General features: G+C 38.6%; 1 protein-coding gene and 1 pseudogene across 7 annotated transcripts; one reads left to right on the top strand and one right to left on the bottom strand.

Moving 5' to 3' along the window:
- Nucleotides 1–27,515: 27,515 nt before the first annotated feature.
- Nucleotides 27,516–117,823, bottom strand: PIAS2 (protein inhibitor of activated STAT 2). 7 transcript variants are annotated; one of them, XM_032859469.1, is made up of 14 exons: nt 117,640–117,823; nt 94,922–95,396; nt 78,778–78,862; nt 70,450–70,500; nt 70,229–70,319; nt 60,598–60,732; nt 58,064–58,169; nt 56,569–56,642; nt 49,168–49,328; nt 47,604–47,737; nt 45,582–45,753; nt 38,816–38,955; nt 34,054–34,091; nt 27,516–27,705 (listed from the first exon to the last, which is right to left on the bottom strand). In XM_032859469.1, the coding sequence occupies exons 1-14, from the start codon at nt 117,661–117,663 to the stop codon at nt 27,637–27,639; spliced, it is 1,755 nt and encodes a 584-aa protein (XP_032715360.1). In that variant the 5' UTR covers nt 117,664–117,823; the 3' UTR covers nt 27,516–27,636. The 7 variants fall into 7 exon arrangements, with proteins under 7 accessions (XP_032715360.1, XP_032715357.1, XP_032715358.1 ...); XM_032859466.1 differs by lacking the exon at nt 27,516–27,705 and adding an exon at nt 30,638–31,365; XM_032859467.1 differs by lacking the exon at nt 27,516–27,705 and adding an exon at nt 30,638–31,362.
- A 13,747-nt stretch (nt 117,824–131,570) lies between these two features.
- LOC116868854 lies at nt 131,571–131,987 on the top strand (annotated as a pseudogene).
- The last annotated feature ends 3,300 nt before the right edge of the window (nt 131,988–135,287 follow it).

Raw genomic sequence — 135,287 nt, 5'->3', positions numbered from 1 at the left:
TCTTTTCATGGCTTGATAGCTCATTTCTTTTTTTTTTTTTTTAAGATTTTATTTATTTATTTGACAAGAGAGACAGATCACAAGTAGGCAGAGAGGCAGGCAGAGAGAGAGAGAGGGAAGCAGGTTCTCTGCTGAGCAGAGAGCTTGATGCGGGACTCGATCCCAGGATGCTGGGATCATGACCTGAGCTGAAGGCAGAGGCTTTAACCCACCGAGCCACCCAGGCACCCCTTGATAGCTCATTTCTTGTCAGTGCTAAGTAACCATTCCAGTGTCTGGATGTGCATGGTTTATCCATTCACCTACTGAAGCACATCTTTACTGATACCAAGTTTGGGCTATTATGATTAAAGCTGCTGTAAACATCAGTGTGCAGGTTTTTGAATGGACACAAGCTTTCAACTCCTCTGGGTAAAGACCAAGGAGCATGATTGCTGGGTCATATTGTAAGAGGTTGTTTGATTTTGTAAGAAGTTGCCAAACTGGCTTCCAATGCAGCCGTACCAGCAGTGAATGAGAGTTCTTGTTGCTCCACATCCTGGCCGCCCTTTGGTGTCGTCAGTGTTTTGGATTTGGACCATTCTAATAGGTTGTTCTAATTTGCACTTCCATAACAACCTCTCATTTGAGCATCTTTTCATATATTTACTTGCCATCTGTTTATCTTCTTTGGTGAGGTGTCCGGTTTTTTGCCTGTTTTTCTTTTTTTCCTTTTGCTCATTTTTAAATGGATTTGTTTTCTTATTGAGTTTTAAGAGGTCTTTGTATATTTAGAATAACGATCCCTTATCAGAAATGTCTTCTGCAAGTATTTTCTCCGTGTCTCACCTTCTCATTTTCTTTACAATGTCTTTCACAGAGCAAGAGTTTTTAGTTCTTATTTTTTCAAAATTTTAGATAAATTTTGCTTCAGGAGTAGAATTCGGTGATTCATCACTTACACATAACACTCAGTGCTCATCTTAAGTGCCTTCCTTAATGCCCATCACCCATCTGGCCCATCCCCCACCCACTACCCTCCATCAACCCTCGGTTTGTTCTCTATAGCTAAGAGTCTTTTTTTTTTTTTAAAGATTTTATTTATTTGACAGACAGAGATCATAAGTAGGCTGAGAGGCAGGCAGAGAAAGTAGGAATCAGGCTCCCCCGCTGAGCAGAGAGCCCGATGTGGGGCTCGATCCCAGGACCCTGGGATCATGACCTGAGCCGCCCAGTCGCCCCAGTTAAGAGTCTCTTATGGTTTCCCTTTTTTTTTTTCCTTCCTGTATGTTCATCATGTTTTGTTTCTTAAATTCTACATGAGTGAAATCATACAGTATATTTTTTTTCGAGTTCTTTCACTTACCATAATACACTCTAGCTCCATCCACATCACTGTAAATGGCAAGATTTCATTCTTTTTGATGGTTGAGTAATATTCCATTGTATATATACATCACATCTTCTTTATCCATTCATCAGTTGACAAACATTTGGGTTCTTCCTATAGTTTGGTTATTGTTGATAATGCTGCTATAAACATCGGGGTGCATGTGTCCCTTTGAATCTGTATTTTTTTATCTTTTGGGTAAATACCTAGTGGTGCAATTGCTGGGTCATAGGGTAGTTTTAACTTTTTTGAGGAACCTCCACACTGTTTGCCAGAGTGGCTACACCAGCTGCATTCCTACCAACAGTGCAGGAGGGTTCCCCTTTCTCCACATCCTGGCCAACATCTGTTGTTTCCTGTGTTGTTAATTTTAGCTATTCTGACTGGTGTGAGGTGGTGTCTCATCATGGTTTTGATTTGCATTTCTCTGATGATGAGTGATGCTGAGCGTCTTCTCATGTGCCTGTTAGCCATCTGGATGTCTTCTTTGGAGAAATGTCTGTTTGTGTCTTCTGCCCATTTCTTAACTGGATTATTTGTTTTTTGGGTGTTGAGTTTGATAAGTTCTTTATAGATTTTGGATACTAGCCCTTTATCTGATATGTCATTTGCAGATATCTCCTCCTATTCTGTAGGCTGTCTTTTGGTTTTGTTGATTGTTTCCTTTGCTGTGCAGAAGCTTTTTACCTTGATCAAGTCCCAATGGTTCATTTTTGCTTTTGTTTCCCTTGCCTCAGGAGATGTGTCTAGAAAGAAGTTGCTACAGCTGGGGTCAAAGAGGTTGCTGCCTGTGTTCTCCTCTAAGATTTTGATCATTTCCTGTCTCACATTTAGGTCTTTCATCCATTTTGGATTTATTTTTGTGTATGGTGTAAGAAAGTGGTCCAGCCTCATTTTTCTGCACGTGATTGTCCAGTTTTCCCAACATCCTTTGTTGAAGAGACTTTTATCTGTTAGATATTTTCTCCTGCTTTGTCAAAGATTAGTTGACCGTATAGTTGTGGATCCATTTCTGGGTTTTTTTTTTTAAGAGTTTATTTATTTGACAGACAGAGATCACAAGTAGGCAGAGAGGCAGGCAGAGAGAGAGGAAGGGAAGCAGGCTCCCTGCCAAGCAGAGAGCTTGATGCGGGGCTCAATCCCAGGACCCTGGAACCATGACCTGAGCTGAAGGCAGAGGTTTTAACCCACTGAGCCACCCAGGGACCCCCATATATGGGTTTTCTATTCTGTTCCATTGATCTATATGCCTGTTTTTATGCCAGTACTGTACTCGATTGATGACTACAGCTTTGTAATAAAGCTTGAAGTCCAGAATCATGCCTCCAGCTTTGCTTTTCTTTTTCAGGATTACTTTAGCTATCTGGGGTCTTTTGTGGTTCCATATACATTTTAGGATTATTTGTTCTAGCTCTGTGAAAAATGCTGGTGGTATTTTGATAGAGACTGCATTAAATGTATAGATTGATTTGGGATAGTATAGACAATTTAACAATATTTGTCCTTCCAATCCATGAACATGGTATGTTTTTCCATTTCTTTGTGTTGTCTTCAATTTCTTTTGTAAGTGTTCTATCATTTTCAGAGTAGGAGTTTTTAGTCTTAAGTGCAGCTTATCAACTATTTCCTTTGTGGATTTTACTTTCAATGTTGTATGTAAAAAGTCATCATCATACCCAAGATCATGCAAATTTTCACATGTGTTATCATCCAGCAAATCTGTCATTTGCTTCCACTTCTGTGAGCTTGTGTTGCATTTCTCCAAGAAATCATAAAAACCTCGAGATTTTAAATCTCTGTATTCTCTACAGCACCTTGCGTGCAGTAGATGCTCAACAGAATGATGGCTGAACAGGCTGGTTTACCAATAAGAAAAAAAATGAAGGTTCCATAATTAGAGGTTGTACCCTATCTTTCTGGGCCCAGCTCTCATGGGCCCACAGTTCTCACTGTATACATGCAGGTAGAAAGATAATGACTAGAGACCTCAACAAAATTGTGAAGTCCCCAGAGCTTTCTTTAGACCACCCTCCCTTTCCTATGCCCTTGACACACAGTGGCCTCCATGGTTTCCTCATCTTTTTGCCTGGTAGCTGTCAAAAAAAAAAAAAAAAAGAAAAAAATTCTTATGTTCTTGGATAGAGCTTATTCACAAGAATGCTTGCCAGTTTTTTTTATGTCATGGAAGGATTTTTCTCTTATAAAGGAAATGAGGGGCATTAATAAGTAGATGAAGAAGGATGTTCAGAGAATGTTGCCCTGAAATCATGCTATGCCTAACACTAATCCTGAAGAGCATGCGGCAAGGTCTGTCCCGAGGGCTGTGTGTGTGTGTGTGTGTGTGTGTGTGTGCGCATGTACAAGAAACACAGAGACATCAGCTGAGAGAATATTATTAATAGTTAATAGATGGGAGTGTTTACATAGTGAAGAGGAAAAATTTTAATGAGTTGTTTATATAAAAATGATACTAATTACAGTTACTTCATAGAACTGTTTGCCATTTCTAGCAGATTACCATGCAGCATCATAAGTACATGAGTCAGGGGTTTTTAGACCCTTCTTCCAAATATGGGTTTCCATGGCAATACTCCCAGGACCCCACCACCCCCATTCCACCTGAGTCACTCCTCTTCATCTAATTACAAGATTTAATTTGAAAGACAGTTTCACTAAAGATGAAGAAAAGAGAATAGGGACCAGGGGCAAGGAGGGAAGGACCCTGCAAATCACTGACATAAAGATTAAATCTAGGCTAGATAAACTTGCGACTAGGATTAAAACTTTTCCTCCAAATCTGAAAAAAAGCAGCTAGATAAGAAGGAAATGGCTTGACCAGATATTAAAATGCATTACAAAGCCTTGGTAATTAAAGCAGTATGGCAGTGATACATGAAGGGATGGATTACTAAAAGAATAGAATCGGAAGTACAGAAATAGACCAAAACATGCACAGCCATTTGGGAAAAAATGAAGACGGCTTATAAAAGACAAACAGCTGCTCTGAGTTATGAAATGATCCTTGACAGGGAGACAAATGAGAAATCTCCTGAATTCATGAAGGCAGTATGCTCTGAATGGGGCCTTTACTTTTTGTCCTTCTACCCATGCTGTTGGGTTAGCCTGGGTTAAAATAAAATAGAACTCTTGCCATAATCATGTCTTCCTTTCTAAATGCAGATAATTTGGGGCAGCTGGACAGCAGGCTGAGTTCCTGCTTCACTAAGTCTCCGTTCAGCCAAAAGTCCTTCAAAGCTGCCCCACTCTAGCCCTGAGGCTCCATGTCCCTCTCTCTGCAGGGCCAACTCCTCTCAGGCAGTGATGGTGAGCATCCTCAAAGGCCAGGGGCCCTTCCAACCCTCACAAAGGCCAAGGCCCAGATACACGTTAAAGCAGAAAGAGGCTCTTCCATGTGGCCACCCCTCTGCCTGGCTCCTAGCCCGGAATTCTTGTTGGCCTGGGGGCAATGGGATCACCACAGATTTTCTAAACTCCCCAGGTGTTTCAAGCATGTAGCTTGGCTTGACACGACAGCTTTAAACTGTAATGTTCTCTTTTTTTCCACAGAGCGCAGTCTACCATTCTCTGGCAATGCGGGTTTAAAGACGAGGCTGTGTGTGAAAGCGCTGGGAAGCTATGTAACTGCCCTCCAGTGTGTCATCAGAACCTTCGGGGTGGGGCCCTCAGCCTGTCACAGGCTCACATTCTAGCTGCTGTTCTGTGACATGTTGTGCTGGGTGACAGGTGTTCGGGATCGGCCTTCTGTTACCAATGTTGATTTCAGGCGGGTCGACCTCCGGGTGTTTTTTTCTAACAACTCTATTGCTACCCATCGCAGAGGCTGTTGCCATCCCTGGCAGGAGTTCTCAGGTGAGCGGGCTTCGTGAGCCAAGGGGCATCCCTGCTGTCCAGCCTGCGTCTGAGGGTTGTAACAGCCTCTTTCCTTCTCCGGGACTGTCGCTCCCCACACAGCACAGGCGAATGCTGCCTGTGACTAGCCACCCACCCCACTCCTGTGTCTTAGTGCTGGAAACAGCACGTAGCTGTTCACACTGCCTTGGGAGGCATCTCTTAAAATACTTTCTTTGTAGCCAACATGGTAATATGTTGTAGTTTTCCACAATCTCTGCTCTCCTCTCTCTCGCTCTCTCTCAAATAAATAAAATCTATAAAAATGCATACATATACATAGATGAACTTTAACGCACCCTCTGTTTATAGCAGTGTTCTTTACAATGGCCAAGATATGGAAGCAGCCCAAGTGTCCACCGATAGATGAATAAAGAAGATGTGGTGTGTGTGTACACACACACACACACACACACACACACACGATGGAATATTACTCAGCCATAAAAAAGAATGAAATCTTGCCATTTACAATGACACGGATGGAGCTAGAGTATAATGCCAAGTGAAATAAGAGAAAAAACAAACACCATATGATTTCACTCATGTGAAATTAAAAAACAAAACAAATGAGCAAATGGGAAAAAGAGAGAGAGACAGACAAACCAAGAAACAGACTCTTAACTACTGAAAACAAAGGGGAGGTGGGTGGGGAGTTGGGTGAAACAGGTGCTGGGGATTAAGGGGTGCCCTTGTGCTGAGGACAGGGAGATGTATGGAAGTGTTGAATCACTGTATCGTACAGCTGACACTAACGTAACACTGTATGTTAACTAGAATTAAAATAAAAACTTCTAAAAATATATAAGCATTTTATTTGTATTCACTAGTTCCTACGTCAGTTTTTTGGTTTTGTTGTTATTGTTGAAAGCTTCTTCATAATAGTATACTTCGGTATCCATAATTTGTTTCATTTATCCATTAAATACAAATAAACAAGTGGTCAATAATACACTGAATTTTATGTTTTGATCTTTCTTACTAAATAGTTCTGGTAAAAAACTACCACATATGCTAAATGAAGGAGGCACTTAGATTTGAATCTCTTAGAAAATTCCACTGTTAGTAATAAAGAAGTTTCCCAATTTGTCACTTTATTCAGTTATCCCCATCTGCCCTTTGGTCCTCAGTGGTCCTGGGACAGAACTAAATCAGTAGATTGGGATCCCGGAGCAGAGGCCCTCAAGGAGAAAGCTTTGCAGACCTCCTGCTCTACACTGAATGTTTGTGTCCCCCCCGAATTCCGATGTTGACACCTATCCCCCGTGTGATAGTACTGGGAGGAGGAGCCTTCAGGGGGCAATTAGGTCATGAGGCTGGAGCCTCAAGAATGGGCTTAGGGTCCTTCCTTAGAAGGGGACGGAGACCAGAGCTCTCTTCACTACGTGCTACAATGAAAAGTCAGCAGTCCGCAACCTGGAAGCGGCCCTCACCAGAACCCCACGGTGCTGGCCCCCTGATCTCAGACTTCCAGCCTCCAGAATGGTGAGAAACACACACCTGTTGTCTGTAAGCCACCCAGTCCCTGCTATGTTATTAATTCAGCCCAAACAAAGACACCTAAGTTCTCCCAGGCCTGGAGGTCAATTCTGTTCCTCATTTGTGCGGTTTTACACTTTAACTGCCCTAAAGGGCCTGCACACACCCGTGAGCAGGGATCAGCGCAGCCCCTTCTCAGCTGCTCCTGAGAAACTCAGCACCATGTTGGGCACAGGCTGGGCAGCTGGTGACTAATTCTTTAACCCAGAGGAGGCTTTACCATGAAGCTGAAGAAACGTCAGCTCCTGGGACCCCTTTAAAGGCCCTGCAAGGGCCCTAGTCATGTGTTCCCGCATCCCAGGGCGTGATTGTAAAACTTGCAGATAATGCAACATATGCAATTATAAATGCATTACATGTTTTTTAATGGGAGCTGTGAGAAATAAAGTACATCCCAATTCCAGTGTTTTTCGAACACAAACTTGTAGTGAACGGTGCTACAAGCAGTGGGTCTGTCTGTTCGTGAAGCTGAATCTTTTTGCGTCCTATCAGCAATAAATTCTGACCAACTACTAGAAAAGTGGACATCCTGTTCTCTCTATAGAAAATCTTACAAACTATGAAAAGACGAGAATATGCAGTGATTTAGGAATCATGTTTTACGGAGGCATGCCAAGCAGTTAAGAAAATCATTTATCCTGGACTTTTTGTGGTATTTATCAGTCCACAGTAAAGGGTTAGCTTTGTTTTTCTAATATCATTTTCATTTCCATAGCTCAGCTGGTTCAGATGGTTCAAACGTGCACATCCTAAGAAAACACTGGCCCTTTATGGGCTCCTGGGAGAGAACTTGTGAGCCCTTGAAATATCCTGATAAGAAGTCGTTTTTAACACCTCTGAGGCCTTGGGCCACATTCTGGCAGTGTGAACAGAAAGCTCAGGCTCACAGTGAGACTGATGGTAAATGCCAGCTTCTGTGTGTCCAAAGCCCTGCGCACAAATGAGCAGCTAAAGTTAGCGGCATGGGAGCTGCTTGCCCGTGTGACTGACACCTCCCCGCAGTATGAACATGGGACAGAGCCTCAGGGGGGCTCACTTGGTCGGTGACACTTGGCAGATGCTGACACGCAGCTTGGATGGAAGAATTCTGTGCTCCTGTGCAGCCCGGCTGGGAGAGGACGAATAGGAGCCAGCGCCTGCTCTCTCCCGGACCTTCCGTGCCTTTGCCCTTTGCTGACTTTCATCGGCATCCTCTCACTGTCATAAACCACAACCATGAGTGTAACTGCTTTTCTGAGTCCTTCTAGCTTATCCCAGAGCCCAAGGGTGGTCCAACGCAGTCAGCCTTTTGGATTTGCAACTGCTGTGATCTTTCTCATTCTCGGTATTTACATTCCTATCTCACCTTGTATTCCTTATACTATATTTTCTCAAAGACGGACCCCACAACTGCATAATGTCCAAACTCTACAAAATGTGGATCTACTCTTGGGTCCACGTTCTCTCCTTTCTTGGGCCTTTTCTTGTGCTAATGCCTTCACTTTGGGGAGGAGTTGGCTGAGCCAAGCCACTAGAAAATGTCCTACTTCCTTTGGTTCTGGGCCAGAAATTCACCCTCTCTTCTCCAGGCCAGGGTCGTTACCCTGTCCCCATCATCACTCACACTTCCCACATGACTCTGTTTTCGCATGTATCCCATCATAACATCATTGTTTATGTTGCAGACGTATGTGCATCTGCCTTGCTAGGCCGGCAAGGTCTGGCTCGGTTGCTATTCCCTCCCGAAGGGAGGGGAAACAAGATATGTCAGAAGCACCTGGCAGAGGTAACGTGGTGAGTTAGAATTTGTGTTTATCACCAGAGAGATCTTGAGGGACCCCCCCCCCGGCCTGCTGCCATTTACTAGCTGTGAGAGGTCAGGCAAGGTTACCTCTCTCAGTGTCCCAGTCTCCTTGATGGAAAGTGGGTGACATGCCACTTGCCTGAAAGGCTGTCTGGAGCACTGAGTAAGAAGATGCTGGTGAAAACGTAGCCAGCAATCTGAGTAAGAGGCTGGGGCGAGGTGCCCCGAACTCAAGTGTTGGTTTCCCCACCTACTGGCGCGGGACTCTGGCCACCTCCTCAATGTCTCCATTGTGTAATGGAGACAACAGTGCCTTCCCCATGGGGTCATTGTGTTGATAAAGTGAGCTAACCAGTGCCTGGCTCGTAGTAAGGGGTCTGTAAATGTCAGCTACTGTTAGATGCTGAAGGGAGGCGAGTCCCTTTCCCTTTCGTGGCATGCAGAGCAGGAATAAATCTGTTCATAAATTCTGGCATTTTGTGTTTATTTTCTCTATATAAATACGATCCTGCTGGTGCCTCCAGTCCACTCGCACTCAAGCAACAGGTAGGAACGTCAGCCTCAGGCACATGGAGAGCTTCCCCACACCCGTACGGAGAGGTGCTGGGGTCTGAAGAGGCTCCAGGTACCAGTCACTGGCTCCTGTGGGCACCTTTGGACATTCTTGGGAAGAGTTCCTGACGTGCCTTTGGCTAACCCTGGCTCCCACCTGATCCGTTGGGCAGCAGCCATGAAGGGGTAGCGGCTCCCCATCGGAAGCCCACTGTCCTCTCTCCCCGGCTCTGAAGGCTGTCCTAAGTCTGGGTGGGGAAAACCATCCTGACCACCTCAAGGACCTGCCACAGTATTCCCCCCGAGGGCTGCAGGCCAGGGCAGCTTCCTCACTGAGCACCAACGCCCAGGGGCTGGCACCTGCTGGGGTGTGAGGGGAAGACGGAGTAAAGGGGGAAGGAAAAGGAACCGGAGCTTTGGTGTGGGCTTCTCCCACTACCCCCGTTCCTGATGGCAGCAGACTTGCTGCCAGGGCTCTCTCGTGCACATGGGAGGCTCAGAACCATCCGCCTTCCCTACAGCAGGTGACTAGGCCTCGGGGAGCAGCACCTCCCCAGCGCCCTGCAGGTCCACTCACCGACTCACTCACTCCAGATGCTTGTCCTACTTCCTGGCACCATGGTTCTTAGCCCCGGCTGCCCCCTTGGAATCCCTCCAGCTTCCCCCCCCACCCCCGCCACAACTTCCCACCTGGAGCTTTGAAAAAGTGTCCATTGCTGGAGCCCCATTCTCTAGAAATAGACTTAATCAGTCAGAGGTGGAGGCCCAGTCATAGGTTAATTCTTAAACACTCCCAAGCGCCTCCCCGATGTGCAGCTGGGGCTGGAAAGCACTGGCTTAGAGCTTGTGGATTTGGGTGGAACGGGTGAACTTGCGCTGACCTTTGGTACGCACCTGCCGCTACCTCCTCCCGAGTGCTATGTAGGATGGTTACTGCTCCTCCCAGGCCAGCAGCACCTGATGGGAAAGGTCTCAGGCTGGAAGTCAGTTTGGAGTCCTGTCTGTCCTTTGGTGAATAGTCTGTAGTTTAGTTTCCCTTTGGAAAATGAGAGAGAGAAAATAGATTTCTACCCTGTATTTCTCAGGAGATTATGAGATATAGTTCTTTGGGGATAAAAAAAAAGTTCTAGAAAAGTCCATTTTTTTAATATATCCCCAATAAAGTTAGTGCCCTAACACAGGAAATATGTTTTAATATCTTTACCTCTCTCCAGAGCTTATAACAATCTTCCCTTATAACCTCTGAGGAGAACTGCAAAGAGAAGAAATTGGTGGGGGCATTGCCAGATTAATAAAAGCAACAAGAGGTCAGCCTGGACCTAGTCACAAAATAAGAAAAATGTAATAGCCTTATTATAGACAAATAAAAAATATGCTAAAGAGCATTCAGTTTAAAACCAAGCTGATTTGATATTAGACCAAACTGAGGTTAGATTAGGGACTCAAACAGTGAAATACAGGAGATCCTGCTAGCAAATACTTTCACGCCTTTGGTTTCATAATTTTGTCAGCTTGTGTGGCTTCACTACTGTTATTTATTTTGCTTACATTTGTGGTCCTCTTCGGGAGGAAAAGAAAACCAATGATCTGGGCTTGATTAGGTCTTGGCAAATGAGAACGATTTATTCTAACCTGAGATGAAAATAATCGGATATATTGATCACTTCCATACACTGAAGGGGAGTGATAATGGTACTTACTAGGTGCTGAGTATTGCTCTGATGGCTTTACCTGTATTTTAATCTTCCAAAACGACCAACGCAAGGGTAAAGTACTCCAATTATCCTCATTTTGCACGAGGGGAAGCTGGAACATAGAGTGCCTCAGTCACCCTGCCAAGATCACACAAGTAGTGAGTGGCAGAGAGGGACAGAGAATTTGAACCCAGGCTAGCCCCAGAGGCCACGCTCTTCATCACTACCTCAGGACCTGGCCAGACTCTGCTCCAAGTGACAGGGAGCAGCTCACGTAGCTCTGATTCCTCTGGTTCTTCTCCCTCCAGACCTCACACCAAACCACAGAACACGGGCCTTTCTTTGTGCTGCTTCTGATGGCGAAAGAGAGCGTCATCTCTCATGCTGGTGAGCACTGCTAACAGAGGTATTTTATGTGTCATTTATTCAACAAGGCACTACCGAGTGCCTTTCAAAGCACTGAGGGTAACAGAGCAAAGGAGGCAATGCCCTTGCCTGCAAGAGGTTTACCTTCTGGTGAGAGAAAAGGTAAGTAGCTCATCGTCTGTCTTTGGTGCAGGATAATGGTTCCAGGGGAGGGAAGCACGGGGACCCAGGAGAGCTGAGACAGAGAGTGGCACCCAAAGCACGGGAGGGCAGGGATTGCTGGGGTTTTCCTGGAGAAGTGCCCCTTTATCTTGGCTGCACATTAGAAACATCAGGAGGATTTTAAAAGATTGCCAAGCCCAGGCCACAGCCGGGACTAATCTATCAGAATCTCTTGAGCAATTTTTTTTAAGAGCCCCTAAAACAGGAGCCTCTAAAAGAACAGCATTAATATCGCCTCGAAACTTGTTAGAAATCTCATCCCAGATCTACTAAATCAGCTTTCCGGGGCATTCTAACACCAACTCAAGTCTGAGCAGTGGGTTGAGCAGTGGTTCTCAAATGGTAACAGACATCAGAATTGCCTGGAGGACTCCTTAAAATACGTGAGAGTTTGCAGAGCCCCAAGGCCTCACCCCCAGAGGCCTCACCAGCCCCCCTCCCGAGTCCCAGGTGCACACTTTGAGAACCGCTGCCCCAGTGAAGAGGGTGAAGGGGGGGGGGGAGTGAAAACATACTGATCACTCCATTGTGGTTTTCTATTTTATTCTGCTCTTACTTTTTTTACTTTTGCCCTTCCCCCTTTTTTTTTTTTTTTTGGACTTCTGATGCTAGTCTTATTCTAACCTTATATGGATGTTTTGTCTCACCCATTTTCAGCCTAGCTTTCCTAATACACATCTGAGGCTACAAACCTCCCTCTAAGTATTACTCTAGCTGCATCCCCAAAGTACTGATGCACCGTGTTTTCATCGTCATTCAATTCTAAATACTTTCTATTGCCTATTACAATCTCTTCTTGAATTCGGGAGTTACTTACAAATAGGTTTCTTAATTTCCAGACAAAGAATTTTTTGCACTGACTTCTAGCTTAATTGCATTGTGGTCAGAGAACATACTTCTGGTATTTCAGCTCTTTGAGATTTGAAATTTGTGGCCCAGTCTTTGGTCAGTTTTTAGGACATGTCCCACCTCTGCTCCAAAAGAGTGTGTATTCTGCAGTTTTTCGATACAGTGTTCTAGATATGTTCATTAAACCATGTTTTTCATGTTATTTAATTCTGCACATTTCTAATTATTTAATATGCTTGTTCTATTCATCACAAAGACAGGTTGTGTTACTATTTCCTGCAACTGGTTTTTTTTTTTTTTTTAATTCTCGATGCAGTTCTGACATTTTCTGCAATATGTATTTTGGCTATGTTACTAAGTGCATATAATTTTAAAACTATTTTAACGGATAATTTTGTGGCTGTTCTGATGTTAATAGAGCTGCATCGATGTTCTCTGGGTTAGAATTTGCCTAGGGTATCTTGTGTTGTTTTTTTTTTTTAAAGATTTTATTTATTTATTTGACAGAGAGAGAGAGAGAGACATCACAAGTAGGCAGAGACAGGCAGCGGGGCGGGGGGGGGGGAAGCAGGCTCCCTGCCGAGCAGAGAGCCCGATGTGGGGCTCGATCCCAGGACCCTGAGATCATGACCTGAGCAGAGGCTTAAAACACTGAGCCACCCAGGCACCCCTTGTGCTATCTTTTTAAGTTCAGCATTTCTGCATTCTTGTGTTTCAGATTTTTTTTTTTTTATAAACAGCATATTCTCTCATATCCAACCACCTTGGCCACATAAGTAGAGATTTAGGCCCTATTCACTTTATGTCATTTTGAGATATAAGCTTTCTAGTTATCCCACAGTTTTGATGTTTCTCTTTCTCTCCTTTATTTCTATCATTTGATTTTTTTTCCACATTTCCACTTTTTTTTTCCCACATTGCCACACAGAATCACATTCCGCTTATCCCCCTAGCAGTTTTTAAACTGCTGGTAGACACAGTTTAATGTGTCAGGATATCAATGCAGTAGGTCACAATCAGCAGCTTTTACAAAAAAATAGAAATATCAGAAATACCTATTGAAATGGATATTAGAAGAGAGAGTACCAGGGGCACCTGGGTGGCTCAGTTGGTTAAGCATCTGCTTTCAGCTCAGGTCATGATCCTAGGGTCCTGGGATTGAGCCCCATGTTGGGCTGCCTGCTCAGCAGGGAGCCTTCTTCTCCCTCTCCCTCTGCCCCTGTCTTCTTTCTCTCTCACTCATTCCCTCGACTAAATAAAATCTTAAAAAAAAAAAAAAGAGGGGCACCTGGGTGGTTCATTGGGTTGAAGCCTCTGCCTTCGGCTCAGGTCATGATCCCAGGGTTCTGGGATCGAGCCCCACATCGGGCTCTCTGCTCAGCGGGGGAGCCTGCTTCCTCCTCTCTCTCTGCCTGCCTCTCTGCCTACTTGCGATCTCTGTCAAATAAATAAATAAAATCTAAAAAAAAAAAAAAAGAAGAATAGAAAATACTAAGTGAGAGAGCCCATGGACTCTCTTCAGGAATGAGACATGTCTCAGGAAACACTATGGCCAACTGAGACACACAATATAGGGAAGACGGTGAGGGGCAGGTGACGAAGAGATGAAAGGGAAGGAACAGGTCATTTCCTCTTTTGTAGAATGGAGTTCCACTTGATTTTCTGGCACAGGCAGGGTCATTCCTGTATTATTTGAATTTTATATTAACACAATCCAGTCTTGGTACTGTAATCCACTGTTGGTAAACATGTCACTACCCTGACAGATGTTCACTACTCATCATCATTATGATGAGTTCATTTTTTAGGATGAACACTATCAAGGATAGCATTTTTCAAATTGAAAACAAGACTTCAAAGTTATCACTCTATTATATTTCCCAACATTCTTAAGAATGTGAATGTTTTTATGACAATGATTGGAATGAAATAAAAATGGAGGCGGGATTAAATCTCATTTTTCTGTCACAAACTCTTCCTTATTTAGTGACTTCTCTTCTGCCTAAGAAAGGACTGGATTTATCCTTATGACTGCAACAATCAAAATATCCAAAAAATATGTCCAACAATTGTTTCTTAGACACTAGACATCGGGCAGCAAAGGACGGTGATCCTCGGGAGTGCGGAAGCAAGTGGGGTGCACCATACTGCCTAGAGAGATTCTAAGCTGCAGCACAGAGAACCCAGGCAGAGCCCAGTGGAGCCCCCCCGGATTAAGGAAATAGAACCAAGAACCCAGAGAGCCCAAGGTGGTGAGATCTGCAAGTCAGAGTGCCAGAGACAAGGAGCGAAACAGAGAGGCACCCCCTAAGAAATTCATCCCAGTAGTTATTAATAAATGCATGTGAGGAAAATATCTGAGGTTGGGGAAAGAACTACCTGGAAGAATTAGGGGGAATAATGCTTAGCACTCCCCCAGGGCCAGGAATAATACCTATCCCCAAAACCCAGAGTGTAAAACCTCATCATTCAAGAGGCACTGGGTGCAATAACCAGGGAGATCTTGCCTCAGTAGTGGGAAGAGTTAGCTCTAGAAAGAGCACTGTTCTGGAGGTGTCTAACAAATCATAAAAGCAAGACCTGAAAGGATCAAATGTTTCCAAGTAACAAAACTGTATCCCATGGCAATGCTCAACTATATTCATAGGAATACAGATATACTCAGCACTTGACAAGGTAAATTGACAATGTCTGGCATATAAACAAAGATTACCAGGCATACAAAGAAGCAGGGAAACATGACTAGTAATGAGAAATAGCAATCAAAACGAAACCAGAACACACCCAGGTGTTAGAATTTTCTGATAAGGACAGCAAGACAGTAATTGTAACTTTATTCTATATGCTTAAAAATCAAATAACAACTTGGAAGAGACTAAAATTAGACCCCATATGAACTTCCATAGATGAAAAATATTCTGAAAGAAATTACCAGATGATCAGTCATGCTGTATTTAAATGTTAATGAAGTCATATACGCCTCTTAGATACATAAGGACAAATACTGTTTCTCAAAGCTTTTCTTTTTCTTTCTTTTTAAAAAGATTTTATTTATTTGACAGAAGGAGAGAGTGAGCACAAGCAGGAGGAGCGCAGGCAGAGGGAGAGAGACAAGCAGCCTCCACGGAGCAAGGAGCACAATGTGGGCCTTGATCCCAGGACCCTGGAATCATGATCTGAGCCAAAGGCAGACACTTAACCAGCTGAGCCACTCAGGCGCCCCTCTCAAAACTTTTCTTTAAAAAAATATGTGTAGGGGGCGCTTGGGTGGCACAGTCGGTTGAGCACCTGATTCTTGATCTCAGCTCAGGTCTTGATCTCAGGGTCATGGTACCCATTTAAAAAAGTAAAAAATATGTGTATATATAAATCGTGTATAATAAGATATCATGTGAAATATATTTTTTACTGTGATCACAAGTGAAAGTTTAGAATCACTAATGGAGGGCCTTGTAGGTCATGGTAATAACATTTGTATTTTATCTTGAGTGAGCTGGGAAAACACTGAAGGGTTGTAAGCAGAGCAGTTATATGAGTCAATCTTGTGTTTTAAGAAGACTAATTTGTTGCTATGAGAAACTGCGTAGGGAAGCTAGGATGAAAGCAACAAGACATGTTGCCTACAATTACAGTAGTCCAGGTAAAGAGAAAGATATATATGCAGCATGACCATCCCTGCTCCCCACCATGCAGCCAGACCGTGTAATTACCTGCTGAGACAGGACGTTTTTCTCAAGAATTAAAAACCTAGGCTTCTGTATTCCCAGCACACAGCTGCTATGAATGAGAGACAGCCCATCAGCTCTGAAAATATGCAGTCTCTCCAAGTCATTATATAAATCACTGAGAAACCAGTATTGATTCACGTTCCACACATTTTAGATCAAAGTTCTCTTTTATCTTTTAGAGTGAGTAGTATGTGCACACAGTCCAACCTGTAGCACAAAGTTATTATAAGGGTCAGATGAAATAACGATGTAGGACGTACAACTCTACATTATGTTTAAGTTGGAATGCTATTACTACCATGTCTTCCCTCATTACAATAAAATGCCTTTAAGGACCTAACCCTATTGCTAGAGCTTTCCTTCTTTAACTGAAGACATGAGTGGGGATGCTTTGAGTCAAGTGACCATTTGATGGCATGAAAGAAAAGGGCTGACTCGGAGGTTAGGGTGTGGGAGAGAAAATGCTGTGGGCTCTCACATCCTGGACAAGAAGAGGTACAACCCGTGAGGAAAAAAGTTTAGAACAGCTGGGAAACTGGCATGACCAAGGGAAATGCTGCCAAATTTGGCTTGGCCACAGCTCTACCAGGGAGGGAAAGTGTTACTTCCTTTACCTCTCAACTTCTTCACTTAATGTTGTAGACATGCCCAAGAAATAGAGCTATAAATAGTGTTTGGGAGGAAAACTGGCATTAAATATTATTATTGAAAATAAAACCTGATGCTTCTGCTTGAAGCCAAGATGGAAGAACAGGAGTCAGATTTAGCCCTCTACCTGAAACAATGAAAAAAAAGTGTGAAAAAATAGTTCTCCAAGACACTGGATGTAGGGCAACGAAGGAAAGCAATCCAAGAGAGATGGGGAAACAAGCCAGATGAGCCCTATGGTTCAGGCCACAGGGCAAGGAGTGGGAGGAATGCAGGAGGAAGCCAAGAGTCTCCTTCAAAAGTTGAAGAGTCCAGTCCAGCACGAAAGGAGCTTGGAAGTTGTCCTTCCCACCATAGCAACAGGAAGAAAGCTCAAACTGAAAACCAACAACCCTTCTAGATCCAGCAGACAACTATTATCTCCCCAAATTGGGAGAGATGGGCAGGCAGACAGAGAGAGAATCACAAGCAACCACAGTAGAAGCCCAAGAGCAGAATCCATCACAGGAACCAAAAGGGAGCCCCTGTCACCCGGTATATCATGTCTGACTTTCAACAAAAAAAATTATGAGGCATACTAAACAAACCAAAAACACAGTGTGAAGAGATGGAGCAAGGCCCAGAAACAGACCTGCATATGGCAGGGATACCGAAATTACCAGGTTGGGACTTAAAACAACTTATAGTTAATAAGGTAAGGACTCCAATGACACCATGTAAGAATGGATAGATAGCACAGGAAAATAAAAAAAAAAAAAAAACCTCTAAAAATGAATCAAAAATAAATGTTAGAAATAAAAAATTGCTGTCACAAAATAATGCCTTTGATGGGCTCATCACTGCATGGGACATGGCTGAGTACAGAGTCAGTGAGCTTGAAGAAATGTTAATAAAAACCTCCAAAATGGAAATGGAAAGGAAAAAAAAAGGAATGAAATAAAAGAAAGAGAGAGAAAATAGGAAATCCAAAATCTGTGGGGCAGTTATAAGGGTATAACATACACTTGGTAGGAATACCAGAGGGTAAAGAAAAAGAGAAAGGAACCAAAGAAATATTTGAAACAATAATCACAGAGAATTTCCCAAAATTAATGAGACACCAAATCACAGATTCAGGAAGCTCTGAGAACATAGAAACCACACCAAGCATATCATATTCAAACTGCAGAAAATCAAAGAGACAGAAAATCTCACAAGAAGCCAAAGAAAGAAAACATCTTACCTATATAGAGGAGCCATCATAAGAATTACAATGGACTTCTCTTCAGAAACCACGTAAGCAAAAAGAGAGTGGTGTGAAATATTTAAAGTGGTGGGGAAAAAAGACCTGCCAACCTAAAATTATGTCACTAGCCAAAATAACCTTCAAAACTGAAGGCAAAATACTCTCTCAGATAAACAAAAATAAAGGGAATTTGTTAGCCTCAGACTTGTCTAGCAAGAAATGTTAAAAGAGATTCTTCTGGAAAGAAGGAAAATGATACAGGTCAGGAACTTCGATCTGCTTAAAGGAAGAGTATTAGAGGAGGCCTACATGAAGGTAAAATAAAATCTTTTAGTTTTCTTACTCTTATTTGAAGAGTTTGTTCAAAATAATAAAAGCAATAAAATATTCAGTGATTATAGCTACAGATAAGTTCACTGAAGGATAGTAGTACCATAAGAAGCAGAGGGAGGAACTGGGAATACTCAGTATATGACACTTCTATTACCTGTGCAGCAGGACAGTATTACTTGACAGATGACAGGGATTACTTGCAAATGTATATTGCAAAGTCAAGGGCAACCACTAAAAAAAAAAAAAAAAAGTTAAAAAAAAAAAAACCTGGGGTGCCTGGGTAGCTCAGTGGGTTAAGCCTCTGCCTTTGGCGCAGGTCGTGGTCTCAGGGTCATGGGGTCGAGCCTCGCATCGGGCTCTCTGCTCAGTGGGGAGCCTGCTTCCCCCTCTCTCTGCCTGCCTCTCTGCCTACTTGTGATCTCTGACAAAAAAATAAATAAAATCTTAAAAAAAATTTTAAAAGGTAGAACTGACATACTGCAAAGAAAAAATGAAACATAAAATGCAGAAAAAGAGGGAAAAAAACCCCATATAAGATGGGCAACAAACAAAGCAAAAAAAAAAAAAAAAGGCACATATTGACCCGCCTATATAAAAAATCACTTCGAGTGTCAATGGTGCAAATGCACCAATTAAAGACAGACTACCAGAGTGAATCAAAAACAACAAAAACAAAACAAGGCCGAACTATGTTGTCCACCAGAAACCCACTTTAAACATAAAGACACAGATAATAAAAGTAAAGGAAGGGAGAAAGATGTACCATGTTAACACTAATCAAAAAAAGCTAGAATAGCCAGCTCTATCCATTTCAGGCAAAGCACACTTCAGGAGGAAAGCTACTGGGGACAATGCGGTCATTTCTTCAAGAAGACAGAGCAGTCCTTAATGTGTCTGCACCTAATAGTAATTCAAAATAGTTGAGTTAAACCAGACAGAACTCAAGGAGAGATGGATACATCCACCACACAGTTGGAAATTTCCACACCTACCAGTAGCGGGCAGATCCAGCAGGCACAAAATCAGGACGTGAGGACCTGCATAGCGCCATCCACCAGATCTAAGGGGCATCTGTGAAACACCTCATCTGACAACAGTCTTCAAGCCCACACAGACACTCATCAAGAGTGAACACATTCTGGGTAGAACATATCCTAGCAAGTTTAAAAGAACAGAAAACATATAATATGCTCTCAGACCACAAGAGAATTAAATTCGGAAGCAGTAAGAGAGGACGCAGGACCGCCCCCCCCAACAAAATCTTGGGAGATTAGATTGCATACTTCTAAATAATGTGCAAGCCAAAAATGTTCCAAGAGAAATTTTAAAACATTGTTAACTAAATGAAAATGAAAATGCCACTTATCAAAATTTATGGGATATAGCCAGTTGCACTCCGGAGGAAAATTTATACCACTGAATGTATATATTAGAAAAGAAGAAATATCTAAAATCAACCATCTAAGCTTCCACTTTAGAAAACTAGAAACAGAGGACCAAATTAAATCCAAAGTGAGTAGAAGAAATAATAAAAATTAAAGAAGAAATCAATGCAATTGAAAATAGGAAATCAGTGGAGAAAAACCAATGAACACAGCCTCCTTTCCCCCACCCCAAAGTAGTTAAATTGATAAACCTTAGGCCAGGCTAATTAAGATAAAAGGAGAGAAGATACAAATAACTCATAACAGAAACAAAAGAAAGACATTTCTGATACCAAGGACATTAAAGGATAATAAAGGAGCACTCTGCACAATTCCATGCCCACAAATCCAATAACCTAGATGAAAGGAGCCAATTCCTTGAAATACATAAACTACCAAAATTCACACAAGGAGAAATAAGTGATCTGGATAAGCCTATATCTACCAAAGAAATGAAGTTGGTCATTATTTAGCTTTCAAAACAGAAAGCACCACAATGTTTGAATTCTACCAAACATTTAAGTATGAAATGATACAATTTCTCAGAAGCAGAGGGAGTACTTCTTAACTAATTCAATGAGGCCAGCATCACCCTAATGCCAAAACCAGACATTACAAGAAAACTACAGACCAGTATCTCTCATGAACACAACTGCAAAAATCTCTATGAAATATTAGCAAATCATATGTATAAGAAGAATTATACATGATGACTGAGTGCAATTTATTGAGGTATGCAAGGCTGTCTCAACATTCAAAAATTAACATAATCCATCACATCATGAAAAGAAAAACACATGATCGCATCCATAGATGCAGACAAAGCATTTCACTAAATCCAAGACCCATTCATGATAAAAATGCTCAGCAAACTAGGAAGAGAGAACTTCCTGAACTTGATAAAGAACATTGACTAAAAACATACAGTTAACATCATACTTATTGAAGAGAAATTCAATCTTTCCACTAAGATCAAGAACAAGGCAAGGATATCACCTCTTACACTCCGATTTGTATCATACTGGAAGTCCTAGGTAATGCAGTAAGACAGAGCTATATAGATTAGGAAGGAAGAAATACAACTGTCTTTGTTTGCAGGTGACATGATCATGTAGAAAATCCAAAATAATGGACAAGAAACCTCCTGGAACTAATAAGTGATTAAGGAAGGTTGCCGGATGAGGATGAAGTCAACTGCTTTCTTATACAGCAATAATGAATAATTGGAATTTGAAATAAAAATACAGTACCATAACACCAAAGGAAAACAAATAAATATTTAGATATAAACTTAACAAATTATGTATAAAATCTATTTAAGGAAAAAACTGCAAAACCCTGAAGAAAGAAATCAAAGAAGATAAATAAATGTATAGGTATTTCATGTATATGGGTATGAATACTTAATATTGTTAAGATATCAAGATTTTAAGATGTCAAGATGTTTTCTTCAACATAATCTATTCATATAATGATTCATATAAATCCCAGTAAGTTATTTTGTAGATATTGACAAACTGATTCTAAAGCTTATAGACAGAGGCAGAAGACCCAGAATAACCAACACAACATTGAAGAACAAAGACAGACACTACCCGACTTCAAGACCTAATATAAATCTACAATACCCAAGACAGTGTGGTATTGGCAAAAGAATAGGCAAATAGACTGACAGAAGAGAATAAGGAGCCTAGATGCAGACCCAGACAAATACAGTCAACTGATCTCTTGCGAAGGAGTAAAGGCAATTCAATGGAGAAAGGATAATCTTTCAATAAATGGTACTTGAATAGACATCCACATGGAAAAAAACATCCAGGCAGAAGCCTTATACCCTTCACAAAAGTTAACTCAAAATGAATCACAGACCTAAATGTGAAATGCAAGGTGTAAAACTCGTAGAAGGTAACATAGGAGAAAATCTAGGTGATGTTGGGCTGGGCAATGACTTTTATATACAACACAAAAATGACAATCCATGAAAGAAAAAAAACTGCTACACTGGACTTCATTAAAATGAAAATTTAAATTTTAGAATTAAAAACTTCTGCTCTACAAAAGACACTGTAAAGAGAAGAGATTATAAGACTCAGACTCAGAAAGACATTTGCAAAACATATATTTGATAAAGGACTGGTTTCTAAAACAAAAAACTCTTAAAATTCAATAATAAGAAAATGAACCACCCAACTAAAAAATGGGCAAAAGATCTGAATGGACATCTCACCAGAGAAGATGTACAGATGGCAAATAAGCATATGAAAGGATACTTAACATCACACATCACTAGGGAATTGGGAATTAAAACAATGAGATCCTGCTATATAGCTATTAAAATAGCTAAAATTCAAAACACTGACAATGCCAAACACTGACAAAGACGTAGAAAACATGGGAACTCAAATTTGCTGCTGTAAGTGGAATCATATGGCATTTGTCTTTCTGACTTATTTCACTTAGTGTAATACCTGCTAGGTCCATCCATGTAGTTACAAATGGCAAGATAACACCATGTTATGGATGCACGGAATTCCATTGTGTGTGTATATACACCTTTATCCGTCCGTCTACTGAATGTATTCAATCTGAGATCACTTAGGTTTCTTCTGTATCTCGGCTATTGCAAATAATGCTACAATGAAGATAGGGGTGCATATATCTTTTTTTGTGAATTTGTGTTTTCATTTTCTTCAGGTAAATACCCAGAAATGGAACTGCTGGATCCTTTGATCTCTTTTTAATTTTCTGAGGAACCTCTAAACTGTTTTCCATAGTGACTGCAATATACATTTCCACGGTGCACAAAAGTTCCCTTTTCTCCACAGCCTCACTAACACTTGTCATTTCTATCTCTGTTGACTTTGTACCTCCATTCTCATCGCCTTCCCACTTCTGGAACTGGCCATTCCACTTGGTTCTCAAAAACATAAAAGCATATGAAAGCATTATACTCTCTGCTACCTAACGGACCCAACGGTGTCCATATCCATTTCTCATCTGCCTGATATGGAGCCCAACTTCCCTCTCTTGCTCAGGGACCTGATGCACCAACGATCATGGCCAACCCCCACTGTACTAACCACATTCACTTCTCCTCTCCTACAGTCTGCATCTCACTATCTTATTAGTATTGGAACATGAGACTCAAGTTTTTTTCCATCTTAAAAAAAGAAATTCCCTCCACTGTACACATTTCTACTGCGACAACCTCAGCCTTTGTCAGAGCCAGCTGAGTTGTCTGTATTTGCACACTTCGTTTCTGTACTTTGCCGTCCTCGTCCCACTGCAACCTAGATTTACCCTCATCGTTCCACTGAACTTGCTCCTGGTGCAATCACTAGATATGGCCAGGCTGAGAAAACCAAAGGAAGATACAGATTATCTGTATCTTACTCCAGGATGCATATTCACTCCTCCCCCACATTTTAATGAGCTTCACCTTACAATCAATGCAACTGATAACAATGGGTCATAGTTTAGGCTTCTCTTCGTTTACACAAAGCTGTTGCAGTCAGTCAGGTATAGATTCAATCAAATACAGTGTTTCTAAAGTTGGTTCTTCTACTGGATGCTTTTTACAGTATAGAAACTTTTATAAACTCCACTGACACTTTCTTCTTCTTGGAGTGCTCTATTGTTTTGGACTTTGCTATCGCTCCTGATTTTCTTTCTACCTCGGGTGCTCCTTCTCTAGCTCTTTTCTCACTCATTGACTTCTCAGGTTGAGGTCCTGCATTTTCATGGTTTCGATACTGCCCGTATGTGACAGGATAAGCCTGTTGCTCATCTAACGGCAGGTGGGCATGTCTTCCAGAGACTTCGGATTATCTCATTCTTATTCCAGTTCCGAAGTACAGACTCCAGTGATTTGGGTCAAGATGCTATTAGCCTTGGGAGACGGGTTGATAAATTAGAATTACATCTACAGTTGTATTGTGTAACTCAGTGTGGCGTACCTGACCCAAGATGAGTGGTCCTATGTATATTGATCAGACAAATTTCCCAGTCATATATGCACACAGGAGGCTGGGTCTGCAAGGGGGTCATTTAGGCTTTCAGGTTTAAATATAGTACCTACTTACACATTATTATCCTCAGTGCACCCTGCCCTAAAATTCCCCATTCCCAGTGCTTGTCCCTGTAAGATTCTGGAGTCTAGGTCAGTGCACTCACTTCCTCCCAAACCCCAAACATGTGTCACTTCTACCATCTGCCCCAAACATGTTTTCCTCTCCTGGTGAATGCCTGCTGCTCAGCTGGTAAATTATTTCCCCTGTCAGCACAAGTCAAATACAAACGGTTACCCACCACTTCTTCATTTACAAATATTTATTGAGCACCTAATATGCACCACACACCTTGTTAGGCTCTGGGATGCATGTGACGTGAGATCACCCCTACCCTCACAGAGCTTACAATCTAGTAAGGGAAACAGACAATACACAGTGAACCAACATGAATAAACACAGGTTGTGACAAGTGCCATAGAGAAATATAAACAGTGGTATGATAAAGGACAGTTAGGAAACAACTACTTTTTAGACAGAATGATCGCGGGTGGCCCGAGGTGGTTAAAGGGGGGATTTGAAGCCTGCCTCGCCACTTACAAGCTGCAGGACCCCAGGAAAGTCACGTACCTTCTCGTGATCTGTTTCTACATTTACGAAATGGAGACAGACAGACTCCACCAAGGCTGCCATCAACTGCTAATGATCGTGAGAACTGCTCAGAGCCTTCTCACTGCTAAGGCCCTGCCGGATTTCTTGCACAAACGTGCAGCTATCCTGACCATCTTCAGTTCTCTTGGCGAATGATCAACTGCCATGGTCCTACTCATCGGGAAACTTCTCTGGGATCAGTCACTTGCCTTAGCTATGGGCTACCGTAGCATCCTCTACTTTCCCTTTTACCGCTGCGCTGTAATCTCCCTATTTCGCTCATCTTCATTCTAGTGAATCACAACTTGGGTGAAGGTAGGGATTTACCTGCCTTGTGTTCTGAGTGCCTGACACAATGCCTGGCATGTAACACAGGACCTCATATTTGATGGCTGATACTTCTGTAAGCCAAAAGCAGCAGCAGAGAGGTGAAAGACATTCAGAAAAGAGGGGGTTGATGGAGGAAGGTCCTGAAGAAGACAGGAGACAAGACAGAAGTCCATGGGGCTGAACTGGCCTTCGGGCCCACCTCATCCTCTGAGACTGGGGTGAAGGAGAATGAAGATGGGCACAGGTAAGAGAAATTATACTGGCAAACTGCATCTTGAGTGCATTAGGAAGCAAGGTCATCTGCGGAGACAGATGTGGTCTGAAAAGGAGCAACGTTTGTAATAATCGACAAGAATGGGCAAAAGCAGCATGTGATGCCAAATCAAAGGATGGATGGGTGACCCTGAAGGAAGGATGTGGGGATACTTTCAAGGCTGTAATAATGGAGGAGCAGTGTAAGGTGGACAGGAAGTACAGAGAAAATACAAGGGGTGAAATATTGGTTGGGTGTTTCGGTGCAAAAAAGTATTGGAAGTAACCAAAAATCTCACAAGCTAGGCTGCTGGAGGGATCACCCGTCAAAACATTGAAGACTACAAAGTTAGAGATGGCAAGAAACACTGTGAGTAAGGAAATGAAGCCTCAGCAAATTCAAGCACATGGTCAGGTTACTTGACAAGAGTATAAGTGGCTAACGGAACCTCACACGGGCTGCAAATGGGGCAGATTTTCATCAGAGGCCAGAGGAGGAATTACTTAGAAATTACAATAGAGGAAGGGCAGCAACCACGCACCTCTTAAGGTATGTGGAATGTGAACACGGCCCACACTGGTGAGAGGTGCAAGGTATGGCCAGGACTTGAGGTGACAAGGCAGTGAAGAGAAAAATCCAGAGAAAAGGTGGGGATGCAGCTAGCATGGTTTAGCAGGGAGAGTGGATGGGCAACTGGGAGGGACTAGAAGATCTATAGAATGGAGACCAGTGAGAGTGAAAACGGACAATGAAGGCAGGCCACACATCTTCAAAAGACTGCAGAAAAACAAACATGAGTTTCAAAGGCCCTTCCCTTTTGAAATCTCATGCTTAACATCGAACTCCTCATTGCTTCCCCTAAATGACTCATGCCCTTTTTAACTGCATCCTCTCTCTTGTAAAAAGATCCATTATCCTGGTTACCCAGGCTTGAGAAATGGGACTCAGCCCTCACACCTCTATCTATCTATTCACACCACCGAATCTGGGGTCTTCATTTGAAATGCTTCCAGGGTCCACTCCTTCCTTATTTCTGTGGCCATCCCTTAAAATCAGTTCTTAGAATCTTAGGTCTAGATTCCCAGATAGCCTGATTAACATCACTTGGATTTAGTCAGAGGGCTTTTGAGATAGGTATGTTTCAGACTCCCAAGTCCACTGAGAAACTTACTTAAATCTGTTCCCTCATCTGTAAAACAAGGACCACACCACTTTCCTTTGTAGGGCAAACATAAGGAATGAGACATTTTTGTAAGATTCTTAGCACAATAACTGGTAGTAGGTGAGAATCTTTGATTTTTGAAAAGCTGATTGGGAGCCCTTTGAAGCCTGGGACCAGATCTTTTATTCCACTGTATCCTACGCACATTTCTAAGACATACTGAATAAGTGAATAGTTCGATGAAGGCCAAAATAAGAGCCATATTCTATTTTATAACACAACCCTCTTCTTCACTTAAGAATTAGGCTTTGAGAACACAGAATGAAAAAGCTTTAAAAGCCATTCTGGAAATATAAAGCAGTCTGGGAAATTATGTGGTATGTCAGTCAAGAAAATAATACACCTTGAACATTTGTCATGGCAATCTGTTTTGGGAGGGGGGTTGTTTTTGCCACAGAGCTGCCCTTAGGACTCCAAGATACCACTGGAAACACGAAAGAATACAGAGTGAAACGAGCAAAGCTTGGCCCTGCTTTTGTTGATCAGCCTTACCACTCTTCCAGTTTGGGTTGGACTGCCTTTGGCTCAGGAGATCCCACTGGCTTTGGGGAGCTCTGAAAGCCCAAAATGAAGCCTATAAAAAGAGGAAAAAAAGAAAGCTGGCTACTAAGGGCTGGCCCTGGGTACAAATAGTTAAAAAAAAAAAAAAAAGTGTGAGGCTTTAACTAAAAATAGAAAACATGGTCTGACAATGGGCTATTTCACAGGGCAAGTTAAAACTATGTGAAAAATTATCTGGATATCCTTAGGCAGGTGTATCTGCCACACGTCGAACAGATGTAGTTGAAACTAAGACACCCTAGGAAAAATCTCTGCCAGTTACTTCCTTATCAGCCCAGCTCACCAGGGTCAGAAAGGTAGAGTCGTACTTAGTATAAATGCCAGCAAAGAGGTGAATGGTGCATATTCTTGGGAAATATGGCTAAAGAGTTTTTCTTATATCATATGGAGTACAGATCAGTAATATCATGTGGAAAAGTGAGTCAAGAACCACAAAAGTGTTTGCTTCCCTGACCCAGAAATTCCATCTCTAGTAATTCATCCTAAGGAAATAACTTACACACAAAGACATTCGCTGTAACTTTATGAGATGCAATCTAAAATGTCCAATGGGGAAAGGGGATACGCATCAGGGCACATCCAGATAATGGAGTATCATGCAATGAATAAAAGTTGACAGTTTTTAATGACATGTAGACCGAGGGGAAAAAACCAAGACACAAATTATACTGAGAATGAATAAAGCTATGTCAAAATACGCACAAGTAGCAGAGAGACGGCAGGAAATATGCAAAAATATCAAAGTGCTTATTTTTCTTTATACTTTTCTGTATTGTCTAATTTTTCCACAACGAGCATATATGACTGACATAAACAGAAAAAACAAAAACATGATTGAATCAGGCGAGCATTAAAGAAGAATGGGCACTTTCATATAGCTTTATTTGTTTCTGCTAGGAGTTGGGAGTGTGGCTCCTAATAACAAAAAAAAGGGGGGTGCTTACAAACCAGTCATTCATTTGACAGGAGCATCAGACTCTTAAAAAAAGCAGAGAAAGTCTTAAATTTTTTTCCACAAGTTTCACCATATTCATGTAGAACTGCAACAGAAAAAAACGGTGAATCGGACTGAATCGTCCATCACTGACCTTACTGACAATATGCTCCGACAGCACATGGACCCAGGGCCACAGAACACATCACACCCAAGTTTAAATGAAAAGAATTAGGAAAACAAGTGTTTACTTAAAAAAAAAAAGGGGGGAGGAGTAAATAGTTAACGCTTTTGTACCAACTGGGAGTTAAAGAGAAATAAAAAGCATACCCGAGAATTAAACTAATGATTAATTTTTTTGTAAAAATCAAATTTACTTAAAAAGACAAAATGTGACTAATGAATACTTTATTAGCAAAAGGAAAACAAGCTTGGTTACTAAATGACTAGTATCCAGGACTGGCCTAAAGGCAGAATGCCTGAAAGGTTTAATGTCAAGAAGTCTTTGTTGAATACCATTTCACCTAAAATCCAAGTTTACTCCTCCTTCAAACTCTTTTAAGATTCTACTCTAGGGAAACTTACTTTATGTCAAGAGGCATGGCTCAACTTACTTAGACTTACAACCCTCCCCTAATCATAGTATTTTCATCCTAGCTTTCCTGAAGTACACTGTAAATGCCACATAACCTAAATTTAATGCTATTATTTCATTTGGCCTTTTTTTTTTTTATAGTTTAATGTATTTTAATAGCAAACTCATCTATGGCAGATGCCAAGTATTTTTACCTTCTGGTAAAGGCATTTACCTCCTTCTGGGCAGAAATGGAAATTAAAAATCCTAAAGTGGCTCACCTAAGGGTCAGAAAGTGAGTGAATGTCAGCAGAGTTTAGCTGTGAAGCTATTTTCAGCACCAGTTACGTAGTAGTCAGGAGTCACCACAGCCAGGAAAGCTCTTTCTACATGAATAAGGATCAAAGCCACAGGCTGCCTCTGTTTTAAGAGGAGACCAGTAGGTGCAGTCTGCAGTTTCCTTCCTTAAGATCTCCACATAATCATTAGCAGGCTGACATCTATGTAACAGCTAAGACAACCTCCTCTGAAAGTGCATTACACTGGGTTACGCAGAAATCTGGGCAAGTAAAATAAACTACTAAAAAAGTCAGGGTCTTGGGAGAAGTATTTGGTGACCATGCTTTTTAAAAAAAAAAAAGATAACGACTCAATGATCATGCTGTTGTAAGGCAAAAGCATAAAGAAAAGTACTCACCCTCAAAGATGCATACATAAAAGCCCCAATTTTAAGATTACAAACTTAAAAGTATATTTTTAAAAATGTTAGTCGCCTGTATAAATTATAATTCTATGTAATTTCAGTATAAAGCACCAAAAATGAACACGAAAACTGTTCACATAAAATCGTAGAAAGGAAACAAAGCACAACTATAAAAAGCACAGAGGTATCGGTTACAAGAACCAAGTAAATAATTTCTATGAATATATTTTCATTTAACCTTATAAAACTTTGTTGATTATGCTGGGGAGGAGGAGTCCAAGAATCTAAAGGGTAACAAAATGGTAACAAATATACATCATTTATTTATTAACAAATTATATACCACACAAATCAGAGTTACGTTTTCTATCTGATTACAGAGTTAACAGAGATTGCATCTGTGTGTAGAGCAGCAACATAAAATCTTACGAGAAACAAATTCTTTACGTGGACCAAAGGCCTGTAACATGAACTAGAACTCTAATGACTACGAAGGTGAAACTGGCAATGACGGTGCAACTGCTGCAAGAAGATTCTGGTTTGTTTCCATGTTCTCAATAGTAAGCAGCTCTCCAAAAGAGAAGAATGCATTAAGTAAAGGGATGATGTAGCCAAAGGAGATGATGTAAAAAATCACATGAAATTAAATCAGTATAAAAGGAGCACAGCGCCATGAAAACTCGAGGCGTTTAAAAACAAAAACCACCCAAGCAGTGTCAAGTCAGCTTCCTAGAGTTCCACCAACCCTGAAGTAATGCAATGTGTCCCTGGTCTAACTGAACTTGATCTTTTCGGCTGGGCACTTCGGTCTGAGAAATCAGTTAGATTAGTCATTTTTAAAAAGGGTTTTTTATTTTTAAAGTAGATACAGTTAGGGAGAGAAAGATAAACATTAGAAAAGTATTAATTCCTTGAGAACTCAAAAATTTAGGGAGCCAAATGAAACAAAGGGAAATGTAAAATGTGGATAGAAATGTTTCTCTAAGGGCAAAAGTCAGTCTCCTGGGGGATTGAAAATCAAGACCACTTTGAGTGAGTGGTTTTCAAAGTGGGCTGCAGGCCCATCCTCCCCCAAACCTCCTTATTTTATATTCACACAGTTCTAACTTTGTGTGTCCTTTGTGGTTATTTACTTCTTTAAAAAAAAGGAACAGGAAATCCAATGCAGTCCCCATGCCTCACCGTTGTCTGTGTCTTCTAATTAAGTTTGAAAATATCACTGGGACTGTACTGGTGAGAAATGTGTGACCAGAGTCCTAAATCATATCCGCTTTGTTAGTGTTATTAAAACATGAAAAGTTTCAACAAAGACTTGTATATTATTCTACAAAATAAATGAGCAAAAGCAGTTCCTAGAAAGAGATTAAACTGTTAATCCCACATCCCCGAAATCTGTTCTTCTACTGCCTCAAAGCTCGCAATGTTCCTGGGCAGCGTGAGCAAGATTCTAATGAACATTCTAGCCACAGGTTCCTCCAAAAGCATTTCATTCGACATTCAATAGCCGCACAGAATTTCTTTCTCGGGAAGGCAAGCCCAATTTTGTAGAAACCTCTAGAATGAGAATGGACAATTACCAAAAATAACACGCATTACATCAGGGCAGAATATGCATAGTGTTCTTCAGCACAATCACTGAAATCAAGCAGCCGATTCCCAGAACTTCCCTTTGCAACTGCTAGCAAACAACATCGAAGGGTAAATGACAACCAGGGAAAAATAAGTAACACAAAGGCCATTTTTCTTTGATGTAATCAGGAAGAAAAGGGGAGCCAAGCTCTGGCCACTTAGCAAGACTTCATTATCCGATGAAACGCAACAGATCTCCGTGGAAAGGACTCATTCAGCAAACATGACTTCCTTCCATGTGTTTTTCCTTCACATCAGGTTAAACAAAAGTTGCTGTCATTTTAGAATCACTGATTACATCCTTTTTTAGTTAGAAAAAAGTTTACTTGAATATTTACATAGTTTTATTGCTGTTTATTACAACAACAAAAAATTTTAACCGATGTGTGTAGAATCCATCCAGTAACATAGGAAATTGAAATCCATCTCTGGAGAAGATACAGTTAGAGCCGAAATGTATCTGATGCTCAGAGTACAGCATGGGTAAGAAAAATCCTTGCATGTCATTTGGTTCTTGCTGCAGTCATCTGTGAGCATCTCTCAGAAAGCACAAGAATCCATTTGACGTTTCAATAAATATCAAAGTAATTGTTACCGAAAAAAATAGCTTCCACGGACCAGAGATCCAAGAAAGAACAGTTTCGATGAATGATTCCTAGAATCGAGTGAGTCCTCCTTTAGTCCAATGAGATGATGTCAGGAATGTTACTTCCACTGCTGGTTATGACCCCTGTCTCACTCCTGCTGCTGGAGGAACTAACATGAGTACTGCTTTCATGGGGGCTGGTGGTGGTGACAGACGTACTGCTTGCTGTTAGGGGTGAGGTGAGACTATCCAAAAACATAGGAGGACAGTACTGCTTGAAACAAACAATGATGCCGATGAGGAAGAGGCTACATTGATTTTAAATAAAGAGACTAGAAATCGTTAGATATGTACAAGTGATAGCCATATATTTAAATCCCCATGGGGTTTAGAATTTCTCAAAACTTCGTATCTTTGGATAAAAAGTGGCATGAATTTAGTTATCTATTCTACTGTTTAGTGAGTGTGGCATATTTTTCATTTTCTCAAATCTATGGAGAATTAGTTGAGCAAGTACATAGATACAAGTATAAAAATGTCGACAACAATAAAATTATTTAATAGTAAATACTGGCCCCACAATTATGACTCATACATAACCTCCGAAAGAATTTGCTCACTAAATATATTTATACCAGGTTTAAATCACACCAAAAAGGCTAGCAAATACTTATTTCTAATGGTATTAAGAAAAAATGCCAATGCGAAATTCAATAATTCTTTCAAAATTTACTCTCAATCAGACTTTTCAAGAATAATGTTAAGATCAAGCAACTCAAGAGTGTGATTTGAAGCCTCTGGACAGGCATGAAATGATACCTGTGTAATCAGGATCACAGCGTTCATTCTGAAACAGAGACTACATGCTAGCTAACTTCCACTATAGGATGTTCAGAACAAAGAAGTATCCCATATAACCTCAAAATTTTGGAATAAATCTTAAAAGAGATCTAATCTAATCTTCCTTGTGAGACTCGATACCCGCCCTCTGAGAATTCATATTTCAAGTTTCCTTACCCACCATCTTGATCGCTGACCCCCATATTCAAACCCAAGTTTAATACTCTAATATTGCCCAAGAGGAGTAGAGAGACAGGAGCTAACAGTTTATGTCACCACAGAATATTTTGTGAGAAAAAACAGCACTGACTTTAGTAAGTGAGGTCCAAAATATACACGAGAAGCCCTAAAAGTTGGTCTTTAGATTAAAGGTATCAAAGACGATCAGTAAGGATATCCTATCAATATTATCAACTCTGTAAATTTCTTAGCCTATCATTAGACTTAAATTAAATCACCAAACAGGAATTTAAAACTGAAGCTGTTTCGACTACATCATCTTCCAAAAGATCTTAAAACAGCAACGGCAGCCCCAGGCTTACACTGCCAGTCAGTGGAAGAGCAGCAACTACAACTCAGGCTGCTTTACCGAAAAAAGTTTAGCGGTTAGGATGGGTAACGGTCTTGGTTCATCAATAAAATGAAAGTCACGCACAAAGAGATCAAAGGGATATTGGTTAAGGGTGGGGGGGCGGGGAGAAGGAATAGTTCTTAAAGAGCTTCTCAGAAGCTCTGAAGAGAGAATTGTAAGGCATTAAACTATTTTAAAATCAGATCAATTCTAATTTTCCACTAATATTGAGGGAACAACCTGGAAAAAAGCCTAGAAACTTGCATTTTATTTCTACTTCCTCTCAGGCTGTTTTCGACTGCCTGGTAATAAAAAGGTCCTATCTTGCTTATAAGACGAAGGCTAGACACCGCGTCCTGCTGTCAGTAGGCCCTGCGAATTCTTGTAGCACTCGGGCTGCAGCCATTTCACCTCTAACTCTTTCTGTGTCACTGGCACATATCTACACAAAGATAACAGGGCTTAAGGGGGCACCATGGAGGTAAAGAATACTAAGGATTCTCAGGAAAACTGAAGGTACCACCTCACCCTTCTACTGGCCTAACAAGTAAGTTAGCCGGACTGACACTAAGTATGCCAAACAGCACTATGAAATCAAAACCCTCTGGGTTCCAAGATTATTTTTTTTAAAGGATGATTCTCATAAAAATCAGTAACATTTTAAGCCTGAAGAATTCATTTCCTAGAAAAACATATAGCCACCTTTGCTACAGAATCTACTGATGTAACAAAGTCAACTCAGGGTGAGAAGAGATTCCTCATTCCGCACATGTTACCCTGGGCCCAGATACCCAGTGCTGTTTGTGTGATCAGATACAGAGTCCTGACACAGAAGGCCGCTACGAGACTTAGCAAGCTCTGAGGCCTACGAAGCGGTGGTCTGTGGGTCTTCCTCTGGCCCTCCCTACTCTCGGCAATTCTCTCCAAGTCTCTGTTTCCCTCCCCCACTCCCTTCTGTTTCTCCCATGCCTTGCCCTCCTCTGCTCTGCCTCCGCTATAGGCCTGTCAGTCCAGGTGTGCTACAGGTCTTCATGTTGGGACTTTAGGATACTCGAGTTTCTTATCGCTGGCAGAGAAAACAGGAATGACTGGTTTATAGCAACTTCAGACTGGGGCATCCCCGACACCTGAATCTGCCTCTAAACACAAGGAAGAATCAAGCTAATGATTCAAACCTGTTGAACCATCTTCCACTCTATTCTACATACAGAACGAGTGTTTCATAAATAATCTCTGTCAGGCTTTAACTTCCAGGGATCATTGCTTCCCCTCATTTTAATCACTCAAGTGCTTGTAGGAAATGCCAACTGATTATTAAGCTGAATAAAATGTAATTAAAAATTCAGGTATTAAGTCAAAATAACATAAATTTAAAAATAGCAACTTTATTCCTCCAAATAAAAATGTGAGATATTTATATAGTAATTCCTTTCCATCAAGTTGAGTAACTGAAAGTTGACTGTCCTGATTTTATGCAACTGGTCATTTTTAGTTAGTATGACATAACCAACAATCAAATACAAATTAGTTGCTTAAACTCAGGGTACATACCTGGGGATCAACTGGAATAAGGGAAAGAAAATCCAAACCTAAAACAAAAATGCTTTGTTAATAGTTGTCTCATATTTTGGAGACAAGAATTATTTCCCAAAATCATTTTGTATTTATCACGAGTCATAAAACATTTGGGTAAATGCTTACCATTCTGCCATAGAGAAGTTCAATAACCACAATCAGTGATATTTAAAGTGCATAAAACCCCAAAATGAACATATTCCCTCACAAAACAATTGGAAAGACCACCTCCCAGAGACTTAAAGGGACCAGTCCAGAAATTTCCAGAAAAGTATGACCAGTCAAAGCAAACTTTTCCCTTTCATCACTTAACAAAATGAGAAGCAATAAAAATGGTGAGAGAATGATCTGGATTCGGACCATTAAAAAAAAACATACTTAGGCTCTTAGGATACTTCACATTTATTTTTTAGAAATACACCACATTGAGGTTCATCTAAAATATCACTTCTTAAACAGATGTCTGTTTCATGGATCGCTCTCTGTCACCCTGTCCCCACATCAAGAGTCGTACACAGTTCAACGCTCTGCACAAAGCAAGCACTTGGTTAACTGCTGCTCACTAACAAGTCAAATCTTAGTAGGGTTTACTGGGTTATTAGCTAATGCAGTTTTCTAAACCAAAGATCTGGGATTCTCCAATAATGCTTTAAAAACAGGAGTGTGGAAAAGTTTGCCCAGTAATACAACTTCGAAGTATTAAAATTATAACAATAAATAATAGTAAAGTTTCAGCTTTGAAAAGTCTAGCAATAAACTTCAAAATCAGCCCCCCTAAACCTAAATTTTAAAACACTAAAAAAAAAAAATTACTAGGTATAGGTCAGTGAGACAGGCCAATTTCTGTTCAATTCTATGAACTTTTATATGCTGGCATTCAATGTCACCTCAAATATAAGAACCATACAGAATAAAAGTCTGATATTAGACTGTTACTCAAAATAGAGAATATTCGTGGAAATGATATTGAAAATATTTAATAACCAGTATGAATAATTTATACCTCTTTTAAAGTATATTTATTCCCTTATAATCTGTAAGGATATGATAAAAAGGCTTATCAAATGATACAAGCTATAGCACCAAATATTTGAAAGAAATCACTCAGTTTCTAAAGCATTTTAAAAACTGCTGATACAGTTTTTCACTCCATAGGCCTGTCACTAGCTTTATGATACAACAGAGCCTGAGCCGACAATGGACAAAGGGGAGCACAATGAACTTTTCCCAATGTCTTCCCCGTTATACTGATAATCTGTAGATGACATAACTCAGTAAGCTGAGAGTTTCTCTTCACATTAATGATATCATTCAGTAAATCCTCCACTTCTGAACAGCATTTCAAAATCTTTCTAGCCTTTACAATACCTTCTGAATTTTATATACTCAACATTTCTATTACTGAGTAAGTCACAAAGATAGTTTATTGACATGCCCTTTAATTGACTTAATTTTATCAATTTGGTTTTGCTTCAAATGGTGTAGCATTTTTCTAACAGCTTCTGCTTTTTATAGCCTAATTAATTTTATATATTCAATCACTTTTAATGTTTGTTGAATCACTCAGTCCATTTGAATAACTTAAACCTTTTTTTATAAAGCTGAAGAAGAATCTTACTCTCTTTTGCAATGTTGTGTACTAAAGCCCAATCAGCTCAAAAATGCTCATTTTCTAAATGTGTAACTACTTCCACTTCAAAACTGCAATTTAAATAAAAGACACAGGCTTGATATAATTTTCAGACTGTCTGTGCAGTGCCAGCACTGGAGGCTGCCCGCAAAGGGGCAAAGAGTCCTCAGATTTTCATTATTTCAATGACCAGCTCTTCGGAGGTACTGTCATTCTCTTTGATGATCATTTTATGTGCGGCAGTGGATAGATTCTGATAAACGATTTAAGACATTTACTTCCTCTTTATCTTTTGACACCTTATCCAAGGATAACTGAATATGGTGACTTCTAGTATGCCATAACAAAACAACTAGAAACGTTTCTAAGATCAGTTGAAACTCCTGACTGTGTCCCGTGACACAGATGCTCTCCACACAAAATCCAATGTTTTAATGTAAATATATCTCACTGAACCCATTTTTTCTCAAACACTAACAGTGAAGTTTGATACAGTATTTCAGATGTTACTCCTTCTGACGAAAAACTCAAAACTATTCTCAAAGTCTTGCATCTTCAACATTTTCAGTATACTATTAAAACTCCTATATGAAACAGACGGAGTTTCATGAATACGGATTAAAATGTTACTGCCTTGTTTCGTAGTTTAGTAAAATGCTGTTTTCTTATTTCAGCGTAATTTCAATTACAGCATGTTATACTGATATATTTTTATGCCCACCCAAGTATTTCATGCCTGAAAATGCTCAATTATTTTTAACTAAAAAGCAGGCAGTGTTAAAATTCTGATGGTACATTCTAAATGTTTTATTTTATTAACACTGAAAAAAGTGTAGTTTTTTTAAGTGCTTCTTTATGTGGAACTGACTCTGCATGTCTTATTAATAACACCACATTTTCCTCACTTGAGTCATGAACTTTAACAAAACATGACAGCTACATAATGAAATATGTAAATGTTCGGCACTTTCCAATTGTAGTGATACAACTTTCGAGCACCATTCGCACCTGACAATATGGCACTAGCAATAATAAGGCAGTCATATTTTCCTTGAAATAATCAAGCTGTTTTCCATTCCATAAATAGAAATTATTTGTGTTATTTTGTATTCATTGCTGCACAGCATCAGCAGGTGTTCCAAGCTGCAGTTCGTTATTAATATCATGTCTTCTCTGTTCTCCTGCAGAGTCAGAAGATTCACGTTTATGACGTTTAAAAGGAGTGTTAAGCAACGTATTAAAACTCTGTCATTGCTCCAGTCTTGATGTTCTATTGAATATTTTATTATAAATTATGAAACTTATCAATATCAAAACTCTGCACAATAGGACTCATTACATAAAAATTATGCACTGAAATAAAACCAAAATAATTACTAACGACAAAAGAGCACATTGACAATAAAATCAAAGTAAAAGCTAAACTATGTCGATGTAGTACCTGCTAATATATGAGTAATAATTCATAGGTGATGATAAACTGGAGATTCTTCTGTTCAATTCACTGACTGGTAAGAAAGCATTTCAACACTTCAATAGCCAGGATCCCCATACTGGTCTATACTGGCCAAATATCAGCCCTGCATCTGAATACCAGCTTGAAATGTATTTTACAAAATATACAGTTAACGTAACTTCCTGCTTCTTAAATCTTCACATTTTATCAATAATCTCACTTTATGCCCACATTTTGAAATAATGTAAATTCTCTAAAATTAAAAATTCACCCAGACTCACATAATTTGAAAACTGACAGAGCAAGTGATTCATAAATTGTGGCTGTTCTATTCTTAAATGGCCAGGGTCGCTTTAGTAAACAAAAAGTTTTTTAGCATTAATTTGTATATCAAGGTTTTTAGGAACACAAATTCTTCCAGAATGCTTATTTAAAACACATACTAAGACGATACGTCATGGACACTCTTCAATCTCATTTAAAACTAGACAAAGTTAAAGGAAAACATGGCAGTTAGGAATTAAGTATCTCCGAGTTCCGTCTGTCTTATGGACCATGAAACCTCCCCTGTATCTTGGCATCCAGTATGGTATACAGCAAGTACTTTTTAATTGGTGCCGGCTGGGCTTAACAATGTTTTAAAATACCAATTCCCCAAGTACATGTGGATAAACATAATTAAGAAGACTTTTTGAAAATTTCTGATACATACTATTATTGGTCTATTCATCTTCATTAAATTTTACCTGAATTATCTGAATTTCAAGTGGCAAGATCACACTAGGCCAGATAACACAACTACCAATTGTTTCAACAACACAAATTTTGCCCAACAGAATATATACCGTGCTTAAAATAAAGACCTCATTGAGAAGGTAAGAAAAATAAGCTGTAGGTCAAAATTAACTTCACAAGTCTAGAAAAGAATATTAAGAATACGAGGAGGGAACTGTATTGCACCAAAAGTGCCCCTCAGAAAGAAGGGAAGTCATGAATACAAGAGGCACTGGTTCCAGCTGGCTCAAATTTGATTGACAAAAAAAGTGTCTACAAAAACAATGGCTATGGAGGGAAGAAAAGGGGGTGCAGGGTGGGAAGGGGAGGTCCACATTTTATAATATGGTCTTGGTTCTAAGGGACTTCAAGCAGCACTGAGCTTTTCAAATGTTAATACGCACATAAGAAATATCCTGAAATACTAGCAGTGCTCTAAGGAAACAGCTGGTAGACCCTACTTTTATAGAGGGAACAAAGCCCACAGGGTAAAGCATTGGGTGATGTTAACCCCACGGTACAGCAGTATGTTCTGAAGCTCTGACGAGCTACCAAGAAGATCATCAGAAAATACTCTCCTGAAACTGTGAACCTGCTATGAGAAAGAATTTCTGAGTACAAATTCCTTAGGAGGGAGAGTAAAGTCCATCAAATTCTCCCCTATCCTACCATATTTCCTATCATCAGGAATCTATAGAGAGCTCTGTAGTTAAAATGGTAGGACTTGAATGTGATGCATTAAAACAGATGCTACCTTTAAAAGAAGCCTTCAAATTTCCTTAGTATTTCTGTTTCAATTTTAACACTACATTTGCTCCACAGATTTAGAGTAAAAATAAATAAAACTTGGTAACAAAATACAAGAACTCTTCACATACCTGGCAAATCTGATGACATGCTTGATATTGGCGTGTGGTGGAATGGTACTGAGTAGTCTGTTAATGAAGGCGGAATAGCAGCAGGATCAACCGAAGTCACACTGGGCACCCTTACAGAAGATGGCTGATACATGAGAACCCTGTTTTAAATAGCATGGGAAATTACAAACAATCTGGCTGTTAGTTCACAGGAGACAAGGGCTGCACCCCTGGGCATTCTCAGCCGTAAGTGCACTAAGTTTCAACACACCGACATGGCGGCTGCTCACTACACAGTCCCTCCACTCTACTCTCCTCTTTCCTAACAGTCTTCATTATAACCTGAACGTACGAAGGCTCTCAGCAGCAGCTGCGATGTGAGAGCAAGCTGACACGAAAACATAACGTATAGTGCTGGAGCAGGGCAGGAAACAGTCATCCACAAGTGGAAATACACTTCACACAGGCTCTTATTAACGCATGGGTAACACAGATGTGGCTATTAGTAATTTTATCTATAAAGAAACTTAGAAATAAAACAGAGGACTCCTAAGATTTGATTTAAATCACTGCATCTTAAAAGTGAAGCTACTTATTATATAGCTCAACCAGAAGCCCATCCATTCTAACCCGAACTGTGTTAATTAGCAGCAATCTTATCTGAGAATTCATCTGAGCAAAAGAGAGCCCATCCTAAAGCCAGCCAGCAAGATGACAATAGGCAGCAGTCAGAAATTAGAATAAGATGATTTCTCAAGATTTAAAATATCCGGAAATAAAAATGTTAAGTTACTAGGACACCCGTCTACCCTAAAAGGGTTTATATACAGACTTTGAAATTAACTTATCATGCTAAGAGTACAAATTAAACACACTTAAAAAATACACTATAACTAGTTTTATTTATATATACATATATACACACACTATATATATGTATGTATATATATGTATATGTATATATATGTGTATGTGTGTATATATATATATAATTACAGCTTTATCATTTCAAGAAGCAGTGTAATTAATTATATTTTTTTAAATGTCAGGAATAAAGAGAGATGACTGCATTCTATCTATTTAACCTTCATTTTCTCTTAGTTGCCCAAGCTCAACAATTAGAACCTCACAAGAAAAACATCTCGAAAGTACACAAGAAATTAAGCAACGTTAGGGACCCTATGGCTGGTGGTGGTGGCCATCTTTTCTGTCTACCATCTTAATGAGGCTGCAGTGGTAGCAGCTGTTCCCTGAGCTTCATGATGCCACCCAAGGACAAGAAAAAAAACAGATGCAGGAAAGTCAGGCAAGAAAGATAAAGACCCAGTGAACAAATCTGTGGCCAAAACCAAAAAAAGTCCAAAGGTAAAGTTTGGGACCTAAGATCAATAACCTGTCAAACGAGTTTGACAAGGACCCCATGTGACAAACTCTATAAGGAAGTTCCCAGCTATACACTAGTAAGTCCAGCTGCTGTCTCTGAGAAAGAAAGCAGAGATTTACAATTGCCTGGCCACAGCAGCCCCCTTCAGGAGGAACTCCTTAGTAAAGGACTCATTAAGCTGTTTCTAAACATGGTGGCGTTCAAAGTGATTTATGCCAGGAATACCAAGGTTGGGGTGCCCCTACTACTAGTAAAGATGCATAACACGTCCCACCAACTATACATTTTGAAAAATAAAATTTATTAAATTAAAAAAAAGGAGAGGAGACAGGGACATTAATGATAGCATCCCAAAGCATTGCCAGTGAACTACTGTAAGCTTAAGAGAGCCACAGAATTATGGAGTTGGAAGGGATCATTACAAAAACAAAGAAAGTAAAACCAACAAAAACTTAGCACCATGGTCACAGAACTAGACTGAGATGACCACTAGGACCTCTAGATGCCTTTTCATTTGGTCGCAACACTTCTTGTTACTGCTCTGATCATTACGTACTAGCGATGAGAAATGATGACAAAGTCCCATGACGCTTTTCATACTTTAAACAACTGACAAAACTATTTTATGACTTCAATCTAAATCTCAAACCCCTAAAATAATCACAACCTATTTAGACACTGGAGTCATTCTAAAACTCGTCTGCATGATGACATGAGGATCCTGTCTAGCTCTTATTCTGTACTCTTTGTCGAAAATACAGAAGTCACTAGAAATGCGGAAAATGAAGTCATCTTGAGAGTACATATATAGCTGTGTTGGCAACTATGTTATTCTCCGAATAGTGAATAAATAACATAGGTCGGAGTTCAGAAGTCTTAAGAATGGACACATAGGAAACATAACATGCTTAAGACAATTAACAGAAGTCTGGTATTTCAAACACATTTGCCAGAGGTAGATGAAGATGGAAGTCATTACCCAAAGAACAACCTGCCTGGATTAGAAACAGAAGGCTTCTTGGCTTCCAGTGTTACCTGGAGACCTAAAACCACAACCAGGAGGTAATACTAGAAAAGGCAGATTCTGTGGAGGGAGAAAGAACAAACTGGGGATGAAATCAAGTAAGTTATGCTGTATTAAAGCACATCTTAGAGGTCTGAAAACAGTGGTCCTCTACATTGTAATCACCAAAAGTATTTTCAAATTACACGTGATCCTACCTCCCACATAGGTATGTCTATCTGTAATTGGGGTGGGAGGACAGGGCCTAAGACAGAGAGAGACTGGTACGGTCCTGCTGAGAAGGGGGTTACATAAGTGGCTCTGATTAATCTGGCTGTCTCATAGTTTAAATATCTTAATCATATTTTTTTATATGTAAGAGACAAGCTTTTGAAGATACACACATACACCTACCATACACACATGCCTACCTTCCTCCTGCTCTTTCTCTTCCTTTGGTATCTCATACTGAGAAGTTTCTTTTATCTTGATCCTGAATTGATCTCTGAATGTGAACCAGATTTAGAGGTGACACCAACAAAACTCACTTTCCTCCCCGGCTCCGTTACTTACACCTGTAGCATCAAGTCAGTGTCCCAAGACACAGTCTATCACCATAGTAACATCTAATTATCACACAGGTTCTGTTCTCATAACACGAAACTTTAAATAAGTAACTACTCTTTGTTTCTCCAATACAAAATGCTGATGGTCAGAAAATGTGAAAATGTCAAAATCCAATGAGGGTACAAATTATTAGATCAACATCTAAAATCTTAGCAAACATCTGAAAAACTAAACTATTTTGTGTAGATTAATTCCTTTTGCCTGAACTTTGCAACCATTAGCATAAATTCTATTTTTACAGAATGGATAAATTAGTCATTTGTGACCATTATCAAATTACGCATTGGTAGCAGATTTTGGTTTTAATCAGAATATTCATGAGGACTACATTCAAAAAGGTAAATGAGTCTAATGTCTATCCAAAAAAACAGATGTATTTATAAATATGGAATAACGCGAAATGTAAATGGCTGTATCTAATGGAATTATGGGTATAAAAATGTGATACTATAAAGTGACAGAAAAAATTGAAAGTTTGTAACTTGTTACTGCCTTCTCACAGGATTGGCAAATACACAGGCATAGGTACATATTATGCACGTGTACATATATATTTTAAATTTTTGTAGCTTTATCCCTAACATCCGAGCACAAAGGTAAACTGCTGGAACACTGCTGGAGAGCAAATATTAGTATTCTAGACCATGTACTAGATCACTGAATTCATCATACTTGGTCCAGGCTTAAATGTCTAAAAATGAGTTAACAGTTCAGTAACTTGAATTTTTATCCATAAACCTGAAATTCCCTGTGTGCTCCCACTTTATCATACAAACATAGAAAAGATTCAATTTTGTTACCAATTTCTAATGAGTCTTAATCCACACAAGTATCTGTATATTTGTCTATGCCTATCTTTAGAATACCTTATTAGTGACAAAGTAATCATTCAATGATTCAAGGAATGGGGTGGGGACATAGTATTTAAAATTAACTTATAATGTAGAAAAATATTAGAGGTTTTTCTAAAAGTCTTAATGTGCCAGTCTCTTCTGATAACTACTATTATGACCACATTTAAGGACTAGAGTATGTATTCAAGGAGGGAGGCTAGAAGGATTACCACCAAAATGTTAACAGAAGCTATGTCTAGGTGGAATGCATTCTACCTCTTGATTATAAAACAACTGTGAAATTGTTTTTAAAAACAATTTCTAAGGGTGCCTGGGTGGCTCAGTGGGTTGAGCATCTGATTCGTGGTTTTGGCTCAGGTCATGATCTTAGGGTTGTGGGATCAAGCCCCATGTCAGGATCTGTGCTCAGGCAAAGAGTTTGCTTGGGATTCTCTCCATTCCCCTTGGCCCCTTCCCCAGCTCACGTGCACTAAAATAAATAAATCAATCTTAAATAAACAAAAAACAATTTTTACTAAAACAATACCTCTTCAAAAATAACTGCTCTCTTGGGATCCCTGGGTGGCTCAGTGAGTTAAGCCACTGCCTTTGGCTGGGGTCATGATCCCAGGGTCCTGGAATGGAGTCCCGTGTCGGGCTCCTTGCTCAGCAGGGAGCCTGCTTCTCTCTCCGCCTCTGCCTGCCACTCTGCCTGCTTGTGCGCTCTCGCTCTCTCTCTCTCTCTCTCTCTCTGACAAATAAATAAATAAATAAATAAAATCTTAAAAAAAAAAAATAACTGCTCTCTGGAACGTAACTGAAAGCAAGTTTTTCTGGTTTCTCATTCTCTATTCTTTCTCATTTGCTTACTATCATTGACCAAGAAGTCCCACGATAAACTTACACAGCAGAAGAAAACCATGAAAATTCTAGATGCTGAGCCACAAGACAATACGAAAAGGATGACCAAGAACAAAACCAGAAAAGCATTAAGAGTTGGAAGGGAATACAGAGATAATATATCCACAGCATGAGTAGTCTCCATGACACCCACTGGGACAGGTGGCATCCATTCTACCTCAATAAAGAAAATGTGATTTTAGCAGGAAACATCAACTTTCCTAGTGTTCAGCTCCAGCTTGAAGTCTTTCCATGTATCTTCCCTCCACTGGACTTAAATCTCCCAAATTTTATTACACAGAATAAACTTAATCCACTTAGTCAATGATTCCCTTTTAAGAACTACAAGATATTCACATATTCACATCTTCTCTTGTCCTGGCTTAACAGCGTCAGTCCTTAGACCCATCTATCCATCCATCATGCTACAGGATGCACTACCACCTGTTCCCATCTGCTCATGGTCAACACTGACTGGAGTGGTATTAAATAAAAATCACCTAGCCTTAAACAGAATAAAACTAGTGTAGGTATATACCCTGGACACTATGCCTCTTTCATTAATGCAGCCTAAGAATAAATCAGCTTCAGTGGTAAACCCTTCAAACCTTAAGTAAATTCTGATATTTCAAAGAGTTTCTCTCAGGAATGGCTATTAATGAAAAATACCTTTCCAGAATCCATTAAGATGACTACATAGTTATCCTTATTACACGATCCATTTTATCAATGTATTTCTTAACAATAAAGCATTCCTGGATGAACCCTACACTTTGTAGTAATGGATACCATTTTAATATATAATTAAATGATTTTCTAAGACTGAATTCAGAATTTTCATTGGCCTTTCAAATGTGAACCAGCTTCCTTCTGCACGGTTGTTAATGTGTAAATCTCATTTGGGTATTAGGAATTAAGCTGACTTCATGGAATGAGCTGGGTAGCTATAACTTCTAGTCCTTTTGGGCCAAAATACACTGAGAGTATAATTCCACCTATATAAAATGTCTGGAACAGACAAATTCATAGAGATGGTAAGGAGATAAACAGTTGCCTAGATTTGGGGTGTGAATGGGGATTAACTGCAAGTGAACATGAGAGATGTTTACTACGTGTTGGAAATATTCTACAGCTGAATTGTGATGATGACTGGGCAACTCTCTGAATTCACTAAAATCAATAAACTGGGCAACTTAATAGTTAAGATGGGAAAATGTTATGGCATATAAATTACAGAAAAAATAAGTGCATTGAGAGGCCCAAAGGACAAGACTGGCACACCCAAGTCTAATACAGTATGTTCATGGAAGGTAACAAAAACCCTCTGCTACTATCTTACAGGTTCCACAATTTCTAAGAAGCACCAGTTGACAGATACTTAAAGCTATCACTTACTACATAAGACAGCAACAGCTTCTGCCATATGACTCATAAAACATGACATGCTAGAATGCATTTACTTGCCCACAGTTTGCCCTGGAGAGGATGAAATAGGAAGGCAACCAATTTTTACTAAGAGACTACCACATGCCTGACAATGAGCCTAAGCTCTCTCTCTTACTGAAACCAGACAATCATCTTCTGAGGTAGGTATTATTTAACCCCATTTTACAAAGCAGAAAAAGGAGGCTCACATAAGTATATTAGTCAAGATCCCGGTACTAGTAAGCAATGGTATCAAAACTGGAACCCACACTTGTCAGATTCCCAATGCCACACTCCATTTTTATGCTGGGCTTACTCATGTTGGCTGTGATGCCAAATATAGGTTCCAGAAAAATGACAAAAAAGGATCAAATAGGAAATAAATACTTATACATGAGAAGACTTCAACTCTTACTTCCCAAGGGTGTTAATAATTTCTTCATCAAAATTTTCTCTCCTTTAAACAAGATGCTTTCTTGAAAATATTTCAACTGAATAAAGGCAAATGAAAATAGCCTTCTATGGTTATGCAACTCTCAGAGACATTTACAAACCTGTACCAAGAACAGTTAGTTCCAAATGTAATAAACAATAGTGAACTATAAATTAACAAACCCTTTGGTTGGGCTGCTTTGTGTTTCTGACATAAAGATGCATTTCCTTTTGGCAGGCGGGTCTTCCTCTTCATCAGAAGAGCTTTCTATTGTTAGGTCAATAACATCCACTTTCTTCTTGCTTGTCTCATTGGCTACAGTCACTGAACATGGCTTAGTGAGGACACTTGAACCTGATGTGGGGAAGAGAAGTAAAAGAAAAAAAATCAAAGGTGGGACACAAACTCTAACCTTAAGTCTTAACTGTGGAGCAAGTCCAGGAGAATATACAACCAGTAAAGACACATACTGTGCCCAATGGATAGAGACGAACTCCTTAACTCCAGACATTTGTCTATAAAGTGACTGCTTAATCTGGGGACAAAAAGTAAGCTCTATGCATGGCCAGAGTGTCAAAGCCTCCTTCGAACAGCATGCTCTTATGTCCCCAGGACTGCCAGAGGACGTGCTCAAATCCTGCTGCTCACACTGCCTGCCTCCCCAGGTAAGCAGTCATTTTATAGGCAGCCTAGGGTTAGGGGTCCAATCTCAGCCACAGGCAAGAGTAAGTGGCTTCATGGGCTGTGTATTCTTACAGATGTGCGGCACTGTTAAGTCAGAATCAGATACTTTCACTCTAGCAAAGCAACAGTACTCATGTCAGGATACTGTAGAGGCCCCTCACCATAAGCCAGAACCTGATAAAAATTTAAACCTTCATGAGCTGAAAAAACTCCAAACTTCTCTTTTAAATTATTCAGACAGTTAAAGCTTTTCTTATCAACTATCTATTAATCACTTAGGTCCTCCTTTCTGCCCTCATATACTATATGTTAACACACCAGTTCACAGAAATTACATTATGCCCTGTAATCTCTTTAACAGAAAACTAATGCTGGCTGATAATGGAAAAGCAGCAACTAATCAACTATATCACTGTTCTTCTCAAAGATGAGGGAAACCTTGATCGTAATTCTACCTGTAGGTTCAGTAACAATCACAGGAGAATGAATTTTTTTAAAGTAGGTTCCACACCACAATGTGGGGCTTGAACTTAGGACCTTCAGATCAAGAGTTTCATTCATAGTGAATGAGGCAGCCAGGTGCCCCAGGAGAATGATTAATATTAACATGAATCTTTCACTTTTTACTCTTGAGTACCCATTATTCATTACACTGGTAGAGTGTCAAACATAATCAGCACAAAGCATAAATGTAGTGAGTGGACTATTATCAGATAAAAAGAAAATTTTAAGTTCACCTACAGGTTTCAATTATGGTACTGCCCTAAGTTTCTCCACTCAGTGTGGCTGGGTAGAGAGAGCTGAGTATACATCCTAGGTAACCAAGGCAATGGTCAAATTCCTTCCTATAAAGAAATGGAAACAATCTGTTCACTTTTTTAGCAACTGACCTGTGAGCACCTGCCCCCACCCTCCACTGATGGATTCTGCCTCTCTAAGCACACCTCCACTGGCAGTTCCCCCAAAAGGTACTCTACAAAGAATCCTGAAAAATCGTCCATAAAAATGTCATTTATAAGGCGCCTGGGTGGCTCAGTAGGTTAAGCCTCTGCCTTCGGCTCAGGTCATGATCTCAGAGTCCTGGGATCGAGCCCCACATGGGGCTCTCTGCTCGGCGGGGAGCCTGCTTCCCCTCTCTCTCTCTGCCTGCCTCTCTGCCTGCTTGTGATCTCTCTCTGTCAAGTGGATAAATAAAATCTTAAAAAAAAAAAAAAAAGTCATTTATAACTTTTCATTTTGTAACAAACACCATATATTAAAATAACTTCAGATGATTGTTTCATTTACTTTACATATAAAAATATATTATGAAAAAGCTAATTAGAAGATGGTATAAACTTTAGCACATTTCTGAAGGAAAGAGTAAAAATCATTCGGGGGAAATTACATATGTAACAGATGATCAAAAGATAAAGTTCGCAAACTGAGCTCCAAATGTAGTTCTAGCGGCCAAGGTTAACAATAAAAACAACACTGTAGGAGTCTCATTGCTTTGCTCTCTGTAGCCATTCTGCACATACTTTCTATTTTTGTACATGGCTGGCTGGACACTTTCATAGCTTCTTTCTTCGGTCTCATTGGACACCAAGTGCCATCCTCTTGGAATTTGATCTCATCCACATCAGAACAGTCATTGAGAATTTCCATAAAAAGCCTATGAACCAATTAAGAATTGCATAAATGTAATCAATGGCTTTGTTCAACGGTGAACTAACAAAGTAATACATATACTGCCTTGGAGATGAAAATAATGCTATCTTTTTTGTTTGGTGTTTCAATAACTTCACATTTTACAACAACTACTACATCCCCTCCTCCTAGGTTTTAGATCTCTAATGAGCAACATAAGTGACTTACTGAGTATCATCTAAGAAATCAGTGACTAAACAGAAAGACACCTGGAGCCTCCTAACTGGGATTGGCCAGTAAGAACAATTTCCAACACAACATATAAAACAAACATAAGGAAATATAAAGGTTATTATATGAAAAATAATTTATAAGCTTATTCTCAAGAAAAAAGGATCATCAGGTAGGGAAAAGGAGGATTAGGGACATGAAAAAATTTAAAATAACTCTGCATACAAATTATGTTCTATGTCCATAGTGAAATTCGAAATCATCTTCAGAAAAATATGTGGAAAATGCCAATATTTTGAAACTAAACAAAACAACCAATGAGACAAAAAAAAAAAAACCCACATAAAAATATAAATTAGAAAGTATTTAGAACTGAACAAAAAGGAAAATATAATAAAATTTGTGGAATATAGCTAAAGCAGTACTTGGAAGAAAATTTATAGCACTAATCTTCCTATATTAAAAAAGGACTCAAATCAATGACCTCAGCTTCTACCTAATGAAACCAGAAAAAAAATTAAAATTAAACATGAAAAGGGAAATAACAAAGAAAAGAAACAAACGAAATAGAAAAAAAAAAACAAAAAATCAATGAAAACAAAAAGCTAGGGCTTTAAGATCAATAAAATCGACAAACTTCTAGCCACACTAATGCTCAAAAAGAAATAGATAACCTGAGGAAACCCAGGTATATTAAAGAAAATGAATTTGTAGTTAAAAACTTTACCACAAAGAAAAGCCCAGTCCCAAACATCTTCACTAGGGAATTTCACCAAATATTTGTGAAGACATGATACCACCACTTCCCAACTCATTTGCATGAGGTCAACATTACGGTGGTATTAAAAGGAGACAAAGGGGATGCCTGGGTGGCTCAGTGGGTTGAGCGTCTGAGTCTTGGTTTTGGCTTAGGTCAGTATCTCATGGGTAGTGGGACTGGGCCCGGCGCAGGGCTCCATGTTCAGCACGGAGTCTGCTTGAGAGATACACTCTCTCCTCTCCCTCTGCCTTTCTCCCCACAACCCATGCTCATGCTGTCTAAAATACACAAGTAAATAAAATCTTAAAACAAAAATAAAACAAAGACACTACAAGAAAACAACAGACCAATGCCCCTCTGAGTTTAACAATAAATACGAATGGTAACACAATGCTAGACTAAAATGTATATGAGGCTGTACTGACTGTTTACATATGCTAACACGTAGGCTGGGATACACTTACCCATCTAAAATGAGACTTTCATAGGCAGCTTTTTTATCACACACGGGACAGATCCAGGTGGGCTTCTTCTCATTCATTTGCAGATAAAGGGCAGCGTCAAAACACTGCAGATGTGTACAAGTCACTGCACGGCACGGGATTGTCAACCTCATTTTCCCTAACTACAGGACAGGGAAGACAACAGGGGGAAACTTTTCAGAAAGGAGAATAAAGCCTCAAAGGCAAGGATCACTCATAAAAGTCTGAAAAGATCTTATGAGAAAATCAAAATGAAAAAATTTAAACCAGAATTTATCTCTATCAAGATTGCTACATGTTTCACTTGTATTCACTGATGGCCCTATGATTTTTAAAAGCCCATTTCACATTTTTAAAATAATCAACATGCAAATTCACAGGAAGAAAAATGTGACTCTTTCTTACCTGTTCCCCTATTTAGAGGGAACCACTGTTGCCCATCTCTTGCTTGTCCTTGCACTGGGTCTACGCATAATCAAGTATGTATTTAAAAAATTTTCCCAGAAATGGTGGCATGCAATCCACACAATTCTGTACCAACTGTCACATAATATCCTTGGTGACTGTTTCATACATATCAGAACACAAAAAGCTACCATGATATGAAGGTATCATAACTGATAATGAAGCGTATGATATGAAGGCTCATTATTTATTTAACTAGTACCCTGCCCTAGCGACAGACGTTTAAATTGTTTCCAATCTTTTATGACTACAAATAATGCTGCAGTAAATATCTACAGGACGGACTCCTAGAAGTGATATTTTGCGGTCAAAGGGAAAGTGCATTTATGATTTCTGTCACACTGACAAAAGGTCTCCCACAGAAGCTGCCTACCTACCAATGTATGCACATATGTGTATCAGTGCACTTGGTTCCCCTCAACCTTGCACACACAGTGCTGTAACTCTGATCTCGGCCAACCTGATAGGTGAAAAAACCCCATTTTGTTGTGAACTACACTCCCTTATTTTAAGTAGAGCTTCTTTTTTACTTCTAAGAGCCATTTGTGCTTCTAAGAACCGTCTATTCATAACCTTTTCTCATTTTCCATTTAGTCTTTGGTATCTATCTACAGCAGCTCTATATTAAGTCAGCCTCATATATATGATGATGTGAACTGCAAATATATTTTTCACTTATGAGAATTTTTTACTTGTGTATAATCACATGTGCTGATATTCCGATATACTTTTATATAACTACAGTGCTCTGTTCAGTTCTTATTCCAGCGGGTAGAGGTATGCCAACACCAGGACACACACCCAGATTAGATGGAGTCTGTCGCTATAGCCTTTCAACAGCCCTCCCTATGTACTTCCTTACAGAAAATCTCTCAGCTTACAACCAGCTGTGTGTTATTCGGATAGAAAATCTGTTTCTCCCACTAGACTCTAGACTCCACAAGGACAAGACCCATGTCACTGCTCACCACTGTAATCCAAGTGTCACAGCACAGCACCTAAAATGCAGCATGTGCTCAGAATCTGCTGATCAGATGACAGAACAAAGACAGACAGACTAGAAAAACAGCAATGGGAAAGAAAGGGAAGCAGGAAGGACTTCTTTATGGGCACTATAACGTCTAGAAAAATTCACAGCAAAATTACACTGTTAACTTTGCCTGAGGGGTAGGAGTCTTAGAATGCTCCTGTTTGGTACCCCCCACCCCGCCTTTATGGTTTAATCTATAATTTCTTTCTTCTAAAATGAACATTTGTTTATTTCGTAATCAAAAAAATTAATTTAGCCAAGTTGTCAGCATAGCAATAACTATTGTTTGTATAGTTGTACTTACATAGAAGGCACGATGTTGATGACTTTATATTATGAAGTGACACTTTATATTTAAACCTAACAACTGCACTGTATGACTCATCTAGAGACATTATTGTCTCCCCCACTCCCACCCTGAGAACACCAAGGCACAACGAAGCTAAGTAATGACTACCATTACAAAGTTAGAAAGTGGCAGCGCCAATATCTGAACCGAGCAGCTCTGGCTCCAGAGTCCGTATCTTATCACTGTGCTATACTGACTCCATCTGAGTGTTTAACTAGAATTCTAAAAGGGATCTTGGAAGTTACAGTGATTCGCGCAAGTACATGGCACAACAGAACTTATTATTTAATAAAGAAAAAAGTAAGAATAGAACCTAAGGCATTTCATTTTCTTACAATATTTGCTTCCAAATTTTCCCTTCCTTTAATAACAGATTTTCTCCTAAGCCATGTGGAATCTTACTGGGCGCTAAGGATTTTTACATACATTTCACAGAATTCTCCTAACGGCCCTAGGACTGCAGAAAGACTAGTATCTGTATTTCTGCTTTTGAAATAAAGATGCTGAGACGACGTGAGGCCACAAACAACACACCCACTGAGACCCAGCTGGTGGAGCTCTAGCGCAAACACAAATGTTTACTTCCATGGGACTCCTCTTAGCTTTACAACATCACACATGGTGCTGGTTCTTGGTTCCAATTATCCACCTTTTCCTATTTTGCTAAGAGTTTTTGTTCTATTAGGAATGGAAGCTGACTGAATGCTTAGCACCCTAATGAGATGATCACAGGAATTTCCTGACCCCCTTCCCATTATTAATATAAACAATTTTCACAGTTTTTCTAAAATCAAACCATACTTGCATTCCTAAGAGGTATCCTTTTGTTATCATGTATTATTCTTATAAAATACCGGATTCTTTTTAAAGTAATGGATTCTACTGGCTAGTGTTTTGCTTAGGAATTTTTCATCGTTGCTTTTTATTTGGAAACAACCTAAATAATCACTAAAAAGGTTGGAACAAGTTAATTTACACCACACCCAATCAACAAAATGCCTGTATGATTAAAATAAGACATATCTACAGGTATTAATACTTAAAATATACTGTTAATTTTAAAACAGTAAACCACAGAATAGTATATGTAGCACAATACAATTTTTTCCAATAAACATACATAACTATGAACATAAAGTTCAGTCTAGAAAGATTTATTTCATACTACTAGTAGCATTACTTCTGAGTAAGAGATCTTATCATTTTCAAGTTTTAATGTCTGTTCTATTTGAATAATTTTATAATAAAGTAGTTACTATTTGTCAATTTCCATAACTTGTTTCCTTTAAATAATGCTCTAACTCAGCCTACTATGATTTCTTTGGAGGGGGTGGGGGCTCCTAGTTCTCATACTTTTGGCTTCAGAATCCCTTCACACTCTTAAACATTGAGAATCTCAAGGAGTTTTTATATATATAGATTATATTTACCAATATTTATTGTAGTAGCAATTAAAGCAGACATTTTTAAAACACAAGAACCCACAAATACACACTACATCAACGCTCGGAACACTGACATTACCAGTAGTCAGGTAATCCCTATTAAACACCACTGCCTACTCATGAGAGAATAACAGAAAAGAGACAAACTGCATCATAGTATTATTTTAAAAATTGCTCCGACTTTGTGAGCCTTTTCAAAGAGTCTCAGGGCCCCCAAGTATCCCTGAGCCATGCTTTGGGAACTTGCTTTTTTTCTTCTTCTTCTTAGGTACCACCTTCATCTCTCCTGTCACTGCCTTAAAATTTCCACGATACAGAGAACTGAAAACATTCACAACTATAGAAGCTGCTGATCCTAAATTTAATCCTAGTGGCTCACAAAAGTTAATGAGCATTTCTCAAGTTAAAAAAAGCATTTATTACCAACTGGCCAAATCTGATTAATTTCCTAATACTGATCATGGCGCGTCAACAAAAGCAGCTTTGTATGCATTAAATTCTATTTAGTCAGATGATGGATGGATGGATGGATGGATGGACGGATGGATGGAAGGAATGGTTCCTAAACAATGCAATACTTTTTTTGATTAGTAAAATATTTTTTAAGTTTTTACTTAAATTCCAGTTAACATACAGTGTAATCTAAGTTTCAGATGTTATGATATAGTGTTATGATGTTATGATATAGTGATTCAACACTTCCAAACATTACTTGGTACTCATCACAAGTGTGATGTACCCTTAATTCCCCATCACACGCCCCCCCCCTTCCCCTCTGGTGACCATCGGTTTGTTCTCTATAGTTAAGGGTCTGTTTCTTGGTTTGCCTCTCTTTTTTGTCCCTTTGCTCATTTGTTTTGTTTTTTAATTTTTTAAAAAAGATTTTATTTATTTATTTGACAGAGATCACAAGTAGGCAGAGAGGCAGGCAGAGAGAGAGAGAGGAGGAAGCAGGCTCCCCGCTGAGCAGAGAGCCCGATGCTGGGCTCGATCCCAGGACCCTGGGATCATGACCTGAACCGAAGGCAGAGGCTTTAACCCACTGAGCCACCCAGGCACCCCATTTGTTTTGTTTCTTAAATTCCATGTATGAATTATATCATATATAGTATCTGTCTTTCTCCGACTGATTTTGCTTAGCATAATACTCTCATGCTCTACCCATGTCATTACAAATGGCAGGATTCCATCTTTTTTTATAGCTGAGTAATATATCACATTCATCAGTCGATGGACCCTTGGGCTGCTTCCATACTTTGGCTATTGTGGATCATGTTGCTATGAACATCAGAGTGCAATGTTATGTACAGAGTACCTAAACTGATTTTCAGTTTGTTGTAGCCTAAATGCATCTACGTAAATTAAGAATGTATATAGTAAAAATGACCCACATCAGTGGATCCAAACTATACATGAGTCAGAATCTTAAAAGATAAAATCAAACCTAGCCCCCTTCTCTATCCCCCAGCCACCCAGCCCACCTCTGCGGGAAAGACAGAAAATCACTAGCTGATATTACTAAAATTGATAAATTTTAAAAACTGTAAAATTCAGACACTGTTCAGAAATATAATTATATACACTTAGATCCCTCCCTCGAACAACAGTAAAATTGCCTTCTGTAAGTCCCAAGGACAGAGGCTTTGGACTGCACTCCCCACTCCCCAGACTCAAGTCTACTCTGAATCATTTTACAAATATACTGTGAAATGGGACAAACACTTCTTCCAGTACCTGGCAGCTATCATTTTCTGATAGCTTCCTTATCCCAGGGTTCATGTCTTATCCTTCCAAATGCTTACGATCCACTCTGTGCTTCTGTATTTCCTAGCACCACTCTGGATCCGCTGCTACTTCTGCAGCCAATAGGCTGCACTCCTTTCTGCTCTTTTCAGCTAATACTGGTATTATCTCCTCCTCTCATCATCTAACTTCTGTCATCCATCTATTAAATCTGATCAAAACATCTGTTTGGTGTTCTAATTAACATGTATCATATACTACAGTTAGCTTCAACTTTGTGTTAACACTACTACAGCCTGGAAAGTACCACTTACTCTTTTCTTAGAAAGTGCTGAAAAAAATCAGGTAGTGTGATTTTTTTTCAAAGATCAAAAGATAATCTGCAAAAGAGACTTAGTGAAAAGGAACTGTTCCCTACTCTTATATAGAAGGAATCTTAACCGCTCTGATATACCACTTCCACTATTTTGAAAATCTGAGAATCTGTTAGTATGTCAGTCTCTTATGTTTTGTTTGGGTTGTTCTCATACAGAATAACACAGTGTTTTTAAAAAAAACAAAACAGAAAAAAAAAAACTTTAAAAAAAAAACAAGGTCAAGGAGACAAGACAGAAAATGGAATCATGTAACCGTTAGAACTCTTTAGGTAAGCTATCCAGAAGCACTTTCTTACTAACAGAATAGTGTGCTACTAAAACATAGAGGTAACATGAATTCCCTTCCCATGTAGTGATTATGCCTAGAATATAGCCAGTAAACAACATTTGCTCAATATACTAGGATTAAACTGTAAGAAACCTGTCAATATACGACTATTTTTGACCAACAAAATGGCAATCTCCTGTGTTTCAATTTAACATCCATTTTAACACGAGAGGGAGGAAAAGAGTAATGTGAAGACACTCAAAAGAAATCACGTCTCAAGGTCTGCACACAGCATGGGGGTAGAAGAGGAGGTCCTGGGTCCAAACACAAGCTCTCTTGGGCCTCTGCCACCACTTCAGGCATCAATGCTCCCCACCCCCGCTGCTGGAACAGCAGACTTTCTTCTCTCTGGATCTGACAACCACAGGTTCACCATTTCTAAGCAATCCAATTTCATGCATTTCTATTCCTTTTCAACAGAGCTAAGTTAGTTTAAGTTAATGGTAATTAAAAAATAAATTCAGAAAGAAAGAGATCTGCAAACATCACTTTCCAGGGTGACAGAGAGGTGAGCTTATATAACAAGGATATTTATATTTTAGCCCAATTTGGTATTATGGTATATTGTTAAGGTATCTTGTATAATGTCAGAAGACCAAAATTTTTATCCTTGTTTTGCTACTGTGTGATGTGGGTTATCCAACCACTTTTAATCTCAGTTCCCTCAACTACAAAATGTGAACAACTCTTCCACACAGGTTTGTTAAGACAGTTAAATTAAGAAGCACATCATGGGAACTCAACAAATTATTCCTTTCTCTCTCCCTCTCTCTGACACAATTCTCTCTCCACTTAAATACTGTACATTTCTCACAATGGCGGCTGGTCATGAGGTTCTCCCAAAACTACAATCCTGATTCCATGACTTTTCTCATAAAGTTCCTTGCATGTGGAAAGGTTCCCCTCCACCAGTACTGATTTTAGAGAAGCCTTCATCCACTATTCCTGACCTCTCCCTACGCTTAGCAAGGTTACATGTGGTATGTATGTCTTCGTTTTCTCATGTGAGTTAGTTTTATCTCTCAAAGTAGACTATTAACTTTCTGACAAGTTCTTATCAAGTCCTCGGTATTTTCTCCCCAAAATTAGCTCAGTAACAAGAACACAGGAGGATCTGAGAGTTGCTGACCGATTTCCACTCCATAGTCTCTATATAAAGAGACATAAAATTATTATGCAACTTAGAAGTGCATTACAAACAGATAAAGACATCTCAAACATTCTAATTCATTAAACCAGAACCATCAATTAGCATTTATTAGGTGATAGTAATTTTACTGCTATTTTTCAACACAGTCTATATTCTGATAAAAGGAGCCAACTCTCTATTCTCTCTAAATATTTACTATTAGCTGTAGACTATCTACAGCAAAAAAAAAAAAAAACTGTGACAGATTATTCTGAACCTAAAGCTCTCTTCCTTTTTTGAAACAATACCCTTTTAGATCTTTCCTTGCTTAGTCATTGTTTGAAGAACATTTGCATTCTTTAGAATTAGGTTTAATCATTAAAATTCCTGAATGGGAAAATGACAAAAGTTCTGAATTCTATCATAATGTATCATTCATTCCCACACTTACTTGTATAGGAAAATTAGTCATTTATAAAAAGTGAAACACCCCGGAATGTTTTTTTGCGTTACTTACAGGGCACATCAAGGATACCCGAAGGCTAGTTGTAGCAATTTCACTATCAGGATCTGCAGTAAGTTTTTCTTTAACTTTAAAAAGAAAAAGAATTTAAAAAAATTTTTTTAACTGTAATATTCTGAACAGGATTACAGAAATATATATCATCTTATTTAAAGTTTCCCAAACACTTTGAGTAGGTCAAGAAACTACAAAAAGCAAACAAAAAACCCCCCAAAATGTTAAGTATTAATGTAAAAACACAATCATACTTCCAGTATTAGGTTAAAGAACTACAAACTTGCAAACTCTAGATTCACATGTTTGATTGCATTTTTAAAGTAATTTCTTTCTAGAAGTAAAATTGCAGGTAAGGAAGAGTTTCAAAACAGACAACTATGTAAGACTGAAGAACAATATAACAATTGGGAAAGGAACTTGCAAAGGAGCTGTGCTTGGAGCTTCAGTGCTTTCCTCACACACGCACTCAGAGGACTTTTTGTTATGGGGTTCTGGTTGTTTCCAACAACTATTAAATTTGTAAACCGAAAAAGCCAAACACTCTTATACTTCCTTTAACAACTGAAAACTGAAAGAGATGCGCTAATGCCTCTGCAGTTTGATTTTCCCGGTAATGTACACAGGTTACAGTCTCTACAAGGTCACAAACATATGCATGGCCTCCAGGTGGTTAACACTCAGCACCATCATAGAGAAAAGGCAAGGAAATGGGAACTGGAACTGCAGTGGGATGAAAAAACGGAGGGAAGTGCTTCCTTGTCTTCCAGCTCTAGGCAGGAAGACCGCAACTCCGCTGTTTAATGATATGAGAATGGTTTAAGTACAAGAAATGCAAACCATTTCAACAGATCTACTTGGCTCCCTTTTCAATCTGTAGATTCTCTTCTCCTTTCCAGTTCATCCAGCGTTAAGTGAAGTAACTGGGGGAAAAATATTGTCTTTCCCAGAAAAATGTCTTGTTCAATTAAATTAAGTTACTGAATTATTTACAGTCTGAGTTAGACTTTTTCTCTATTATTATACGTTATGAAAGCAAAGTAAAAAATAAAACCTCTGAGAAGTCAAATATTATTGACAGATATCAACACTTCTTTTGCAAAAAGAGCTTTCTCGTTTAGAATTTTTTAAAATGTACATTGCATTACACACTGGAGGTTCTGAAGACTTGCATTCCTATTTGCGAGTCAACATATGCATCAAAATTACCATCAACCTGACATTTACCTAAATAAGTTTTCATAAAAAAGCCAAAAATCAGACCAGTGGGGATATAAAACTGATCCTTAGGAGTGATTTCTAAGAAGGGCTTTTCATTATAGGGCTCTGTTCATAAGAGTATTAACTCAAATTATTTTAGGTTTTTTTAATAATTCTTCACAAATTATCCCTGTATTGATGTATATTTAAGGCTTGGCTTGGGTTTTTTGTTTTGTTTTGTTTTGTTTTTTCCATTAAAGCATCTCAAATGCTCAGTCTTACAAACATTACTTACTTAGTGCTCTGGAATGATCAGGGTTTCTAATACCTTTCATTTTTAATCTCTGTAATAACATGGCTGATGTGAGCTGTCGTACAAGATATACAGACATGGAGTAATTCTACAAAGAAAGATAATCTGTATTAAAGATGAGAGATAATAGCCTATTTACATAAAATACCTGTCTAAGAAACTCTGGTTTCTAAAAATAACATTCAAAAATCACTTTCACAGGAAGGTCAAGGACTGGGAAGGGAACAAAATCAACTTAGCTATTTTAGGGAAGATAAAACTCAATCACATTAAAGGTATTTCTCAATCGTTTATCACTTTAAAACATCCATGTGAAAGATAACATATCTTAGATCTGTGTTTTCAAACTGTGTTTCTAATTTAGCATAACTGATTATCCTAGGGTCATCATGGCATGAATGAGAATGTACCCTCCCGGAATGCCCACTTCTAACTAAAATTTTGTTTTCATGTAATGGGACTGTCACAAAATTTTCACTGAAGAATGGGTTCCACTGCAGAAACAAAGTTTAAACACCAGTGGTCTGAATTAACATTTCAAATCCAGAGTTTCAAAGTTCTAATTCTGGCAGAAGAGACCACCTCTTCTTGAGGTGGCCTTGAACAAATCTTCAAATGAACCCAGTATCAGCTTTTTTCGGAGAAAAACTCTGACAAATTAACCCCTGTTTCCAAATGCACATTTTATTAGGGAAGGGACAGCTACTGTAGTATTTAAGACACACGAAGAAATGATACAAATCAAAAAGACAAGGCCAGAAAATAATAGCATCCAATCCCATACCTCTTAGATCTGGCACAAAGGAACCTTCGTTAGCTATTTATAGAGCTATGAAGAGATGAAATAGAATTTTACCTACATGCTAAAAATCTATCTTACTATTTCACTACACATATTCATTCAATTGGTCCTATAATAAACAAAATACTTTTAATAGTTATCAAGCCAAATACTGTAAATACCATTTTAATATCCTTCAACAGTCTTTTTAAGTATCTGAATACTCAATACAGTATGCATATTTTAAGTCAATTAATCATTTTAATTACAAGGAAAGTATATTACTCCCATTACACAGCAAAAAACCCTGCCAGATCTTCAATGTCTACAATTGTTTACTCAAAAATATATGTTAATAATTACGTCAAAAAGATACATTCTTCTATTCAAATTTCTCCCATTAGCTTTAAAGCATTAATACCTGCTCATTTACCAATGACCCTTGCATTTGCAAGATTTTACTTATCTTTAAACAGGCCTCAGGAAAGTAAGCAACTTTGCCAAAATCAATCAGTGGCCAAGTTGGGACTAAGTCAAGATTTTCTGAATCCTTACCCAATGCATCACTATACTGCACAGTTTGTACAAATGAAAAATATTAGGATCAGTGTCCTATGATAATACAGACAAGTTATGGTAAAAATTCAAAACTGAGAGCTCAAGAAAACAATCATTAGAGAGATAGTAATACTTTTTTTAGTCCAAATATTAATACAAAGCTATTCTTTATGTCCTCAACTCTGCAACTGCCTTGGTGTGACGACCAAAAATTCCTGCTATGAACAGATGACTCAATTTCTGTCAATAAAATAGGAATATTACCCTTTACCTCAATGAAATAGCAAGACTAAAGTTGATGTTCAGAAATTAACTGAAGACAAACCATTAGTGACTCTTAATCTCACAAAACAAACTGAGGGTTGATGAGGGGAGGGGGGTTAGGAGAAGGGGGGTGGGGTTATGGACACTGGGGAGGGTATGTGCTATGGTGAGTGCTGTGAAGTGTGTAAACCTGGCAAATCACAGACCTGTACCCCTGGGGATAAAAATATATTATATGCTTATAAAAAAATAAATAAATAAAATAAAATTTAAAAAAAAAATTAACTGAAATCTTTTTTGACATTCTATTATTTCTATATATAAACAAATAGTTGTAAACAGAAATCCCTTGTTGTATTAATCAGTATCCCATAACTAACATAACACATTTGAGACGAGGAATTAGTAGAAAGCCAGGATCATCAACCTACAGGTATTGGGAAAATAATGTAATTTTAAGTAAATATTTTCATATGAGATTCCCAAATTATCTGAAGTGACAGCTGTTCATGTAAAAGCTGGAACAGATTATTTCCAACCACACTTAACCATTTTCCTCAAAGTCTGATAAGCTTTGTCCCTCTTCATAAATACGTAACATTACCCAAAGTTTCCAGTTTCTTAAAACCCTACTTAAACACATACATAAACACAATTGTGATTCAGGCATTTCCTCAAGAAATACTGTAATTACACTCACTTCTTTTCCAAGAAAATAAAGAGATGACATTTAGGACATCTTGAACTTTTCAACCCTAAGAATCCCTACATCTCCACTCCTGAATTGAAAATCACTGCTTTTCAGGAATTAAGCTCAGAAAACTAACAGGTTAGAGCTAGTACCCTGAGCTAAGACAAGACAAATCAACTCCTAGTGAGATCACTTTCACGCGCTACCCAGAAGAGTCTTTACCTTTCCGATTTCTGACGCCCAAGAAATGGAAATTTGGTTTGGCACAGCTGAGGATAACCGAACTAAAGATGTAATATTCAAAGGGCGTCCAGGGCGCTTCTGTTCAATCCCATTTTTAGGTGGTGGTGCATAACCCTAGAACCATAAGAGAGAAAAATAATTTTAAATTCTCTGTTGGGGAATCAAACAATTTTCTCCAAGACCGACATACGTTTGCCTAATTTCCGTTACATAGATCCAATACATATTCTTATTTTATCCTGGAAATCACAAAATCTTCATCATAAAGTCACCAATCCAAAGAGGAAACAGACCTTTTAAGAAACGCTTTATTTCACAAGTTAGAAAAGCACCAAAAAATGTTGCATCATTAAATTTAAAGATACTAACATCTTGCCATACTATGAATCTTTTTCCTTTTTATAAATGATAAAGTTGTACCTCTTTGTATTAATCTATCGTAGGAGCTCCTATTTAAAACACATTCAAATACTGGGGATGGGAAAGAGGGAAAACAAAGTTTGGGGATTAAAGAACAAATTAATGCAAAAGTAAATTGCTAATGCTACATTAAAATAAACTTCCTCGCACAGCGAAGGAAGCAATCAACAAAACTAAAAGATAACCTGCTGAGTGGAAGATATGTGCAAATGACATATCTGATAAAGGCTTAGTATCCAAAATATATAAAGAACTTACACAACTCAACACTAAAAAAAAACACAAAAAACAAAACAAAATAATAATAATCCAGTTAAAAACTGGGCAGAAGATGAACAGACATTTCTCCAAAGAAGACATACGCATGGCCAAGAGATAAAAGAAAAGATACTCAACATCACTCATCATCAGGGAAAGGCAAATCAAAACTACAGAAAGATTATCACCTCGCACCTGTCAGAATGGCTAAAATCGGAAACACAAACAATGGTTAGCGAGGATGTGGAGAAAAAGGAATCCTTGTGCACTGCTGGTGGGAATGCAAACCGTTGCAGCCACTGTGGAAAACGGTATGGAGGATCCTCAGAAAATGAAAACAGAACTAGCCTACAATCCAGTAATTGCACTAGTAGGTATTTACTCGAAGAATACAAAAACACTAATTCAAAAAGATACATGCACCCCTATGCAGCATTGTATACAACTGCTCAAGTGTCCATAAATAGATGAATGGATAAAGAAGTGGTGCTGCATACATACAATGGAATATTATTCAGTCATTAAAAAAAGGAAATCTTGCCATTTGCAACCACGTGAATGGAGCTAGAGTATACGGCTAAGTGAAATAAGTCAGAGAAGGACAAATACCGTATGATTTCACTCATATGTGGAATTTAAGAAACAAAACAAGTAAAGGGGAAAAAAAGAGAGAGAAACCAAGAAATAGACTCTTAACTATAGAGAACAAACTGATGGTCACCAGAGGAAGGAGGGTGGGGGGACAGGTGAAATAAATTATAGGGATTAAAGAGTATGCTTTTCATGATGAGCACTGAGCAATGTATAGAACTGCTGAATCACTATAATATACACCTGAAATTAATATAACACTCTATGTTAACTATACTGGAACTAAAATTTTAAAACAATAAAAATTTTTAAAAATAAAAATAAAATATATTTACTATAATAGTTTATGGGGGAAAAAGAACAAATTAATGGATTTCAAAGGAATTATTAAAGTCTTACGAATGAAAAAAATGCTCTCCATTGCCTTCTTTCCAAGTAGAAAATAAATGGTCATTTTTTAAAACCAGAACATGTCAACAAAGAATAATCAATATTTCAATTGGCATTAAATTAGCTTGATGGCTGTAATACTGATATTTATGCTTTATTCTTTTTCTAATCACTAAGTAGTTGTTTTAAATAGCAAGTGCACTCATTTTTTATTCACATTACATCCAATTCTCAATTACCAAAAGACTTCTCAGTTTGTAATTTTCAAAACTAAAGTATTTTTTAAAGATTTTATTTTTTTGTCAGAGAGAGAGCGAGCACAAGCAGGAGGCGGTGGCAGGCAGAGGGAGACGCAGGCTCCCCACTGAGCAAGGAGCCTGAAATGGGAGTTGGATCCCAGGACCCTGGGATCATGACCTGAGAGGAGGCAGACGCTTAACCAACTAAGCCATTCAGGTGACCCTAAAGTAATAGTTTTTAGAAAATTAAAATTTCTTAGCTGTGAAAACATCTATATACTGTAAAGAAGATACCATATTTCACCGAATCTAAAATGCCACTGATGTAATTTAACTGAGAAGGAAAAAAAAACACACTCAGTTAATGATACAACCTAACATATCACTACTTATTCCTGCATGCATAGCAAAGAAATACAAGCAAAATGAACTGGCAAACATACTCCTTTTAAATATACAGAAAAATCTTCTGAATCACTTTTCACTCAGTCATCAATGCATATGTTTCATGGCATCTCCCTAAATGCCACTAAGAGCTCTGGAGATACAAGTATTTCTTATGACTATATTCTACTCCACCGGTATCCCTCGGATTTCCTTGCAGATCACTGATACCCTTAAGGTAACTGCATGTATTAATGCTGATACAATCTGGATCTTATGAGAGTGTACTGATCGAAGCTTTTCAGACAACAACCAGTATTTGTGAACCTTCCTTAAAATGCTCTTAAATCATCTGTTGCTTAAAAAAAACCGAAGGAGCAGAGCTAACCAGTCATGCCACAGGAATAACATCATGACTGTACTAGGCAATGACAACACACTATAGCTTGCCACCTGGTCATCAGCAACTGTAAGACACTTCTGGACTCTAGTGATGTGAAAAATATGCATGTTAGAAACAATGAAATACAGTATTGGTGGCATTACACCAGAGCTAAGGAACACAGTCTATCACAACTAAGGAACCTCTTCACTGCCTCGTAGGAGGTATGATAGTAATTATTCAGTGGGAATACACCTAACTTGCAAACTATGACTTGCATCAAGACTTGGAAAATCATTAAAAACAGTTTGGGCAGGGGAAGAAGGAAGGCAAAGAACATAACTTCAACAATGGCCATTACACTATAGAAAAGGGAAATTGTGTGTGCACCTGCGTACACGTGTACAGGAAGGTTATGCCCATCTCAAGTTATTCAAGTGAAATAAGACAAAAACAATTCAATCTCTTACCAAGACTCTACGAATTGGTTCAATGAGAAAAAATCATAAGAAATATCAACATTCGGGGCGCCTGGGTGGCTCAGTGGGTTAAGCCGCTGCCTTCGGCTCAGGTCATGATCTCAGGGTCCTGGGATCAAGTCCCGCATTGAGCTCTCTGCTCAGCGGGGAGCCTGCTTCCCTCTCTCTCTCTCTCTGCCTGCCTCTCTGTCTACTTGTGATCTCTCTCTGTCAAATCAATAAATAAAATATTAAAAAAAAAAAGAAATATCAACATTCTGGGCAATTCTGAATGAAACCTTTGTTTTATCTGTTTTCTGTTTTCTGGTATGTTCACTGGTAGGTTAGCCAAATAAAACAATGGCACAGGATCTGCCAAGATGATAAAAATAACTCATGAACTAGCCAAAGAGTAAACTCCCTAAACTGGAATCAAATAAACAATGTTTTCAGTCAGTCTGAAGAGGAAGAGAGCAACAAGAGAGGGGAGACTACGTGACTACAAGAACGAGGTATTAGCAAATTCAAAATCAATTTTGGTACTAGTCTCAGCCACCTCAAGTATTTTAAATCTACCGCTACCCTACCCAACTAGTTTGATTTCACTGGCAGTTCTGAGTTATCTTTTAACTTGTATTCTCCTTCTGACCATTATATCACCTCCATTCAGCCATTAATTACCTGGTTATTGAGAACAGGGTATAATTGCAATTTTCTAAAATATGAATGTGCAGCTTTAACATATTTCTAATGATTTTCCATATCTAAAGCAAAAAACAAATTTAAGTTCATTTGATAGGGGACCTCTGGAGGAAAGCTAAAAACCTTCTTTAAGAAGGCTGGTGGAGGGGTGCCCGGGTGGCTCAGTCGTTAAGCATCTGCCTCCAGCTCAGATCATGATCCTGGAGTTCTGAGATCGAGCCCCACACTGGGTTCCCTGCTCAGTAGGGAGCCTGCTTCTCCCCCTCCCACTCCCCCTACTTGTGTTCCCTGTCTCACTCTATCTCTTTTTCTGTCAAATAAATAAGTAAAATATTTAAAAAATGAAAAACAAATAAATAAATAAGCTGCAGGAGAGCCAGTAAAGATGTCAGTCTCAACCTAACGTTCCAATGAAAAATACACTCGAAAACCTTTCTGTGATGTACTGTGACAACATCCTACCTGACTTGTAACTGGGACAAAAGTTGACAGCGTTATTCCTTTAACATTTCCCTCTGGAATTTCCTAATTACTTCTACTACCACTACTGTAATACTGTCAACATAGATTTACTATTTTACTGTACATTATAAAATGTTCAAGGATAGATGTAAGTAGAGAAAAGTACCCAACAGCCAGCTTCACTAATTACCAACGATATGTTTCCAATCTTGCTTCATTTGCCTCTGGCTCCGCCCACAGCCCACCCAAAAATACACACCCCACACATATACACATTTATTCTAGATAATGCCACTTGACCCATACTTCTACACGGTTTTAATAACACCTTTCAAAAAAAGAAAAAAAACAATATCACAACCTTATAAAATTAACCATAATTCTTAAAAATTACCTAGTATCCAGTGTATATTCAAATTTCCCAACTGCTTCAAATGTCTTTATTATTGAAAATTTTCAAACATAAAAAAAGATGGGGCACCTGGGTGGCTATGTCGGTTGAGCATCTGCCTCCTGCCCAGGTCATAATCCCAGAATCCTGGGATCTGCCCCACGGCAGGCTCCCTGCTCAGCAGAGTCTGCTTCTCCCTCTGGCCCTCACCCTGCTCACCCACTCTCTCAAATAAGTGAAATCTTAAAAACTATATACATATATATGAAAAAGGCATAATGAACTCCCATATACCCATCACCCAATTCAATATATATTTGCTCATAAACAATCTTTACTTATTTAACCTCACTCCCGTTCCAGATTATTTTAAGGCAAATCCCAGGCACATCATGTTACCCATATACATAGCCTGGTACACAAGATGTCCTTTTACAGTCTGATTCAGAATCCAAACTAGAGCCTCACATTATGGTTAGTTGTCTCTGAAGTCTCCTTTATTCTACAATAATAATTTTTATTGTCCTCCACCCTCTCTTCTTCTTTTCCACTGTCATTTTTTGTTGAAGATACCAAGACTTCTGACCTGCAGAATGACCTCACTTTTTGCATGAGGCTTCCTCCTGGTATAAAGTTCTGCTGCTCCATCTCCTGTAGACATTTTAAGCTGGTAGCCAGTTGTGCACGCTTGATTGGATTCAGATTTGAATCCTCAGACACAAAACTTCATAGGGAGTGTTACGTACTCCCCCACCGTACCACATCGTGAGGCACGTAATGAGTTTGCCCCAGTTTACAGTGATGTCAAGACTGATGAGGAATTCAGCTGACGTCAGCCTGACCCCTCCATGGTAACATTCCCCATCAAGCTTTGACCTAATAGTTTTAGCACCCATTGATGGTTACCTAGATCGATTATATAATTATGGATTTGAAAAGAATGGCTTTCTAATCCATTATTCCTTTTGCTTATATTAGTTAAAATGTTTCCATAAAAAAAAACTTGACTGTGCACATGTCTGACTACGCTGAAATCAATGACTCTCTTCCTTTACCAATTTTTAGAATACTGAATTAGTACAACCTCCAATGGTTTATTTCAATGTAATTATAAACTCAATCATATATTTGATAGTTTTGAGTCCACTGCAGTATTATCTTTTAGATAATCCCACCTTAGGACACAGGAATCTGATTAAATTGGGGGACAGAAGTGTATGTTTAAAAGAAAATACTGACTTTACCTCAGTCCAGATTTACTATGAGGCAGACCATTTGCATAACTAATACATAAAGGAAAATACATATAAGAGAAAAAAGAAGTCCATGAACAGAGAAAAGAATATATTAGGATAAGAGGGTGAACATCAAGAAGACTTCTGACTACATCAAGAGGAAATATTTGATTTCTGCCAGCTGAATTGCAGCACATATCCTCTCCATTCTACAAAATCTTTCCAAGTAATACTCCCCACTGTCAACCCAATTCTACAATATCCCACAACGTTACAGCTCCACAGATTTACAGAAGTTTCTCAAAATCTGTTTAAAAAGAAAAACAATTCAGCCTCTCAAAATCATTCTAAGCAAAGAGAGTCTTTTTCCTCTTTCCTTTTCTTCTGTTCTTAAAAACATAAAATTTTCTCATCTTCTATCAGTTTGCACACTGGCAGCCGTGGGAGCCAAAGACGGGGAATGGGGGATACTCTCAGAGACAGTTTCACTTTTATCTGTCCATGCTGTACATGTCATTCTACAGGTCCTGCTGTGAGCTGCTTACTGTTGTCCTTATATTAAGGGATCTTAATCCCTTGTATTAAGGGATCTGAAAAACTGATGCATTGGGGCACCTGGGTGGCTCAGTGGGTTAAAGCCTCTGCCTTCAGCTCAGGTCATGATCCCAGGGTCCTGGGATCGAGCCCCGCATCGGGCTCTCTGCTCAACAGGGGAGCCTACTTCCCCCTCTCTCTGCCTGCCTGCCTCTCTGCCTACCTGTGATCCCCGTCTGTAAAAATAAATAAAATCTTTAAAAACAAAACAAAACAAAAAACTAATGCATGAAGGCATCTCCTAAAACTCACCATCCTAAAACTCATGGGTAAAACAGCACAGGAACTGCTTTCATCACTATTTGACCCTTAAGAATCCAGGGACACATTGCTATTATCAAGGTAATGCTATTTCTCATTCAGCTTTCTCTTTGTTCATGCAGTATCATGGTTCCATAATAACTGGATACTGCAATAAGGTCTACACAGAGAGACTGGTTCCAGGACACAAATCCAAATACATTCATAGTTCTCATGGGAAATTCCATGACCGTGTCAAGCTTATTCTCTAGGATTTGCTGTGCAATAAACTAGGAGCATGGGCAAGGATCACATGTCGAACTCCTTTGTGACCTGTCAAACTCCTTTGTGACCTGTCAATGTTTCTTACAACTGGAACAAAGTCCCTGAGATCTCCATGCTGGTGAGGAGTTCAACATATTAATTTCTAAAAGGTTAGTAAAGTTTCCTCTTCTGAGGCTGCAGTATACTCCCATGATTTTCATAAACCTGCTTCATGCTAGTAACAGCTCTGTATTTCACTACCCCAATCAGTAGCAATTGTGGATCAAGAAGTGGTTTAAGGAGTTTTCTATCTGTTACATGTAAATTTACATCAGCTGTTCCACAGAGGGTCACAGAGCCAAAAAGCCTCTTTGAGGAAGTCTGGCATTTGATCTCTGGGATGGCCTGATTAGGTCAGGAAAGCCCCCCCACCCAAGCCCCCACTGCTTTCTGTTTTTGAAATCTGTCTTTCCCTTTGTCCTAAGGCTCCCTTTTTTCAGCTCCTTCAAGAGCCCCTGGAGCCACAGAAGGCCCCTGGCTCCAGAGGAGAGGACCAGACTCACTACACAGTAACTGATATATTCACAAACAGTCTAATATAAGCACTGAAGGGTTAGTTGGTGCTTTGGGAAAGAAACCAACAGTGACTGAGTAACAATCTACCAGAGAAAGTACTCAACTGCCTAATTTCTTCGCTCTCAAAAGGACTGAAGAGTGACACATTCAGAGATTTCCATAGACAGAGCTCATGGATGAAGATGCCATCCCAGTGAATAACACTGCTCCATTTGGAGTATTTTGTGGAACCTGCAACCACCGTATTTTCTGCAGCAATGCCGGAGTTTAGGTAGAGCCTCACACATTTCAGATAGTCCCCATCATTGGCACAGCCGCATGATACTGGACAGGTCTTCAAGGTAGGCCTAGATACCAAAAAGATCTTCACAGTTGGATCTTCCAAGGGTGGTGAGAGGGTTAAAGAGGAACAAAAATGAAGGTCAAAGAAACTTTAACAGGTCTCAGACAAAGAAAACTGGGTATGAATGGTCATTGAAAGTGTGTAGAGGCATTCCACAATCTGTGATTTTCCCGAGATTCCTTCGTCACACATGTGGCCATCCGCTGGCATTGGGTGGCCTTCAGTTGCAAGGAAAATTGCCTCTTCCCTTGGTTCAGATCTTTGGATCTATCCAGATAAAGGACAGCCCCTAAGAATCTACTGTTGCTCACTGCCAGAAACCTGAGAAGCAAAATGTCCCAGCTGGGTCTTGAACAAGCATGGGGCCATGTAAGCATTTCTCCTGACCAACATCTACTCCATCTCTGCAATTTCCTCGATCATTCCCAAAGGACTATCTCAAATGACTCAGCCCCATAGACATTTTTCAAAAAGAGCCAAGCAGCAACAGTGCAGTACTGCTCAAGCTCTTTAAAATTCATGACATAGGTACTTCTCAGGTCTCTAAATCTACAGGCTGTCAAGAGACAAAACAGGACTCCTGACAATCAAGTCAGATATTTGACTACAAGGATTGGCTTTGGCCATGGGCTGTCTTCACCTTGTGGTGGGCGGGGGTAGAGGGGGCGGTGCTCAATGACAATTATCTGGCTCTGGTAGAGCCCAGAGTCCTAGACCACATGTCCTGCCTGCTCAGCTATTCATGTGTGTTGCTTATATACTTATCCCAGAGCCAAGCCTCGTGCTCAGCAGGGATACTAAACAGCTCCTCCCTGCCCCACCACCTCCTTCTCTGTAGTCTCTGCTGTTGAAATGGCAAATTAGCATCCTCATGAAATTACTGTTTCTCGTAGCATATCCTGGATGAAATGCACCTCCACTTTTCAGGGCTTGACAAACAGGCCATGCTCTCCTACTTTTCCGATTGTGGCTTTGCCAGCCTTCTACAAAGCTGCACTAATTTACTGACTTATTCCAAGCCTCAGTGGAGACAGACATACAATCCAGTTCAATAATTCAGTGTTATTTTAAGATGGGATGAAAAGGATCTGAGGAGTCCAGAGTTATCTATCAGGCCAGAAACAGGCTGTACCCACTGTGTGCGTGCGTGCGTGTGTGTGTGTGTGTGTGTATGTGTGCGTATTGTAAGTGCTGAAGCCGACATATTGCTTCACTGCTTAAACAATGGGCTGTCAATCAAACACAGTTGCATCTACCCACCCAGGTGTGCACATCATGGCCCAAACTTGGAATCCTTGATCTCCACATCCAGTCGCTCTCAGCAGCCTCCACCTTTTACCATCTACTCCATGGAGAAGGCCCAGCTAATTCAGATAACTACCACAACATACTGCCCTACCTATGCAAGTCACGCCCTGTTATTAGATCATTTGATATGATCCTAAGAGTCTTTCACAACGCCCCTGCTTCCTGACACAAGACATTCCAGGCTCATCTTTTCCATCTCCGCCAGACCTGGAATCAGCCACTTCTCCAAGGAGTCCTGAATCCCTCTAGTGGCGCAAAGTATTGAACGTGGATAGTAAGTCTGCTCATTGGTATGGAGTTGTCATTGTTTCTTTGCCTTGTGAGTATTTAGACTAAACTTACATGCAAGCCTGGTAAAGAAAATGCAACTTACAGGCAAAGGAAAGAGCTTCCCATTTACTTTTATACATAGACTATTGGGATAGTTGTCTTCTTGAGGGCAACTTGTCTCTGCCAGGCAAAGTCTGTATTAAAGAAAAGAAAAAAAGAAAAATGTCTTTAAAGAGTATACCCAAACATATTTACATATTTCAAGTTCACGACTATATGAATTTAGTTAGCAAGTATAAAATTAACAGAAAATTTCAAACTCACCTCAGCTGAACCTGGACTGTATAATCTCTCCTACCACCTGGCAAAAAATCCCTATTGGAAAGAGAAAGAAACTGGGTTGAGAAGGCACAATGAGAATTCACAGGAACATTCGTGCAAAAGCGTTGTTAATACTTTTGTTCTTATTCCTAAAGATTAATACTCCCCTACCAACAGCACAAGACTTAATCAAAACACTATAGTGATGAGAACCCCTCATTTACTTAACATTTAGTCATGTCTTTATGGCAATTTTAAGGTATTTTCAATTCACAGGAACTTTCGTGATGCAGTATTTATTTCAATAGGCAACAGATTTGGTTAACACAAAAAGAAGTACCCTCGGTTCTAAAGGAGATTAATAAATTAATTTGTTTGCTCATAATCGCTCTTACCTTGGCTGAGCATTTTATTTTATTTTATTTTTAAAGATTTTATTTATTTATTTGACAGAGAGAGAGAGATCACAAGTAGGCAGAGAGGCAGTCAGAGAGAGGGGGAAGCAGGCTCCCTGCCGAGCAGGGAGCCCGATGTGGGGCTCGATCCCAGGACCCTGAGACCATGACCTGAGCTAAAGGCAGAGGCTTAACCCCTGAGCCACCCAGGTGCTCCCTTGGCTGAGGATTTTAATCATGTGACTTTTAAAAAAAAATACTTAAGAACTCATTCACTAGACTATCGGTCTGGAATGCAGACTGAGCTTTAGTTTTTATAGCATGTGACTCTAATATAGAACCAAAATGAAGTACGAGCGCCTGGAGTCTCAGCATCTCTGTACCATGGCAACTTCATAATTAAGTATCCAAACAAGGACACAGAACCTCTTAGAATTTCTACATGAGAACCTAATAGAGTCCCATATAAAATATTTTTGGCACTGAACCTTCCAAAGCCTTGTCACTAAGGAGCCCACGGTGAAGCGGCACTGTGATTGCTTGGGAGCTTGTCAGAAATGCAGAATCTCAGACCCCACCGCAGACATGCAAAATTAGCATCGGCACTTTAACGAGCTCCCCAAGTGACATGAATGCACGTTATATTGTAGAAGTATGTCCTTAGCCATTATCATCAATCTTGGACTAAGTCAAGGAGAAGAGTACTAGAAATCAGTCCTTTCTTAAGAGTACATTTTGCCCCCACTTTGCTCTAACTGGGCCAGTCTTCTGTCACTATGTTCACTGGAAGGCAGTAAAGCACCACAGTGACCAGCTTGAGTTCTACAGTCCCAAACTGTAGGACCTCCGGCAAACTATTTAACCTCCCTGTGCCTCTGTTTCTACATCTATTAAAGATGGAAAATTATGAAGCTGTTGCAATGATTATATGTGTTTATGATACACGTAAAGTGCCTGGCTGCTCACTCCACCAGTGTGGGCAGCCGGCTGCTATGATTATTAACTCTGCTTTCACTTTCCCTCGCCAGTAGCCTCCACCTTCTCAAATGTCTATTCAAAAACATCCCCATGCTCTAGACAACACTGACCTCTTGTGAGTAACCTCTATCATTCCCCTCATATAAATCAAAAAACGTTTCAGTCTGGGTGCTGGTTTAGCAACAAAGACACAATATTTGCTCTCAAAGGTCTCATGCTAGTAGGTAATAGATATATGCTACTAAAATAAAATGTGGCAAATGTTATGGTACTTTAAAAAAAAACAGGTGCTACGGAAAAGATGCAAGTTTTACTTTGTCTTAAAAGTTCAAGGCTTTGGGGCACCTGGGTGGCTCAGTGGGTTAAAGCCTCTGCCTTCAGCTCGGGTCATGATTCCAGAGTCCTGAAATCGAGTCCCGCATTGGGCTCTATCCCAGGGTCCTGGGGATCAAGCCCCGCATTGGGCTCTCTGCTCAGCAGGAAGCCTGCTTCCTCCTCTCTCTCTGCCTGCCTATCTGCCAACCTGTGCTCTCTGTCTGTGAAATAAATAAAATCTTTTAAAAAAAAAGTTCAAGGCATTTATCACAGTCCAGTCAAACTAGAAAGTAAGGTTTGTACAACAGTGGTTCTGCCTATTTCTACTTAAACAAAATTCCATCATTAACAGTGACTTCACTGGTGCAGATTCTCAGCAAAAGGGAAGGGGGAAGATCAACCAGAGATACCTAACAAAATCTTGTTGGGTGGGAAACATAATCTGAAAAAAGAGCAATGGTAAAAGACATACTAAAAAGATAGCTGGGGAAATGATGCAAAGGGTTTTAAATAGCTTGCCCAAGGATTTATACTTTATGCCAGTAAGGGAAATGAACATTAACTGGGAAATGCAATGTGCTATATATGTTCACAAACATGAGGAGTAATTGAGTAAGCGTCTTCTGACATTCAAATTTCTGCCAGTCGCCGTTCCAGGAACTTTCACATGTTCATCTCATTCATCAAATATAAAGCAGGCATTTTACTGTATGTCAGGCACTGTGACAGGCTTTGAGAATATAAAAAGGAGTAAGATGTTGTCATCGAGTTTGTAAATTCAGTAGTCAAATAAATGCAATGAAGCTTTAAAAGAAAGTAAGTATGTAGTACAGTGAGACAAAGTGTGTGTTTGGGGAAATCTAGAAAGGCATCACAGAGAAGCTAAGACTAGAACTGGCCCTAAAATACACTTCAAGTTTGCCAAACAGAATGGGAAGGAAGAGGATATGCAAAGGGACAGAGCTGTGACAGGCCAGCTGCTGGGGAAGTGTAGAGTGACAGGAGATGCAATGAGACAGAAAATGAGTAGAACAAGATGTTGAAGAGAACTGCCAGGAAACAGAGTGTGGACTTCAGGAGCTATCACTCCAGGGTTTTAAACACAAGAGAGAGAACACCGAATGGACTTTAGAATGCTCACACGGTTAGCAGAAGAGTTAGGGGACCACTGCAATTGTATCAGAAAAGATGAGGGCTCGAAGGCTACTTAAAGGTAAACATCACTGAGTGATATTTAGGCATAAAACAGAATTCAGTGACTGACTAGATACAGAAGGCAGGATAAATAGGGGAGCATCTAGGGTGGGGCCCAGGTTTTGGAATGGGGATAAGGCTACTCACCAGGGTAAGAAGTGCCCCAGCCACTGACTGAGGTGGTGATTATTTTTCCTATGTTACATTGGGTAAATAAGATTCAATGGGCTTTAGTAACTTACCCAGGGGCACAGAGACAGGCCTAAGTGGTTGGGCCAGTATTCACATTCCACTTGGTATTATTCCAAAGACCATGCTAACTCCCTAAAGGACAGAGTTGCATCATGTTTTAAATCGTGAAAGAGACATAAAGGAAGGATCAGTAGAGTGCAGCAAACCGACAGGACGTGGTGGATGAGGTGTGGGATAATACAAAGGGGGCTCTGTGTCTGCGCAAATCCCACGCCATTAACGAAATGGGTAGTGGGAAGAAATATACCAAGCACAAATCTCCTTGAAGCCAGTTTATTTTTTCAACTTTGCACCCCTGGTGCTGGGAACACTGCCTGGATCATAATAGGCAGCAAATAAATACATGCCATGAAGCTAAATGAATAAATGAAAGAACAAAAGATAAACAAGCAAGTTTGGGCAGAACGGAAGTTCAATTCTGAATGTGCTGTGTTTGATGTACCTGTGCATCATCGAGGCAGGGACAGTGAATATGGACTCTAGAGCAAAGTGGAGATCTTGCAGCCAGCAACATAAAAATAACAACGCACATTCATGAAAACTATCACAGAGTAGTGAGAAAGGAATCACAGACTGATTCCTGGGAACCCAAAAGAGAAGTCAGTGTGAGAAGCTGAGACGGGATGATTAGGGAGGCACTAGTAACAGATGGAAGGGGAGTGCTAAAACCAAGAAGAGAACTGAACTCACCGATGAATTTTCACAAGACGTAATAAGAACAAAACAATCTGAACCTGAATGTATCCGAGCCTCATTTAGACTTTACTACCACGACATGAGGGGAGAAGCTGGATGCCCAGCAGGGGTTCTCTAATTTGTCAGATACTGGGAACACCTGGAGAGCTTTACAAACTGGGTTCCATCCTCGGAATTCTAACTGAATTGGTATGAACGAAACATGGGTATTCAGATTCCTAAAAGCTCTCAGTTGATTCTAATATGCAGCAAAGTGTGAGAACCACAGGCACGGAAGTTAAATGACACAAGAACTACCTCTGGATCCAAATCCAGCATGTGTAATATGCTATGAAGTCAAGGAACCGTTTTTTTCAAGGAGAGTGGTAAGAAATATTCTAAGAACGGAAACAGAGCTCTTTGGATAAGTGATCGATTCCAGAACTGGGGCAGAGAAATTACAAAATGAACCTAGAGCACCCCGTGGTGCCAAAAAGTAAAGCAGTGCTCAGAAACCGACGGAGACATACCGAAGGGCACAGGAGCCAAATGAAAGATCAGCCAATAGCCAGAGGTAGACCAGTCTGTAAACAACATAACTTAAAATTATCACAGCACTGTATTATAATCCAGATTACTCAAGAGCCTACGCAGATAAAAATAAATGACTGAATAAGTAAATGGGGGAGAAGGGACAGCTCTTCCTTACAAAGTAACTCTAATGTGAAAAAGAATAACGACATCAGAAAATCACTGGAACACAAGAGTGTTTATGACAAAGCAACCACTGAAGGAAAAGATCCATCAGTGAGTGCTCCATCAGTGGGCAAAACTCTGAAGAGGAACAGAATATGTGCCTTATCTCAAAGTATCTCCCCCAAGATATTTATTACTAACGAAGGAAAAAAACACAACCCTATAGTGCCAAAATCTAGTAGAAAGTACCTTACCCAAGTGATCAATATTATGTAGCTCAACATGATACACAAAGAAGGGCATATAACTCGAGGTATTCTTGCCAAAAATGCTTAAACTCATGAAAAAATATCAGACAAACCCAATATTTTACAAAATACCTGGCCAGGACTCTTCAAAACTATCTAAAGTTATGAAAGACAAGGAGAACTAAGAAACTGTCACAGACTGAAAGAGACTAACATGAGACTAACAATTAAAGGTAATTTGGGATCTTGAATTGGATCTAGGAATAAAAGTTTATTAGCAAAAAAACTGGTGAAATCTGAATAAAACCTGTAGTTTGGTTAACAGTATCATACCAAGGTTAATTTCTTGGTTTTGATAACTGCACTATGGTTATGCAAGTTGAAGCTGGGTAAAGAGTATATCTATTTTCATAACTTTTCTATAAATCTATAATTACTTCAAAGTAAAGTTTTTTAAAAAATCTTGGGAGATAAATAAAAAGTAGTTACATGGGCCATGTTTAAATACAGAAACACCTAAGAAAATCTGAATATGGGCTAGTCATTGTTTTATATTAAGGAATTATTATTTTATTGTGATATTAAGAACTAATTAAAGATCCATTTTGAGGTATTTCCAGCTGAAATTATACGATGCTTGTTGATTTCCTTTAAAATATTTTAGAAAAGGGGCACCTGGGTGGCTCAGTCAGTTAAGTGTCTGCCTTCAGCTCAGGTCATGATCCTGGGGTCCTGGAATCCAGTCCCACGTCCTTGGCTCCCTGTTCAGCAGTGAGTCTGCTTTTTCCTCTACCCCTCCCCACTGCTGATGCATGCTCTCTCATAAATAATATCTTTAAAAAATATATTTCAGGAAAAAGGTGGGGGGTTACATCCAGACTGCCAAAGTGTTGATAATTACTGAAGTTGGGTAATGGGTACCAAACTTTCATTTCTACTCATGAGGGAGAAGATTTTGTATTATTTTATGTGACTCTGGCTTTGTTTATATGTGCATGTGATTTACTTTGTTTTCTTTGGAAGGAGAACTACAAATAGCCTTCTATTTTTTTTTTTCATTTTTATACATAAGATACATAAAATTTATCATGTTAACCATCTTTAAGTTCTGTGGCATTAAGTATACTCACACTGCTGTACAACCACACTACCATCCAGTTCTAGAACATGATCAAAATGTTTAGATGAGATTTAAATTTTAGTCATTCATATTTGGACTACTTAATATAATTCACATAGTTCAAACTTCAAAAACATATAAAAAGGATATAAAGTGAAAACACGATCCCAGCTCTGGCACCGATCATCCATTCCCCTGTACAGAGGCGGCCAAGCATATTTGTCTAGACATATTTTAGACACTTAAGCAAATTACACACACATCTACCTTTTTAGGGCAACTGGTAGTAAATTATTCACATTTTGATGGCTTGGTTTTGTTCACTTACAAATGTACCTTGAAATCTGTATCTTTAAATCTGAAACACTCTAAATAATCTCCTTCCCTCAAAGACCCACGCAACATTCTTGAAGCCTTCCCAGACCACCAACATTAATAGTAATCTCATCCTCCTATAAATCAGTTATTTGTAATTACTAAAATTGAATCTCTTCATCTGACACCGTGCAATGCCAAGACCATTTTATGTATATGAACTGGTTCATTAGCAAGAGAGGCTGTACTATGTAATATAGTAATTCTACCTAATACGGAGTAAACAACCTCAAGCAAGGGATCATCACTGAATAACAAACAAGACTTAAAATTAAGGATAAGGTTTTGGATATAAAATATAATTTTAATAATATAAATATAAGTTTTTTAAAATTTCAATTTGTTCTATTTATTTGTTAGTTGGTTTATTACTATCCCCAAGATTGAAAGTACTTCCAAATAAATAAAAACTCACTGCAATGTCTTGCTCCTGGTGAAATTGAACCACATCAGGTTACATTCATTTTACGTCTTTGATAATTTGCTCCTCTGGATTTTCTGTTTTCTGAAACTCCTATTATTTTGGATATTGGATCTTTTGGACTAATCCTTGTACTGTTTTTTTTTTTTTTCTTTAATCTTAGTTTTCAACACTTTTCCCCCACCTGTAGAAGAGGCAGTCTATGCAATACTCTGTGAGAGATCAAACTTTACAAGGTCGGAACATACAATCATTTGAGATTTTGACAACAGCACTCTCACTATATGTAAGTATTAGTAAAGATATGATTAATGAAAGGATCTAAAACTTTGCCACAGACTCTTCCACATAAAGAGATCATCTTCAGGATGCTAGTGTGCTTTGAAGAGACTTGAGGCCTGTCAGTTTGGATTCACCATCTGAGAGACTGGCCGGGCACATGAAGATACTGAAGACCAAAAAGTCCACCCTTAAATAACTTATGTAACTATGTTGAATACAAAATTTCCAAAACTTAACTACAGAATCCTCATTTTTGTAAATTATTAACATCTCAGAGAAGATGAGCATTCAAATGAATAGCTGAAAGGAGGCAAAAGACCTCTAACTTGTTCAACTCTTTTACTTTTAACTCTACAGTCCCAGAAAAATCATTTAACCTCCTACAGGCCCAAGTTTGTTTATACTGAATCTTTAAGAATGCAATTTTAAAGAGTCACATGCACATTATTAACACCAAAGATGACTATATTTTTAACTGGAAAAGTATACACTACATATTTCCTTTTCTTTCGTCTTACATCTTAGCTCATTTGCTCTTTATAAATGTGTCTATTTTGTTTCTCCAATTTTTATAAAAGGCAAAGCGAAGAGTACTTTCCATAATTGTTTTTAGATTTCTACTAATTTTATAGTCTTGGTGACCACATAGCTCAGAACAGTGCCAGTTTATTAATTTTTCTAGGATAAGAACATGATATGTACATTAACTCTTAAAGTGCCTCAGTTTGAATGATAAAATTTATAGACATCCTATCTTTGGGCTGTTGCCACAAACTCTTTTTTATGTTGCTTTATTTGGAATAAAATTTTCATTAAAAAAAGTTATTGCCAAAAAGCAATTCAAAAAAATAAGCTAGGGTTTTAGTCAAAGATTAAACTGTTTTCTAATACAGAGTATTTATTAAGTATTTGGCTAACTTTAGTCAATGTATACTATGCTTTCTTAAAGAACAATAGTCCAACTGTTATGGACTGAACTGTGTCTCCCCAAAATTCAGGTTGAAGACCTGACCCCCCAATCTGACCTTATGTGAAGATGGGAACTTTAAAGAGGTAATTACAATTAAATAAGGTTGTATGGGTGGGGCCCTAATCCAATGCAAGTGGTGTCCTCATAAGAAAAAGAGATACCGGGAGTGCACAGGCACACAGAAGAAAGGTCAAGTGAGGCAAGAAGGCAGCCTGTACAAGTCAAGGAGAGAGGCTTCAGGACACACCAAATCTGTTGACACCTTAATCTTGGACTTCAAGCTTCCTGAATTTTGAGAAAATAAATTTCTGCTGCTTAAGCGACACAGTCTGTTGTACTTTGTAACGGCGGCCCTAGCAGACTAATACACCAACATTCATGAAGAAACATATTCCAAACATTCCTCTTACCTGGATATGCATATCTCTCTAACTTGCTGAGGTGTCAGAGCAAAAATAAAAAACTTCTCTTGAAATCGCTGAATACTGCTTTGAACTGGGGAGGGAAAAAAAAGATAACATTCCAATATCCAATATCCAAAAGATAACACACCCAAGGATGTAACCATGTGCCATAACAATGCATTTCTGATCAAGAGTCTGCCAAATTCTGCAATTTTTATGGTTAAAATACTCCAAAATAAAGAAGTAGTAAAACGCAGAGTCCTCTCGGAATCATGAAAGCAAAGTCACTCTAAAACAGGCTCACCTGTACGCTGTCCGTGTTCGAAAGCGTTACTTATAACATAGTCAAAATGTAACACAAATGTCCAAAATTCGGCTTCTGTTCTGAAACTGCTCACTTCATCTTTGACCACAGCATTGTCAAAGGAGAACCTGAGGAAGTCAGAAACTCTGCCTAGAACTCTCCACCAGATGTAGGTGGTCTTTCGTTTGGTTTCTTTGTTTTGTTTTCAACCCTTTAGACTCCGGTATCCAAAAACATTCATATAAAACTTTAAACTTAACACAAGCGTGCTAACCACAAAAAAATTTTCTAAACTTAAAACTTCCAAGTTGATCAAATGAAGATAATTATGTATATATAGAAGTTAAAAAAATTACCTAATGAAGTCATCCTTAACTATGTTATTAAAAACGGAAATCTATTTACTTCCCAAAGAACTTTATAACACATTTTTCCTGATAAAAGTATTATTCAATGATGTTCTAGCACCCATTAAAACAAAATAAAGCGAAAGCCAGTATAGAGACCTTCTGCTTCCAACAAGTATTGCAACAACTCACAAGGCAATATGGCTCTTGTGTGAGTTACTGGCCACAGTTTTCCTGATACATAAAGAAAAATAAACAAGATGCCAGTTAAATATCCAATGTCAGAGGTCTTCCATCCACAAGTCACACCAAATCAAGAAAAATATTAACTCCTTGAGTAAAACACTCTTCTTTAAGCACAGTTTATTATAGCAATCATGTGCCTAGAAATCATGTCATAAACTGGGTGGTATTTTCCCAGAACATTTAAAAAAAAAAAAAAAAAAAAAAGGAGGGGAGAAAGAGGAATGCGGTAAAAGCCTAAAAATGAAACAAAATGCTAAGTCACAAACATAGGGATGGGGCAAAAAACAAAAAACAAGAAAACAAAAAACCACAAACAAACACACAGCTACAGCAGTAAGTCCCCCCATTTCTTCAATCCTCTTCACCCCTCAACTCTTCCTTGTACAGATTTCACTTTCCACTCTCTACCCACAGTTAAGGTCATTTCCCACTCTCTACCCACAGGTAAGGTCACCAAAGACCTCTTAACTGTCAAATTCAAGCCTTTGAGATTAGAGGTGAACACTCCGCATTTTAAATTGGAGCTAATGGTATAAGCACTCAGTCTATCTAGTCAGAAACCTCAGAATGTCTTACATAGGTACAAATGGGAGTTCCAGAAGGAGAGAACAGGGCACTTAAAAAAAAAAAAAGTTTCAGAAATAATGAAAGAATACTGATTAACTCAAGGGGTAAGGGAGAGCCCTTACAGATCAAAGCTCAAGCAAATACAAAGAAAGATACCTAGTCACATCAAAATCAAACTACTGCAAACCAATAATGACTACTAAATCTTGTGAGCAGTCAGAAAAAAGAAACATTACATACAAGGGAAAAACAATATGAATAAAGGCAATGTTAAGTCAGAGGTTGTCTTTAGAGTGGTGAGAGGAAAAAAACCGTCACTGGAAAATTCAATACCCTTCAAAAATAGGGTTAAATAATGACGTTTAGATAAATGAAGGCCAAGAGAACTTGTGAAAACAAATACGCAATACAACTAACAGAAAAGGAAATTGTCAGGATAAAAAGAAATATCAAATTCAAAACCAAATTTTCCAGAATGAAAACCACTCTAAACAGTAAGTAAGTCGTAAAAATAAAAGAATATGCTGTTCTTTTCTTATGATTTCTTTAAAAAGATAACTGTGTAAAGCAAAAGCGGTGTGCCTGGGTGGCTCAGTCAGTTAAGACCTGCCTTCGGCTCAAGTCATGAACTCAGGGATCTGGGATGGAGCCCCATGCTGGGCTCTCTGCTCAGCAGGGAGTCTGCTTCTCCCTCTTTCTCAAGTAAATAAAATCTTTTTTAAAAAATAAAAATAAAGCAAAAGTAGTGGCACTGAAAGGCAGGATTTTTAAGATACACAGAAGGAAAAGATACCACAGTAGCATAACGATAAATAAAATTACCTGCCCAAGAGCTGTGATTCTTGCTTCATTCTGATGAGCTTAATTACCACAGATCTCCCCAGAGACAGATTCATTCCTTGTGCATGAAAAATGTTAGTTATCTACTACTGGAAAGCTGGGTGCAGGACCTTGGGTCAAATCATCCAGTGTAAAGACCAGTATTTGAGGTCTTGCCTGGGTGGCTGAAATCAACCCACCCAGAAAAGAACCCATATACCATGAAACTTACATTGAACCTGGAAGGCTTCCATAGTCAGCATATGCCAACATTTATGTACAATTTACAGAACTTGCATCCTAATGTTAGCAGTTTATATCTTAACATATTTTTACAGAAGCTTTAATTTTTCTGATATAGTTTTGAACTTATTTGGTGCTAAATTTTCTGTCCAAAATATAATACCAAATAACTACAGTGTTTCTTTGGGGGTGGTGGGGAGGATGCTTTATCACTGTGTACCATAACTGAAATCCAGGAACTTACAGCAACAACAAAAAAAAGTGCTAATAAAATCCAATTTGTATTAACTCTGACAATTTTTATATAAGACAATTTTAAGCACACTAAACATGCCATGAGGCCTCTCCCTCCCTTGCTCTCTTTCTCAAGTAAATAAATATTTTTTTAAAGATTTAAACACCTATTAGCTAGACTATCATTTTAACACAGATCAGGAAAAAGAATGGCAAGATATAAAGCAGAAAGATGCAGGTATTTTCTTCCCATTAGTGTCTCCAACTTGGGATCAGAAAACTAATTCTACACAGACCCCATGAACACTTTTTATGTTAATAGCAGCAAATGACAACAGAAAAAGACCATGACTCAGGGACATGAATCAGATATGAATTTATTCAAACCCTTTCCTTTTTTAACAATCCTCCATAATGTAGATGCTATTTTTCAAAGACAGCTACAACAATATTTCCCATCAGCCCTTCTTATAACCTTGACATTCTTTCAATGAATCAGTGGGGTCTTTATCACCCTCCCTTTGAACTTGAGTGGCCCTTTGCGACTGCTTTAATCGATGCTATGCATCAATTACATAGCATAAGTGATGCTATGTAACTTGCAAGGCTAGGTCACAAAAGCACCATGTACTTTTCCCCTGCTCTCTGGGGACACTCTCTTGAGACCCAGCTCTCACGCTCTAAAGAAGCACAAACCAGACCAAAGGAAAAAACCTTATACAGGTACTCTAAGCCAATAGCCAAGCTGAGTCCAAGCCAAAGGTAGCACAGACACCACACACGAGTGAAGATGCCAGATGTCAGATAATCCCATTTCTAGCCATCAAGTCACCCCCAGGCCCTAAGTGTTCTCAGCTAAGACCACAGACATACTCAGCTGGAGACAAGCTATCTACACACTGTCGGAACTTCCAATTCCTAACAGGGAAAATCCACGAACATAGTAAGATGGTTGTTTTACACCACTGTACTTTGGAATGATATATATATTATACAGCAATAACAAAACTATGCTACAGCCTCATGAAGTAATTTAAGTATTAATCTTAAAAATTTCAAGTTCTATCATTATAGCTAGCTTCATTTATAATTACTAATTGATGAGGCCTGCTGATATGACATAATATGACTCTTCTAGACTAGTGGATATTGGTTTTTTTCAACCTTTTTAAACATAAGTGGACCAGAATATTACTGTATCCTCATCTTAGCCCTACTGGTTATTATTTGAGTGATAGGAAATTCACATAAGAGCTCCAAGTCCTTCTTTACTCCTCAATTAAAATGGAAATAACATTTTGCTCATCTACTTTAAAGATTTTATTTATTTGACAGAGAAAGAGCCCCACATGCACTCAAGAGCAGTTGCGGGGGCGGGTGGCGGAGGGAAAGGGACATGCAGACTCTGCACTAAGCATGGAGCCTGATGCAGGGCTCAATCTCAGGACCCCGAAATCATGACCTGAGCCTAAATCAAAAGCCAGACATTTAACCAACTGAGCCACCCAGGCACCCCTCATCTGTCTTTTAAAGGCTATTTTGTGGGGTCATGATCTCAGGATCATGAGATCAAGTCCTGCATCAGGCTCAGCACTCAGTGCAAAGTCTTCTTAAGATTCTCTCTCAGGGTGCCTGGGTGGCTCAGATGGTTAAGTATCTGCCTTCAGCTCAGGTCATGATCCCAGAGTCCTGGGATTGAGCCCTGCATTGGGCTCCCCGCTCAGTACGGAGTCTGCTTCTCCCTCTCACTCGGCCCCTCCCTCCGTGCTAGGGCTCTTTCTCTTTCACTTGCTCTCTCTTAAATAACTAAAATACTTTTTAAAAAATTCTCTCTCCCTCTCCTCCTCCTCCGAGCTCACACACACACAAAAAAAATCTTTTTTAATTTAAAAATAAAGGCTGTTTTGTGGATCAAATGCAATAACATATGTGAAAGCATTCTGAAAACAATATAGCACTATACATATGTGATGTATTTTCAGTTCCAGAAGTCCTAATCAAAAATGTCTGCTTTTAAGCTCAGGATAAGAAGTCTGTAACATACAATGGTAAAAATATTAGACTGGTAACAGACTTCTCCACAGAGATCTGGCAGGCCAGAAAGAACTGGCATGATATATTCAGAGCACTAAATGAGAAAAACATGCAGCCAAGAATACTATATCCAGCTAGGCTATCACTGAAAATAGAAGGAGGGATAAAAAGCTTCCAGGACAAACAAAAACTAAAAGAATTTGTAAAAACCAAACCAGCCTTACAGGAAATATTGAAAGGAGTCCTCTAAGCAAAGAGAGAGCCTAAAAGTAGTAGACCAGAAAGGAACAGAGACAATATACAGTAATGGTCACTTTACAGGCAATACAATGGCACTAAATTAATATCTTTCAATAGTTACCCTGAATGTAAATGGGCTAAATGCCCAAATCAAAAGACACAGGGTCTCAGAATGGATAAAAAAACAAAACCCTTAATATGTTGTCTACAAGAAACTCATTTTAGACCCAAAGACACCTTCAGATTTAAGGTGAGGGGGTGGAAAACAATGTACCATGCTAATGGACATCTAAAGAAAGCTGGGGTGGAAATCCTTATAACAGATAAATTAGATTTTAAGCCAAAGGCTATAATAAGAGATGAGGAAGGACACTATATCATACTCAAAGAATCTGTCCAACAAGAAGATCTAACAATTTTGAGTATCTATGCCCCTAACGTGGGAGCAGTCAACTATATAAACCAATAAATAACAAAAGCAAAGAAACACATCGACAATAACACAGTAATAGTAGGGGACTTTAACACCCCCCCTCACTGAAATGGACAGATCATCCAAGCAAAAGATCAACAAGGAAATAAAGGCCTTAAATGACACACTGGACCAGATGGACATCACAGATACATTCAGAACATTCCATCCCAAAGCAACAGAACACACATTCTTCTCTAGTGCATGGAACATTCTCCAGAAGAGATCACATCCTGGGTCACAAATCAGGTCTCAACCAGTACCAAAATACTGGGATCATTCCCTACATATTTCAGACCACAATATGCTCTGAAGCTAGAACTCAATCACAAGAGGAAATCTGGAAAGAACCCAAATACATGGAGGCTAAAGAGCATCCTACTAAAGAATGAATGGGTCAACCAGGAAATTTAAAAATTGAAAAAATTAATGGAAGCAAATGATAATGAAAACACAACTGTTCAAAATCTGTGGGACACAGCAAAGGCAGTCCTGAGAGGAAAATATGTAGTGATACAAGCCTTTCTCAAGAAACAAGAAAGGTCTCAAATACACAACCTAACCCTACACCTAAAGGAGTTGGAGAAAGAACAGCAAAGAAAGCCTAAACCCAGCAGGAGGAGAGAAATAATAAAGATCAGAGCAGAAGTCAATGAAATAGAAAAAAAAAAAAAAAAAAAAAAACCCAGTAGAACAAATCAATGAAACTAGGAGCTGGTTTTTTGAAAGAATTAATAAGATTGATAAACCCCTGGCCAGACTTATCAAAAAGGAAAAAGGACCAAAATAAATAAAATCATGAATGAAAGAGGAGAGATCACAATCAACACCAAAGAAATATAAACAATTATAAGAACATATTATGAGCAACTATACGCCAGCAAATTTGACAATCTGGAAGACACAGATGCATTCCCAGAGACATATAAACTACCAAAACTGAACCAGGAAGAAATAGAAAACCTGAACAGACCCATAATCAGTAAGGAGACCGAAGCAGTCATCAAAAATCTCCCAACAAACAAGAGCTCAGGGCCAGATGGCTTCCCAGGGAAATTCTACCAAACATTTAAACAAGAATGAATACCTATTCCCCTGAAACTGTTCCAAAAAATAGAAATGGAAGGAAAACTTCCAAACTCATTTTATGAGCCAGCATTACCTTGATCCCAAAACCAAAGACCCCATCAAAAAAGAGAATTACAGACCAATATCCTTGATGAACACAGATGCAAAAATTCTCACCAAAATACTAGCCGATAGGATCCAACAGAACATTAAAAGGATTATTCACCATGACCAAGTGGGATTTATTCCAGGGCTGCAAGGTTGGTTCAACATCTGCAAATCAATCAATGTGATACAATACATTAATAAAAGAAAGAACAAGAACCGTATGATATTCTCAATAGATGCTGAAGAAGCATTTGACAAAGAACAGCATCCTTTCTTAATCAAAATTCTTCGAAGTGTAGGGATAGAGAGTACATACCTCAATATCATCAAAGCCATATATGAAAAACCCACAGTGAGTATCATTCTCAATGGAGAAAAACTGAGAGCTTTTCTGCTAAGGTCAGAACATGGCAGGGATGTCCATTATCACTACTGCTATTCAACATAGTACTAGAAGTCCTAGCCTCGGCAATCAGACAACAAAAAGAAATTAAAGGCATCCAAATTGGCAAAGAAGTCATCAAAATATCACTCTTTGCAGACGATAGGATACTTTATGTGGAAAACCCAAAAGACTCTACTTCAAAACTGCTAGAACTCATACAGAAATTCAGTGAAGTGTCAGGATATAAAATCAATGCACAGAAATCAGTTGCATTTCTATACACCAACAACAAGACAGAAGAAAGAGAAATTAAGGAGTCCATCCCATTTACAACTGCACCCAAAACCATAAGATACCTAGGAATAAACCTAACCAAAGAGGCAAAGAATCTGTACTCAGAAAACTATAAAGTACTCATGAAAGAAATGGAGGAAGACACAAAGAAATGGAAAAATGTTCCATGCTCATGGATTCAAAGAACAAATATTGTGAAAATGTCTATGCTACCTAAAGCAATCTAGACATTTAAGGCAACCCCTATCAAAATACCATCAATTTTTTTCAAAGAAATGGAACAAATAACCCTAAAATTTATATAGAACCAGAAAAGACCTCGAATAGCCAGAGGAATGTTGAAAAAGAAAGCCAAAGTTGGTGGCATCACAATAACAGACTTCAAGCTCTATTACAAAGTGTCACCACCAAGAGAGTATGGTATTGGCACAAAAACAGAAATATAGATCAATGGAACAGAACAGAGAGCCCAGAAATAGACCCCCAACTCTATGGTCAACTAATCTTCGACAAAGCAGGAGAAAATGTCCAATGGATAAAAGACAGTCTCTTCAAGAAATGGTGTTGGGAAAATTGGACAGCCACATGCAGAAAAGTGAAACTGGACCATTTCCTTACACCACACACAAAAAAAGACTCAAAATGGATGAAACACCTCAGTGTGAGAAAGGAATCCATCAAAATCCTTGAGAACACAGGCAGCAACCTCTGTGACCTCAGCTGCAGCAACTTCTTCCTAGAAACATCACCAAAGGCAAGGGAAGCAAGGGCAAAAATGAACTTTTGGGACTTCATCAAGATCAAAAGCTTTTGCACAGCAAAGGAAACAGTCAACAAAACCAAAAGGCAACTGACAGAATGGAAGAAGATATTTGCAAATGGCATATCAGATAAAGGGCTAGTATCCAAAATCTATAAAGAACTTATCAAACTCAGCACCCAAAGAATAATCCAATCAAGAAATGGGCAGAGGGCATGAACAGACATTTCTGCAAAGAAGAGAACCAAGTAGCCAACAGACATGAAAAAGTGCTCGATATCACTTGGCATCAGGGAATTACAAATCAAAACCACAATGAGATACCACCTCACACCAGTCAGAATGGCTGAAATTAACAAGTCGGTAAACAACAAAAGTGGGCAAAGATGTGGAGAAAGGGGAACCCTCCTACACTGTTGGTGGGAATGCAAGCTGGTGTAGCCACTCAGGAAAACAGCATGGAGGTTCCTCACAAAGTTGAAAATAGAGCTACCCTATGACCCACCAATTGCACTACTGGGTACTTACCCTAAAGATACAAAGTAGTGATCCGAAGGGGCATGTGCACCCGAATATTTATAGCAGCAATGTCCACAATAGCCAAACTACGGAAAGAACCTACTAGATATCCATCAACAGATGAATGAGTAAAGATGTGGTATACATACATAATGGGATACTATGCAGCCATCAAAGGAAATGAAATCTTGCCATTTGCGATGATGTGGTTGGAACTAGAGGGCATTATGCTGCACGAAATGAGTTAATCAGAGAATGACAATTATCATATGATCTGACTGATATGAGGAATCGGAGAGGCAAAGTTGGGGGCTTAGGGGGTAGGGAAGGAAAAAATGAAACAAGATGGGATCGGGAGGGAGACAAACCATAAGAGACTCTTAATCTCACAAAACAAACTGAGGGTTGCTGGTGGGGGGAGAGGGGTATGGAGAGGGTGGCTGGGTTATGGACACTGGGGAGGGTATGTGCTATGGTGAGTGCTGTGAGGTGTGTAAGCCTGAAGATTCACAGACCTGTACCCCTGAAGCAAATAATAGATTATATGTTAATTTTTTAAAAAAGAGAGAGAGAGAGAGAGAGAGAGAGAGAAATGTCTGCTTTTAGGGGCACCTGGGTGGTTCAGTCGTAAAGCATTTGCCTTCTGCCAAATAAAATCTTTTTTTTTTTTAAGATTTTTTTTTTTTTTTTTTATGAGAGAGAGAGAGAGCGAGCACAGGCAGACAGAATGGCAGGCAGAGGCAGAGGGAGAAGCAGGCTCCCTGCAGAGCAAGGAGCCCGATGTGGGACTCGATCCCAGGACGCTGGGATCATGACCTGAGCCGAAGGCAGCTGCTTAACCAACTGAGCCACCCAGGCGTCCCTCAAATAAAATCTTTAAAAAAATATTAGAAAATAGGGGCGCCTGGGTGGCTCAGTGGGTTAAGCCTCTGCCTTCAGCTCAGGTCATGATCTCAGGATCCTGGGATCGAGCCCCACATCGGGCTCTCTGCTCAGCAAGAAGCCTGCTTCCCCCTTCTCTCTCTGCCTGCCTCTCTGCCTACTTGTGATCTCTGTCTGTCAAATAAATAAATAAAATCTTAAAAAATATATTAGAAAATAAACCTCTATTTAAAAAAAAAAAGTCTGCCTTTAAAGACAGCCAAAGTTAAAAAAAAAAAAATGAAAGAAAGAAAGAAATACAGTCCAACAGATGCATTTTGCCAACTATTCAATAATCATGACTTTCTCTTGGTAAGATATTCGAGTAGAAAATATTTTAATATGCCTAAAAATGTTAACTATTGTTAGTAAAACAAGAAACTTCCCAAGCTCCCCCACCGCAGAAAGTTATACGGACACCTTTTAATAAACTGGTTTACATTTAGTCAAGAATGTTTCCTAGCAATGAGTGCCTAGGTTAACAGGAATTTATAAAATGATCCACTCAGGGAAGAGTTAAATCAAGATGTTATATAGGCAGTTCTGTGAATTAGCATGGCTCAGTCTAGCTAATCTATAATTATAATAATTCATAACATAACAATGAATAAACAAAAGTTTATTATACTGCATCATCTAAGATCTCTATCCTTAGCTAATAAAATGAATAGTTTATTATACTGCATCTTCTAAGATCTCTATCACCCACCAATCAACTGTACCATTGCTGCCAATCAAAGAATACTCTTATAATTTATTCCCTTTCCCATCATATCTCTGCATCCAAAGTGGGGAAACAACCCTCAAACATGTATAAATAAAAATACACACAAAAACAATATTCTCATACAGTTATAATAAAAGAAATAAATACAAAAAGTTCTGTTCTATATTTGTAAATGAGCTTGTTTTTGATAACTCGTTTCTTAACACACTGGAACAGGCACATTTCAATAAACACTTGAGTGATTCTATATTCCCATATTCAGTTGTTTACAAATAGTTATCATTGAACATTGTTTTATATGAACACTTTTCAAATGATAATCCTATATACACACCCCAATTTTTCTAATTTAATGGAATTCACTCAGAAACCTGAGTCATTTGAAAGAATTTTATCTAGACAGAAACCATCACTGTATTAATAATCATCAGTGATGGTTAATACGAAAGGACTTTTTTCCCTATACAACAGCTGCAAAGATCATGTGGGGAGAGTAGAGCACTGAGGTTTCATGCTTCTCATAAAAACAGTGACTTTAATTCAGAACTTTCAAACAGGAGAATAGTTACCAATTTCCCCATCACTGGAAATCATTCATTTCCTTTACCCCAGTCCTCTTCTTCATCCACTATATCCTTTTAGTCATTAAGTCCTGCTTTCTAAAATTTTCTTCTCGGCTGCTTCCTCTCCGTTTTCACTACCACCAGCCTACTCAGAACTATTACAAGTAATTGTTGGAATGAAATGAAGAGCAAAGTTGCCTCTCTCCAGTCTCCCCTCAGAACACGGGTGCGGAGCTGGTCATCCTTAGCCTCACTCTCACCACCCTTCCCTGCTCACAAATGCTCAGCAGCTTCCTACTTCAGAATGAACCCAGTCCAAGATCCTTTACCTGTGAGCGTCTCCATAACAAAGGCCCCTCCTCTTCCCTAGCAAACCTACATTTCCCCATTTCCACATTTCCAGTGTCTCCCCAAGTCTTACTCTCTGCTCAAAACAGTTTCCTTGGTCAGATCTCACAACTATGCCACTTTCATTTCTGCTACTGTGACTACTCACAGTTCTCCCCTTTCTTGGTTTTTCCTCTCCTATAAATGCCATCCAAAGTAGACAAATTCATACTTCAAAGCTCCTTCACGCCTCACTCCTACTCCAAGAAGTCTTGACTGACTTTGCCGATCCTGAGGCCGATAACAGTATTTGAGTTTCAGACACACAGTTTATAGCTCTTCATCATACAGGCACATACCTCATAGCTACCTGGCTCTCACGTTAATACTATCTCCCCAAATAGATAACCAACTTCCTAATGGCTTCCTCATATTTCTGGCTTCTCCACAATTCGACTACATGACCATACGCAAATTAAATCCTCATTACATACCCTTTAGCTGTGTTAATAAAAATGATGCGTATAGTATCTGAATTTATCCAAACTCCTTAGAAGTGAGGTTCTATTTTAATGGCTTTCCATTAATTGCACATCACTTTAAACCTGTTTAACTGCACCCAAAAAGCTTTATGAGTTATTTCCTAATATTCAGGAATTTAAGAATATGAAAAATGTTAATTCTTACTAAGTCTCACCGTTTAAAGATTAAAAGGCCAATAATAAATTAAAAGACTAATGCTGATGAGGATATAGAAAAATAATACAATCATACCCTGCTGGATTATAAATGTTAGGCATAAGGTTTCTGAAGCAACTACTGAAACAAAAGCTGAATATCAAAATATTAAGTACTTGTACTGACTTCACAGTGGCATTATACTTCATAAATATGCTCAAAAATGCTCAGCAGCTAGGTATTCAGAAGCACATATGCAAAAATTCTAATAGCAGCAATGTTTTTAAAACTGCAAGAATAATGACCGACCATGCTGGGTACTAAAATACTTTCAAATAAATAAAAAACAAAATGTCCACCAACAGAATACTGGTTAAGTGATGGTACATCTACAAGATAACAAGATCTATTTAACCCACAAATCTATAATGTATTTCCAAGAAACACTGTTAAGAAAGATCATCATGATGCAGAACTCCAGGAGGTGCTATTGGCAGAGGATACAAGTAAAACAGTATCCTCTCTCACTAGAAACGTGGCACAGTGGTTCTGCAGTTGGAAAAAGCTCTTTTAATGAACAGGAAGAGACAGAAGATGACAACATATGCAGAAAAACAGTTTACTACTGCTACAACTCCAGCTGGGTAATATAGGACGTTATGAGGGACCTTCCCTTTCTGTTATATTTCCATGATGCTGGAATTTTCAATTACTAGCATAAATCACTTTTGCAATCTGAAAAGCACAATGAGTAAGTTTTAAGGAATTAAAGGCTCAAAATACTCTGAAGGTATTTCACAAAATACCAAACAGCTAGATGTATCAACATACAATGAATGTAAGAGCCAGTCACAAAAGAATATAAATCATCACATAAATTTCAAAAGCAAATCAAACATTACTTTTTTAAAATACATACATGGTAAAACAAGCAAAGGAGAGGAATATAAATTCAGAATAGTGATTTAACTCAGAAAAGGCAAGGAGATGGCTTGAAGATACTGGCAATGTTCCTTTTTAAAAAACTAGGCAGTGGGGGGGTGGGAGGAACACGGGGTGGGACTCTTGATCTCAGCTCAAACAAAACAAACACAAAAAACAAAAGTAGGTAGTGGTTTCACAAGTGTTCATTTCACTGATTTTTTTTACACCTTAATGCTTTATATATATTCTTTTGTACAGACTAAATAAAGACAAATTTCTTAAACAGAAAATTCCCAAAGGATTTCATCTTCAAAAGTTCTCTTTAAAAAGAAAAGAAGGAAAAAGACAACTGAAAAGAAGAGAAAAAGACAACCTGTGAAAGCAAATCATAATAGCTATTTAAGGAAGAACAGAGAGTTCTGTTAGTTTTTGAATTATGGGGTTATCCATTTGTTAGAGTAAAACCTTAGTCACAGAGAACTTCATTTAGTATTGTGTACACTCTTGTTTTTCAGAACGCCATAGTTGGCCATTTTAAAGGCTAAAATATTTTTACTATAACCATTTTGAATAGAAATAACTCCAAACTACAAAACTATGTTACAATGTATCTCCTTAAACAGAATATATACATCATGGTTGTTTCTTGGGTTCTTTTTAAGCATCAAATCGTGGGCCATGCTGTAACAGCAACTCCCTCACTACTAAGGGCTATCAGTTTCAATATACCAAGAGGTTTGGGAATAACATTTTTTGACCTCTTGTATCTATTTTTGCTAGCCCGGCCCCTCTAGTCTCTCTCACGTTGTCAATTCATTCCTACTTAACAATATGTTGATGGTTTAGAAATCATCTAATCAACTGTATATAAAATCAAGTATACACAGACTGGATTGCAGATGTTAAGAATTTGTGCTTTGAAATATGGATTTGATATCTCTTTGGCCTCCTGAGGATTTTTAATTCTCAATCCCCAAATGTAAACAGGTTTCTCGATAGCAGGATTCCAAACAAATGAACTTCCGCAGAATTTCTATTTTTATGTATATTTTCAAATTATAAAACAATTAATAAAAATTAAGGAAGCTTCTGAATGTCCTTAGACACTGCAACAATTAAAGTTTTCAATTAAAGGTCATTACTGGAAATGATTAATTTTTTCCACTTTCATTTGGCAAACTATATGTTGATGTGGATTTTCTAACTTTCTACCTCCAAGTCTAAAAGAGCATTTCTTAGATCACTGTTTTATCAATATGACATAACAAGATTACATACATTAAGAAAATTCTTTTTTTCCTCCTTAGGGAAGGCAAGATAAGGAAATGTTTATTGTTTTAAAACAAGAATCAGTCTATAAATTCATAAAAACAATGATAGGCAGGACTCTTGAAAAACATACGCATAGATAGTTTTTAGCTCAGGGGTAAAAGTTATTTCATAAACCTTAAGGTTACATGTTATCTCTTACATTCTAATTTAAACTATGAGCAAAAGGCAGGTTTTTCTTAGCCACTCTTCAACACAAAATACCTCTGGCATTATTTTATCTAAGTGAAATGAGATAGGAAAATTTTATCTTAGCAAACTTATAAAACGCCTACTACTCTCCTTTAACCTTGTGGAGGTAGTGAAAGAGAAACTCTATGAAATAGAGAAAAGCAGAAAACTCCAGTTTCTATCTTTGAACTAAGCAGAGAAATCCGGAAAGAAAATCACAAAGCCTCTCCAGAGTTCACCCCTTGGTGCACCACTGATGCTAAAGAATAGATAGGACACATGCCTGCATCTTCTTTCCAGGCACACAATCAGGTCTCTTTCAGTCCCTTTCACTGTAACTACAACCCCACCGCCCTCTTACATCTTCCCCAGCCTCATCTTAGCCATATTCCTGAGGAGTCCCATTAGGTAGGAGCACCTAAGCATATTACCAGTCTGAATCTTTCTCAAAATACATACAAAAAAAAAAAAAAAAATTGCAGTAACTGCTGAGAAAAAAAAATGGAAATGAGCCATGATATGCTCCACTGGTATAAACCAAAAACCATGACAAAGATGGAAATAAAATAAATTATGGAACCATTTTAACCAAATAAATGAACCTGTTTAAAAAAACAGGTGAATCTTTTTTCTAAATCTCTGTAAAAGCAAAAAAGAAAGGCAACTGGGTAATAAACATTTAAAAATGTTTGCTCCGGTTATTAATTCTAAAAATAAAAAATCTAAACAAGACACAAGCTTTCACCTGCCAAAATCACCAAGATTTGTTTTTAATAACACCTAATAAAGGCAGGAATAAAGGCCATAAGAGACACTCTGTCACTTTGTGTAATGCAAACTGGCACAGCTCTTCTGGAAACTAATTTAGCAACATGTTATCAAGAGTCTAAAATTAAAATGTTCTTACTCTTTGAAGCAATAATTCTACTCAAAGAACTTTGTACAAATAATAAAAGGTGAACACAATCCTTACTTCATAATGAATGTAATGAATGTAATGCATTACTCTACCTGCCTGGCTAAGTATTGCTAAATTAAAACATTTAAAGCAAGGAGGAAGGGGCTGAGAAAAGCACAGCCACCATGACCTGCCATCAATCAGGCCATACTGACTCCATTAACCAGTCCTACGCCTCAAAATTTCCTTCTGGCTCAACCAAGATATACAGCAGCATAATCTTCTACAAAAGGAAAAAAGCACACTGGTACATATTTAAGAGAGTTCCCAAATGACTTGAAATAAAAAGAGTTTTCCCAGAATGAGGGGGGAAAAAAAAATCTCCAAAATTAACTACGAAATGCCATTTCCTAAACAATTTATTTTATCAAAAAATCCAAATACCTCTGTAAATAATTTCATTAGGCAATAAGAAATCATACCATTATAACAAAGAAGCCATCATGTAGGTAAGAATTTGTTAAAGTCCCACGTATCATTTTTTAGTAATGATAAAATTAAACTTTCTGAGCAGTCGATGGATATTAAAAAAGCTAAACACAAGTGTCAAACTCCATGTGCCGAATTAAGTATAAAAGGTGTATTTCTTACGAAAGCAGTTTAAACACTATGTTAAATGGAAACTAAATATCTGTAAAAATACCAAAACACAAATTACACACAAGCAATATCTGTACCTGTTCCTACACACAAAGATGTAATTTGAGTTCTAAGCTATAAAAATGTAGGTATGATGAATTAGCGTTTCTATACTAGATTTCAGTCATGGTTGCCAATATTTTTTATCTGGCATTTACTTGCCATTAATGTTTCCATTTTATAGTATTAACAGCAAATCGTTAATCACTAGTTGAAGGCCTCTTGCCTTAGTTATTCCCTCATCTGGAAGGAACTAATTTCTCTAACACTTACCTAAACTCGTGGGCTTGATGAGAACATCAAGGACATCATAAAAGGGCAAGTTTTTTAACTGCACATCAGGATGGACAGGAGGGATTGGGGGAGATGGCTGCTGCATCTCAAACGTGGGCTTCGTATCTTGAAGCAGCACAGAACCCACAGGAGAGGACGGTGAGTGCGGTGTAACCGAGGTGGAAGGCAGCGCGTGGATTCCAGCCACGGCCAAGTCAGGTTCTACAGGTGATGAGCTACCATCCAAATTGAAAACCGAAGATTTGATGGTGGATAAATCAGAGAGTCCTTCCAGAGTCCGTGGGTACCGGCGTCTGTACAATTCTCGGATTTTGATCTGAACCGCAGGGCTGCAGCCGCTCTTCAGTAAATGCAACGCCCTCATCAGGAGGTCATGCTTGCGTCCACTTTTATTCCGTCCAGCAAAGCCTAGTAACACTTGCAGCTCAGAAACCCTAAAGCTAGAAACCATATTCTAAAGGAGGGGGGGAAAAAAGGACATAAACCAAGAGTCACTGTCAAGCATATAAAAACCCCATCTAAAATATACCATAAAATCCGATTTTACCAGCATTTTATCACCTGGTATATGCTAGGAGCCAGCATTTTCACATACCACTTAAGACTGATCCTATTTATAGAGCCACTGCCCACCCAAGTTAAATTCAAGTTATGGCATTAATCATGGTCTGCTGTATTAATCTTGATAATCTATGGCCTATCAGTTTCTACTAACCACCTCACTATCTGATGATGCTGAAGTGTAAACCTGTATTTGCTTTATGACTATGAAATTTATAACCGATGAAAGTTTCCTTTTCATCCTATCAACACACAATGTAATGTCTGCTACAGTATCATCATAAATAAACCTAACAAAAAATTAGACTTTTGCAAAATTATATGCATAACTTCCAATGCTAAATAGTAAATCTATAAAATCAAGAAAAATTGTGATCCAAAAATCCAGTGAATTTTTCACCCCAACTCAAATTATTAAGGAACAGACAATGCATGGTCATTACACTTCAAATCACTTCATTTCCTCCATGTGTTAAAATGAAGATTTTATCTATCTTACCCCAATACTATGGACAACAAACATGAAAAACAAAATTCTTGGCCTATGTCAAGATGTTACAGATTACTCACGGTTTCATGCATAAAAGGGACTATGACAGCTTTCTCAAGTGTCCTGCCAAGCAAGAACACAACGCACCTTTCCCAGAGTCCCCAATCCTAACTCTTAAGTTGAAGTTGGCTTACACTATAGTAGCGTAAGCAACATTAAAACATGAGAACACTAACAAGGGCAGTCATACAGACAGAATACATCCGGGACAGTTTCTAAAGAAATCTAACTCAGAATTCATTGCTTTGCTTCCCTCCTTCTACTTATTTTCACATTACTCTTTGCTTTAAGGAAACTTGTTTTACAGAAATGACGAAAAAGAACACAAAGTCACCCTAAGCTTGGCTCTCAAAATGGGATTTCTGGGAGGTCTCATATCACTTATTTCCAATCATAAATTTGGCAAAGGATGCTAATGCAACTGGCTCTATTAGTTGCTGTAAATATACAAACAAAAAGGAAGAAAGAGATAAGGGCTCACAACATGAATGCAGAATCAGGACATTCTGAAGCAAAAAGAAATCCCCCTTAACTCAGTCTTCAACCAAATTTCAGCTGTCACCAGGTAAGGTGAGCCTGCTGTGAAAACTACCAAGAAGGGATTTCAGCTACTGTTCTCCACCAACCTCCAGTGTCTATATCTTTAGTATAAATTTTAATATAATTTTTTCCAAGTGGACTTTATCTAGTCCATTCTGCTGCCTCCCAAAGTGTGTCTTCTAATACTTCAGTGACAACTGCTTTACGCTCTACACAAAAGAATTTCTCAATAAATGCTTGCTAACTGTTTTTAAGGAAATTCTATGAACCAGAGAGAAATATGTTGGTTGGCAGGACTGATTTTTAGAAAAATATATAAACAGGGGAACCCGGGTGACTCAGTTGGTTAAGCAACTGCCTTCGTCTCTGGTCATGTTCCCAGGGTCCTGGGATCGAGCCCCACATCAGGCTCCCTGCTCGGTGGGGAGCCTGCTTCTCCCTCTCCCTCTGTTGCTCTGCCTGCTTGTGCTCTCTCGCTCTCTGCCTATAAATAAATAAAAATCTTAAAAGAAAAAGATACATAAACAAAATTTTAAAAATATCTAAACAAAAAATACAAATTAAGACCAGGACTTTAGGACGCCTGGGTGGCTCAGTCAGTTAAGTATTCACCTTCGGTTCAGGTCATGATCCCAGAGTCCTGGGATCAGGTCCCACATTGGGCCCCCTACTCAGCAGGGAGTCTGCTTCTCCCTCTGCTCCCACGAGTGCCCGCATGTGCACTCTCAAGCTCTCGTGCTCCTGCACGCACTCTCTCTCTCTCTCTCTTGCAGAAATAAGTAAAATCTTAAAAAAAAAAAAAAGTTAAAAAAAAAAGACTAGGACTTTAAATCAACCTTGTTTCTTTAAAGTAACAACACTATTTAAAAAATTAAAGCTGAGTCATCATATAATTGGAACATCACATACAAGAGTGAAGGCAAGCTGAAGGTGCTACATTTAGAAAACCTCATTAAGGAAGTAAATATGATAGTTATATGCAATAACCAATGAGTAAAAAGATTTCCTTGAGACTACTCTTCAACTCTTACATATGAGATGGAAACTGCACAAGCAGTCCAGAATTTTGGGAAGTTCTAATAGGTCAGAAGTCACGGTAAAGATCAACACAAACTTTGTAAAAAGATATTCCATCTGCTAGGATGTATAATAGGAGGAAGAGAACGGAACTGCTGAGGGAAATTGACAGATCACATTTATATTAACACTGCCTATCCCAACTACAATATTAAAACAATTTACATCTTCATTTATAAGTAGTTTTTGAATTCCCAATGACACAGATGGTTCTAGATCCAGAGTATTCCGCTAAGTGAAATAAGTCAGTCTGAGAAAGACAAATTCCGTATGACTTCTGTCATATGTGGAATTTAAGACACAAAACAAACAAGCAAAAGGGGAAGAAAAGAGAGATAGAGGCAAACCAAGAAAGACTCTTAACTACAGAGAACAAACTGATAGTTACCAAAAGGGGGATAAGTGGAAGGATGAGTTAAAAAAGTGATAGGGATAAACAAGTGGACTTATGATGAGCACCAGGGGTCATATGAAAATGCTGAATCACTAAACTGTACACCTGAAACTAATATTACACTGTATGGTAACTAACTAGAATTTAAATAAAAACTTTAAAAAAATTAGGCAGAAAATTTCTCAAATAAAGACATATAGATGGCCAATAGAGACATGAAACGATGCTTAATATCACTACTCATCATGGAAATGCAAATCAAAACCACACTGAGCTATCACCTCATACCTGTTAGAGTGGCCACTCCAAAAGACAACAAAAGTTGATAAGGATGGAGAGAAGTGGGAAAACTGTTGTGCACTGTTGGTGGCAGTGTAAATGGGTATAGCCACAACAGAAAACAGTATGGAGGTTCCTCAAAAAATTAAAAATAGAACTACCAAAAATCCACCAATTCCACTTGTTGGTATTTACCTGAAGAAAATGAAAACGCTAACCCAAATATGCACTCCTGCCAAGCTCATTGTATCATTATTCAAATATGATAGCCAAGATACAGAAACAACCTAAGTCTCCATAAATGGAAAAATGAGTAACAAGCTGTGTGTATATACACACACCCCTCACAGCTGTATATCTACAGCAGCTTCTATACACATATACAATGGAATATTACTCAGCCATACAAAAGGATGAAATCTTGCCATTTTATGACAACATGGATGGACCCTGAGGGCATTATGCTAAGTGAAATAATTCAGACAGAAGAGGGCAAATACCATAGGATCTCACTTACATGTGGAATCTAAAAACAGAACAAAAACAAGAACACCAAGCTCACAGATACAGAAAACAGACTGGTGGTTCTGATGGGGCGGTGTGGGGGAAAATGGGTGAAGGGGATCAAAAGGTACCAACTTTCAGTTATAAAACAAATATGTTATGGGGATATAATGTTCAGCATAATGAGCACAGTTAATAAGCGCATATTGTTGGTGGCTCAATCAGTTAAGCACCAACTCTTGATTTCAGTTCAGGTCCTGATCTCAGGGTCATGAGTTCAAGCTCACTCCATGCCCAATTTTAAAAAAATTGTATATCTGAAAGTTGCTAAGGGAGATCTCAAAAGTCCTCATCACACACAAAAAAATATTTTTGGTAACTATAAGGTGATAAATCTCTACTAGATTTATTGTGGTAATCATTTTGCAATGCATACACCTGAAACCAATATAATGTTATACATCAATATACCTTGATTAAGCAAATAATAAAAAATATTACCTGAAACTTGAAAAAAATTATTGGAGGAAATGAGTGGAGACGCCAAAAACAAACAAACAAAAAACTTGGTACAGGGTACAAGGGGAATTCTCTACCTTTGTAAGATGTTTCCACAATAAAAAGTTTGTTTGAATGGGGGAAACTAGTTGTGGGTTATACAACAACTCTCTATACTATCTTCCCAACTTTTCCATAAATCTGAAAGTATTCTAGATTTAATTAAGTAAAAATTGTTTGTTTGAGGCAGGGAAAAACAGACTATGGTCTAAATACCATTTCCCACAAAAGGAACCTAGGCTCCTTGAGGAAATAGCTAATTGCAAGTCTGGGGTAGAAAATGCACATGATGAGCCTAGAACATTTGATCACACCAGAAAGCAAAGAAGTTATCAAAGACTACCGGCATCTTGTCAGAAGGACACAGAAAACAATCCAGTAGCCCAAGACCTCAAAAAAAAAAAAAAAACCTCACTGATCTCTGTTAACAGGATGTTGAGAAACCAACTCGTTATTCTGAAAATTGTTAAAATAAGGAAAGCAATACAAAAAGATTTATTGGCTCAAAAAATGCCATATGGTTAATCTGCATAAATGCCAAAAGGGCATTTGCAAAAGTCCTAACCATTACTGATAAAACCTCTCAATAAACAGGAACAGAATGAAACTCTGTTAACATGAGAGACGATAGCTATCAGAAACCAAGAACAAATACCATCTTTAAAGATCAAACACTCACTAGAAATAAAGACCCATAAAAGATGTTTTCTCATTTAAAATTATTCTAAGGTTTCTACACAATACAGATTTTTAAAGAAGCAATATTAATAATTTACAAATGACAGAACTTTCTATACTGAAAATATTTATTACCCACTGAAAAATAAGACCTAAAACTAACTTAAGAAATTCACTGAGTTATCTACACATCGAACAGATTTTCGAGTGACTCATCAGGAAAAACAGTATTTAAAAATGAGTCTAATAACAAAATCTAAAATACAAAGGCATAAATTTAAAAATTTTCCAATAGCTACATAAAAACAAGACATAAAAGAACCCTTGAATAAATTAAGAAATGTATCGTTACTAGATAAAAATAGTAAATACTGAAAAGATGTCAATGACCCTAAATTGCATAAATAAAATAAAATTTCAATGAATGAGTTGAGGAGCTTGACAGATTAAAATTTATCATAAAGGGGCGCGTGGGTGACTCAGTGGGTTAAGCCTCTGCCTCCGGCTCAGGTCATGATCTCAGGGTCCTGGGATCAAGGCCCACATAGGGCTCTCTACTCAACAGGAAGCCTGCTTCCCGCTCCCCCGACCAACCCCTGCGGCCTGCCCCTCTGCCTACTCGTGATCTCTGTCAAATAAATAAATAAAATCTTTAGAAAAACTTATAAAAATAAAATATATTATATGGCAGGTGGTGATGAATACAAAGGACAAAAATAATGAGAGAAAAGAACAGGGAATGAAGAGGTAAAGGATTTGCAATCTTAAAGAGAGACGGTCTCCCTCAGGAGATAAATGAATAAGTAACTGAAGGATTAAGAAGATACCCAAAGAGTATCTGGGAAAAGCATTCCAAGACCTCAGATGCAGCAGGTGCAAAAGCCATGAGTAAGAAAGCATGTCTAACATAGGAAAGGAAAAGTAAAAAGCCCATCAATGCTGAACCAGAATTTAGAGGAATCTAACATAGCAGAACGATGACCAAAGAAAATGACAAGCCCTAGGGAGGAAAATTATTAGCTTAAACAAACATTTACTGTATAAAATTATAATATCAGATTTGTAAGGCTAAGAAATGACAGAACGAAACTGCAGACAATGACATGCATGTAAGTTGGCAGAGTGGGGAGCAGTTTAAAAATGAAATAAAACTTTCCAATTAAAACTGCAAGATTAGTGAATATCACCACAGAAACCACAGACATCAAAAAAACAAAAACAAAAACAAAAACAAAAAACCCAGGAATACTAAGAACAACTAGACACATGAATTTGGTAATTCACATGAAAAGGACAAATACCTTGAAAAACACAAATTAGGAAATTCACCCAATATGAAATAGATCATTTGAATAACCCTCCAACTACTCAGAAAATTTAATTCATAATTTTAAAACTCCCCAAAATATGGGCACCTGGGTGGCTCAGTTAAGCATCCAACTCTTGATTGTGGCTCAGGTCACGATCTCTGGGTTGTGAGATGGGGCCTCACTTGAGGCTCCACACTCAGCACGGAGTCTGCCTGAGATTCTCTCTCCCTCCCCCTGCTATTCATGCTCTTTAATAATAAAATCTTCAAAAAAATGAGTTAAAAAATAAAACTCCTAAAAAGTAAATGATCAGGCCTAAATGGTTTTACTGGATAATTCTACCCAAACATTTAAAGAATTAACACCAATCTAATCTAATTTCTTCCAGAAAATAGAAGACGACAGAACACTTCCAAATTCATTTTATAAAGCTAACATTACCCTGATGGCAAACTAAACAAAAACAGTATGAAAAATAAGACTACAAACCATCACAAATATAGATGCTAAAATACTTAACAAAATGTTAGCAAAGAGAATTTAGTAATATATAAAAAAAGAATTCTATACCATTGCCAAGTGAGGTTTATTCTAGGACTACAAGGCTGGTTTAGTGTTTGAAATCAGTATAGTATACCCTTTTTTTGTTTGTGGTAGTATACCCTTATTAAAAGCTTAAAAAAGAAACACATGATTTTAACAGTCAATGCAGAAAGAGCATTGACAAATTTAACACTCACTCATGATAAAAATTCTCAGAAGAACACGAACAGAGAACTTCCTTAACCTGATAGAAATCACCTACAAAAGAATCTATAGCTAACATTACACTTAATGGTAAAAGGACGAATGCATTACCCTAAGATTGGGAATGAGACAAGAATGTCAAGTCTCACCAAATGAATCAGAATAGTGCTATACGTTCTGGATAAGGGTAAAGACAAGAGGAGGAAATAAAAGGCATACAGATGGGACAGGAAAAAAATTTTAAAAATTGCCTGTATTTGCAGATCCCAAAGTATCTAAAAAAACAACTCTTACAACCAATAACTGAGTTCAGCAAAGTTGCAGGAGACAAGAGTGACACACAAATATGAATCACATTCCTATGTATTAACAAAAAATACACAGAAACAAGTTTAAAAACAACAATATTTGTTTAAAAATATAACAAAATACATACAGGACTTGTATACTGAAAATTATACAATGCTAATAAAAGAAGTCTAAGAAAATTTAAATGAATGGATTCTCATGGCTTTTAAGACTCAACAAAGAAACATCAATTTTCCCTAAACTGACACAGATGTGACACAGTTTCAAACAAATTCCACCAAGACTTTTTTATATTTAAGATTATTCTAAAAGGTATATATAAAGGCAAAAGAACTAGAAGAGCTAAAACAATTTAAAAAACAGAGACAGAAATCAGTCCATTCCATTTCACAATTTAGCTCTGTTATCAAGACTGTGTGGTACGTTGTATGAGCAAAGGTAACACACAGGTCTATGGAACAGAACAGAGAACCCAGAAACAGAAACAATATGCCCAAATAGTTTTTGACCAAGGTGCAAAAGTGACTCAATGGAGGAAAGACTGCCTTTCAACAAATGGTGCTGAAGCAAATTATACATCCAACTGTGTCGTACATTTTATACAAAAATTAACTCCAAATGGATCACGGACTTAAACATTAGGCTAAAACTATAAAACTTTTAGGAAAAAACACAGAAGAAAATCCTCAGGAACTAGGGTTAGGCAAAGAATTCTTAGACTTAACATTCAAAGCAAAATCCACAAAAGAGAAAAATAAACACTGGACTTCACCAAAATTAAAACCTTGTGTTCTACGAGACCCCGTTAAAAAGATGAAAAAACAATCAAGAGGCTTGGCAACAGTACTTGGAAACCATATATCCAACAAAGCATGAGTATCTAGAATATATCTAGAACTCTCAAACTCCAACAGGAAAAAAAAAATCCAATTTAAAAAAGGACAAAAGGCATGAAGAAACATTTCATCAACAAGGATATACAGATAAAAAATAAGCACATGAAAATATGTTATCATTAGCCACTAGGGGAGTGCAAATTGAAACCTCACTGAGGTATCACTAGATACATACCAGAATGACTAAAATGAAAAACAGTGATAACACCAAATGCTGGCGAGGATGCAGAGAAACTGGATCACTCCATACATTGCTGGTAGGGATGTAAAATGGTACAGCCACTCTGGAAAACAGTTTGGCAAGTTCTTAAAAAACTATATATACAATAACCATACAACCCAGGAATTGTACTCCTGGGTATTTTTATCCCAGAGAAATGAAAACTTATGTTCACCAAAAAAACCTATACAGAAATCTTAAAGCACTTTTATTTTTAACAGCCCAAAACTCTAAACAACATGGATGTCTTTCAACAGGTAAATGGTTAAACGAATCCAAACCATGAAATACGACTCAGCAATAAAATGCGATGAGCTATCAATACATAAAACAGCATGAATGAATCTCCAGAGAATGATGCTAAAACCAAATCCAAAACATAACACAACACACTGTATGATCCCATTTATATAACATTCTTAGAAAAGATAAAACCATAGAAATGAGAAACAGATGACTGGGTCCAAGATATTAAGGGGATGGGAAGGAAGTGGGTGTAGTGATAAAAATGACAACAAGAGGGATCCTTATAGTGATGGAAATGGCCTAAATCTTGATTGTGTCAATGTCAATATCCTTGTAGTATTGTTGTGATACTGTTCTAAGGTTTTGCAAGATGTTGCCACTGTGAGAACTTGGTAAAGAGTATGTGAAATCTCTGTACTACTTCTTACAACTGTGAGTAAATTAACAACTTTCTTAATAAAAAGTTTAATTTAAAATTACAAAGACCAAGATTACTAGAGCGGATTAATATTTTTAATCCAATAGCCTGATATTCATAACAAAGAAAACTAAAAGAACACAAAAATGTAGGGATAGGGAGAATTTTAAAAATCAGGCAAAATTAGTTGACCAAAAGAGAAGATTACAGCTATAATATAAAACAGTAGTATATAATACAAAGAGCATTCAAAGGGCACAAAGAGTTAGTACGGAGAGTAAACGCTCCAATTCAACAGGAAAAATAAGCTTAAACTTTCATGTACTACCAACAATTTAAAATATATTTTAGAAATTAGTAAAACTATAAGAGAAAACTGGGGGAAAAATGTTCTTCTAAAAGATTAACATCCAATCTTAACATCCAAGATTAATCTTCTAAAAGATTAACATCCATTAACATCTGCTCTCCAAAAACATATAGAAGATTTAAACAGAATTAACAAGCCTAACTACCAGACATATATAAAACTTTGTGCTTCCAACTGAAAAATCACATTCTCTCTAAGTACAAACAAAAACAAAAGCTGACCACAGTCTTAACAGATTTCAAAAGATCACTATCATACATATCATGCTTCCAAATTACAACACATTTACAAATCAATAACTAAAGAAACTATGTTTTTAAAATAACTCAAAGAACGGACAGTGAAAAACAGAAAAATACTCACAAGTGGAAAATAATGAAAACACTGCACATCAAAACTTGTGCGATGCAGGGAAAACAATGGAGACCTATGTTAAAACACTGAAAATTAAAAAGCAAGGCATCCAACTTAAGAAATTACAGAAAGAATAAAAATGTGCCCCCCAAAAGCACAAATTAAATAAAAAGCAGAAAATAATGAAATGGAGGAAGCATACATTGAAAAGCATAAAAAAAAAAAAATAAAAAACTTGATCTCTGATAAGTCTTTAAAAAATTGGTAAGCTTTTAGTTTTTGAGAGATCAAGAGAAAAGGCATTAAAAGAAAAAAGATAAAAGGGACATCAACTACAGATACAAAATTAGAGATTAACAACTTAATACCATAAATTCAAGAACACGAATGAAAAAGACAACTTCTTATAAATATATAACCTACCAAAAATGGCTTGAAAATTGAAATCTTATAAGCATAGCAATTGAATCAGTGGTTAAGAAGTAATCCACAAAGAAAACACAGTCACAATTTTGTCAGGGAGTTCTATCACTTAAACAGATCATTCTAATCCTGCATAAATTCTTCCAGAAAAAGAAGAGCATATTTTTTTAGGTCAATATTACTAATTATAAGAAGTAAAAACCTTAAATTAACTATCTTCAGTTTGAGTCCAAAAATGAAAAGAGACAAATGAGGATTGACTTTATGCTTGAAACACACAAGTTTCACCCCATTAACAGGTTACAAAGGGAAAACATCATCATCTCAAAAAAATGCAGAGAAGGCTTTTGATAAAATTCAATATCCATTCATGACTTTTTTAAATTAGCAAGCTAGTAATAGAAAGGAACATCCTTAACCTGAAAAGATTATCTACAATAAACCTACAACAAGCATCATACTTAACTGTGAAACTTTGAAAGCATTCCCTTTAAAATCAGGAACAAGATCAGGATGCCCCCATCACCGCTTCTATTCAACACTGTACTGGAGATCCTAGCCAGCACATTAAGACAAGAAAAAGAAAGAAAAAAAAAAAAAGCATAAGAATTGGAAAGGAGGAAACAGAGAGGTCATTATTCACAGATAGGTCTGTCTACACAAAAATCCAAAAGAATTCTATCGATAATTTATCACAATTAGGAGTAGAGCAAGGTTGTTACACAAAGTCAAAACCGTACTTCTATACACCAGCAAGGTAGAAAATATAATTATGAAAAGATACCATTTATGATTCGATACAAAAACAAGGTACCTAAAAATAAATCTAACAAAATATTTGCAATAGCTTAGTTGAAGAAAATTATAAAACTTTATGAAAGACATTGTAAAAGGCCTAAATAAATGGAGATTACAATGTTCACGGTTAAGAAACCTTAGTTCTCTCCAAAGTTACTTATAGATTCAATGCATTTCCCATCAAAATCCCAATAGATCATGCATGTTTGTGTCTGTATAACTTAGAAAAATGATTTTAAAATTACAAAGGCTCAAACAGCCAAGAAGTACCCTAAAGAACTACAAGGCAAGAAGAGTTGGCCTACTTCTTGTCCCTCAATGATTGAGTAGACTTTGAGACCAACTTTCCCTATGAAAATTTAGAAACTGAAGGTAATGTGAAAAACATCCATCTAAAGACATGAAGCACTATAAAAAGTCTCAAGGACCTGAGAGACCAATGCTGTGAAAGGAAGGGAAGTATAGAAAATGAAGTACAACATTTAATGGCTCTTTTCCCCTGCAAGTATCTGCCAGTGGAAAAAGGGCAATGGATAGGTTGAGAAGTCAAGATCTTTGAATACACTTATAGGGCGGAGGAAATGAGAAGATTACTTGCAAAATATAACCTGCAAGAGCTGTATCTGGGGTCTGTACTGAATTCCTACAAATCAGTAGGAAAATGACAGATAAACCATATAAAGGTGGGCAAAAAAATTAGCAAAGTCATGTCACAAAAGATATCCAAATGGCCAACAGACATATTAAAAGGGACTTAACATCATTACTCATTAAGAAAATACAAATTAAAACCACTAAATATTCACTAAAATGTTTAAAAGAGTGGACAAGAAAGAACGTGAAGCAACTGGAACCCTATTTTGCCAGTGGAAGGGAATGAACAAATTACAACAACATGCCAATAAATCTTGCAAATAAAATTGAGGGGAAAAGACACAAAAAATATATACACCATACAGTTCCATTTATATAAGTTTCAAAGAACAGACTATCTATGAGGAGACCGAGGTTAGTCACTGGGAGGTAACTCTAGGGTCCTGGTGATGTTCTCTTCTCTTCATCCGCATTTGGTTATATTGAAAAAATTCACCCAGATGTATTCTCATGATCTACATATTTCCTACACGAAAGCCCTATATCAACAGAAGTTTGTTTTTGTGGAAGTTGTTACAGAGTTGGGAATATTAAGACAATGTGATGGTGCTGTCAGTGCAGATTAAAAGGTAAGAATCCAGAAAGCACAGACAGATTCAATTATAGAACTATTAAAATTAGTAAGAAAAAAGGTTTTTTAAACCTAGTACAAACATGGACAAGAGACACGAAATAGGTAAGAGAATCTCAGAAGAGCTAAGAGAATCTCAGAAGAGCTAAGAGAATGTTAATAAGCATAATAAAAGATGCTCACTTTCATAAACAAAGGGAAAAATTAAAAACCATCAAGTGAAATTTTTACTCAGTCGCAAAAACGTTCAATGTGATCGAAGTGTTAGCAAGAAAGCGAAGTAATGAAAACTTCTACATTGTTGGAAAGAGCAAATACTGATACAATTCTTTTTGGAAAATAATCTGACCTCATCCAGTACTGTTTTGAAGACACACATATCCTTAAATCCCAGCAATTCTACTTCTAGAACTTCTGCAGTGAAACATACAAATATTTACATTAAATGAAATCAATAAAAAATTACAAATAGTGTCAAATCAGTGCAGATTAAGTTTATAGAATTTTTCTTTATTTGCATTTTCAGAATATTCTGTGTTTCAGAAGTTCGGATAAGAAATTTGGGGACCTGTAATAGGAAAAAAAAAATGGAAACTACACAAATTTCCAACAAGAGAAGTGATAAATTGGTATTCATACAATGGAAAATTAAAAACGATAATAAACAAAAAAAATACAGCATCATTCCATTTGTATAAAATTTTTATGTACATAAAAACTTAGATATATATATATATAATTTTGTATGTCTACATACTGTGGGTAAAATCAGTATGAAAAAGATGGATAGCCCAATATAAAAATAGGCAAAAAAAATTTGGCAAAGTCAAATACACAAACCATGATTATAATAAGAGAACTCGCTCAAGAGATCTTTTTAAAGGAATTAGCATCCTCAGAGACTTCAAGGTATTTTTCCCCATAAACTGAGAACAAGTTGTTATTGAAAGGAAGAAAAAATAAAGCTTCTACAAACTAAAAATATAATCATTGAAATAAATTCTGCAGAAGAGTTTCAAGACAAAAATCAAGGAAATCCTCAGTCAATCTAGAAGTCCAACTTTCACCCCTGAAGTCTCAAATAAAACAGAAAAGAGGGAAAAAAGTAATCAAAGAAATAAAAGCTACTCCCCATAACTGAAACGACTCTTAGAGCTAAAAAGTTACCCGCCCCCAAGAATGAAAAAAAGGTTTACAACTAGACACATTTCACAAAATACCAAAGATAAAAAGATCACCACAAAGATTCTAAACAAGGTGCCTACAAGGATAATTACCAGATTTGTAATGCAACTCTATTAGCAACACTGGTGTTTTAAGTTCCTAGGGCAAAGCTTTCAAAATTCGGTAGGAAAAACCGATTACCAAAATATGTAATTCTACATCTAAACTTCCAATCAGGAACAAAGGCAAGTCATTTTCAGACAATGAAGAAATTAGACATTTATCACATGTCCATACTAAAACAACTACTCAAGATTATATTCCAGTAATATCAAAAATGGAATTTAAAAAAGACAAGGGATTCAAGCAAAAGACCTAATCCAGGTGCAATATAATCCCAGGATGACAGCTGTACAGCAGATCTAGAAAGCAAGCTGCCCAAATTCGAAAAGAAAGGTTGAGAGCTCCAGAAAAACCCTTCACCAAGAAAAGTTGAATGGTTACATATGAGAACACACTACAATATTAAATTTAAAAGATAATTTCCATGAATTCTCCTCACTCAAGCAGGACTCTATTACATTTCTCCTTTGAGAAGCCCAGGGTATAGTAACAGAAGTTCCTCTATAGCTCCAAGTGATCTGGTTTCACAGTGACTAATATTTCTATCAGGACACATACTACAAAGGGCGGTCCAAAACTCAGTTTCTAGAATCCTCCCATAGAAGCACAGAAAAGTTTAGATGTGTTATAAACCATAATATAAATGCTAAAATCTTGACAGTGCAATAAAAAATGAAGGCTGGAAGTAAAGGAAGACTGGAGGTAAGAGAAACAAAGGGAAATAGATGGGTACTAAATCCTCTGCGAGACTGGGAACTGAAGAGATACTGCCTAAAATTGATAGGTCAAGAAACAGAAGTTTAACTATTAGAAAAAGTTAATAACTAACAGCAAAATTAGGAACAAAAATGTAACTGGTAGAAGACAAAGATGGCCAGACACAATGCAAAGATGCTCAACATCACTCATCATCAGGAAAATGCAAGTCAATACTACAATAAGACATCACCTCACACCTCTCGGAATGGCTAAAATCAGTAACACAAGAAACAACAGGTGTTGGCAAGTATGTGGTATTTGGGGACCCTCTGGCGCTCTTAGTCGGAATGCAAACTAGGGCAGCCACTCTGGAAAACAGTATGGAAGTTCCTCAAAAAGACAAAAATAGAACTAATCTACGAGTCAGCAGTTGCACTAGGTTTTTACCCAAAGAATATAAAAATACTAATTCAAAGGAATACATGCACCCAGTATTCATAGCAGTATTATCTACAATAGCGAAATTACAGAAGCAGTCTAAGTGTCCATCAATAGATGACAAAGACGTGGTGTGCATGTATACAAACACAAACACACAGAGGAATATTACTCAGCCATAAAACAGAATGAAATCTTGACACTTGCAATGACAGAGTTGGAGCTAGAGAGTACATGCTAAGCAAAATAAGTCAGAGAAAAGACACATACCATATGATTTCATTTGTCAATTTAAGAAACAAAACAAATGAGGGAAGGGGAAAGAAAGAGAAACTGAGGCAAATCAAGAAACAGACTTTTAACTATATTTAACAGAGGGTTAACAGAGGAGAGCTGGAGGGGGGGATGGGTGAACTAGGTGATGGGGATTAAAATGGGCACTTGGGATATGTACTGCCTGATGTACAGAAGCACTGAATCACTAATTGTATGCCTGAAACTAGTAAAACACTATACATTAACTGGAATTTAAAACTTTAGAAAAATAATAAAAAGTATAACTAGTACAAATCAGTATGCTAGGAAAAGTGGAAAACATATGATCTAAACTTCTTATCTACTAGAGTCAAGCAGAAGACACTGCTCAGAATTTAAAGAAAAATTAAGATACAGAAAAATATGTGTGTGGTGTTTTTGAGTTTGGGAACTAGCCTAAAGAGAAAAACTAAAAACAGAAATACCCAAGCATGGTTAAAAGGCAGTGAGTTATATCAGGAGTGGAATCTACTGGGAAAGAAAGGAAGAGCTTTTATTTTTCCTTCTGAATTTTCCTGAACTACCTGCACAGGTATTGCTTTCATTTGGGAAAAACAATGAGGAATGGTGATAAGAATAAAAATCATTATTAAAACCATTTTCCAGGGGCGCCTGAGTGGCTCAGTTAAACTTCCAACTCTTGATTTCAGCTCAGGTCATGATCTCAGGGTCTTGAGAACAGGCCCCTATTGCAGCTCCAGTCTCAGCATGGGGCGTGCTTGGGATTCTCTCTCTCCATCTGTCTCTGCCTCTCTTTCTGCTCACGCACTTGTACGAGTGCGTGCTCTCTCTCTCGCTCTCTCTCTCTCTCAAACTAAAGAAATCTTCAAAGACATAAAAACATTTTCCAGGTTGTTGCGCCTGGATGGCTCAATCATTTAAGCTTCTGACTCTTGATTTGGCTCAGGTCATGATCTCAGGGTTGTGGGATTGAGCCCTGTGTCAGGCTCTGCACTGAGCATGGAGTGTGGAACCTGCTTAGGATTCTCTCTCCCTTTCCCTCTCCTCCCCCTTGTGTGCATGCATGCATGCATGTGCATGTACACACACACACACACACACACTTTCAATAAATATTTTTTTTAAAAACAACATTTTCCAGGTTAAAGAAGAACTGAAATAATTTGGCCAAAGTCAGTCAATAACCATGCAAAAACAACCTTCTGTAATGTAATCAAGAACAGCTTTTACTGACCTATATGAATAATCAAATGGAGAAGTCTGAATGTCCATGTTAGATTTACCTTGTTCTCTGCAAAGTCACAAAAACTCTTATTTGTTTCAAACCACTTTTCCAAAAAAAGCTGAGGAAAAAAAAGCCACATTACCAGGGGTGGAGGTTCAATGTAAACATTCATAGAGAATAGTTCGGACTATGATACCAATTGATTCCACATATCACTTTTATTTCAACTGTGTAATTTCTTAAATTCAGGTACTTGAAAAAGAGACTAGCTGTAAGGATAACTCAAGGGAGAAAGAATCATACTTCAACAAATAATGTGTGAAAGTGGATATCCATATGCAAAAGAAGTTCAATCCCTACCTCACACCATCAACAAAAATTAACTCAAAATGGTTCAACAACCTAAATGTTAAAACTAGAACTACAAATATAAACCCTTATATGAAAACAGACATAACTCTTTATGACACTGGATTAAGCAATGATTTATCAAAATCACAAGCAAGAAAAAATTTATAAATTAAATTTTGTCAAAATTAAAAAAAAAACTTTTGTGCTTCAAAGTACATTATGGAAAAAGTGAAAAGACAGTCCATAAAAATGAGTAAAATATTTGCAAACCATATATCTGATGAATACTCAAACTTAAAAGAAAGCTTAAAAATGGGCAAAAGGTTTGAGTAGAAATTTTCCCAAAGAAAATATACAAATACCCAATAAGCACAAGCAAAGATACTCAACACCATTAGTCACCAGGTAAATGCAAATCAAAACCACAATGATATACCACTTTACACCCATGTGTGTGAGGATATGGAGAAATTAGGACTCTTATAACTACTAGTAGAAATGTAAAATGTAGTAGTTTGGGGGAAAGTTTGACAGTTCCCCAAACACTTAAACAGAGTTATCACATGTACCCAGTAATGCCATCCCTAGGTAACTACCCAAAATAACCGAAAACATATGTCCACACAAAACTTATACACAGATGAATGTTCATACTAGTCAAAGAGTACAAACAACCCAAATACACATAAACTCATGAATAAACAAAATGTGGTATACTCCATACAATGGACTATTAATCAGCCATAAGAAGGAAAAAACACTACCACATGCTGCAACATGTACCTTGAAAAGGTTATGTTAAATGAAGGGAGCCAGACAGAAAAGGCCATGTGTATGATTCTATCTCTATGAAATGTCTAAAACAGACAAATCCATAGAGACAAACAGCAGATTACTGGAAGCTGAGGGCGGGATGTAAGAAGGACGTGTGACTGCGAATGGGTACTGGGTTTCTTTTGGAATGATGAAAATGTTATGGAATTAGATGGTGGTGATGCTTGCACAACTCTGTGAATAGACCAAAGCCATTTTAAAAGGCTGAATTTTATGGTATGTAAATTACATCTTAATAAAAAAATTTTAAAAATAAAGTAACTAAGATCCAATCCAGGAAAATAAAGGCAAAATGCTAAAAAAAGAGAAACTTCTGAAGAATGTTATATTTAGAACAGTCTTAGAAATGTCATGGAAAAGACATTCATGGAGGGAGGCCACAGACCTAAGGTGCAAACAAATGCAAAGGCATCTACCACAGCTAAGAATACCTTGGTTTACTATTTAAAATTATCCATTTAAGTTAAATACTGAGTTTGGAACGTGCTTTCACAAACAGGATCTCAAGTGAAGTTGTGTCCTGAAATTTCAATTAGGTCCACTCAAGACTTTGAATCATATGAAAGGGATGAAGAATTCTAACCTCACACCCCCCCCCATTAACTTCCTATTCTCCCTCTATATCCTAACAGCACCCGAAGCTACCAGAATGGCAAGTCCTGCTATGTGTAAAGAACCAAACATCCAAGCCTTCTACGCAGAAAATCTTCTGCTATAGAATTACTTAAGACTCAGCATAAAAGCTCTTCTGCATTTGGTTTGCCAGTATCTATCAAGAAAGTTACGATCACTCACTCTCTTTCACTAGCCCACACACTAAGACTGCACACACATTCACTCTTGTTCTCTGACACACATGGAGATAATAAACGCAATGCACAAAAGGAAGGGGATGAGGAATGCAGGAGAGGAGAGAGAATCTTTAAAGAAAAAAAAAAAAATGTTACCACAATAGATCCCTCCTCCATCTCCATAGTTCAGTGGTGAGAAGTAAGGAGAGTAGATTAACCAGGTTAAATAATAGCAGGAACCTTTTTAAGAACTGCCAAAAGACTGCACCAACAGCCCACAGTATACAATTATGCAACTGGAGGAGAAAGACAAGGGTAAAAAAGCCACTATGGGGGATGCCTGGATAGCTCAGTCAATTAAATGTCCCACTCTTGATTTCGGCTCAGGTTATGATCTCAGGGTCATGAGACTGAGCCCCATGTGGAGCTGTGCACTCATCGGGGAGTCTGCTTGAGATCCTCTCTCCCTCTGCCCTTCCACCCGGTTAACCCCCACCCCGGCACTCGAATGCAACCTCACTCTCTAAAATAAAACATCATTAAAAAAAAAAAAAAGCCACTCTGGTGGCTTTTCTGAACTTCAGAACCCTGACTATTCTGCCTCTGCTCCATCCCTGTGCTTAGCTCTGACAGAGACTATTTCGTAGGGAGAAAGGAGGGTGGCAGTGACAGAGGTCCCAGTCATCAGACCTTATGAGCTTGTCCCAAGTTAATTCACAACTAGTTAATTTACAAATTAGTTAATTCAGAAACTTCTACCAACAAAAAAGCTATATACAACCAACCACTGAACTGAATAATTTCTTCTCTAGCATCTTGAAAGCTTTGAATACATGATGTGTTATCATAATCGTCCTTGACTACTCAGCCCACAATTTCCACTTCAGAGAACTTGCTCCTTCCTTTCCCCCAACCCATCAAGATAATCTCATGAGTCAGGTTTTTGTGCTAGGACTCTAAGCTTCTGGCCAGAGATGATTAGAATAGAAGAGGACCCTCAGCTAAGCTCAGCCAGTCAGATCCTCTCTCTCAGAAGAACTAGAAGAAAGGTGTGCTGGTATTCTATTTAAATGAAAGCAGCAAAGTACAGGGTTGCCATATTCTGCTATGACCGGACAAGACCTCTAGTATTGGCTTACATAGCAGTCTCAAAAACTAAAATCATCTGGCAACCTCTTAAGGTTCCACAGGAGTTGCCTCATCAAATAACCCCCACCCCCACCCTAAGCTTACAAAGCAATGGCACAGGAGTCACCAAAGCACAGTGGGGATGACCTTTCCCAGAATTCCTGACTTCCAGTACAGGAGATGGCATCACCAGCCAGAAGTGACCTGCTCTGGTTATACAAGCCCCTAGGGAGTAGCCCCGAATGATAAAGGATAAAGATACTGGAAATCCTCTCAGCAGCAGCATGGGCAGCCAAATATGTGACATCCAGGTCGGCTATTTCCTCTACCTGCCAAGTTAGTCAACAAACTAATGCTGGCCATTTTTCCTCATCCTTCAATTTACTTGACGATCTCTCTGACCCTCACAGAATATATTCTGAGGCAGAGACCATTTAGAATGTCCTGCATGTTTCTTCCTCTTTCCCTCCTTTCTAATTAGATTTTCAGTCAGCTGTCCTGTTTCCCCTCCAGTATTATATATCACATAAGAAGGGCACCGGCTATTTATCATTGTTTAGTTCATAAATCCCAGGCTGATGGCTAGCAGCACCACATGAACCTGAAGGAAACTACAGAGCAGGACAGCTCGGACTCTGAAAAGCAGGGACTCTAAAGCTGGACATCTGAGGTTAAACATCCCAGGTCTTCCAGCTCAAACTGCGTCAGGTTACTCAAGCTGTCTCAATTTCTTCTGACAATTCTTCTAACAATTCTATTACAATTGTTGTGAGAATCAAACAGGTATGTGAAGTGCTTAGACCAGAGCCAGGCATGTAATAACCACTTATATTATTACGGATATCTATCATCATCATCGTCGTCACTGTTTGAAATGAGGGCAGGGCACGGAGACTGTTCATCTTTAAATGTAGAAGATGCTGCTGAGCAGCTAAGGCGAAGACTGGGGTGGATAACTCTTTTCCAGCATCCATCTGCACACCCTTTCCGTCCTCTGAAAACTCTTCCCAGTCACTCTCTGTTGGGCACCTTATGTGAACTATGAGGGAGTGGCCATCTTCCATCAAGTGCAGGGAGAAGCAAAGACAGCTCATTTACAGAAAGAGATGAAGTGACCCACAAAACAAACTGTAGGGGGCGAGGGTGGGGAGGGGCAAGAGGGAAGGGGAGGCAGAAGGGAGGTGGGGGAGATAAAAGGGGAGAATGGAAAAGGCGGAAGGGACAGGTACAACCAAAGAGAAAAATGCATCTTTGGTTTCCAACCACTTTGCAGTTCCTGGTTCCACCCGAACTTCAGCACTGACTGCCTTCTCTGCCCTAGACTGGTAAATAAATCCTCCTTTTTTTTTCTTTTTTTTTTTAAGATTTTATTTATTTATTTGACAGAGAGAGACACAACAAGAGAGGGAAAACAAGCGGGGGGAGTGGGAGATGGAGAAGCAGGCTTCCCGCAGAGCCGGAAGCCCAGATGGTGCCAGGCTGGATCCCAGGACCCTGGGATCATGACCTGAGCCGAAGGCAGACACCCAACAACTAAGCAAATGGGCGCCCCTTAAATCCTCCCTTTTTATTAAGCTTTGACCAACAACATTTATAAAAGTCTAATGCAAGTCTGGAAAAATTTTCATCAACAAAAAACCTTAGAAGAGAATAAACTATATAGAGATGTTACTATGCAAAATGAAGAGGATACTGCAGGTAAAAAAAAAAAAATTTTTTTTTTTAATTTAACTTCAACATTCAGTCTCCTCAACCAATCCCTGAACCTAATGCATTCATTTATACAGCTGAGGCTCAGGCCTTCTTGTTTCAAAGCTCCACAGGTGTTAAAAAAGCTCTATGCTCTGAGACATTAAAACTCCTACACTTACCAATACGATTACCCTTTTTACCTACTATCATGGTTCTCTGTATAAACTAATATAGAGCATAAAATGCATTAATGTACCATTCTTTTTGAAACAACAGAAGGGAAAATGGCAGGTATTACGAAAATTATAACACATTCTCCCTTTAGATCAGAATCACCAATGCGTCCTTTTGCTGAGGTCCACCGTTACCAGCCAGGTGAACAATCAACATCCTTCCCCTCTCCATCTCTCGCGGAAAAAAAACAATAAATATACAAAACTGAATATTTTACCAGATTCTTCTTTCTTCTTATTTCAAAAAAGTAACCCTAACACCATACGTCTGTTATGCAAAAGGACTGCCGTTAATTTCAAGTTCACATTCATCTCTACTTTGACTTTTCTTTTAAATCAGTGTTTCCGTCCTTAAATATTCCATTTCTGTCGCCCGTAATTCAGCGATCCGTAAAAAATAAAGCCTATTCGTTGACCACCGTTTAGTTTCAATTGAGGACTCTGAAGGTTATCAGCGCAGGGAAAAACATCTTTTCCATTCTACCTCCAGCACACCCATTGTCAAGCCTCTACTATACAAAGATATCAACAATAAAGTTGTGACCTTGTTCTCAGACTAGAAAGAAAAATGCTTTCCCTCGAGCAAAAAGAGTTCACAAACAAACCTCATGACAACACGGCCTTTGCGGGTGTCTTACCACAGCACTAAGAAAATATCAAGGTTTAAGGTCGATTATTAAAGGCAGCGCTCCCAAAAGACCACGCTTCTCTTCAAGAGGAAGCACTGGTAGGAGAAAGGGGCCTTTCTTGTGACAGATCTCACTAAACGGTAGCATCAGCCATAAGAGAGAGGATTCCTAAACGCAACTTCACGTTTCAGAAAACAAGCTCCCACCAAGTGAGTAACGTGTAGACTTCTGAATTGCCACACACACACACACACACACAAACAAACACACACACACACACACACCCCATGAAGGTGGAAAAGCAAATCCCGCTCCCCACCTCAGCCCTTACACGAGAAAGTCGGGTCCCCACGAGCCCCTCCCGACGGCGGCCCCCGCCCCACGCCAGGTGTGCGGACCCCCCGCGGGACCCACCGGTCGCTCGCCCGGGCCCCGGGCCCGCCGACCCCGCGCGGCCCAGGCGTCCTCCGCCGCCTGGCTCCCCTCCCCCGCCCGCGCCGGCCCGGGCGGGCGCCCGTTCGCACTCAGGCCGGGGCTCCCGGCTCCGACAACCGGTCCCCGCGAAACAAGAAGGTGGCGGCCGGCGACGCTGCGGCTTCCCCGCCTCCCCTCCCCTCCCCCGCGGCCTCCACTCCCCACTCCCGCGCCCCCGCTTACCCTCAACTCCTCGAAATCCGCCATTTTACACCACCCGCGGGCGCCGCCGCCGATGCCGCCACAGCACCCCCTCCCGCTGCCGCCAACAACGCCGCCGCCACCACGGCCGCCGCCGCCGCCTCCAGCACCATCCTGCACTGGGCGCCGCTGAAGACGCCGCGGCCGCCGCCGCCGCCGCCGCTGCCGCCGGACCTGTCACGTGACCGGCGCGGGAGCTCCGCCCCCGGCGCGCGCGGGCCCCGCCCTCCGGCGCCCACCCTGCCCACCCGGCCCACCACTTTCCGCCCATGTCTTCCGCCCGGGCTAGCGGCGCGCGGCGTTCAGCTCCCGCCCTCTCCCGCGGCGTGCCGGCCTCCCGCACGCCTTTAGGCGTCGGGCCTGTGGCGATGCCTCCGTCCCGCGCGGCTCCTGCCTCCCCTGGAAGCGCCGGCGCGACTGCGGCGTTACCCGCCGGCCTGGAGGAGGGCCTGGCCGGGGGGAGCGGCGAAGACGACGAAGAGGTGGCCGGGACTCCCGACAGCAACATTTCGGGAAAATTCTAACGGTGCTCTTCCACACGGTGGCTGTAGCCGGAGGAAAGCAGCCGCACATAAAACCATCCCCAGAGTAGTGGCGGAACAATCTAAATGTGGGTGTTGGGTAAGCTCTTGTTCCGATCTAATGGAGCAGGATGGGCGAGACCTCTTTGCTTTGGGAATATCGTCCATGTACTAACCCGGCTGATTCCTTCTGACTTTGAAGGGCGACTGAATGTCATGGAGTGCGGAGTTGAGAGTTGGGCGGTGGAACTGGGGAGCCGTGAAATAAGAGAGCGAAAACAGAGTGCTCAGGAGAACCCTGGTTTTTTAAAAAGTCGAGGGGTCAGGGAAATCAGATAGCTGGGAAAGATGAAATGCCAAGGGCAGAGGAGATGGAAGGATGCTGGATGGCACCGCTGACGTGCTGATAAAGGTTGGGAGAAGATGCTGAGTCAGGCTGCTCAGAAAATTCACTGGACCAAGGCCAGGGGTCAGATTTCCTTGAAGAGGGGGATGAAACCCACCCACGAAAGAACTTTAAAACAATACGATTTGCAAGGTCCTGTTTAATTTGGTTTCTACCTACTGCCTTTTCCCAGTCCTATTTGTTTCGTGAATAAAAGAATGAATGAACAGTATCTAGTTTCCAATGCTGGCTCTCTACCATTAACTTTGTGGTCTTAGCTTGGCTTAATCTTAGCTAATTCTCCGTTGGCCTTGATTTACACGTCAATGGGAGTTTTACATTGTTCAACAGTCATTAAATGAAGGCCACTGTGAACTGGGAGCTTTGAATGGAATGTAATACAAGCCTTGCACCAAAAAGCTTACAAGACATAAGACGGACCAAGATGAACGCAAACTAAGAGAGGCGTGGCCTCACTGAGACTTGTCTGTAGTATTCGTTGTAGGGTTGGGTAGGTTTGACTGCGAAGTTCTAACTGCTGCCTCAGGTCATAACCCAATCATAACATGTCCCATGTCCTTGCCACAGTGATTACATCAGAGCTGAACCTGTAAATGCAACTACAGCTACAGGGCGTTTCCAGGCTTTGCCAATTAGATCAAGTATGGGCCCATTTATTCAGTGATTAGAGGTGAGAGATGAGGAGACCATTTAGCTTATGGAATGTTATAACCATTTTGCTACAATGAGGGGCCAGCCTGAGAACCAACCCATCTCATGGGTAAGAATCTCCCAAAAAAATTCCAGAGTTAACTTTGACACCCCTCCACCTCTTACTCGTCAGTTTTCTTAAGCCAATGCCTTTCTGTTACTGTTTCAGATAGTTTTTCGTAGGTTTTCTATTAGTAGCACCTGAAATAGAATACTACCCTGTCTGCCTGCACCAGATTACTAATTTGGCATCTTTTCTAAACTACTTTAACATTCATTCAATGTTTGTTTAGTGGAAAGCCTGAGTAGTAAAGAGTGAAGGGGATGCTTGTCTCTTTACTGTCACGAACAGTCCAGCTCTGGTCTAAATTTGTATATCCTACTCATGAGATAGAAATCTCTGCACTTACTTGAATCTAACTTTCTTATAATGTGGCATGAAATGTTCTTGGAGCAGAGTTGGGGAGGAGGGAGGTGTAATAATCTCACCACCACTTTAAACCACATACCAAAGTACCACTTCTAGCCACACACACAGAGAACTATTCACCCAGAAGAACACCATTAAATACCATTTTCTCAATACATTTTCTTTTTTTCTTTTTAAGGTTTTATTTTTGAATATTCTCTATACCCAAAGTGGGGATTGAATTTACAACACCAAGATCAAGAGTCACACACTCCACAGACTGCGTCAGCCAGGCATCCTCCTCATGACATTATCTAAGATAAAATGTGTTAACACTTTTTATAGATTGAGATTCTAGGCAATTACTTGACTGCTCTACCTCCTTAGCCTAGCTCCAATTAAAAAACATCAGTATTTAGGGGCGCCTGGGTGGCTCAGTGGGTTAAGCCTCTGCGTTTGGCTCAGGTCATGAACTTAGGGTCCTGGGATCAAGTCCCACATTGGGCTCTCTGCTCTGCAGGGAGCCTGCTTTCTCCTCTCTCTCTCTCTCTGCATGCCTCTCTGCCTACTTGTGATCTCTGTCTGCCAAATAAATAAATAAAATATTTTTTTTAAAAAATCAGTATTTAATGAAACTGTCCCAAGATTACACTACATGAAGTCAAAAGTCTTGGGAGTGACTTTTCCATTTATTAGCTATGTAACTTTAGCAAAGTCAATTTTCTAATACATAAAACAAATGATTATTCCTGAACTCAGAATGTTGAAGGATTAAATGAGATAAAGTATATAACTTTATGAACTTTTAAAGTGATAGATGATAAATCTTTTATACCTAAACAGCTGATAAATATCAAAAAAAGTATAATTAAGAGGCACTCAAAATATACCCAGGTGATATACCCTAATATCTTTGGAAAGGACTCAACCTAGTGGGACCATGCATGAAATTTTGAATTCAGTTCTAAGCACCTGTCTTATTCTTATCCTTCCTACCTCTGAACCAGCAATTCTCTCTGATCTCAACATCTCTCTCTCTCTTTTTTTTAAGATTTTATTTATTTATTTGACAGAGAGAGAGCACAAGCAGGGAGAGCAGCAGGCAGAGGGAGAGAGGGAAGCGGGCTCCCAGACGAACAAGGAGCCTGACTCGAGATTCAATCCCAGGACCCTGGGATCATGACCTGAGCCAAAGGCAGCCGCCTAACCAACTGAGCCTCCCAGGCATCCCAACATCTCTCCTTCCCACTGATTTCTTCCTCTCTCCATATAATCATTTTCAAACCTCCTATAGTGCCAAGCCATCTTTCTTCCTTTGCCTGTCATACATCTATTTTAATCACATTTCTTTAGTCCTTTACACTTTTCCGATAGTGTTTGGCCTTAACATTTACTGAAACTAATATCAAGGAAATTGAACAATGAATTTATCTTTTAGTTTTATATACCCAACTTTTTATTCTGAAATTTTTAAACACCAAGAAAAAAGCATAATACGATGAACATCTGTGTATATTCTAACTAGATTCAGTAATTATTGATATTTGAACAATTTTTATTGATCTAATTTACATACAATTAAATCCTCATATCTTAAGTAAATTCTTCAATTATTTTTGAAAAATACTTATCAAGATACAGAACATGGCCATTACCCCAGAAAGTTCCAAGTTCCTTCTTGCCCCATCCCAGTCAAGGCCCCCACAAGAAGCAACCAATGATCTGATTTCAATAACTACAGTGAGAACTAAAAAATGAAGGAACATTCTCTACTTATTTTTAAATGCTATAATAACTTTGATAGCAAAACTAGACAAAAATTAGTTTTCTCATCTAACTTATAAATACCTCTTACCCTATTAATGCAAGGATGGTTTCACACAGCATACATATTAAGCAACTAGTAATTTGATCCAACTCACCACCTGATAGAACCAAAAAATCTGGGTTTAGGAAAACAGAACCAAATGCTTAATATAAGGAATTATCTAGCCAAAATCTTAGAAGTATTCAGGCAGTCAAACCAAACATTTGTCCTGAAGGTATTTGACAATCTAAAAGCAACATCTATAAAATGAGCTATGACTTTTGGAGGATTGCTGAGCAAGAGAGAAATCTAAACCTAGTATCACAGAAGATGGAAAATCTAATAAACACCCCCTATGTTTAATACGAGGCTCCTTAGGGTAAATATAAACCAGAAGTAAATCAGTACTTCCACAGATTGCAATCAGGTTTAATAGTAATTGTTTATTAAGCTTTCTATATTGAATAAACAGGTCCTAGAGAAGCACACTACAGGCACTAGATAGAAACAATTAAGTCCCCTCCAGATGAAGATATCATGACCCCAAATCTCAGACAACCCTACACAGATAATTTTCCAAATAAAATGACCAGCACATAGTTAAAAATCAGAAAAAGACTGAAATCAAAGCATGCCTACACTAAAAAATTAAAAGTTTGAAAAAATAATCTAGCAGAAACTCTATTCTAGAATTAAGAACTCAATGCAGAGGTTTAATAGTATATTACATACAGTTAAAGAGAAAATAACCAGAACATATGTTGGAAGGCTATTTTAAAAAAATATTTGTATGATAAAGAAAGAGTTGGGTAGGGGCAGCAGGAGAGAATCCTGGAACAGACACCCCCCATCACTGAGCGTGGAGCCCAATTTGGGGCTCGATCCCATGAACCATAAGACCACAACCCCAGCCAAAACCAAGAGTCAGACACTCAACCAACTGAGTCACCCATGCACCCCAGAAGTCTATTTAGAATGAAGCACAGAGAGAACAAAACCAAAAAAAAGAGAAAAAAAAAAGGAAAAATGCATAAGAAAATATCGGAGACATAATTTGAAGCCTAGAAGATGATGTTGAAAAGGTACAACAAATGTTTAATTGGAATCCTCAAAGAACAAGAAAGCCAGAATGAGGCAGAAGTATTATGTGAAGAGATAAAATCCGAGATTTTCTAGACTGATGGAAGAAAACTAGGTAAACCAATAACAAAACCCTTTGCCATCCTGCATGGGTACTTGACTTTCAGTTAACGCTCTAGCTTTGTTCACTGGAAGGGGTGATAGAGGGCTATAATGAACAACAACACAAACAAACAAACAAACAAAAACACCTCTGACTGGCAAATTGCCTCTCAATCAGGAGGAACTTAGTATGAGTGAATTATAAATACCTGATGGGGAGGCCATACTTGGGACTTTCCTGAGGGAGTTCAATTCACCAGTAAAATACAGCAATTTTCAGTTTGTATGCAACTGGGGGCATTACCCTCATGTATTATACAGAACTATCGTGAGAAATAGAATAAATCCATAAGTATAGTGAAGCATTTTACCATGCCTATTTTAGTAATTGATAAAAAAAAAGACAAAGAAAAAATCATTAAAGATATAGATTTTTGTTACAACATAATTAACAAACTTGACCGAGTGACTCTAATGTGCAGAAAATACATTATTTCAAGCATATATGGAACATTTACAAAAATGACATATAATGACAGTAGAGCAAGTCTCAACAATTATAAAAATTGTAATAAACTACACATAACATTTATGGTCTTCACCATTTTTTTTTAGATTTTTATTTATTTATTTATTTGACAGACAGAGATCACAAGTAGGCAGAGAGGCAGGCAGAGAGAGAGGAGGAAGCAGGCTCCCCGCTGAGCAGAGAGCCCAATGCAGGGCTGGATCCCTGGACCCTGAGATCATGACCTGAGCCAAAGGTAGAGGCTTTAACCCACTGAGCCACCCAGGCGCCCCTACCATCTTAACCATTTTAAGTGTACAGTTTGCTGCCCTTAAGAATAGTCACACTGAGGGGTGCCTGGGTGGCTCATTCAGTTAAGCATCTAACTTTGGCTCAGGTCAGGAGCTCAGGGTCCTGGGATCCAGCCCTACGTCTGGCTCCCTGCTTAGTGGGGGTCTGTTTGTCCCTTTCCTTCTGCCCCTCCCCCTGCTCATGCTCTCTCTTTCTCTCAAATAAATAAATAAAATTGTAAAAAAATAAAAAAAATAAAAAAAAACATGGTAATACTGCAGACACTTGTGTGGCTCAGTTGGTTAAGCAGCTGACTCTTGATCTCAGCTCAGATCTTGATCTCAGGGTTGTGAGTTCAAGCTCCACATTGAGCATGGAGCCTACTTAAAAAAAAAAAAGAGAAAGAAAAAAGATAGAATAGTCATACTGTTGTACAACTGTCATCACTATCCATCTTCAGAACTCTTTTTATCTTCCCAAACTGAAACTCTGTACTCATTTAAAAATAACTCCCTATTCTCCTCTACCCCTAACCCCTGGCAACCACCATTCTGCTTTTCCCGTGGAATTTACAGCATTTCTGTTTGTGACTAGCTTATTTCCTTTAGCATAGTGTCTTCAGAGTTCATCCATGTTGTAGCATATGACAGAATTTTCTTCCTTTTTGAGGCTGAACAATATTCCTTTGTATGTACATACAATATTTTGTTTATCCATTTTTCTGTCAATGAACAGTTTAGATGTGTCTTAGTGAGTTTGGGCTACTGAAACAAAATATCACACACTAGATAGCTTGAATATTTCTTTTCCCACAGTTCTGGAGGCTGGGAAGTCCAAGATCAAAGTGCCAGAAGATTTGGTGTCTGAGGAGGGCCCTCTTTCTTGTTTGCAGCTGGCTTCCTTTTTACTGTATTCTTACATAGTGGGAAGACAGAGCTCTAGTGTCTTCATCTTTTTATAAGGGCATTAATCCATTATAGGGCCTCCACCCTCTCAACTCAGCTAAACCCAGATACCATCACAGCGGGAATTAGAGCTTTAACAGATGGGTATTGGGGAAGTGAGGGGGACAAAGACACTCTGTAACAGGTTGCTTCTACCTTTTGGCTATGTGAATAATGCTGCCATTTACATGGGTATAGGGGTGCCTCTTTGAGACTCTACTTTCAATTTTTTTGAGGATCTACTCAGAAGTGGGATGCTGGAGTATATGATAATTCTGTTTTTATATTTTGAGGAACTGCCATACCATTTTCAAAAGTGGCTGCATTGTTTTCCATTCCCACCAGCAATGCACAAGAGTTCCAAATAATCCCCTCCACATGAACACCTGTTATTTTCTGTTTTTCAATAGTCACCATCTTAATAGGAGCGAGCTGGTATCTTATGGTTTTGAATTGCATTTCCCTAATGATTATTAATCTTGAGTGTCTTTTCATGTGTTTATCGGCCACATGTATATCTTCTTTGAAGAAATGTCTACTTGAATCCTTTACCAATTTTTAAAATCAGGTTGTTTTGTTGTTGAGTTTCACTAAATTTAAGAGGATTAAAATCATACAGATTATGATCTGTGCAGAATTATGGTAGAAATCAGTAAGAGATAACTAGAAAATCACCACGGTTTTGGAAATTAAGAATACCCTTCTAAATAACCTATGAGTCAAAGAAAAAAAATCACTATAAAAATTTTAAAAGTACCTGAATGAAAATACAACATACCAAAATCTGTGAGTTTTACCTAAAACCACAGTTATAGGGCAATTTATAACCTTAAACTTACATGTTAGAAAAGAAAAAACACTGGCAATCAGTTGACCTAAACAACTTTAAGTAACAGAATAGAAAAATATCCAAGGAAGGTAAGAAGAAAGACACACTAAGCATAATACAAAAAAACTGATGAAGGGGAAAACTTACATATAATTTGTACACAATGCTTGACATTTCCTCAAAAATTACCAGACATGCCAGAAAACAAGATCAAATGACTAAAAACCAAAAAGGAGATTTATGACAATAGTTTGCACCCTTGATGTGATGTCATGAGCATGGCACTTTACTTCTGCAGTCTTCCTCTCAAAAACCCATAACTCCAGTTTAATGAAGAGAAAAACATCAGACAAATCTCAGTTGATGGACATTCTACAAAGTAATTGACCAGAATTCCTTAAAAATGTCAAGGTCCTCGAAAACAAGGTAAGGCAGAGGAACAGAGCCAAGGGGAGCCTAAAGAGATATAACAACTAAATATGATGTGGCTGAGATGCTGCTACAGAAGGACATTAGGCAAGAACTAAGGTAATCTGAATAAAGTATGAATTTTAGTTAATAATAATGTATCAATATCTGTTCAATAATTATGACATATGTATCATATAAGCACAAGGTGTTATTAATAAGGGAAACAGGTATATGTGAACTCTGTACTATAAGACAACTGGAATCTAAATCTTATTTATCATAAAAATGATAAATTATATTTGATAAATAAAATGTTTATCATTCAAAATTATATTTTCCAAAGATAGAAAAGAAAATTTAATTTTTATTTTATTTTCATCATTTTATCTTTGGGGTATTAGATTTTTTTTAAGATTTTATTTATTTGACAGAGAGAGAGAGAGAGATCACAAGTAGGCAGAGAGGCAGACAGAGAGAGAGGGGGAAGCAGGCTCCCCACCAAGCAGAGAGCCCGATGCGGGGCTTGGTCCCAGGACCCTGAGATCATGACCTGGGCCAAAGGCAGAGGCTTAACCCACTGAGGCACCCAGGTGCCCCGGGGTATTAGATTTTTAAATAACAATTTCAACCTTTATTTTGTTATATTAATTGTATTTTTATTTCTCATAAGTAAGTTAAACTGTTTTATTTGTTAATTTTTTAAAGATTTTATTTATTTATTGGGGGGAGAGAGAACATGACTATACGGGGGGAGGGGCAAAGGGAGAGAGAGAATCTTAAGCAGAATCTGCCCTGAGCACAGAGCCTAACTAGGGCCTCAATCTCTTGACCCTGAGATCATGACCTGAGCCGAAATCAAGAGCTGGGAACTTAACCAAATGAGCCACTCAGGCTCTCCTAAACCCTGGTTTAAATGCTGTTTAATTCCCTTTTAATCTCTAGTGTTCATCCCGTTTTATCTCCTTTTTAAAAATTTTATTAAGTTTTTAATTTCAATTCCAATATAGTTAACATACAGTGTTATATTAGTTTTCAGGTGTACAATATAGTGATTCAGCAATTCTATTCATTAATCAGGGCTCATCACAACAAGTGCACTTTTGAATTCCCATCACTATTTCACCCATTTCCCCACCCTCCTCTCCTCTGGGGACCATCAATTTGTTCTCCATAGTTAAGATTTTGTTTCTCAGTTTGTCTCTGTTTTCCCTCTGTTTTGTTTCTTAAATTCCACACATAAGTGAAATCATATGGTATTTGTCTCTCTCTTATTTCACTTAGCATAATACCCTCTAAATCCGTAAATGGTTTTGTAAATGGCAAGATTTCATATTTTTATGTTTCACTATATGTATGCATGTGTGTGTGTGTGTGTGTGTGTGTGTGTATACCACATCTTCTTTATCCATTCAACTATTGATGGACACTTGGGTTGCTTCCATAATTTGGCTATTGAAAATAATACTGCAAAAACATAGAAGTGCAACTTTTTTCAACCTAGTGTTTTGTATTCTTTGGGTAAATACCCGGTAGTGTGATTGTTGGATCTTGGGGTAATCCTATTTTTAATTTTTTGAGCAAATTCCATACTGTTTTCCACAGAGGCTGGGTTGTACCAGTTTGCTGACACTTCAACCTTTAAATGATTGTAAAAATGTGAAATTAATTTTCAGTTGTATCCATAAGAATTTGAAGACATTGTCATTAAAATGTCTTGATCAGGGAGTATAGACATTTCAAGCACTAAATCTGCTATGGAAGATCTCTCAAACTTTTTATTAACTTTTTCGGGAAGTTTTATGCAAGTTTAATACATTATGTTTTCCATAATGCTTTAGTATTCCATTTTTTTCTTAGAAGAAAACAGTAATGAGTTTTTGTTTTGTTGTGTTTTTGTTTTTGTTTTTGTTTTTACCAAGGCTGTTGAGGTCCCTGAAGCCTTCCTATAGCCCCTAAGTCCTTTCTAGTTCAACAACATGCCACAGAAATTTTATCACTTTCTTCATGAGCTATGACCTCAGAAAGGCTAGGAAGAATTCACCTAGAGAAACTCTTATACCTTCACATGTGTGGTGGGAGATATGTATAAGGGTATTCATGACATCACTGTTTGTAATAGTGAAACACTGAAAACAACTTATCTTGTCCATCAAGAAAGTGGGTATATACATTGTGCTAGATGCCTGAAAAAGAATTCTATGTGTATAGAATGAGAAAAAAATGAATAAGCCAGAGTTAATATGAAAGGAAAAAAATTAAGTCGGAAAAAAGTTATATATCCTTTCTACAAATTTTTCCAAAGTATGAAACAATGGTATATACTTATGGATATATACATATGTGATAGAAGTTCAAAAACATGCATGTGAATGCCAAATACCAAAACCAGGACAGTGGGTACCTCTGAGAAGGGAATGGGATCTGTGGGGTATTCTGGGAGATTCTACATTTATAAAGATTTTTCTTAAAACAAACAAACAAACATACCCAAAACAAATGTGGCAGAGTGTTAAGCTATGACAGATTTGGAAGGTAGATATACCAACCTACTTTTCTTTAGGTTTGCGTACTTGAAACATTTCATCATAAGACAAAACACAAAATACATCCTAAATCTGCTCATTCTTTCCAACTTTCTGGCCCCTCAGCGTGAATGGCTGGAGTAGCCTCCTGTCTTGTTTCCTTGCTTTCTATCTTGTCCCACTGCGATTATTCTCCACACAACAGCCAGTATGGCATTTTATAAATATAAATCTGCTCTCACCAGCCCCCGATGCAAAAACCTTTCCATGTGTTTATATAACTCTAAACATAAAAACTAAGTTCCTTACCATAGGCCACAGGCCCTAGTCTCATCTCCAACACTTAGCTCTTAGTCTTCCTCCACTATCATTATTTACCCCCTCAAACTGTTTTATTTTTCTTTTGGATCTTCTCACTACCTCAGATTATATTTATTCCTGGTTTAAGGCTACAATTATTCCCAGAGTCTCCAGCTTCCACTAGAATATGAATTCCATGAAAAGTGGGAATGTTAAGCTCTGCTGTATCCCCATTGCTAAGAATATTGCTTGACTCATTAAATGTGACGGGTTTTTTTTTTTGAGGAATGAATAACTGATTTCTTTTTCATTCAAAAAGAAGAAGAATGACACTTCAGTGGTTTAAAAAAAGATATAATCAAATGCATGGAAACTGAAAATTACAGGGTACGCTGTCAACAATGACAACAGCTAAGACTCATTAAGTGCTCATTATGTACCAGGCATTGCCAAGCACTGGGACCACATACTTCTTGGGGAGCATGTCAGCCTTCCTCTCCTTCTCATAGGCCTCCAAAACCTATTTGCGACGTGGAAGCCTCCTCCCTAGTCACAGCTTATTGGATCCATATCGAACGCTGGGGAAGAAAAGCCCATCTGTTAGCCAGGAGGAAGCAATCAGATTTTTTTCTTGAAAATTATGCTGAGAGTCGTGCAGGCTGAACAAGTCTGAAGATGAGTCATGTTGATGGCCGGACGTTTTTGAGTGAAGGGGACAGCTGTTGAGGTCCCTGAAGCTGCAGTTGTATCTGCCCTTTCTGGACCACGTTACTCAACATTTCCTGGTTTTCGCTTTTGGTTTTGTTTTGTTTTTTTTTTTTTTTAAGATTTTATTTATTTATTTGTCAGAGAGAGACACAGTGAGAGAGGGAACACAAGCAGGAGGAGTGGGAGAGGGAGAAGCAGGCTTCCTGCTGAGCAGGGAGCCCGATGCCATGCGGGGCTCCATCCCAGGATCCTGGGATCATGACCTGAGCTAAGGCAGATGCCCAAAAACTGAGCCGCCCTGGTGCCCCTGTTTCCTGCGCTTAAAGACATAGTTACCCCTCTTTCCTTCCATGACACCCAGTTCCTTCATTTTTAAAATTAGCGTAGGTAAGTCTTTTTGTTTTGTTGATGATTCGTCCTAAGAACAGAGAAGTCAACCATCTCTTCATCAAGGAAACTTAACTAAAACAGTGTTTCCCACGTGTGGTCTCATTTAATTCTTGTAACATTATGAGAGGGTATTAGTAGCCCCATTTTCCAGATGAGGAGACAAGGCTTGAAAAGGTCCAAAAACATTCCTGAAATCACAGAGCAGTTGAGTTTCCAATCCTGGCCTGTGTGACTCTGGAGAGGAGCCCAAGTCACTCCGTGTGGCTGTGGGAAGGGTAGCAGGAGGACTGTGGTGGAGATGTGGTGAGGAAACCAGAGCTAACATTTTATTTTATTTTATTTTATTTTTATTTTCATTTACTTTTAAAAAGTATTTATGTATTTATTTGTCAGAGGGAGAGAGAGAGAGCACACAGCAGGGGGAGCGGCAGGTCGTGGGAGAAGTAGGCTCCCAGCTGAGCAGGGAGCCCCATTTGGGACTCTATCCCACGACACTGGGATCATGACCTGAACTGAACGCAGAGGGGACTCAACTGAGCCCACCAGGCATCCCAGAGCCAACATTTTAATATCATCCAGGGCGATTTAGAAAATGACGTTGACAATAGTGTGGGGCAAAACCCAGAATTCATTCTGTTTTTGGATAAGATCCAGAAAAATTTTATTCTCACATTTCAACAATCGTTGGCATAGAGAGATTTCTATTGACACAGAATGACTATATGATTAAAATGTTTTCTCTCCCCATTGACAGAGTTGGCAGGTTATAAAGAATGGCAGGATTTTTTTTAGAAACATGAAAAATGGAGTTTTAATATATTTTCGGAGATGACTTATAGTTAGTTGACTGTCACAGTGTTTGCAGTGTGGCAGGTATATTTCTTGTTGTTCTCGGAAACTCCCCCTCATTCTCGAATGCCTTGAGAAGCCGTACCGAAGGTCGCTTGACATAAGTGAGGAAATCCAAAGTGTTTACTTGGGGAAGTGCTAGGGGAGAGAATGGGATGGGGATTGATGGATTAAAGTATGATTTGAAGAGAGTGATCAATAAATCAAGTTTATGATTTAAAAACACTCAGAATTCACTTTATAGAACATCCTCGCTGGGGAAGAAAGAGTAAGCAGAATAGCTTGTTTTTGCCAGCTGAAGTTGGACAGTGTTTTCAATGCTTCAGAAATTAATACGCCTTAGGGTGCCTGGGTGACTCAGTGGGTTAAAGTCTCTGCCTTCGGCTCAGGTCATGATCTCAGGGTCCTGGGGTCAAGCCCCACATCAGGATCTCTGCTCAGCGGGGAGCCTGCTTCCTCCTCTCTCTGCCTGCCTCTCTGCCTACTTGTGATCTCTGTCAAATAAATAAATAAAATCTTAAAAAAAAAAAGAAAGAAAAAGAAAATAGTATGTCTTGAGGAAGAAGCGGTAAGCTTGCGCTCTACCTCACAGACCTCAAATGACACAACTTGGAAGCATCATTAATGTGTGCATCAGACACAGTTTTGTTACCTTGGTCTTTATTTAGACTGTTTAAAACTCAAGCACAAGGGGCGCCTGGGTGGCTCAGTGGGTTAAGCCTCTGCCTTCAGCTCAGGTCATGATCTCAGGGTCCTGGGATCAAGCCCTACATCGGGCTCTCTGCTCAGCGGGGAGCCTGCTTCCCCCTCTCTCTGCCTGCCTCTCTGCCTGCTTGTGATTTCTTCTCTGTCAAATAAATAAAAAAAAAAAATAAAAAAAAAAAACAAAACCAAAAACCTCAAGCACAGGAAATTTTATTGTGTTTTATAAAAGAAGGGAAAAATATATTTTTCTTAGAAAATGGAGAATTTTTCTCTTCTCGGTAGGTAGTAGTACTTTGGGAAACAACACATTGGTACATTAAAAAAATTGGTTCTGAGAACAGGAAACCTGCCATTCGCTCACCTCCCACCTTCACAGGGCCTGGAGTTATGACTGCACCAGAAAAGTAGAGGAGGCTGGGGCCATACTGTCTTCCCATTGAGATGTCCACAGGTGTGCCAGTGAAGGTCCTATATAAGGCTGAAGCCCCCAAATGAGAGACAAACACCGGTGAGGTGCATCATGGGAAGCTCAGAGGCAGAGGACAACAGGAACTGCCAGATGTTCAATATCACAGTCCCCTCTAGAGATGCCAAGTGGCCCAGCCAGACCAGGTATATCTGTGGCAGCAACATCTTTCCGAATTTCCCTGACATGCTGAAAAGTGTGCCTATGTGAAAGAGTGTAAACAAACAAACAAACAAACAAAAAACAAAGGCTCAAGGGACCAGCTGTGGAAAAGGTCCATGTGGCCCTGAGAGGAAAAGGGCATGGAATGGGGCATGGAAACATCTTCCAGTGGCAAAGATAAATTTATCTGTTGAAAGGGGGTGGGTAGAGGTGAAAGGGATTATGAGTACACTTATCTTGATGACAACTGAGTAATGTATGGAATTGTTGAGCCTTTATATTGTATACCTGAAAGTAATATAATACTGTATGTTAACACTACTGGAATTAAAATTTTTAAAAAAGAACAAAAATTATCTGTGGAACAGAACTTTGCCCTTATTTTTTTCTTTTAATTAATCTGGATTGGGGATGGAGGGTGTGCACACTTATGTATATTCTAGGTACTAATCTAAGGATAAGTTTACTCCCCAGAGGACATTTGGCACTCGGCCACGCCTGGAACATTTTTGGTTGTCACAGTTCTGGGGAGTGTTCCTGATATATAGTGGACAGAGGGCAGGGATGCTGCTAAAACATTCTACTAAGCAAAAATCAGTCCCCCACAACAAAGAATTATCTATCCCAAAATGTCAATAGTGACAAATTTGAGAAACACCACCCTAGCCCAGCAAATCTAGCTAGCAGAGAATTTCAGTGAGAAAAGCTGAGTTCCTCTCTTTTTTTTCCTTTTAAGTAAACTCTATGCCCAACGTGGGACTTGAATTTACAACCCTGAGATCAAGAGTCACGTGCTCTATTGACTGAGCCAGCCAGGAGCTCCTGAGTTTCTTTCTTAAAGGGAAAACATGCGTTTGTGTTTACTTTTTCTTTTAAAAGTGGTGGCTTTAATTAAAACGAATTTTAAGACAGGGCAAGAGAAGATTGGAGACAAATGCTTCAAGATGAAGGCTTTGGATGATCTGGAATACCACACAGGATTTTGTAACTATAATGTGTAAGATCTCTGGTCTAGAAGACTAACTGTAGAAGTAACTCTGTGGGTAGGTGATGTCTAAAGACCTCATCTGAGAATCTCCCCTCTCAACCCTTAGAGCCCCTGCCTCATTATTCTTCATCTAGAACATTTCCATAGTTTCCTTTCTGAACTTCCAGCTCCTGGCAGTCACCTTTTCAAAGTCCCCTTAATTTCTGAAGAATATTTTCACTAGATATAGAGTTCTAAGTTAATGATACTTTTTTTTTCTTTTAGCATATATAGAGTTGTATTTCTGTAATCATCTGGATTCTCAGGTTGTTCCCATATCTTGGCTGTTGTAAATAATGCTGCAATGAACTTGAGGGTACAGATATCACTTCAAGCTGGTGACATCATTTCCTTTGGCTATATATCCAGAAGTGTAATTGATAGATCAAATGACAGTTCCATTTTTAATTTTTTGAGGCAACTCCATACTGTTTTCCACAGTGGTTGTACCAATTTATGTTGCCACCAAAAGTGCATAAGGGTTCCCTCTTCTTTGTGTCCTTGCCCACATTTGTTATTTGTCTTTTTAATAATAGTCATTCTAACAGGCATAAGATATATCTCGCTGTCTTTTTGATTTGCATTTTCCTGATGATTAGAGATGTCGAGTACTTTTCATGTACTTGTTCATTTGTATGTCTTCCATTTTTTATTTTTCTTTTTAAAGATTTTATTTATTTATTTGACAGTCAGAGATCACAAGTAGGCAGAAAGGCAGGCAGAGAGGAAGGAGGAAGCAGGCTCCCCACAGAGCAGATAGCCGGACGTGGGGCTCGATCCCAGGCCCCTGGGATAATTAGCCAAGCTGAAGGCAGAGGCTCTAACCCACTGAGCCACCCAGCGCTCCTGTATCTCTTCCATTTTTTAAATTGAATTGTTTGGTTTTTGTTTTGTTTTTATTTGCTATTGAGTTATGTAAGTTCCTTCTATAGTTTGGATATTAACCCCTTAGCAGAAAGATGGTTTGCAAATATTTTCTTTCATTCAATAGGTCGTCCTTCCATTTCATTGATGATGTTTTCTGTTGTGAAGAAGCTTTCTAGTTTGCTGTAAGCCCTATTGTTGATTTTTGTTTTTGTTGCTTGTGCTTTGGTGCATATCCAAAAAAAAATCATTGCTAAGACTGATGTTAAAGAACTTTTTCCTATTTTTTCTTCTAGGAGTTTCATGGTTTCAGGTATTATGTTGAAGTTTTTAATCCCTTTCAAGTTAATTTTCGTAAATGGTGTAAGATAAGGGTCCGATTTCATTCTTGTGCATGGGAATATCTAGTTTTCCCAATTTATGGGGGTAGGCATGCTGGCTTCATTCAGGAGATGCCATTTATTAAAGAGACTGTCCTTCCCCCATTAAGTATTCTTGGCTCACTTGTCAAATATTAGTTGATCAAAATGCATTTCTTTTTTCTTTTCTTTTTTTTTTTTAAGATTTTATTTATTTATTTGACAGAGAGAGAGAGAGAGATCACAAGTAGGCAGAGAGGCAGGCAGAGAGAGGGGGAAGCAGGCTCACTGCTGAGCAGAGAGCCCAATGCGGGTCTTGATCCCAGGACCCTGAGATCATGACCTGAGCCAAAGGCAGAGGCTTAACCCACTGAGCCACCCAGGCACCCTGATCAAAATGAATTTCTTAATGTGAGTCTTGGTTAGAAAAGTTTGAAAGCCAGTGGTCATGTGAAGGAGATTCCTTAGAAAAAATTACATTAAATTTGGAAATAAAGCAAAACAGTACAGCATGACCTATCAATGTCACACTAGAACCATGTTTAGGAGGCCCAACCTCTATCCAATAGGACTTTCTGTGATGGAAATGTTCTACATGTGTGGCTGCTCGGTATATCAGCCACAAGCTACATATGACAACTAAATACTGGAAAATGGGGCTAGTGGGACTGAGGGATTGAATTTTTAACTTTAATTTAATTTTAATTAAAATTAGAATGTAAATGGTCAAAACTAGAGGAATGTATCTATGCCCCTTAGAAAAAATTCCAAAGGCTATGATTGTATTACTCTGTAGAACATTAACGAGTTTTGTATTTAACCCAGCAGTCTTTTTTTTTTTTTTAAAGATTTCATTCATTCATGACAGAGAGAGAGAGCAAGAGAGGGAACACAAGCTCAGAGGAGCTGGAGAAGGAGAAGCAGGCTTGATCCCATGACACTGGAATCATGACATGAGCGGAAGGCAGCCACTTAACTGATTGAGACACCTAGGCGCCCCATAACCCAGGTCTTATTCTAACTTTGTTCTCTTGAAAGGCCTGTGAATATCTGGTACCTCAAAATGCTCTTTAAACCACTTTTACCATTTCACTGGCTCCCTCAAGGACCTAAGGGACATCTTTGCCATGTGTCCATTCATATTAAAGAGAATTCCATTTTGAAATTTTTGAAAATCATGTCAACAAAACAATAAGTGCAACAGGAAAGGTATGTAATGAAATAAGGAACAATTTTCTCTCTGCCTAAATTCTGCCTGGGGTAAGTGTAGTGATTGGTGC

This window comes from Lontra canadensis, unplaced genomic scaffold, assembly GCF_010015895.1.
Source record: "Lontra canadensis isolate GAN:19392208 unplaced genomic scaffold, GSC_riverotter_1.0 scaffold17, whole genome shotgun sequence".
NCBI classification, from domain to species: domain Eukaryota; kingdom Metazoa; phylum Chordata; class Mammalia; order Carnivora; family Mustelidae; genus Lontra; species Lontra canadensis.
Note: the sequence above shows the minus strand (reverse complement) of the source record. Positions and strands in the feature narration are given on the sequence as shown.

Coding starts and splice junctions, on each gene's coding strand:
- PIAS2 (XM_032859466.1), bottom strand. CDS start 117,663: ATGGCGGATTTCGAGGAGTTGAGG. Junction 56,643..58,063: donor TGATCATTCCAGAGCACTAA/GTAAGTAATGTT, acceptor TTCTTTTTAAAG/TTAAAGAAAAACTTACTGCA. Junction 38,956..45,581: donor CAAAGCAGCCCAACCAAAGG/GTTTGTTAATTT, acceptor TATTTAAAACAG/GGTTCTCATGTATCAGCCAT.